The 143280-nt window shown below is 44.9% G+C and overlaps 8 protein-coding genes across 9 annotated transcripts in view; 3 read left to right on the forward strand and 5 right to left on the reverse strand.

Moving 5' to 3' along the window:
* LOC136625502 (tricarboxylate transport protein, mitochondrial-like) overlaps positions 1-8326 on the reverse strand; it is a 52534-nt gene extending 44208 nt beyond the window's left edge. The window contains exon 1 of the mRNA XM_066599714.1: positions 8161-8326. Within this exon, the coding sequence (XP_066455811.1) occupies positions 8161-8326 (166 nt within the window). The remainder of the gene's footprint in view (positions 1-8160) is intronic.
* Positions 8327-12628: 4302 nt separating this feature from the next.
* TEKT1 (tektin 1) lies at positions 12629-27921 on the forward strand. The gene is made up of 8 exons (XM_066599715.1): positions 12629-12719; positions 17830-18045; positions 18829-18994; positions 19156-19284; positions 21954-22097; positions 23846-24068; positions 25270-25466; positions 27733-27921. Exons 2-8 carry the CDS (start codon positions 17856-17858, stop codon positions 27890-27892), a joined length of 1209 nt encoding a protein of 402 aa, XP_066455812.1. The 5' UTR covers positions 12629-12719; positions 17830-17855; the 3' UTR covers positions 27893-27921.
* Positions 27922-36810: 8889 nt separating this feature from the next.
* LOC136625505 (actin, cytoplasmic type 5-like) lies at positions 36811-38107 on the reverse strand. The gene has a single exon (XM_066599716.1). It carries the CDS (start codon positions 37996-37998, stop codon positions 36868-36870), a length of 1131 nt encoding a protein of 376 aa, XP_066455813.1. The 5' UTR covers positions 37999-38107; the 3' UTR covers positions 36811-36867.
* Positions 38108-42678: 4571 nt separating this feature from the next.
* On the reverse strand, positions 42679-44421 carry LOC136625506 (actin, cytoplasmic type 5-like). Its single transcript, XM_066599717.1, has one exon. The coding sequence runs from the start codon at positions 44262-44264 to the stop codon at positions 43134-43136; it is 1131 nt and encodes a 376-aa protein (XP_066455814.1). The 5' UTR covers positions 44265-44421; the 3' UTR covers positions 42679-43133.
* Positions 44422-44562: 141 nt separating this feature from the next.
* On the forward strand, positions 44563-71703 carry POM121 (POM121 transmembrane nucleoporin). Its single transcript, XM_066599719.1, has 13 exons — positions 44563-45158; positions 49961-50173; positions 51579-51743; positions 51921-51998; positions 53650-53821; positions 53915-54006; positions 54334-54401; positions 56803-56921; positions 57012-57114; positions 57393-57557; positions 59948-61315; positions 65716-65817; positions 68382-71703. Exons 1-13 carry the CDS (start codon positions 44716-44718, stop codon positions 68477-68479), a joined length of 3186 nt encoding a protein of 1061 aa, XP_066455816.1. The 5' UTR covers positions 44563-44715; the 3' UTR covers positions 68480-71703.
* A 4362-nt stretch (positions 71704-76065) lies between these two features.
* NSUN5 (NOP2/Sun RNA methyltransferase 5) lies at positions 76066-84790 on the reverse strand. Its single transcript, XM_066599720.1, has 10 exons — positions 84622-84790; positions 82437-82559; positions 82159-82330; positions 81782-81890; positions 80922-81069; positions 80554-80669; positions 80222-80400; positions 79011-79221; positions 78786-78932; positions 76066-76307 (listed from the first exon to the last, which is right to left on the reverse strand). The coding sequence occupies exons 1-10, from the start codon at positions 84712-84714 to the stop codon at positions 76142-76144; spliced, it is 1464 nt and encodes a 487-aa protein (XP_066455817.1). The 5' UTR covers positions 84715-84790; the 3' UTR covers positions 76066-76141.
* Positions 84791-92736: 7946 nt separating this feature from the next.
* TRIM50 (tripartite motif containing 50) lies at positions 92737-111831 on the reverse strand. Its single transcript, XM_066601557.1, has 6 exons — positions 111427-111831; positions 108560-108655; positions 101110-101340; positions 95322-95344; positions 95117-95241; positions 92737-93302 (listed from the first exon to the last, which is right to left on the reverse strand). Exons 1-6 carry the CDS (start codon positions 111829-111831, stop codon positions 92737-92739), a joined length of 1446 nt encoding a protein of 481 aa, XP_066457654.1.
* A 9117-nt stretch (positions 111832-120948) lies between these two features.
* On the forward strand, positions 120949-140501 carry FKBP6 (FKBP prolyl isomerase family member 6 (inactive)). 2 transcript variants are annotated; one of them, XM_066598614.1, is made up of 8 exons: positions 120949-121047; positions 126743-126860; positions 128902-128991; positions 130992-131194; positions 131275-131394; positions 133725-133919; positions 138311-138420; positions 140248-140501. In XM_066598614.1, exons 1-8 carry the CDS (start codon positions 120970-120972, stop codon positions 140324-140326), a joined length of 993 nt encoding a protein of 330 aa, XP_066454711.1. In that variant the 5' UTR covers positions 120949-120969; the 3' UTR covers positions 140327-140501. The 2 variants fall into 2 exon arrangements, with proteins under 2 accessions (XP_066454711.1, XP_066454712.1); XM_066598615.1 differs by lacking the exon at positions 133725-133919.
* Positions 140502-143280: the final 2779 nt, after the last annotated feature.

The following is a 143280-nucleotide window of genomic DNA, read 5'->3' on the forward strand; positions in this document are numbered from 1 at the left end:
TATGGGGCACGTCATAAAGCTCTCCAAATTTTTCGAAACTACAAAAAACGACCCCCAGAATGTATCTGTCCAAAAAGATTACCCCTCTCTTCTCCCATTGTGAAAATCCCGCCATCTTAACATTGGCAATTTATGGTTCCTCCAGAGGACGTATATATAGTAAAGTAGTCTAATGGCAAAGTAGACATATATAAATGTCACATATTGTCACGCATAGGGGAGTAGAAGGGAGAGATGGGGCAGACCCCAATCGATCCCACCTCTACCACCGTTTTGTCACGGATCGACTACTGCGAGCTCACTTGCTGCTATAACTACTTGTCACAACAGAGCCTTGATCAATCACTTTAGTGGGATTGCAAACGTTGAGTTGTTAGAATATAAGCGGATTTGTACCCAGCTTTCCTAGGCTTCTGCATGCATGCAGAACAAAAGCTCAAATTACCACGTGATCCGGTCTAATAGCTCCAGCACTCTAGAATACCCACATACACTCTCTGCCACCACCAGGTTTTGTTTCCCAGGTAAACTGGAACCCAGACTTATGAATTATTAACACAATGTTCGGAGTTATGGTTAATTTTAAAACGGAAAAAAGTTTGAATAATATATTGCAGATTTATTCTAAAAAAGATTAGCAGTGCTAAATACTTATATATACAAAAATATACAGAAAAAGATGTTACAGTGTCTTAGAGAAGGTTTACAGGTATATACAACAAACAGTATCTAAAATAACACAAGGAAGAAATGAAGAAGGTACCAGATTTGGGATGTACGGCCCAAGGTTCTGATATGTGCAGAGTCAAGAGAAGCAACGAGAAAGTAAGGTCTGACCACTCCAAAGGTCTGACCACTGGGTCTCTCAAAGACCCTAGTTTTTAAAGTTTCCCCAGATCACACCTCCCCCCGCCCCCTCTGAGGTCGTTCAAAGAAGGTTGGGTAAATGCGTATGGACCTGTGGAAAAAACATAATTCCCCATTTCGACCATATCTCCGCAGGAGATCCTCCGATCAGGAATATATGCCTGGCATATTTCCGGTCATGATTTTATCTACTCAGCAATATCAAAACGTGATACGTAAATTATTATCAGGTACGTGGATACGCCATTTGGGGGTGTTCTGGGGCTCGTATCTCAACGAGTTTAGATGCGTTTTACTCAGCTGGCCCGCCAGAATCCAAAAATATAATTCATATCGGGCTGGGGCCTTCACACAATCAATAATCAATATTAAAAGATTGTTTCCTTATTTAAATGTCAGAGCCAGAATGTCTGTGAGAATCCAGCTCCTAGGTGAATGATTTTCTTTAGACTTCATTAACAAGTAAACGGTCACACAATTTGGTATCCTCATGCTAATTGTAAACCAAAAAGACAAGTGGAGAAAAGAAAGTAGGGAGTTATTTATATGACAGCTCTGGTCCAGGGTAAGGTGAGACCAGTTGCCTTTCTAAATGTGAATATCAACAGGCAGGAGTGAGTAAATGGGTGAAAGGTCAACTAAAAACTACAAATGCAATCTAACTACATATAAAATGGATGACACACAAAATTGCTGACAGCCCACCAGTTTCTATATCACACATATAATCCCTTTTTCCCTCTTTTCATCCCTCTCCCACCTTCCGTTTATAGGGGCTACAACCGGTCATTTTAGAAACCAATAAGCCATTCAACCCCACCCCTTCAACTGTTGGAATTGAAACGCCAGAAAATATATCCAAGCATTTGGAATTGCCAACCCTACAGACCGTTTATCCCATTGAAGGGTCTCCAATTTAATTCTAGCAGATTTGTTTATTCCACAATAAACTCCTAAATATCATATGGAGTCTAAAAAAAAATATTGTGATGGAATCCAAACTGGAGAGTTTTGAAGTATATAAAAGAGTTGTGGCATCAAAACTATTTAATTAAGATTTCATCTGCCGATTATCGACAATGAGAGACGATTCCAGACCTTGACCTCATTTTGAAGCTTTCATAGCAATGGAAGCAGATTGGCAGAAATACAGCCTTGAGGCTTAAGGCCCTTTTACACAAAACGATTATCACTTAAAATTTGTTCAAACAGCCAAAATTGAGCGATAATCTTTACATGTAAACACAGGCAATCGTTCACTATTAGTTTAATTGTTGTTTAGAGCTGGTTTTTAGCCAGCATAAAAACCATCCCTTCACTGTTCAAAATACTTTTTATCAGTGTACTCATTGCGCTTGCTTTGCATACATAATAAGTACACTGTTTACTCTGCCTGGAGAAGAGCAATGGAATCTGTGGGCCACATGTTTGCTCAGCTGGGCATGTGTTTATCTGATAAGCATTGCATAAACACACGCCCAGCTGAGCAAACAACTTGTGGAGGAAAATGCATATGATTGAAGCCATTAACAGCATGTGTAATTTTATTCAAAAATGTTGACCGTGTTTGTTCTGTTGCGTCGCGTTTGTTTAGGTGATAATTGTAGTGTTTGTTTAGGTGATAATTGTAGCGTATCAAAGGGTCTTTAGAAGATACCACAACTCCAAAGTATTTGAATTCCTTCACTATTTGTATATGTTCCAATGAATAGTCCACCAGCAAGGGATCTAAAGGAAGAATCACTGTTTTTCCCCAGTTAATAGAGAGAAATGACATCTTACCAAATATATAAAGAATGGACAAAATAGGACCCGCTGATCTACTCACATCCCCATATACAACAACAGATCTGTATATTGTGAGATATGTTCCTCAATTTCTCCATACTACAATCCAACTATGTGGGATAATTGCCTCATCAAGCCAGCCAGGAGCTTGATTGCCAAGGCAGAGAGAAGATAGGACAGGGGACACCCCTGCTTTGTTTCCCTCTCAAACGCCATTCATTCAGAAATATGACCATTTTCCCTCACTCTTGCTCCTGGCATTGAGTGAGGGTAATGTGAATGTGCCCTTAAAGGTAATACTGTCCAATAAAAAGATGCATGGTACCACAAATAGGGTAAACATCAAACATTTAAGCTTAAGGCCGAACGCCCACAGACGGATTATCGCTGCGTTATTCGCGGTCAGACACCCACAGCAAATTCCGCAGCAGTGACCATCCATAGACATGCGACGATTTTTCCCTGACCACAGGCGGAAATCAGCGGTGATTTTCCGCTTGCAGGGAAGAATCGCAGCATGTTCTAGTCTGTGTGGAAAAAAATTGCACGGACGGCTTCCATTGCAGTCAATGGAAGCCGCCTGTGCTGCGATACGTCCGCTGTGAGCACTGCGGAAGTACTGAAAGAATCCACGCCACAGCCCAGCGCCGGCACGTCTTGCGCTGCACTGTGAATGTGCGCCGGCTCACCGGGCTTGACACTTGCAGCGGATCTAAAGAGGTGAGTATAGGGTGTCTGGGAGGCGCTGGGTCTGATTCCACTGCGATATTTTTCGGCCGTGGGCATGAGGCCTAAGGAGTATGTGCATCTTTGCATAACTTGTGTGGGGTTTTTTTGTCTCTTAAAGGGGTTCTGACACGAATCAGATTTTTATGCTTTAGCAGCCATTGTTCCCTGGTCTGCCTAATGGACACAAGGAACGCACGATCAATGGCTGCTAAAACATAAAAATCTTACACTTACCTTTATTCCTGATGTTGTTTTGCAGCTGGGTCATCTCCCAGCAGGCTCCTCTTCATCCTCCAATGAGCCGCCCCCCTCCCCTTCCGGGAATCCCCGCATGCGCAGTGGAGAGGTGCCCTCTGACAGGAGTCAGGACGGGCCGCGTCTCCACTGCGCATGCACAAAACTCCGACTTCAGCCAGGACGGACGGGCCGCCCACAGCAAGCACTGCTTGTGATGTGCTTGCTGTGGGCGGCCCGTCCGTTCACCTCGGAAGTGGCTGACGGACGGAGCAAAGCAGGAAGCGGTCATTTTGACCACCCCTGCTCTGCTTCTAGAAGCCACCGAAGAAGATGCTCGATGGAGGGGACATGTAAGCGCTCGGTCCTGGCCAGGCAAGGTGAGTAAACATTTTTTTTTTCGTGTCAGAACCCCTTTAACATTTAGGCTGGCTGCACACAGGCATATTTGCATTGCAGAATCCAGAACGGACGTCCGCCTCTGGATTCCGCAGCAAATAGCATGCCATGGAAAAGCGCTTTTAGCTGCACACGAGTGGAAATCAATTGCGACTTTCCGCTCACAGAGGGAAAAATAATATATCACAGCATGCTCTATTTTAGGGTGGTTTCCACAACCCGTCGCAGATTGCGCAACATCACCTAGTAATGGCACAGGAAAAATTTGTACTGCGCATGTCCAACGGCGAATCGTCTGGACCATACACAGCACAAATAAGAAGAAAAAAAGACAGGTACGTTGGGTCACCGACCGGGCACAGGGTCGGATTCCGCTGCAGGATCCCGCATCCAGAATCTGACCCAGTCATATGCAGCTGGTCTTGAAAAGATTATTTGGGGACAAACAAAACTTTCACGTTGCTTAGAAAAGAAAAGAAACCATACTCGCCTCAACCTATCCCCCAACACTCCCATTCTGAAGGAGCCAAGTACCCTGCTGCTATTCACTTCCTGCTTCGGTGAGGCCTGCAGCCAATCACTGGCTCATTCCAAACGATAGTATCAGCAGTATCCCGCTGAGAACTCAGAGAGGCACTGATAAGGCTCATCGTTCTCTTTCAGCTGAAATAAAACGATGAACGACTCGTTAACGAAAACTGCACGATATCCGTGCAGTTAGACCCAACGATTCTCGCTCAAAAGACGGCTTTGAGTGATTTTTGAGCGAGAATCGTTAGGTCTAAATGGGACTTACGCAGACTCCAAAAATAAATAGTCTTGTTGAAACCTGGCAGGCAGAAAAAGCAGGTGTCAAGTTCCTACTAATCCCATCCATTTTGGATAGGGACCAACTGGAGGAGAGGTAGGATGGCAGAAAAGGTGGGGAGGAGGATTCTTGCTGCAGTAGGTTGATTGGTCCAGGAGATCGGATTGATCTGTGAGCAGAAAAAGGCAAATAGGCTCCTAGGAAGTCTAAAAGACTCCCTAACACTACAGTGATTGCAGTGTGGGACAGATCGGAATCAAGACAAGAACATTATGGGAAGTATTGTTTCTATTTTGTATTTTCTGTTACTTTTTACATATGGTTACTCAAAATATAGATCTGACTTGCTAAAGGTGCTTTAAAATGGGCAGATCATCTGCCCATACTAATAAGAGCTAACTGACAAGGAGCATGTCGATCACCACCCAATAATAATGTGTACACGGGCAGATGATTGGCTGTATGAGGACAATCGTCAATAAAATCATTCGTCAGCTGCTCATCCGCCTGTTTATATGAGGGGATCTGCAACCAACCATTGAGAATTTGTAGGCTTGAACAAGTGCTAACAGCCAATGAACAAGCGTTCTGCATGTTTGTCGGATGATCACCGGCATATTTGGATGATTTAGTAAATCCTGCATTGAGCAGAGGGTTGGACCCGATGACTCTGGAGGTCCCTTCCAACTCTACCATTCTATGATTCTATGATTTATATGGAATAACGATTAGGGGGGAAAAAGAGGTGGGTGGGGAAGATTCATGCCCGATTGTTAGGCCATTAGTTCCAAATTACCCAATCATTAAAGGGGTTTTCTGGGACTTTAATATTTATACTCCATCCTTAGGATAAGCCATTAGCATCAAATTGGTGGGGTCAGAATCCCAGCACTTCCGATGATCAGCTGATTGAAGAGGCCGTGATACTCGGGCAAACAATGCAACCTCTTCACTGTACAGACACATCTCTGTACTTTTTGTAGCAGCTGTGCCTTGGCTTACTGTAGTTTAGTACCAGGCAAGTGTATGGGACTCAGCTGCAGTGCTGGGAACAACCACTACAAAATGTACAGTGCTGTGCCTGGTAAGCAATAAAGAGGTGACAGCACTTGCCCAAACGCAGGGTAGGTCATCAATATCAGATCAGTGGGGCTCCGCCACTCAGGACTGCTGCCGATCAACTGTCTGAAGTAGCTAGAACACTCCAGTGAGCGGCGCTGTCACTTTACTACACACCAGGCATAGTGCTGTACATTCCAAAGCAGCTTTGCCTGGGATTGCAGCTCAATCCCATACACCTGAATGGAAGCGAGCTGCTCTCAGGTCACGTAACCAATGAACGTGACGTCACAGGTCACCTGAATGACATGGCCTCTTTAATTAGCTAATCAGCAAGCGTAGCTAGCAGCGGACCCCCACCAATCAGGTATTGATGGCCTGTCCTGATGATAGATCATCAGTACTTTAGTCCTTGGAAACCCCTTTTAAGGGATTCTGTGTTCTGTGTACCAGAATTTTCCATCTGCAGCATCTGGCGCCAGCTCGGCCACACACTGGCCATTAATCTCACCAGAATTTACAGAAGCATTACCATGCCAATTTACAAATGACATTAGATTAGACCCTTGTGTGTATTTGAGTACTTACAAGCACTTGGCTATCTCCGGCCATCCGACTGAGATAAATGGATCAGTAGTGCACATGGGTGATCACCACTCCATTTATTCTGGGACACTCGGGATCCTAGTTCTTGTGATCGGTGGAGGTCCCTGGAATCAGACCCTCACAGATCAGATATTTATCCCCTATCCTGTGGGCAGATGGTAAATTACATTTTGTGGGAGACCACCATTATAATGCAGTGGTTCAGAGGCCATTGGAGAGAGAAAAAACAAAAGAACATAATGAATGCCGAAATAATCATAAATGTATTTACTGAACTAATCGTTGATGGCTCATACATAGGGCTCTTCACTCTGACTTATAAATGGCGGTTCCAGGGTGGGACCTTATAGGCATTGTCTCAATAAGGTAATCTCTGTAATGTATAGGATTGGATCTACTCAGTCTGCTGTGGGCTACATTGTAGAGGGTTAGTGGCAAAGTGAAAAGTTGCCTTTTATACAGTCTCAAAGGGGAAACCAGAGGATGAATTGATATTTAAAAGGGATTATCTGAAACACAGTAAAGTTTAATCACCCCAGGAATCACAGCGATTGGACTTGCTGCTATCATTCTCCAAAGGACCTCAAAAAGGAGGGCTTATAACTTCTCCCTGAGGGCTCTTTTATACAAGTGGGAGTATTCCCCAAGGATGTAGTGGAACTCGCTGTTACAGAAATCTGCACGGCTAAATGCGAATTTTGATGCAGAATTTGGTGCAGATCTGCTGCGGATTTAACTTTCAATTGAGTTTAAATTGACGGGGTGAAATCTGCTACAGATGTCCAGCAAAATGTACGACAAATTCTGCAGAAAACACTCGTCCTGATAGCCTCTTCCTTTCCGACTTGGTTAACTAAAGACAATTAGAGTAAAGTTCATTACCAAAATGGAGCCAGCGACGTCAACATTTCCATCAGGCATCAAGTCCCCGCCAATCCTCATTCCATGACGGTGCCAACAATCCATCTCCCTCCACTCTGAATGTATTTAGCTCACAGCCCTTTCTACTCAATCGTGGCAGCTGGCACACACATAGGGGTTCTGTTCCCAATTCATTGCCATTATGGGAGCAAGTAACAAAAAAAATCTTACGTTTTGGTATTGTATACCTTGTGTTAATAGATTTACAAGTATCCCTTTGCCTTACACCTCTGAACATTTATTAACATTGGAGAGTTCAGTTTCATGGGATCCACCATTAAAGCGTATGGAGCGACCATTCTGTATGGTGCATGATGCCAAGACGTATGCCCGCTCTTACACACCAGTCTCTGATTTCCCCTTTAGGTCAAATTATTGCAGATTTGATTTTTGTTGCTAGTTTTTGTCACTTCCAAGAAAGCTAGATGACACCTCATTACACATCCTTCAGGGGGATGTCACTGACTTTAGACTTGCATATCCGACTTGATCTGCAAAGACGCATCCTCATACTTTTCAGGAGTCTGGAAAAGCTGAGTGCAGCCCCTCTGAGAACAATATAAGTTGTCACTCAACTTTCCCCATATAAATAAATGGCTGAAGAGAAGGGACAAATCAAGGACTGCTATTTACTAATGTAAGTGGGAATAAAGGAAGATCGCGGGCATACACCTGGGCATCATGTGGGTGAAGACACAGGATCAGCACTACACCGACGGTCATGAGACTATAGAAGGAGAGGTACTCACCAGCCAGTATGGCTTTGCCAGGGTGTGTGATTTTCGCTCGCCCTCCTCCTGGAGCAGCAGCAGCAGCCAAGCATCTAGGGACCACCCGCTTGTCTCCATTGACTGCAGTCCGCGATAACTGGCAGGGCCCCTCGGTGACGGCGAACGGCTGCAAGATGGAAGACATTGCAGCAGAGGAGTCAGCAGAGATAGAATAAAGGTAGAAAGCCCACCGAACAGTAAAGACCCTACGCGCAACCACACCCCCCTCATTAATATGCCATGAGCTGTCTACGCCTCACAACAGTGATTCACTCCATACCGTCACGCCCACTAAGAGGCGCTTATGAATATTACGTGCTGCAGTATTCTAGTCGCCACGCCCCCTTGAAACAGTCGCTGTTCGTATACACGAGGCTCATTAATAAAACATTACGAGCAACACGCTGATTGGATCCTTGGCGAATTATGGGCGTCGTCTAAACGATGAACCAAAAGGGTGGGTTCTGTCACCTGATTGGCTGGACGAGTACTGTGGCGATTTTCTGATTGGTTGGTGTTAGATAAGGCGAGACGAGCAGATGAAAGAAGCCTCGTGATTGATAGTGGGTCTCCGCATGTGTCACTGATCGGGTGATCCGGCTGCTCATGGGGTTACGTGGTCACTAAGGGCTGGCTGCTCAGTCGCCATAATACTAGGCATTGGCAACTACAAACATCAGACAGCAAGAAATACACGAAGACACGTCATATTCGTCTTTATAAAGGCTCCTCGTTGCAAGCAATGAGACAATAAGGGCCCATTCACATGGACAGATGTTCTGTCTGTATTACATCCCCATTTATTACAGATGTAATACGGACAGCGTAAACACCATTGATTTACATTCAGAGGAGCGTTTTTTTCACAGACCAATCACTTGCCTTAAAAAAATGCAGCCTGTCCTTTTTTTGTCTGTATTTATGGACCAAAATCGCCTATGAGGGTTTCAACAGATGAGTCAATGTGCAAACACGCTTGCTGCTACGGAGAGTATTTGCGCATTTTACAGTTCAATCTCTGTGGTATTGTGAAAGCAAAAAAAGCCGAAAGATAGATAGGGCAGGACCTATCTTTTCATACATATTGGGGGATATCAAGAGAGAAACACGCTTGTGAGAACGAAACCATTAAAATCAATGGCTTCAGTTCATCACGTTTTGCGGACATAATTTTCACGCCTGGAATAGTTCTGCAAACACGGTTGTCTATTTAAGCCCTTGCAGCTTCTTCAGACCCCCGTGATTTTGTTCCAGTTTGCAGCCGTGAAAATCCTGTCTGCAAAACGGGACAAAATGAAACCATAGATTTCAATGGTTTTGTTTCATTAGCGGTATTCTTGCCCTTTAACCCTTTCCAATCCACTGTCTGACCTCTGAAGACATTATGATTTAAGGCTGTACAGTTCTGATGTTGGAAGACATCCGTCGGGGTTCTCTTACTGTATATTGCCAGCCTCCCTGCTATCGGAGCCTATCCAACGTGTCGCCTCATGCAGTACTGGCTTTAGCCAGCATATAGCGGCGTTGTATAACGGCAGAAAGAGTAAGCCCCTAGAAAAAACAGGATACAAATAGGATTGGAAAGGGTTAATAGTACGGGCGAGAAAAGATAGGACTTGCCCCATCTTTCTCGGACGTAGTTAATACTATGTGTGAAAAAGATAGGGCAGGGCCTATCTTCCCGTAATTTTTTTTCAAACCCCCACACCATGGCATGGAGTCTACATGTCAAGAAAAAAAACTGTGGTTCATGTGCAACTACACTCCGTAGCGGCAAGTGTAGTTGTGCATACGACTGTGTTTTTGCGTTCATTCACGAACCAAATTTGCATCTGCTCTAGTAAAGGAGCCATTACTTTCCCAGCAATGTGTCGCCTACTCCAGTATTGTGTGTGCATAGCTGATACCATTTTGATGGTTTTGTGCGCTGTTCCCATTACTGCAGGGGATTATTTATTATCTGCATTTACATAGCACCATCATAATCCTCAGAGCTGCACTCCAGGTTTAAGGCTTCTTTAGAAGGGCGCATGCGCAAATATGCTTGCCGCTACAGAGCGTATTTGCGCATGAACAAAAGTCATTCTTTTCACAGTTTAAACTTTGCGCTATTGCATGCGGAAATTATTTTTCTACACATATTACTGAGCAAAACTCATGCTAGTAAAAACAAAACCATTGAAATCAATGGCTCAGTTTCATCACATTTTGCAAGCGTGATTTTCATGCCTGAAAAATGTTGCGCAATCACGGTCATTAGTTTTGGCCGTTATGCGGACTCTTGAGCAATAGAGTGACAATAGATCTTTTCTGTACCCAACCCTTGAGGCCCATTTAGACACAACGATTATCGCCTAAAAGTCGCTCAAAAGACATCTTTTGAGCGATTATCACTGTGTACATTTACACGCCAAGATGATCTCTCAAAAGTCGCTCAAACGGCAGTGTGAGTGAGTTTTGAGCATTCACTTTGCATAAGTGTGTAAATAAAGGCTCACGCTGTATGCAGAAGACAAGTGGGACCGCTATCTTCTGCATAGTGCTGTTGTCTCCTCGGAGCGCTCAGCTGGTATACAGCTGAGCGCTCTGAGCAGGGTATGCAGAACATAGCTGGAGCACTGTCTTCTGCATACTCCTGCTGTGTTCCGGGGCACTTAGCTGGTATACAGCTAAGCGCTCCAAGCAGGGTATACAAAACACAGCTGGAACGCTGTCTTCTGCATACTCCTGCTGTGTTCTCCGAGCGGGATACGAGCTGAAACAATAGTATCAGCGGTATCCCGCTGTGAACTCAGCGTGCTGAGCTTGCCGAAAGACAACGATGAGCGAATCGTTAACAAAAACTGCACAAAGTCTGTGCGTTTAGATCAAACAATTCTCTATCAAAAGACGGCTTTGAGCAAATTTTGAGTAAGAATCGTTGGGTGTTGATAGGCCTTTAGCGCCATACGCTAAGAGCAGGTGTACTCAGATCTGCCCAGTTTTGCCTGATGTTGACACCCAATGACATTTACTCAATGAACGTATTCATTTACATCAACTGATAAATGGGTAACTGTCATCACACGCACATCAGACAATTGTATAGGAAGCCTATGCATAAAGACCATTGTTGGCTCATTCACTTATCATTCCCTTTAAATACCAATTCTTCAGTCCTTCTCATTCATGTAGGGTGGTTTCAGACAGCCGTAGGCACAACCACGCTCGCCGGTACGGAGTGTAGTTGCGCCTGAACGTGTTTTTTTTCCCATGCCGGCCATTCAAACTCCGCGCCACAGTGCAGGACTTTAAAAAAAATTGCAGGAAGATAGGTCCTGCCCTTTCTTTCCTACACGTAGCATTCACTATCTTTGTTCAGCCGTAGTATTAACGGACGAGAAAATAGCACGCGAAAACGAAATCCATTGAAAGCAGTGGTTTTGTTTTAACCCCTTATGACGTCCGCGTAACAGGAGAAAAATGTGCCCTTCTACAGCGAATGAGAACGGCTGAACGATTTCTTGTATGAACGAGCCAACAATGTATCTGCCTGTATAAACAGGCTGCACGAGTAACCGAACAAACCCGTTACATTGTTGAACTCGATAATGGTTTGATGTAAACGGATCCTTGGGGCTCCTTCACACGGGCGTATGCACATTTGTGCGCTCCTCAGCACTGCGTTTTTGCGGAACTAATAATGCTTTTGTGCACGCGTATCGGCATATTTTACTGTACGTTTTCCATCCACAGGACAGGTTTATTTCTGTACGGCAAACAAGATGCCTCACTTGAAATGGCTTAGTTCCAGATGTGTTTATTTTCCAGTGGAATTAGGCAATATATTACGCATCTCCTTGCATTTGCGCACCCCCATTGACTTTTATGGAGGTGCACAAATGCTCAGAAAGGGTAGAGCATACTGCGCTTTTTTTGCGTGACCGAAAAGTGCATGCAAAATACGGAAATGTGAACCCATTAAAATCAATGGGTTCTATTCACTGCCTATTGCATGCACCAATATGCCTGTGTGAAAGAACCCTTGCGCCAGATCATTGAATGAGGCCGCGATATCACACAGTGCTTTGAGGTATACCAAAATATTTTGACTTTTTTTAACTAAATTTTAATCTTCACTTGTGATTTCAGCCTTTGTATTCCCCACACTCAGAACATTATTTCTATGTAGCCAAGTAGTTCTCTGTCTAGACTGAAGCATTGTGGTCTGTGCTGGCTGCCTGGGGGGACAGATAACACTGTTGTCCTCTAGATCTGGCTGTCACCATTACTTCTTTACATTAGCATTGAGTAGAGTCTTCGGGATCTGCTGTTAACCTGATCAGAGACAATAGGAGATAACATGGAGACCGCTGGGGTCACGGACACCATGCACAGGACATCAGTGAGCAGGCCGCAGCCACGCCCATGTTGTCATGGAGACGCGTCGTTCCTGCTTCCATGGTAACCGCCTTGTTTGGCCGGCTGCGGAGGAGCGGCGGAGAGACGTCTGCAGTCCAGAGCATCGCCGAGGATCCTCATTGAGATCAGCGTTCCAGGTATCTAGGGAATGGTTAGCTGCTGCAGAACTTCTTGGGAAGTAAAAAAAAGGACAGTGAATATACTGCCCAGGGCGTAGCTTAGCGGGCACATCCTGTGGGGGTCCTACTTCAGAGGGCCACATAAGTAGCAATATGGAACTTTCCTGTCTTAAAGTGACATTAGCATAAAAAGTGATATGCCACCATACTGTGCTTAGACAGGACAGTATAGCATGGTGACAGATCTCCTTACAGGGAACTCAATGAGATGTCCGTAGAGGGTTAAACCGAGGGTTAATAGGGGGGCAAGTGTGGACCTCTTCAGGACTCACTGTCTGGCCATGCAAATTAGCCTTAGGCTACATTCTCAGGAGCAAGCGCCATATCGGGCTGAGAAACTCGACGCAATATCACGCTTGCCAACGTGCGCTTTTCATGGCGATGTGAAGCGTTTCTGATTAAACATTTCTTCTGTGAAACTGCGAACCTCGCGCATGTGATGGGATAGCAAGCGTTTTTCCCATTGATTTTAGTGGGAAACATCGCATTTGCATGCAAATCGTACAGCGTGCGAGCGCTATACGATGTCTTTCAGGGTCCCATTAACAATAACGGGCACGGCGTTCCATGGAACGGCTAAAAATAAAACGTGCTGCGAGGGGAGGGGGGGTAGGCAGATGTGAATGCAGCCATTAAAATTTCATATATGTGCAAGTTATAGCATTGTTAGGCTAGGCAGAAACTTGCTTTAAAAAAAAAAAAAAGCCAGTGTTAGGCCGGACTCACAGGGGCGTATGCGCCAAAAAATTCATACAGTAGCGCAACATATTTGAGCTGTGATAGAGTCTTTTCTGCACGTGTTTTTTCACATATTGCTGTACTTTGTGCACGGGCCAGGACATTTTAAATGCGGGTGGGACACAGCCGCGGCCTTATTTAAAAGGCTATTTAGCCTAGTTAGTCCCAGATCTGTTCTTTTTCCTGTTAAATCGTGCAGCATATTTTGCAATTGTGCGGTTATTGGATATGCATTTGCACACCCCTCATAGACCTCAATGGTACTTTTGGGGCACAAATGCGCACTAAAATAGAGCGTGCGCAAAAACTAGAAATGGGAACAAACCCATTGAAATCAATGGGTTCTATTCCCTGCATATTGTGCGCACAAATATGTGTGCAAATAAGTCCGTGTGAGTCTGCCGTTCTGGGAAAAAAGTTTCTCCCATGCGTGCAGCTCCATGTGGCTTCCACATTCAGAACGTGTATCAAGGCAAACCTCGTCCATAAAACAGATCAGAAAAGTCCGTGAGATGTGAGTTTTTTTCATGCAATCTGTGGGGTGTGAAAAATCTTGTAGTGTGTGTTGCACCATAAAATAACAGGTTTTATATTATATATATACACACACACACATTAATTTGAGTGTGTTGCATTATAAAATAATAGATTATATACATATATACACTACCGTTCAAAAGTTTGGGGTCACATTGAAATGTCCTTATTTTTGAAGGAAAAGCACTGTACTTTTCAATGAAGATAACTTTAAACTAGTCCTAACTTTAAACAAATGCACTCTATACATTGCTAATGTGGTAAATGACTATTCTAGCTGCAAATGTCTGTTTTTTTGTGCAATATCTACAAAGGTGTATAGAGGCCCATTTCCAGCAACTATCACTCCAGTGTTCTAATGGTACAATGTGTTTGCTCATTGGCTCAGAAGGCTAATTAATGATTAGAAAACCCTTGTGCAATCATGTTCACACATCTGAAAACAGTCTAGCTCGTTACAGAAGCTACAAAACTGACCTTCCTGTGAGCAGATTGAGTTTCTGGAGCATCACATTTGTGGGGTCAATTAAACGCTCAAAATGGCCAGAAAAAGAGAACTGTCATCTGAAACTCGACAGTCTATTCTTGTTCTTAGAAATGAAGGCTATTCCATGCGAAAAATTGCTAAGAAATTGAAGATTTCCTACAACGGTGTGTACTACTCCCTTCAGAGGACAGCACAAACAGGCTCTAACCAGAGTAGAAAAAGAAGTGGGAGGCCGCGTTGCACAACTAAGCAAGAAGATAAGCACATTAGAGTCTCTAGTTTGAGAAACAGACGCCTCACAGGTACCCAACTGGCATCTTCATTAAATAGTACCCGCAAAACACCAGTGTCAACATCTACAGTGAAGAGGCGGCTGCGGGATTTGGGGCTTCAGGGCAGAGTGGCAAAGAAAAAGCCATATCTGAGACTGGCCAATAAAAGAAAAAGATTAAGATGGGCAAAAGAACACAGACATTGGACAGAGGAAGACTGGAAAAAAGTGTTGTGGACGGATGAATCCAAGTTTGAGGTGTTTGGATCACAAAGAAGAACGTTTGTGAGACGCAGAACAAATGAAAAGATGCTGGAAGAATGCCTGACGCCATCTGTTAAGCATGGTGGAGGTAATGTGATGGTCTGGGGTTGCTTTGGTGCTGGTAAGGTGGGAGATTTGTACAGGGTAAAAGGGATTCTGAATAAGGAAGGCTATCACTCCATTTTGCAATGCCATGCCATACCCAGTGGACAGCGCTTGATTGGAACCAATTTCATCCTACAACAGGACAATGACCCTAAACACACCTCCAAATTGTGCAAGAACTATTTACAGCAGAAGCAGGCAGCTGGTATTCTATCGGTAATGGAGTGGCCAGCGCAGTCACCAGATCTGAACCCCATTGAGCTGTTGTGGGAGCAGCTTGACCGTATGGTACGCCAGAAGTGCCCATCCAACCAATCCAATTTGTGGGAGATGCTTCTAGAAGCGTGGGGTGCAATTTCTCAAGCTTACCTCAACAAACTAACAGCTAGAATGTCAAAGGTGTGCAATGCTGTAATTGCTGCAAAAGGAGGATTCTTTGACGAAAGCAAAGTTTGATGTAAAAACAATGTTATTTCAAATACAAATCATTATTTCTAACCTTGTCAATGTCTTGACTCTATTTTCTATTCATTTCACAACGCATGGTGGTGAATAAGTGTGACTTTTCATGGAAAACACAAAATTGTTTGGGTGACCCCAAACTTTTGAACGGTAGTGTATATATATAAAATATATACACACACACATTAATTTAGTGTCTGTGAATTTCTGCAACCAACCATGAACCTATTTTTATGCATTAGGCAAGTCCATGAGCAGCAGATCCCTAATATATGCCTATTCTCAACATTGCTCCTTACATAAGCAAGAGAGATCTGAATACAGAGAAGGGAGTTTGTAGATGTACAGTCCGCTAGCAGACACAAGCTGTCAGAGAACAGCAGGCAGTGAGGGCATAGTTGTCAATTGTCTGTCAATGCATGAACAGTCAGTGAAAATAGGGCACTTTTGGCCACTGTCTGTAATACAAGATGCATCTTCAATTTCTTTCTTAACCTGAGGAAGTGTGAGCAGGGCATTGTCAATTATCATTTTACAGATTACAGTACGGCCTCCCTCACACGGGTGGATATTTGCTGCAAAATCCGCGGTCGGCGTCCACACCGCGAATCTGCAACAAATACCGCCTGTTACTTATTATGGAGGTCCGCTGGTTCCTACACATGAGTGGAAAGCAGTTGCGATTTCTGCTCGTGGAGGAAAAATTGCAGCATGCTCCATTTTCCTGCGGACTTCGCACAGGCGACTTCCATTGAAGTCAATGGAAGCTGTCCGACCCGTGGCCCTTCCACAATAAATATTGCAGACAGGTCGCAAATTCCGCATTATCGGCTAGTGACGGCGCGGGAAAAAAATGTGAAAAAAAAATCTGTACTGTGTATGTGTGACGGCGAACACCGGGTCCATCTGCAGTACAGAAAAGACGGCGACAGAGCAGGTACACGTGGACGCTGCTGGTGCCAGAGACAGATTTCAACATTTTTATAGCCGACCGATATACGGGACCATCTGAGCCATTGGATTCCAATGCATTCATTCACACGAGCGAATATATGGCACATAAATACGTTGGAGCGTCAAAAATGGAGCACACGCAACTGAAATACAGCCGGCGTATATACAGTGGAAAAAAGATAGTTCTTGAACTATTTTTTGCCCGATATACGGTGGCTCCCATAGACTCCTGGGGGAAAGAAAGGAAGGGGGAGGCATTTTAGCAGCATCCAACGCTGCGAAAAGCTTGCAGGTCCCTCTATATAGGCATTGGAAGGCATCCTGAGGATTTTTGCAGAGCGAGGGTTTTTTGCTAAAAACGTCGCTCCCGGTCGTGTGAATGGGCGAGAAAACGCTGGCCGTGGACAAACGGCCTTTCATGCAATGTTATGGCACGGCCGAGAGAATGCAAAAAACGCGTATGCTCATGTGAAAGAGCCCTAAGGTCCCTTTCACAAGCCTGTAGGCGATTTTACATGTGCCCACCAGCGCCGTAAAAACGCGTGAACGCTGCTAAACTCCCTCCCACCTCCGGCTGCTGTCATGGGCTCCCATAGGAGCCCATGCAGTGGCCGATGTATTCCGGTCCAAAAGATAGTTCCAGGACTATCTTTTGGGCCCAATGTAAAAACACCCAGCGCTATATTGGCCGGCCGGACGCTTTTACGTCTCAGGAATCCGTGAAAACGGCCGGCTGATATACGCTTGTGGCAATTATGCCTAAGGGTGGTTTCAGATCTGCGTCAGAGATTTTATCACAGATCTGGCTGAAAATACTGCATGCAGGGCTTTTTCTTCGGGTGAACCACATTATAGTCTATGCGGTCTGCCCGGGGCAGCTTGGCTCAGTCCAGAACATAAACAGTTCGGCCGCGGGGATTCCCCTTTCCTGCTCCTTGATTGGAGCAGGAAAGCGGAATCGCCAGCACAAATGTGAAAGCACCTTAATGGGCACCAATCAACATGTTGTTTATCAACCAAATCTCTGGTAACAAAGAAGTTAAATAAATACTCCTGATTACTAGGTGATTGGTAAAGTTACCCGCCTGCGCATAACTGTTTTAACAGGTAACATTGTACCATTGTTTAAAAATAAGGTTATGCATCTAAATCATTAGTATGCCTTGTTTGTTGTTAAAGATATGCCTATCACTCTTATCTACCTATCAGTCACATATACTTGTATTCTTAAAAATAATCTTCCTTTCAAGTCCTAGATTCAAAACAACAGCTGACAATGGCCAGGCTTCTCCAACTTCCACCAAAGTTTCTCCCTAATGAGTGGAGCCTTGCCAATCACACCCAGTATGCCAGTGCGGAGGTTCAGAGGTCAAGATCTGAAAGGCTAGTTGCTGAAAGTCAGAGACTGGTGGATGAAATTGAAAAGTCCACACAGAAAACGCAAAAAGATGTTAATAAGAAACTAGGTATGTTGTGGAGCAGACTACCATAATAGCAGTATCTCTTCCTTTGAATGAATGTCATTTTCCAGTTTACAAATAGTAACTTTGTTAATGCATTGCATTATCTCATACACTCGGAGCTGCATTTACAATTCTACAGGTTTCAGAGCAGGAATTATCCAGCATTCCTTGCCAGCTACACGAGTTCTGTGTGATTAAGGCCCCCGTGTTTTCCTAAAAATAAGACCTACCCCCATTTTTCAGGATTTTCGGTGGGGACGGGGGGCTTAAAATATAAGCCATACTCTGAAAATAAGCCCTAACTAAATTTCGTTTTAAAAAAAAAAAAAACATTACCTAGCAGCCACCTCTTGCTGGTCTCCGGAGCTCCAGCACCCTTGCTTTCAGTCCTCAGCCGCCAACAGAAGATTGCTTCCTGGTTCCAGGATTCATAAATCCCGTCTCCAGGAAGCGATGGCTCTGTTTGGTTCTCGAGCGCTGCCAGCCAATCATTGCAGCGCTCGATGAAACAATGTGATGGCTGTGATTTGTTCATCGAGCGCTGCATTGATTGGTGCATTTCAATAAGCAGCTGTCAAAGTTGTCTGGTTTGTTCCATTCTCCTTACTGAAATAAACTTTTACATTTGGATGCTGAGTCTGCATGTTTAGTCGGGTGTTGGGGGACATGATCATTCAGAAGACATGTATCTTATGTGTATGGCTAGCATATAGATAAGGAGAAAGCCTTGTGATGAAAGTAGTTTTCTGTATAAGCATCAGGCTTAGCGTTTGACAATCTCCACAGAACAGAGGCTGAATGAGATCCAGTTTTGGAAGAAAGAGTTGGACAACAAGCTTGAAGATACAGTTAATGATATCGAACAGTTGCTGGCATATAAGACCCGTCTGGAAAAAGCACTGGAGAGCTGCATGGAGCCCCTGGCCATAGCACAGCAATGTTTAGTAGAAAGGTAATTCTAAGAATTTTTAAGGCAGAATTACATATTAACGTATCTTCTAATGTTGCGCCGAGAATACAGATTCGCAGAATGTATGAATTTATGGTTAAAGTGCACTAACATGGAAATCTTCAACCACATGTGCTTTTCTGTGCTTTACCACCATTTTATAGAGAGAAAAGAATTGGTATAGATCTGGTTCATGATGAAGTGGAACAAGAGCTCATCAAAGAAGTGGAAGTGATTCAGGGAGTGGTGGCTCTGCTGCAGAGGACATTAGAGCAGATTACTGAGCAGATCAGGTAAGTTATTTCTCCCTCCACCAAGCTAGGCCGTTTTAGGTTGGCCATACACTAAAGAAGCAGGTAGCTGTCCGCTTAACTGGCCATTCACGGTTGGCGTCTGGAGGTTTTTGTTCTATAGGAAGCTATACATTAAATCAGCAAAGCATCAAATGATCTCTGCTTCAGGGCTCCTTCATACAGTCGCTGCGATTTACGGCCAGTCGTATCACAGCCAGAGCACGGTTAAAAATCACATGAACGAGAGGTAGCCATGACCAAGTCACGGCTGCATCTCCCGTTTAAGCGCCTGTTCAGATGGGCCGGAATGCTGTCGGTGGGTAGAAGAGTTTAACTCTTTAAACTCCCTCCGTCTTCCCTTCCCCTCTCCGCCCCTTGCCGACTGACGGCAATGGGAGGGGCAGGAGCTAGTATCCTAATCTCCCACCCCGTCCCGCCCCCTCCCTTTGCCAACAGCCAGCAACAGGAGGAAAGGGAGTTTAGCAGAACCGCTGCTGAACTCTCTCCCTCCTCCCTTTTCCAGAAGCTCTCATAGACTGCTATAATAGTCTATGGGACCGACTGGCGTATTCTGACTGAAAAGATAGGTCCAGACCTATCTTTTCCATCCAGCATAAAAATGGACCGCCAGAATGCGTATGCACTATTTTCTCAGGCCGGCCGTTTTTGCACACCAGAAAATTGCCCATCTTAACTGCTGCATTGGAAGCCAATGTATTTGCTGTTTAGCATGAGCAACTATTACCAATGAAAGCAACCAACGGGGCAGATAAAAAAATTTTTCCAAGACATCTGCCTTCAGTTGGCATCTGCTAATTCATGTGATAGAAAAGTGCAGACAGTTGGCAGAAAATTGTCTTTACAACTCCTCTCTATATGCCCAATCAGCTGATTGCTGAGATCACTTCTTTGTAAAAAGGGGTTGTCTTGAATAAATGGCAAAAGGTCTTCTTGTAATCATAGCTCCACCAAAATTGTCATCCCAACGACTATCACTCCTGTACCTTCACACAAAGATTTGGACAGAAACCAGGGATGGAATCACTGAATGGAGGCAGAGCGTTCCAGAAATCTCTCCCAGCCACCCACCTCCATTCACTGCAAAACAGGCAGTCATTCAAAGATGAGCGACTCTTGTTTACACTGAGTAAGAAGTTGCTTGCTAGTCGCTTTCTATCAATGAGCCAAAAAGAAGCGACTACTGAATGTTTTTTTGCTCAGCACCCCGTTGATGGCTGCATGTACATGGTACTACTATCGCCAAAAATCACTGTTTCCCGCAATTATTCAGGTGATAATCGGCCTATTTAAAGGTACCTAGCTGCCCATAGACATCACCAACCTTCTATATGTAAGCTAAACAGTAGGAAACAGATAGGGCAAATTCATATCCCATCTGTTATAACTCAGTACTTTCCCCAATGGCGGACATCCTGGGACAGTTTGTCAGGTCTCATATTTATTGGAGGTTCTGCGGATACTATTAAAATTAGCAGAATCAGCTGACAAAATTCTACAATAATTCTGTGCCAGAGCTTTTCATTAATACAGCACTGTACTGTGTGGTATTGGGTGGCAATGGCTGCAGTCTTCATGGTAGCCTGGTCATTTAGCATGCTATACAGTATAATTAGGGTAGGAAAGAAAATTCCTAATCTGCTAGGGTATGCAATTTTGTAGCATCAGCAATAAACTTTTGTGGAACACACAAACTTTCAGTTCCTGGAATAAGTTTTGGAAAACTTTTTCTCTTTATGAACACTTGAGATAACGGTTGGCATAACATTAGTTTGGCTGACAGCTAATTATCTCGGCCTTCCTATAAAAATGCACACTCAGCTTAATGGCACGATTTCTCCTCCGCCCCTGGTTTCTGTCCTAGGTTTCCATGTGAATTCCCTAAACCGATATTGGGACAGAAACCCAGAATGAACCATATAATTTCATTAGTCAAATTGAGACTAACAATCTCGCTGCTTAACAAGTTTCTGCTTATTTCCATTTATTTTGGAAGATAGAATAGAGTAGTCAACTACTTCCCTCCAAAATAAAATTGAAAATGAATGAAAACCTTATCAAACGGAGACCTTAACGGTCTCCATTTGATGAATTAAAATCATTGGTTCCAATAGGGTTCCATCTGAATACTGTTGTCAGAAATTTGGACAACAAACAGGTATGGAGAAGAAAACGTGGTGTGAAAATATCGTTAGATTGTCAGCAGATTGAGTGTTCACCTAATGTATATGGGTGGTTTACCCATGTGACACTTATATAGCTTGCTAATGCACAAAGATATAGGAAAAAAATTTAAGTGTGTTTCATGTATAGAAATGAAGGCCAGAACAGGAACTCATTGTAACCAGTTATAGTAGATCTATGCTTTGATTTATTTACCGGTTTGGGAAAGCCGTTTTTAATGCAACAGCTCCAGGTTTTCCAGTAGTTATTCTCCACACAGGCTGATATAATAATCACGTTCTCGTTCTTTGTTTTACCAGGTTGATTCTGTAATCACTAGCAGATCTATTTATCAAACTGTTTATTTTTTTATTTATGTATACCTCTCGCTATTACATTTTTATACTATTTTAAACATTGTTATGATTTTCTCAACTCTTTATTCTTTTATGCACATTGATAACCTTTTGATTCTACAATATTTGCAGGTTGAGCCGCTCGGCTAAATATGCACTGGAGAAGGATCTAACAGACAAGTTTGAAGCCTTGAAACTGGATAATCACTGCAGTACATTAACAAACAACACTCCAGACATCTCATATGCTTCCAACGTAGTGACAGTTCAGGCAAAGTAAGACATGTCACAGCAAACAATGTTCAGTTCTATATTTGCTACCTGATAGGCACATGTGCAAAAATACAAACTAATAGGCTAAATTGCCGATAATACAAAGATATAGCAGGATAGGACTTCTTCTAATCAGCTGTTCCTGCTTATATGTGAAAATACCCATGTAAATCTACCCTCCACTTGCCAGTAAAAATGTACTAAACATGCAGAATGTATACCTGGTGGCTTCCTTCTCAGTGCTTATGCCCCATTTTGTCTCATTCCTAGACGTATGTAGAATTTTTTGACTGCTGTATGTGCAGTGTTTTTCGGTAGTCTGAGACACTCTTCCCTGCCTTCGAATGGACCAGCTCTGATGATGTCAGCACTATGTCATACTCTATTTCTTCCTCTGCAGGTCCTTTTTCCTGAGAGCAATGGGAGTGTTTGAGACTTCTGAAGCGTATTGTTTATAGGGTAGTCTGAGAATCTGGCAGCTATTTTACATACATGAAGAGGGGACTGGGAGTGGGATGAACCGTGGTAGCAATATTAAAAAGGAGAGCACCAGGTATGCTATAGAAAATGTTTTTACTGTGAACCATAGGGTTGCTTTAGGATGAATTGTATAAACGTGCCAAAATAGCGCTATGTGCAGAAATAGCAATATAGTGGTCCAGAGATTTCCCTTGTGAAATGTTTGGTTACCCAATACTAATTAAGAAGAATTTGTACCATCTAACACAAGGTCATGTCCAGTCCTCCAAAGCACAAGCATTTCTCCGCTCTAATAATAAAGGGGAGTTCTGAGTGGGGTCCCCACTCTATGACATCCATATGTTCTAATAAAACACATACAAAGAGGTTGTAAGCCAACTATCTTCGATTGTGCGCATATTCTGGAGGCCAATTATGTGGAACTGTACCTTGTATGACCAATACTTCTCTTTAGATCGGTTTAACATGCCGTGTTTTGGCAAGATTTTGGTGGTGTTTCTTGCACTTTTTATCATGCAAATTAATTTGCAAGTCGTTCATATGCAAACTACTAGTTTATACCAGATGATTTTTTTAGTGAGCTGAAACAAAACAATTAGTGAGTGATTTATGACTCGTCACCCTGTTGGAGGCTATGTGTATATTGGACGAGTATTTGTATTTGCTCTTTCGATCGCTTATTTGGATGATAGTCATCCCATGTAAAGCTACTCTTAAGGCCCATTTAGACACAACGATTATCGCTCAAAAATCGCTCAAAGCCGTCTTTTGAGCGATAATCGTTGTGTCTAACTGCACTGACATTGTGCAGTTTTCGTTAATGAATCGCTGATTGTTGTCTTTCAGCATGCTAAAAGAGAACAATCAGCCTTATCAGGAATTCACATCGGGCTACAGCTGATACTATTGTTTCAGCTGTATCCCACTCCGTGAAAACAGGCGGGATATGAAGAACACAGCGGTCCAGTTGAGCGCTCTGTGAACACAGCCGGGGTATAAAGAACACAGCATTCCAGCTGTGTTCTGCATACCCCGCTCGGAGCGCTCAGCTGTATAACAGCTGAGCGTTCCGAGAAGAGAACAGCTGGATGCAGAAGACAAGCTTTTGAGATATTTTTGTTGTATCTGCATATTTTTGCCAAATTGTCAATGAAACCCATTAGATGAGAGTACGAAACATGAATCTATCCCATTACACTAAACAAAATAACTCATTTAACCATATTTAGATCAGAATACTGACAATGTTTTCTTGCTTTTATTACCTTTAGCTCAGTAGCACCCAAAGAGTGGGAAGATTTCAGCAATGCAAACATAGAAAAGGCAGAGAAGCAGAATAACAATGCTGTAGCTCTGCGCAGTTTGATTGACAGCATCTTATCTGAAACGGCCTGCGACATGCGCAAACAATGTGATACAGTCAATTTTGCCTTGAAGAAACGTGTAGCAGAGACAAAGGATTCAAAGAACAAGTTGGAAGTGCATTTGGCTAAGGTAAAATAGTGCAATTATTGTTCTTATCTATGTAATCTATAGATTTATTTTTCAGATCCACTGCTTTACCCAAAGCTAAACCGTGCTGCTTACAGCTGCAAGACACATTTACATATATGATCTAGCCCCTTGGCATAAGATTTCCAAACATAACTTATTTCCTGGACTACGGGAAAATTTGTTTGTAGCCCCTTCGGCTGTGTTCATGTTTTCTGTTGCATTTTTGAACCACTATTAAAAAATATAAAAAAAAAAAATCTGCATACCTTTTTCAAAAACCACATGCATTTTTAAGAAATGCATTCACTATTAAAAACCACATGTGGGTTTAAACAACACATCCTCCTGTATACAGTGATATGGAGTGTGCTGGTATAACCTGGATATCTCCTGTATATAATTATGTATGTGCAGCTGGTATAAGCTATACAGTGTAGATTATACCAGCTACACATATATAATCATATTCTCACATACCTCATTGAACCGTATGCTCCACTCCCCTCATCCGCTATCAAACACTACCGACCCAACCGATCACTCAGCTGGCAGAGGGCTGATAGACTGCAATTGTGGCAAATCACAACTGCACTCTGTTAGTGTAATGGCCCATTTAGACACAACGAGAATCGCTCAAAAGTCACTCAAAACCGTATTTTGAGTGATTCTCGTTTCGCCTAAATGCACTGACATCATGCAGTTTTCGTGCACGAGTCGATGATCGCTCCCTTCAAGTTTTCTTGAATTGAACGATCAGCTGTTATCAGCACAGCGGACTGCAATGATAAGATTCTCTGTGCTGTGAATTCACAGTGGGGCACAGGCTGCAAGCATGAAGAACAATACAGCTGTTTGCTTATGCAAAACAGCTGTATTGTTCTATTAGCAGCCCCGTCTGTGTCCCGCTTCGGCTGCATAACTGTATAGTAGCTACTCAGCTACTATAAGGTATGCAAAGATGATCGCTAAAAAACTGTCACTCCAACTTTCGTTTGAGCGATCATCTGTCAGTGTAAATGGTGTCTAAGGCTGCCCCGAGGAATGGCCCTCCCCTCCATAGGGCCCCCCTAGGTAAGGGGCTGGATTGCAATTGTGACCCCTAGTGGTACGCCAGTGCTTACATCATCACTTTGGGAATGTAGGCTGTAATGAAGATTGCTTTGAAACATTAATTTTAACCATTCTTAATTCTTATAAAAAGGTTATGGATGAAATCAGTTACCAGGAAAAGAATATAGAAACACTTAAGAAAGCCATTGCAGATAAAGAAGGACCTATGAAAGTGGCTCAGACTCGTCTAGAAACAAGAAAACTGAGGCCTAATGTTGAGCTATGTCGTGACCCTGTACAATACAGACTTATCAATGAAGTCCAGGAGCTTACTACAAATGTTGAAAGGTGAGTGAAAGATAAAGATCATCAGTATGTCATGTAAAAGCCCTTTTACACAGTCCGACAGTTGTTTAACGACTGACGTCACCAAAAAAACGCGAGATTTCCGCCAGGAAAGTGCTGCTTCAAAACCTGCGGCACTTAGCCGCGGGTTTTGAAGCACCCCGGCCGCCGCTTTTCTGTTGCGGCCGGCGCTCCCATAAAGGAGAGCGCGGCCGCAGCAGAATAAAAAAAAATGGACATGCTGTGCCCGGCAAATCCGAGCCGCAGCGTCGGCTTTGCCGCGACTGATTCGCCATCCCGTGCGCGTATCTCCCCGCTCATCTCTAAAGATTCGGGGGCCAGTGACAGGTGAGTTGCGGCGGGGAGCAGGGGGGAGAGAGGGAGAAAGAGATCTCCCCTCCGTTACTCCCCGCTCTCCCCTGCCGGCCCCCGAATCTTTAGAGACGAGCGGGGAGATACTCGGCTAAGGTACTACTCGCTCAAGTAATGTGCCTTAGCGAATATACTCGCTCATCTCTACCCAGGACACATATGATCATTTGGGCCATGTATGGATGTGTTATTGTAAAACACTTCAGCGTTTCAGAGAAAATATACTTAGAAGTTTGACTCTGAACTTTGAGTCAAAGAGGCAGCCATGCCGAGCTATTTTCGCCTACATCATCAAGACTGATTGCTCTGCTCTCTGCTTGTGTATAGGGAGAGAGATGGCAGTCAACATACTGCGGGCAGGGAGAGCCCGGTAGAGTCTGCCTCTGACTCGAAGCTCCAAGTTAAACTTCTAAGTGTGTTTTTTTTCTGAAATGCTGCAACATTTCAGAATAAAACATACATGGGTTGAATGGGCATATTTGTCAAACTATTTATCCTTGTGTCTAAACTGACTGCCCGAACGAACAGGTAAGCTTGGGCAAACTATAATCATTCCATGTACCGTGTTTCACCAAAAATAAGTCCTACCCTGATTTTTCTGGATTTTTGGGGGGACTTGAAATATAAGCCCTGCCCCAAAAATAAGCCCTAACCAGATTACATTTTTTTTAAAAGCAATACATTACCTAGCAAGCTCGCTCTGACTCCTTCACTGCTCTCTGGAGCTCCAGCTTGTTTCTTCCAGTCCTCGGCTGCTGAAAGAAGATTGCTTCCTGGTTATTCATAAATCCTGCTTCCAAGAAGCAAAGCTGATTGTTCTCGAGCGCTGCTTAGCCAATCAATGCAGCGCTCGATGAATTAATGTGAGGGCTGTGATTGGTTCATCCAGCACTGCATTGTTTGACTGAGCAGTGCTCGAGAATCAATCACAGCCATCGCGTTGTGCAGGCGGAATTTATGAATTGGCTGAGCCGTGGGATTGATTGGTCAATTCATTAATCCCGCTTCCACAACACGATTGCCGTGATTGGTTAATCGAGTGATGCATTAATTGGCTGAGCAGTGCTCGGGAACCAATCACAGCTCTTGCGCTGTGGAGGCAGGATTTATGAACTGGCTGAGCAATGGCATTAATTGACCAATTCATAAATCCCGCTTCCACAACGCAATGCAGCACTTGATGAACCAATCACAGCCATCACATTGGTTCATCTAGCGCTGCTTAGCCAATTCAGAGCCATTGCTTCCTGGAGGCGGGATTTATGAATGAACAGGAAGCGATCTTCTGTCGGCAGCCGAGTACTGAAGCAAGTGTGTTGGAGCTACGGAGAGCAGCGGGACGGACCTGGACCTTGCTGCTAGGTAAGTTTAATACTACATCCCCTAAAAAATAAGACCTAGTGCCTCATTTGGGGGGCAAAAGTTAATATAAGACAGGGTCTTCTTTTGGGGGGAAGACACAGTAGAAGCACCCTTAGGGTGCTGTTCACACTGGAAACGCATAATCAATGCCCTAATGGACCTCAGACTAACTATATTGTTCCATGTAAAAACACCCTATGACACGCCATCAATGCCCTAATGTTCCATTATTTTAATATTTGTGTAATAAAAGATACTTTTTACATTTTTTGTTCTTGGTGTTAGTGGGTGAATGAAATGCCTATTGGGTTGCTGCCTGGCCAGTTCACAGCAGGCAATTATTTTTTACCGGTCATTAGTGGCCCATGAAAAATAATTACCAGCCAGGTGGCAATCTGCCTCTCCTCTGAAGTCCTGTAGACTGCTGCCTCAGGTTGCCTCTTTGTAGGGGCTCTCCTGAATAGAAAAGAGTATATATACGTCACCTCTTCCTCTGCATAGGAATGCCCTTAGACAATTGTATTTTGTTTTGTAGACTGCGGGAAACTCTGAGTCAGGCACAAGCTGAGCTGAAAGGTCTGATCCGCAGACAGTTGTCTCTAGAAGAGGAGATCCAAGTCAAGGAAAATACTCTGTACATTGATGAAGTAATATGTATGCAAATGAGGGAGGCTATCTCAATTAACGATTTCTAACTTCCAATACAAACTAGTCTAATGAAAAATGTGACTTCAATACGCAGTCTCCTAGCACTGTCCATGTACTTCTACATTCAGATTTCACTTTGTAAATCCTACAACACAACAAACTATGCAGTAGATTAACTTTTCCAATCCAATTTGTATCCTGGTTTTCCTAGGGGGCTTACTCTTTTTCTGCGGTTATACAACAGCGCTATCTGCTGGCTAAAGCTAGTACTGCATGAGGTGACAGGTTGGATAGGCTTCGACAGCAGAGAGGCTGGCAATATACAGTAAGAGAACCCCGACGGACGTCTTCCAACATCGGAGCTGTACGGCCTTAAATCATAATGTCTTTAGAGGTCAGACTGTGGATTGGAAAGGGTTAATACTTCATGTGTGCCATACATTTATTTATTCACAAACATAATACACCACTTAAGGCTGGTTTAGACACAACTATTATCGCAAAAAAAAATCTTTTGAGCGATTTTTGAGCGATAATCGTTGTGTTCTTTTTACAGCGCAAGGTGATCGCTCAACGTTTGAGCGATCACCTTGCGCTCCGAGCGGAGGATGCAGAAGACAAGCGGGGTGTCCCCGCTTGTCTTCTGCATTCAGCTGTTCTCTGCTTGGGGCGCCCGGCCGAGCGCTCCGAGCCGGGTATGGAGAACACAGTTGGACTGCTCTGTTTCATACCCTGCCTGTTATCAGGGAGCGGGATACGGCTGAAACAATAGTATCAGCTGTATCCCGCAATTCCTTCGTTGTGTCTAAAAGGGCCCTAACATGGAGACTGTCAACAGTTTTGCCGATGCAAAACTGCTAATAGTGATAGGTAAGAGCAGGTGTAAATTTACCTCTATGAATGCTTCTAGGGTCCCCAGCAGTGAGAAAACAAACTTTGATGCTGCTGCAGCAAGTATTTAGGAGGTGGGAGTATTCAGTCATGTGCTCTCCTTTTTGCCCAATGAGCTTCTCTGTAGCTGTGGTTAGCAGCCGTAGCAGTCTCTAGGTTGCACACTATAGCTATCAGAGTTGCGGAGCAGCTCATTGGTCAGAGAGAATGCTTGAGCGAGATGTCCCACGTTCTGAGCACTTGCAGTGGCAACATTAACCCCTAAAACACCAGGTCCAAAAGAACCACACGTTTTAGGGATTTTACCCATGTGGTGGTTTTATGGACCTATTTTTTTTCTTCAGTTACAAAATTATTTGGGAGCAGGGGAGGGGTGTAGGAGAGAACGATTGAGGCCGTCTACATAGAATCTGCAGCAAAATAAAGCATGCTGCGATTTTTCCTCTGCTCACGGAATATGCAATTCGTATCCACCAGTGTGCAAAAAACAACAAATTTACAGGCTTTTTAAAGACTGTTTTGCCACAGACACCAATCACGAATTTCACAATTGGAATCCGCCAGTCGGAGCCGGAGCCCAAAAGAGCCTTTAGGCTGGGCGTCCACATCAGTGTCTTGGCTTGTTTTGTCACTCAATCCTAAGGGCAGAAAAATGGAGCCAGCTTAACACCTTAGTGACCAAACCTGTTTGCACCTTAAAGGGGTTGTCTCACGCCGAAACGTTTGTTTTTTTTTATTCAATAGGCCCCCCGTTCGGCGCGAGCCAAACCCAAGGGATGGGTTAAAAAAAAAAAAGTTTATTACTTACCCGAATCCCCGCGCTGCGGCGACTTCTTTCTTCCTTTACCAAGATGGCCGCCGGGATCTTCACCCACGATGCACCGCGGGTCTTCTCCCATGGTGCACAGTGGGCTCTGTGCGGTCCATTGCCGATTCCAGCCTCCTGATTGGCTGGAATCGGCACACGTGACGGGGCGGAGCTACGAGGACCAGCTCTCCGGCACGAGCGGCCCCATTCACCAGGGAGAAGACCGGACTGCGCAAGCGCATCTAAAAACGCCAGAAGACAGCGAATTTAGACGGATCCATGGCGACGGGGACGCTAGCAACGGAGCAGGTAAGTGAATAACTTCTGTATGGCTCATAATTAATGCACGATGTATATTACAAAGTGCATTAATATGGCCATACAAAAGTGCTGAACCCCACTTGATTTCACGAGACAACCCCTTTAGTGACCAAGCCAAATTTTGGAAATCTGACATGTGTCATTTTAACATAGAATAACTCCGTAAAGGTTTTGCATATCCCAGTGATTCTGACATTGTTTCTTTGCCAGATATTGTACTTCATTTAGGTGGTAAAAATAGTCCAATAGAATTTGTGTATATATTAAACGCGCCAAAATTGGGAAAAAATTTTTTAACATTTTCAATTGTAATATATCAAATATGTGCAAACATACTGTACAATTTTTTGATAACATATATGCTTCCATCTGTTTATTTTGGACACACATTTGAGAAGCTTTCAGGTTTTTTTTAGGAGACATACAAATAAATATTGATTATCAACATTTTGAGGAACACTTTGATTTCCTGCACCAAGCCACGATTGCAAAGGCTCATAGGAGTCAGGATGATAGATACCCCCACAAATGTCCCCATTTTAAAAACTACACCCCTTAATATGTTCACTAAGAGGTTGTCATGAGTATTTTGACCCCACAGTTTTTTCAGGAGTTAGGCCTCATGTCCCCGTGGAAAATCAGGCCCGCTACGGGCCGAAGAAAGAAGATCCGTCCGCGAAGAAGAGAAGATCTGCACGGTCCGCTGCGGGTAAGTTTATTCTTATTTTAGGTCTCCCGCAGATCCGGACGGCTTCCACAGGCCTCAATAGAAGCCTGCGGGAGCTGTCCCCACGGGAGACCCGCACCTAAATGGAGCATGTCCATTTTTTTCCATGCTCCATATTTTTTTTAATTCACTTTTATTGACCATCTGCGGGTATTTATCTGCCAGCAGGTGGTCAATGCATCTCTATGGGGTGCGGATCCGCACGCGGGAGAAGAGTTAAAATCCGCTGCGGATTTTAATTCTTCTTTTCCCCGTAGACATGAAGCCACTAGAAAAATACAACCCGCGTAGATTCCGCACGGATTTGCTTTAAATGGTTTTTTTTTTTCATGCGGATATCCACACCCATTGCTAGCAATGTGGCCGATCCGCGGTAAAATGGAGCATGCCGCGTTTTTTCTCCCATGCGGAAAACCCGCAAATCTATTAAAATGCCATCAGTGGGTGCAAAATTCAATTTAATTGACCGCGGATGGCCAATGATTCCCTATGGGCAAAATTAAATGCAAATTCCGCAATTCAATTTTGCTAGCGGACATGAGGCCTTTATGTAATTTAGAGAAAAAATAAAATTTCATATTTTTGCAAATATGTCATTTTATAGCAAGTTTTTTTTCCCCTCTATAGTGCACATGAAAATGGGAATCTACACCCCAAAATGGATACCCGTTTGTCCCTTGTTCAGAAACATACCCATTGTGGCCCTAATATTATGTTTGTATGCACAACGGAGCCCAAATCGAAAGAAGCAGCCGGTGGCTTTCAGAACAGACATTTTGCTTGAGGGTGTTTCAGGCCCCATAGCACACTAGTAGAGCCCTTAAGTGGCCAAAACTATAAATAACCCCCACAAATGACCCCATTTTGAAGACTAGACCCCTAATGAATTCATCTAGGGGTGTGCAGCGTATTTTGACCCCACAATTTTTGAATGAATCTAAGCAAAGCAAAAGTAAGTAATTAAGATTTTCATCTTTTTGGGCAATTATGTCATTTTAAGAACAGGTTTTTTTTGTACAGCTCACATATGAATTAAGACTTTCACCCCAAAATGGATACCCCTGTTTGTCCTGTGTTCAGAAACATACCCATTGTTGCCCCAATCTACTTATAGGCTAGGCCTATAATGGAGGGAACACCCATTGGATTTCAGGGCACAACTGAATAAATTCCAGGCCCCATTGCCCAAGTGTATAGAAAAAAAATTGACTCCCTAAAAATAATCCCTCACCTTTGTGGTATGTTCGAAGACGGGTAATTACGGAGGCTGGTTGGGATGGGCACATGGGGCAATAAAACTGGGTATCCCTCCCCCTCCCATACTTTTTTGGGGGGTATTTCTTGACCTGAGCGGCAGGGATGGGGTGTAAAGAATAGCGCTCTGTGAGGCTTTGTAAGCTTTCTGGTGTGTTGCAGTCTCAAACAAAAGGCGCTCAACAAGCTGCTGCTGGAGCTGCAGGAAGGCGAGCGTTCCAAAGGCTCCTTGCAAATTACGTATTACAGGTAGTGATCTGAATAATGCCGGGCTCACAAAGCCGTATGTGGAATCCGCATCGGCTCGCAGCTTTGAGCCCGGCCGTGTACTGCACATAACTGCGTACTCACAGGGAGCCATGCGCTGTATACCTTTGTTTATATTTCCAGCGCCGCAGCCCGTACACAATGTAATTGCATATGGGCTGTGGATATATCCACAACCATAGAGCATAATGGGCTCTATGTCGCAGATATCCGCAGTAAAATAGAACATGCTGCTTTCTGTGAGTGACTACGAAATTCTGACACGCTATTTTGAGCGGCATTGTGCAATCCAATGCATTTGATTGATCTGTGTACTACCGCTGATCAAACGCATGCGGAATCTAATTTCTATCCAGTTGTGTGAGACCAGCCTAATGGTAGATCGCTACTTTTTTTTTTTATCACGTACCCGGGGACCGCTAAACCAGGCCACCAGTCACTGCTCCAGGCTCTCAGTGACCGCTGGTCACCGGGAGCAAAGAGATTTAAAATTTCCTGGGCTCTCCGGCTCCTACGAATGTGTCCATCGTTTTGCCGGGGGGCGCATGTGCAGAAGCCGGAAAGGTCTATGGAGGATGATCGCATCGGGGGTCGAAATGCAGAGGCCTCCAGTAAGATGTTTCATCTCCTCTCACCGATGGCATCGGTAAGGGGAGATGAAGCTTCAACTTTTTAAAGGAACTTTTATGAGATCGCCATTATCTTGGGACAGCATGGAGGACCGGGGTGAGTAATCTCAGCTACGTCCATGGATCCAATCCACGAGGGCAGCTGAATCTAATTTTTTTTTTTAATTTAATGCAATTGAGGGGGGCTGCAGGGAGTCCCCAATCGCATTGCCGTAGGGGATCCCTGCAGCCCAGGACAACAGCTCCATGTTGTCAGCTACCTCCGGGCACCGACAACATGGAGCTGTCACGTCCATAGCCCACATGGCTTTTATCCCTGCAGGATACATGTTTTTACATCCTCGGCGGATTAAAGCCCACTTAGGCAAGATGTAAAAACACAGCAAATCCGCCCGGGAATTTCGCCACAGCAAGTCTGCCAGCGGCCGCTAATCCCAGGATTAGCCAGCCATGTGGACGAGATTTCTCAGAAATGGGATGGCGAATCCATCACGGCAAAGCCGGCAAAAGCCAGCGCGGATTCGCCGGCTGCATGTCCATTTTTTTTTTTTCTGTTGCAGCCGCGCTCTCTATGGAGCGCTGGGCGCAACGGAAAAGCGTGTGGCCAAGCCGCAGATTTTAAAGAAGAGCTTTCCCAGCGGAAATCTCACTGCGGCCAAATCACGAGATTTCCGCCAGGAATAAGTCGTGTGGGAACCCAGCCTTAACTGTAAAGCATGAACTTTCAATTTTTGTGCAATGCTTTAACATTAGAAACTGCTCGTCTATCATGAGAAAGTTGCAAGGGGTAGCAGTGTTTTTGCAAGAAAAGCATCACTGACACTTAGACATCTCATGAGCAAATTTGCAATTTTGTGAGGGCAATATCGCGATTCCCAGGAGCCCTTAGGGTGCATTCAGTCTCCATTTTGGCTTCCCGTATATTTACCATTTTTGAAGCGGAGAGACAAATTAAATGGATCTACATTTACCATAGTTGATTTCAATAGGTTTTTGAAAACCAGATCTTAGTTTGCCTCTGTGCAGTTACCTTTGTACTGACAAATAGCATTGCAGACCGCCATTTCAATTATAAAACAGAAACCCAATGAGGCAGAAAGCTTTGTTTTTAAAAACCCTATTGAAATCAATGGTGCTAAAAGGTGGAGCCACTTAATTATAACAGAAGAGCCAAATGCTAGTGTGAATCCATCCTGACTGATGCAAAAGAACGCTTATGCCAACCTTTACACAATGAAAGCTTCATTTTCAGCTTCAGGATGATTCAAAGCCCATTTGCACAGCAAGTGAGCAGTTTGCACAATTGCGCAGTGTAAACATGCGGGAAAAATAAAGCCAATTGGATCCATCATGCAGATGAAAACTGTTCGCTTGTCATTGCATTGGCTGCTGTAAACAGGCAGTCATTCATCTATGACCAACTGCCTGTTTACTATGAACAGGTGTGTAGCCAGAACAACTTCCAGTACACTCTGCCCACCTAGCGGTAATCACTCCTATGTAAACACACATGAGTGATCAGTGCTGGGAAGGCTGGTAGGCACTGAGCTGCTTGATAGTCATCCCATGTAAAAAGAGCTTTAGCCTTTGAAAGTGTTCTCATTGAGAAAAAGCACTAAATACACAAGACTGTTCTCCAGATGTTAAGTCAATCAGAACACCGAAGAAAGCGGTATGTTAAAGGGATTCTATTATGTGCATGCTGCCCAAGACAAGGGCAGCATGAGCCCAGGACAGATTTATGGGGTAACATGCCTGTTTTAATTCTGAAACGCAACAGTGTTTCAGAATAAGCACACTAAGTTTGACTCCGCTGAGATGTGCCAGCCTTGCCCACAGTATGCCAGCTCTCTCCCTGCTTTTATATAGGGAAAGCCAACACTCTGCATACTGTGGCAAATGGGAGCCATTGTGCTGATAAGCAGTTTACATACATGTAGCTGCTATAACACAGCTTGCTCACATACCTGGGTGGAAGCAAGCAGTGGCAGATGCTTGGTGAGTGATGGGAGATATTAGAGCAGCAGGTGTATTACAAGCATGGGATCAGCTTGTGCTCTGTGGGCATTCAGTAACAGTACAGCTAGATGTGGACACAAATTAAGGGTTAAAACAACCCTCTGCCCCTGGACAAGAGATAACCAAACTACTGGGTGCACACTATATACTACGCATGGTTAATCTAGGACACTACATGCTGCTGACCAGCCAATCAGAGCAGGTGTAGTGTCTGAGATTAATGATGCATACTGAAGTAGTGTGCATCAGGTAGTCAGAGAAATAGTTTGGCCATCTTTGTTTGCCCAGGATTGGAGGGTTGCTTTAAGGTCTCTGGTATCCCCTACCTCACCATTGTTTTTCATGAGTTTCCCCTCCGCTGGCAGTTTAGGCTTTGAAGGATGAAGTGGAGCATTGCCCCATGTTGCTTCCCTCCTTCCAGCAAAGTACACAGTTCTCTCTACATGTAGAGAAGCGTTTTGCGTATGGGCCTCTCAAGTATAGAGAATGTGACAGCACAGACTATTCTACATGTGCCAGAGCTATCCTATTCATCTCTATGGGGGATGAGCAGTGGCTGGGAGCTACTGTGCTAAAGAAGCACACTCCCAAGAACCTGCCAGAGAGGTGCTTTACTCTGGTGCCACTGATTAAAGAACACCTGCACTTTTCTTCTGAGCACCCTTCTCTATCACCTGTTTTTAACCCCTTCCAACAGCTGAAGACTGCCCAATATAGCACTATATGGGGCCATCTTTAGCTGCTTTAAGAGGCTGCAGACAGGCCATGGGGCAGGAGTGCTCCAAAGGGGAAAGTGCAAATACTCCAAGGACAGCAGTGGTGGCTGTATTCAATTAGCAACAAGTAAGCCACCCTGAGGACAGCAGAGAAAACACACCCAAAAGCACTTGAACACTTTGCTACTCCCAAAAGGGAACTATACAAAACATCATCAAGTTGGGAATACCCTTTTAAATGCTAAGAATATTGGCTACTGCAGCCCAAGACCACCCTCGCACATTGCATATCTGCAGCAGAAAACCAACAGATATGCCAAAAATCCATACTGAAATTGTGAGGTTTTAATCCCTGGATTTTAAGAGCTAAAACCCACAGCATTTCCACAAGGAATCTAGTTTTCTACTCCATGTGAAGGAGTGTTTTGAGATCAGGACATACTTCACTGCATGAATTCCTCCTTTGAAAAACAGCTTTCTGCCATGGATCCACATGTGGCTTTAGCCCCATGAATTGGGCAAAAAGCACATGTGGAATTTCAACACAAAGATGCATTTCTGTATCAAACAGACAGGTCAGTTCTCAACATGAAAGCCTGTGTGGAGATTTTGCCCACTGACAGGACTAAGTCCATATGTGGACCAGCAGCAGAAAGCTGTGGATTTTGCAATGGTTTTTGAAAGCAGAATTCACACAGAATTAGCAAGTTCCATAAATGCTGTAGGAATTATGCATTTACAGTGTGTGAAGTTGGCCTAAACCTTACCATATCACATCAGCAACCTCAGACTGCCACCCTCCCCAAAAGGGTCATTAATACTGACAAATATTTCTAATTGTCGGCACACTGCAAAAGAATACATGGAGGAAAATCCTCACACTCGAAAGTAACAACTTCACTTGTTCTCTTTTTTGCTGCATTTATTTATATAACATATTGCATACAAGACATTTCAAAACACTGTCAGCCATGACATTACCAACACACGGTCATGTGACATTTCCAGCTCCCTGCACCTAGAAGTAAGGACCAGGCGCTGGCAGAGCAGGAGTGGCAGAAGACCAGGGAAGGAGAGCATGTATTTTGGCACAGTAGACTTTTTGTCAAGTGTCCCAAGATAACCCCTTTTAAATGAACATCCAAATCAAACGCTAGCCAGATTTGGCATCAGATGTGTCCAGGGTATAGATATGCGAGCACACACCCCAGAAATGAGTTTGAAAGAAAAGTGCAAGTCTTATGTTACAAGAAAAGACATCCCCAACAAGGTGGTGACTGGGGGGGGGGGGGGGGGGGGTGGTCTCACATTCTGAGGGCAAGTTCATTTGGAAGTTGGTTATGTATGAAGAACTTACGCAGCAAACGCAAGACATCTGCTAGAAGTCCATTTAGAAGCACTTGCGGTGAACGATGGATGGGCCGGACTCATCGTATTCCTGCTTGCTGATCCACATCTGTTGGAAGGTGGAGAGAGAAGCCAAGATGGAGCCACCAATCCAGACAGAGTATTTGCGCTCAGGTGGTGCAATAATTTTAATCTTCATTGTGCTAGGAGCAAGGCCAGCAATTTCCCTCTGCATTCTGTCAGAGATCCCTGGGTACATGGTGGAACCACCAGACAGGACAGTGTTAGCATACAAGTCCTTGCGGATATCTACATCGCACTTCATGATGGAGTTGAAGGTGGTTTCATGGATACCGCAAGATTCCATACCCAAGAACGATGGCTGGAAGAGGGCCTCTGGACACCTGAACCTCTCGTTTCCAATGGTGATGATCTGGCCATCAGGCAGTTCGTAGCTCTTTTCCAGGGTGGAGGATGAAGTGGCGGTTGACATCTCCTGCTCAAAGTCCAAAGCTACATAGCAGAGCTTCTCCTTAACATCACGGACTATTTCTCTTTCAGCCGTGGTGGTGAAGCTGTAGCCTCTCTCGGTCAAGATCTTCATGAGGTAGTCTGTCAGGTCACGTCCAGCCAAGTCCAGACGCAGGATGGCATGAGGCAGGGCATAACCTTCGTAGATGGGCACTGTATGGGTGACACCATCCCCAGAGTCCATCACGATACCGGTGGTACGGCCAGAGGCATACAGGGACAGCACAGCCTGGATGGCAACATACATAGCTGGAGTGTTGAAGGTTTCAAACATGATCTGTGTCATCTTTTCTCTGTTGGCTTTGGGGTTCAGGGGGGCTTCTGTCAGCAGGACAGGGTGCTCTTCGGGAGCAACACGAAGCTCATTATAGAAGGTGTGATGCCAGATCTTCTCCATATCATCCCAGTTAGTGACAATGCCATGTTCAATAGGGTACTTCAGAGTCAGGATACCCCTCTTGCTCTGGGCTTCATCACCCACATAACTGTCCTTCTGGCCCATACCAACCATGACACCTTGATGTCTTGGGCGGCCAACAATGGAAGGAAAGACAGCCCGGGGAGCATCATCTCCAGCAAAGCCAGCTTTGCACATACCAGATCCATTATCAACAACGAGGGCAGCAACTTCTTCATCAGCCATTTTCAGTTAAGAGGTGGATAAAGCGGTGCAATCAGGTTCAGTAGTTACCAGCTGGCTCAGGGCTTCTCCTGCTTGTGGAACTCTGGCTGGTTCACAGCATACTGACAGCTAGGACTGCTACTGCTATTTAAATGTAGCTCTTTAGCATCACATGATCACATCCACGCACGTCATTGGGTAAATCCACATGTGCTTTGTCACACACTTTTGGTGTCGGGTAGCAGTAGGGGTGGAGTTACAGTATGTATTATCCAATAGAAAACGGCAGGAAATGACATAGATGCAGACAAGTTCCTCCCCTAAGAAACCACTGACAGGGAAACTGCTTTTTTAAAGGAAACTCTGGGCAGAGGAACCAGTCATTGCCTTGTTACTTGGGATGTGACGGATGGGGTCCTGCACTTGTGGTACATGCTGGGCATTTAAGGCCTCGCTGGGCACTAAGCTGATCATGTGTCCATTGGGAGGAGGGGTCAGGCACCAGCTGTGGCAGCTGCTTAGGGATACTTTGAATCGTGAGTTCCACCAGGTCCCTCTGCTCCTGCCCAGCTGGCTGGTACTGTGTGCTGGCCGGCTAGGCTTATAGGAGATCAGGCGGGAGGCTCAGGTAATGGCACAGAGCTGCACTCCACAGGCAGCCTCCTGGCTGTTAATCATGGGGTGGTAGCTCAGGCAGCAGGAATTGCTGTCCTGTCGGGGGGGGGCGTGGGACATGCAAGAGAGGCTGGCCAGGCCGAACCCCACCAGGTGCCTCTCCTTCTGGTGGATACAACCTCATGGTATGGCTGCCTGCAGATGTCTGTCTGGTAGTCCGTATGCTGCTCCCCAGCATGTCCAGTCATAAGGTAGTGACTTAGTATGGGGACAGTAGTATTGCGCACTCTTCGTCCATCGCCGAGCTCAGCATAAAAGCAGACATCCCAATGCTGTGTTCTCTGCAGGTAACGCTGCTAACATTGTATGGAGCCTACTGCCCATGGCAGAACAAAGATGTATTTAGATAACAAACCACTCGCTGTTCTCTAAATACATACAAGTGAAGCTAGTTAGCTACTAAAGGGGTGATTAGCCCATTAGTAATGCAAACTGATCGCTCAAAACTCTGACAAATTTTGAGCGATCATCTTTGCCTGTAAATGGCCCCTTACGGAAGCAACTTTTGCCAGATCTGTTTGCATCAGACATCCATTAAGTTAAGCCTGGTTTAGAGACAACCATTATCGCTCAAAAATAAGTCTTTTGAGCAATAAATGTGCTTTTTTTTTTTTACAGCGCAAGGTGATTGCTCAACGTTTCAGCAAGTACCTTGCGCTCCGAACAGGGGATGCAGAAGACAAGCGGGGCCGCTTGCCTTCTGCGTCCAGCTGTTCCCCGCGCAGAGCACCCGGCTGTTATTCAGCCGAGCACTCCAAGCAGGGGATGGCAGAAGACAAGTGGGGCTGCTTATCTTCTGCATCCAGCTGTTCTCTGTTATGAACACCCAGCTTTTATAGAGCCAAGCGGGGTATGAAGAACACAGCTTGACCACTCTGTTCTTCATACCCTGCCTGGCTTTAGGGAGCAGGATACAGCTGAAACAATAGTATCAGCTGTATCCCGCTGTGAATACCTGATCTTTCAGCTTGCTGAAAGAAAACGATGAGCGACAGCTTAACGAAAGCTGCACAATGTCAGTGCAGTTAGATACAATTATTGCTAAAAAGATGGCTTTGAGCAAAAATTGTTGTCTAAATCAGCCTTTACGTTTTTAACTTCAGAAAAATTCAAAGCCCTTTTGTACAGCATGATTCATACAAAATGCTTGTTAGATCACGCAGGTTGGACAATTGCGCAGTGTAAACACATGCAGGGGAAGAATAAAATGGCTCTATGATGCAGATAATTGTCAGCCTGTCACTGCATTAGTTGCTGTAAACAGGTAGCCATTCATCTATGAAAAACTGCCTGTGACCAGAGGTGTGCAGCCAGAACAACCTCCAGCACTCCGCCTTCCAAGCAGTGATCACTCCTATATGAAAACACGAGTGATCAGTGCTGGGAAAGCTGGTAGGCACTGAACTGCTTGATAGTCATCCTGTGTAAAAAAAAAGAGCTTTTAGCCTTTGAATGTGTTCTCATTGAGGGGAGGGGTGAGAGGGAAGAAAAAAAGAAACATCGCTAATACACAACTGTTCTCCAGTGGCTCTAGAGGCCATTAAGTCAATCAGAACACTGAACTAGGTGGTATGTTAAAATGATTCATGTTCATGCTGCCCAAGCCAAGGGCAGCATAAGCCCAGGACAGATATCCATGGGGTAATGTGCCTGTTTTATTCTGAAATGCTGCAGCATTTCAGAACACACTTTAAGTTGGACTTCACTGTGCAAGCCTCACCCACAGTATGCTAGCTCTCTTCCTGCTTTTATATAGGGAAAGCCCCCACGGCATACTGTGGCAAATGAGAGCCATCGCACTGATAATCAGTTTATATACACATGGAGCTGCTATAACACAGCTGGCTCACATACCTGGATGGAAGCAAGCAGTGGTAGATACTTGGTGAGGGATGGGAGACACTAGAGCAGCAGGTGTATTATAAGCATATAATCAGCTTAATGCCCACAGAGCACTCAGGAACAGTACAGCTAGATGGACACAAATTAAGGGTTAAAACAACCCTCTGGCCTTGGACAAAAGATAACCAATCCACTTCGACTACTGGGTGCACACTATATACTATGCATTGTTAGTCTAGGACACTACATGCTGCTGACCGGCCAATCAGAGCAGGTGTAGTGTCTTAGACTAATGATGCATACTGAAGCAGCATGCAGGTAGTCAGAAGTGCTTTGGCCATTTTTGTTTGCCCGGGATTGGAGTGTAGTGTAGGGCCTCATGTCCACAGGGTTAAAAAAAAAAAAAAAAAAAAAAAAATCGGGCCCATGGAGAATCCGTAGCGGGTCCCTCCTGCCCCGCGGACATGAGGGCTGAAAAGAAGAATAAACTTTCCCGCAGCGGGCCGGGCAGATATTCTCTTCTTCGCGGCCAGATCTTCTTTGGCCGGCGGATGTGCTCGGCCCGCCGGCAGCGTGCCGCGCGCATGCACCAGGCCGAAGAAGGAAGATCCGGCCGGGAAGAAGAAGATCTGCACGGTCTGCTGTGGGTAAGTTTATTTTAGGTCTCCCACGGATCCAGACGGCTTCCATAGAAGCCTGCGGGAGCCGTCCCCACGGGAGACTCGCACCTAAATGGAGCATGTCCATTTTTCTTCATGCTCCATATTTTTTTTTTTATTCACTTTTATTGACCATCCACCGGTATTTATCTACCCACGGGTGGTCAATGCTTCCCTATGGGGTGCGGATCCACGGGTGGGAGAAGAGTTAAAATCCGCTGCGGATTTTAATTCTTTTCCCTGTGGACATGAGGCCTTAAGGTCTCTGGTTTTCCCTACCTCACAGCGGTTTTCATGGGTTTCCCCTTCCCTGGCAGTTTAGGCTTTGCAGGAAGGAGGAAAGCAACATGGGGCAATGCTCTGCTTAATCCTTCAAAGTACACAGTTCTCTCTACATGTAGAGAAGTGGTTTTGCGTATGGGCCTCTCCCAAGTATAGAGAATGTGACAGCACAGATTATTCTACATGTGCCAGAGCTATCCTATTCATCTCTATGGGGATGAGCAGTGGCTGGGAGCTACTGTGCTAAAGAAGCACACTCCCAAGAACCTGCCAGAGGTGCTTTACGCTGATGCCACTGCTTAAAGAGTACTTGCATTTTTCTTCTGAGAGTCCTTGCTCCATTGCTTGTTTTTAGCCCCATGCAACAGCTGAAGACTTCCCAATATAGCACTATATGGGGCCATCTTTAGCTGCTGTAAGAGGCTGCAGTGCTCTGAAGGGGAAGTGCAAATACTCTAAAGACAGCAGTGGTGGCTGTGTTTAATGGCAACAAGTAAGCCACCCTGAGGGGAAGGGACCCAACCAAAAGCATTTGAACACCTTGCTCTTAAAAGACTACATGAAACATGATCTAGTTGGGAATACCCTTTTAAATGCCAAGAAAACTGGCTACTGCAGCCCAAGACCACCCTCACATATCTGCAGCAGCAGATATATGCCAAAAACCCAAACTTAAGGGTGAGGTTTTAATCCTTGTATTCCAAGGGCTACAATCCACAGCATTTTCTCCAGGAGTCTAGAAGTTTACTCCATGTGAAGGAGCGTTTTGAGATCTCTACATGGCTTGTACTATGGAGGGTATGGTCACAGGACAGACTTCACTACACGAATTCCTCCTCTGAAGAACAGCTTTTTGCCATGGATCCACACATGGATTTTGCCCATTAGTGGGGGCTAAATCCACACGTGGAATTCCAACCCAAACATGCATTTCCGCATCATGTCAATTTGACGTGGAAGCATTGGAACTGATGGCCAAATCCACATGTGGATCAGCAGCAGAAAGCTGTGAATTTTGCCATTGTTTGTTTTTTTTTTTTACAGAATTCACACAATGTAGCAAAATCCATAAATGCTGTGAAATTTATACAGCATTTACAGTATGTGAAGTTAGCCTTACATACGGCAACCTCAACCTTGGACTACCCAACCATGCCACAAGGGTCATTAATACTGGCAAATTCAACAGTGTGCAGTGGTTTATACATAGGAGAAAATCCTGATACAATGGAGTAACAAACAGTTGTTTTTTTGCTGCATTTATTTAAACACATTGCATACAGAACAATTCAAAATACTGTCAGAGCTGTGACATTAACACAAGGTCATGTGACATCTCCAGCTCCCTGCACCCAGAAGTAAGAACCTGCAGGGACCAGGTGCTGGCAGAAGACCTGGGAAGGAGAGCATGCATTTTGGTACAGTAGACATTTTTTGTTAAGTGTCCCCCAATAACCCCTTTAAATGAACATTCAGATTTGTTATCAGATGTGTCCAGGGTAAAGACATGCTAGCACACCCCCCAAGAGAGTTTGAAAGAAAGGTCCAAGTCTTAGATTACAAGGAAAAAATAAAGAAAATAAAAAAATCCAAAGGTGGTGACTTGGGGGTCTCACATTCCAAGGGCAAGTTCATTTAGAAGTTGGTTATGCATGAAGAACTTACACAGCAAACGCAAGACATCCGCTAGAAGTCCATTTAGAAGCACTTGCGGTGAACGATGGATGGGCCGGACTCATCGTATTCCTGCTTGCTGATCCACATCTGTTGGAAGGTGGAGAGAGAAGCCAAGATGGAGCCACCAATCCAGACGGAGTATTTGCGCTCAGGTGGTGCAATAATTTTAATCTTCATTGTGCTAGGAGCAAGGCCAGCAATTTCCCTCTGCATTCTGTCAGAGATCCCCGGGTACATGGTGGAACCACCGGACAGGACAGTGTTAGCATACAAGTCCTTGCGGATATCCACGTCGCACTTCATGATGGAGTTGAAGGTGGTTTCATGGATACCGCAAGATTCCATACCCAAGAACGATGGCTGGAAGAGGGCCTCTGGACACCTGAACCTCTCGTTTCCAATGGTGATGATCTGGCCATCAGGCAGTTCGTAACTCTTTTCCAGGGTGGAGGATGAAGCGGCAGTTGACATCTCCTGCTCAAAGTCCAAAGCTACGTAGCAGAGCTTCTCCTTAACATCACGGACTATTTCTCTTTCAGCCGTGGTGGTGAAGCTGTAGCCTCTCTCGGTCAAGATCTTCATGAGGTAGTCTGTCAGGTCACGTCCAGCCAAGTCCAGACGCAGGATGGCATGAGGCAGGGCATACCCTTCGTAGATGGGCACTGTATGGGTGACACCATCCCCAGAGTCCATCACGATACCGGTGGTACGGCCAGAGGCATACAGGGACAGCACAGCCTGGATGGCAACATACATAGCTGGAGTGTTGAAGGTTTCAAACATGATCTGCGTCATCTTTTCTCTGTTGGCTTTGGGGTTCAGGGGGGCTTCTGTCAGCAGGACAGGGTGCTCTTCGGGAGCAACACGCAGCTCATTGTAGAAGGTGTGATGCCAGATCTTCTCCATATCATCCCAGTTAGTGACAATGCCATGTTCAATAGGGTACTTCAGAGTCAGAATACCCCTCTTGCTCTGGGCTTCATCACCCACATAACTGTCCTTCTGGCCCATACCAACCATAACACCTTGATGTCTTGGGCGGCCAACAATGGAAGGGAAGACAGCCCGGGGAGCATCATCTCCAGCAAAGCCAGCTTTACACATACCGGATCCATTATCAACAACGAGGGCAGCAACTTCTTCATCAGCCATTTTCAGTTAAGAGGTGGATAAGGCGTGGCAATCAGGTTCCGTAGTTACAGGCTGGCTCAGGGCTTCTCCTGCTTGTAGAACTCTGGGTGGTTCACAGCATACTGGTAACTCGGGCCGCTACCGCTATTTAAATGTAGCTCTTTAGCATCACGTGATCGTATCCATGCACGTCATTGGGTAAATCCTCACGTGCTACGTCACACACTTTTGGCGCCAGACAGAAGTAGGGGTGGAGATACAGTATGTATTATCCAATAGGAAGCGGCAGGAAATGACATAGATGCAGACAGGCTCCTCCCCCTAAGAAACCACTGACGGGGAAACCGCTTTTCAAACGAAGCTCTGGGCGGAGGGACCGGTCGTTGCCTGGTTACACGGGATGTGACGGACGGGGTCCTGCGCGCGTGGTGCACGCTGGGTATTTAAGGCCTGGCGGGGCGCTCAGCCGATCATGTGTCCGTCGGGAGGGCGGGGAGGAGGGGTCAGGGACCGGCTGCGGCGGTTGCTTAGAGATGCTTTGAATCGTGAGTTCCGCCCGGTCACTCTGCTCCTGCCCGCTGGACTGCTGCTCCTGCTACTCGTCTACTGCTTCCCCCTGCTCAGCAGTCTGGTACTGTGTGTGCTGGCTGGTTGGGCTTATAGGAGGTCGGGCTGGAGGCTTGGGGAGTGGGGGCAGCGCGCAGGTGGAGCGCCTGTGGTACGGCACAGAGCTGCGCTCTACAGGCGCCCGGCTAGTAAGTGGAGCCCGGCCTCCTGGCTGTTACTCATGGGGAGCTACCTCGGCAAGCAGGAGCCACCGGCCCGGGGAGCGTGTCGAGGAGCGCGGGACCTGCAAGAGAGGTTGGCTAGACCGAACCCCTCCGTGCCAACCCCTGCCAGGCGCCTCTCCTTCAGGTGGGTACTGGAGGCAACCTCCTCGTAGAAGCCTCGTGTCTGTATACCGCTCTCCAGCATGGCTGATCACAGGACCGTGACTTGGTGTGGGGACAGTAGTCTGTATGCCGCTCTCTGGCATGGCTGATCCTAGGACAGTAGTCTGTATGCCGCTCTCTGGCATGGCTGATCCTAGGACAGTAGTCTGTATGCCGCTCTCTGGCATGGCTGATCCTAGGACAGTAGTCTGTATGCCGCTCTCTGGCATGGCTGATCCTAGGACAGTAGTCTGTATGCCGCTCTCTGGCATGGCTGATCCTAGGACAGTAGTCTGTATGCCGCTCTCTGGCATGGCTGATCCTAGGACAGTAGTCTGTATGCCGCTCTCTGGCATGGCTGATCCTAGGACAGTAGTCTGTATGCCGCTCTCTGGCATGGCTGATCCTAGGACAGTAGTCTGTATGCCGCTCTCTGGCATGGCTGATCCTAGGACAGTAGTCTGTATGCCGCTCTCTGGCATGGCTGATCCTAGGACAGTAGACTGTATGCCGCTCTCTGGCATGGCTGATCCTAGGACAGTAGACTGTATGCCGCTCTCTGGCATGGCTGATCCTAGGACAGTAGACTGTATGCCGCTCTCTGGCATGGCTGATCCTAGGACAGTAGACTGTATGCCGCTCTCTGGCATGGCTGATCCTAGGACAGTAGACTGTATGCCGCTCTCTGGCATGGCTGATCCTAGGACAGTAGACTGTATGCCGCTCTCTGGCATGGCTGATCCTAGGACAGTAGACTGTATGCCGCTCTCTGGCATGGCTGATCCTAGGACAGTAGACTGTATGCCGCTCTCTGGCATGGCTGATCCTAGGACAGTAGACTGTATGCCGCTCTCTGGCATGGCTGATCCTAGGACAGTAGACTGTATGCCGCTCTCTGGCATGGCTGATCCTAGGACAGTAGACTGTATGCCGCTCTCTGGCATGGCTGATCCTAGGACAGTAGACTGTATGCCGCTCTCTGGCATGGCTGATCCTAGGACAGTAGACTGTATGCCGCTCTCTGGCATGGCTGATCCTAGGACAGTAGACTGTATGCCGCTCTCTGGCATGGCTGATCCTAGGACAGTAGTCTGTATGCCGCTCTCTGGCATGGCTGATCCTAGGGCAGTAGTCTGTATGCCGCTCTCTGGCATGGCTGATCCTAGGGCAGTAGTCTGTATGCCGCTCTCTGGCATGGCTGATCCTAGGGCAGTAGTCTGTATGCCGCTCTCTGGCATGGCTGATCCTAGGGCAGTAGTCTGTATGCCGCTCTCTGGCATGGCTGATCCTAGGGCAGTAGTCTGTATGCCGCTCTCTGGCATGGCTGATCCTAGGGCAGTAGTCTGTATGCCGCTCTCTGGCATGGCTGATCCTAGGACAGTAGACTGTATGCCGCTCTCTGGCATGGCTGATCCTAGGACAGTAGACTGTATGCCGCTCTCTGGCATGGCTGATCCTAGGACAGTAGACTGTATGCCGCTCTCTGGCATGGCTGATCCTAGGACAGTAGACTGTATGCCGCTCTCTGGCATGGCTGATCCTAGGACAGTAGACTGTATGCCGCTCTCTGGCATGGCTGATCCTAGGACAGTAGACTGTATGCCGCTCTCTGGCATGGCTGATCCTAGGACAGTAGACTGTATGCCGCTCTCTGGCATGGCTGATCCTAGGACAGTAGACTGTATGCCGCTCTCTGGCATGGCTGATCCTAGGACAGTAGACTGTATGCCGCTCTCTGGCATGGCTGATCCTAGGACAGTAGACTGTATGCCGCTCTCTGGCATGGCTGATCCTAGGACAGTAGACTGTATGCCGCTCTCTGGCATGGCTGATCCTAGGGCAGTAGTCTGTATGCCGCTCTCTGGCATGGCTGATCCTAGGGCAGTAGTCTGTATGCCGCTCTCTGGCATGGCTGATCCTAGGGCAGTAGTCTGTATGCCGCTCTCTGGCATGGCTGATCCTAGGGCAGTAGTCTGTATGCCGCTCTCTGGCATGGCTGATCCTAGGGCAGTAGTCTGTATGCCGCTCTCTGGCATGGCTGATCCTAGGGCAGTAGTCTGTATGCCGCTCTCTGGCATGGCTGATCCTAGGGCAGTAGTCTGTATGCCGCTCTCTGGCATGGCTGATCCTAGGGCAGTAGTCTGTATGCCGCTCTCTGGCATGGCTGATCCTAGGGCAGTAGTCTGTATGCCGCTCTCTGGCATGGCTGATCCTAGGGCAGTAGTCTGTATGCCGCTCTCTGGCATGGCTGATCCTAGGGCAGTAGACTGTATGCCGCTCTCTGGCATGGCTGATCCTAGGGCAGTAGACTGTATGCCGCTCTCTGGCATGGCTGATCCTAGGGCAGTAGACTGTATGCCGCTCTCTGGCATGGCTGATCCTAGGGCAGTAGACTGTATGCCGCTCTCTGGCATGGCTGATCCTAGGGCAGTAGACTGTATGCCGCTCTCTGGCATGGCTGATCCTAGGGCAGTAGTCTGTATGCCGCTCTCTGGCATGGCTGATCCTAGGGCAGTAGTCTGTATGCCGCTCTCTGGCATGGCTGATCCTAGGGCAGTAGTCTGTATGCCGCTCTCTGGCATGGCTGATCCTAGGGCAGTAGTCTGTATGCCGCTCTCTGGCATGGCTGATCCTAGGGCAGTAGTCTGTATGCCGCTCTCTGGCATGGCTGATCCTAGGGCAGTAGTCTGTATGCCGCTCTCTGGCATGGCTGATCCTAGGGCAGTAGTCTGTATGCCGCTCTCTGGCATGGCTGATCCTAGGGCAGTAGTCTGTATGCCGCTCTCTGGCATGGCTGATCCTAGGGCAGTAGTCTGTATGCCGCTCTCTGGCATGGCTGATCCTAGGGCAGTAGACTGTATGCCGCTCTCTGGCATGGCTGATCCTAGGGCAGTAGACTGTATGCCGCGCTCTGGCATGGCTGATCCTAGGGCAGTAGTCTGTATGCCGCGCTCTGGCATGGCTGATCCTAGGGCAGTAGTCTGTATGCCGCGCTCTGGCATGGCTGATCCTAGGGCAGTAGTCTGTATGCCGCGCTCTGGCATGGCTGATCCTAGGGCAGTAGTCTGTATGCCGCGCTCTGGCATGGCTGATCCTAGGGCAGTAGTCTGTATGCCGCGCTCTGGCATGGCTGATCCTAGGGCAGTAGTCTGTATGCCGCGCTCTGGCATGGCTGATCCTAGGGCAGTAGTCTGTATGCCGCGCTCTGGCATGGCTGATCCTAGGGCAGTAGTCTGTATGCCGCGCTCTGGCATGGCTGATCCTAGGGCAGTAGTCTGTATGCCGCGCTCTGGCATGGCTGATCCTAGGGCAGTAGACTGTATGCCGCGCTCTGGCATGGCTGATCCTAGGGCAGTAGTCTGTATGCCGCGCTCTGGCATGGCTGATCCTAGGGCAGTAGTCTGTATGCCGCGCTCTGGCATGGCTGATCCTAGGGCAGTAGTCTGTATGCCGCGCTCTGGCATGGCTGATCCTAGGGCAGTAGTCTGTATGCCGCGCTCTGGCATGGCTGATCCTAGGGCAGTAGTCTGTATGCCGCGCTCTGGCATGGCTGATCCTAGGGCAGTAGTCTGTATGCCGCGCTCTGGCATGGCTGATCCTAGGGCAGTAGTCTGTATGCCGCGCTCTGGCATGGCTGATCCTAGGGCAGTAGTCTGTATGCCGCGCTCTGGCATGGCTGATCCTAGGGCAGTAGTCTGTATGCCGCGCTCTGGCATGGCTGATCCTAGGGCAGTAGTCTGTATGCCGCGCTCTGGCATGGCTGATCCTAGGGCAGTAGTCTGTATGCCGCGCTCTGGCATGGCTGATCCTAGGGCAGTAGTCTGTATGCCGCGCTCTGGCATGGCTGATCCTAGGGCAGTAGTCTGTATGCCGCGCTCTGGCATGGCTGATCCTAGGGCAGTAGTCTGTATGCCGCGCTCTGGCATGGCTGATCCTAGGGCAGTAGTCTGTATGCCGCGCTCTGGCATGGCTGATCCTAGGGCAGTAGTCTGTATGCCGCGCTCTGGCATGGCTGATCCTAGGGCAGTAGACTGTATGCCGCGCTCTGGCATGGCTGATCCTAGGACAGTGACTTGGGATGGGGACAGTAGTCTGTATGATGCACTCCAGCAAGTCCTTTCACTTGGACTGTGACTTGGTAATCCTTGGTGATCACCTGATTATTCAGCGCTGTCGATGGCAGCTGTAGTCTATTACACTTCCTTGTCCTACACTGGGGTCGGATGCAGAGGTGTAATAGGGGGCAGCGCATGCATGGATTTCGATAGGAGTCAAACCCTCTTACGAGGCTTTAGCCTCCGACCCCCGTAACTGGCCACACTGCACTGACAATCAACTGCTCGCTGGGGATCCCAAGTGGCCGGTCACCAGCAGTTAACCATTGACCTATGCTGAGGATAGGTCGTTAATAGAATTTGCCTGGAAAACCCCTTTCAGCATGCCGGATCACTTGGACAGTGACTTAGTAAGGTGGCAGTAGTCTGTATGGTGCACCTCCTGCCTGCCGGATCACTTGGACAGTGACTTAGTAAGGTGGGAGTAGTCTGTATGGTGCACCTCCTGCATGCCGGATCACTTGGACAGGGACTTAGTAAGGTGGGAGTAGTCTGTATGGTGCACCTCCTGCATGCCGGATCACTTGGACAGTGACTTAGTAAGGTGGCAGTAGTCTGTATGGTGCACCTCCTGCATGCCGGATCACTTGGACAGGGACTTAGTAAGGTGGCAGTAGTCTGTTTCATCTGAAATGCTTTATATTCTCAAACACTATCTTTTTCTCTTTAGGGAGACTCCTGTTGTAACCAACCGCCCCTTTCTGAGCCCCCGCAGGCGGTACCCGACGCACCAGCCGCAGTACAGTATACCGGGGTCCCTCCCTTCAGTATACGGAGATGGCTTTCCCAGGAAAATCCTGCTGTCTCCTAAATATTCTCAGCTGCGCAGTCCTGGGACGGTGAAAATTGCACGTCCGGATCCGAATATCTCTCGTTCGCCAGTGTAAGTTAAACCTAGTTTTCGAGTTTTGGTGCAATTGTTGAAGTTGTGTAAGGGGTTTAGGTTGTGGCTGCTTGGAAGTTTGGTTGGCCGCTACTCAAGTTACACTTTCACAGTGATGTTTCTTATGGGAAGTGAAGACCTGGGCTGCCTTGGTTGTCGTAGGAAAGTAATATGGCTGTGGAATTACCATGGCTCATGGGCAATGGTGGTGTGTGCGTGTGCGTGTGTGTTCTGGGAAACAGGCGTTTGAGGTCTCCCCTTCTCACTGCGGACTCTCTGGATCCCCCACAATGAGGAGGAAATTGAATGGAGCAATGGTTGCACAGGCTCTCGTATACAGGCTGACAAACCTGTAAATAGTGCCATAGGGAAGACTGTGTGATATGTGGGGAGTCGGGTGGATATAGGATCTTTTATTACGTTCAGGAATGGAGAGCATTAATAGGAAAAAACATAATTGCAACTAACAATCCCTTTATTATAGTAGTATTCACACAGTGTGGTGGATTTATCATGGTATGGCAGGGTCATCCCGCCACAGCTTGGTAATGTCTAGTCGGGGTATATGATATTATTTAGTCACTGTATGTAGTTGATAGGATCCCATTGCCTTATGGTGGCAATATTGGAGTGTGATTGGGGTGGGCTTATGTACCCAGGCCTATGACTTAGCTGCTACTCCCCAGGTCACGGACACAATGCAGGAGACGTGTGCAGGTACATCAGCTGAATCAGTGATGGTGAGCTGCCCATGCCCCATTGTTCTTCCATGTGACCTACCAATACAGTCATCTGGGTTGTGTCTGATGTCCGTGGAAGTTCAGGATATTTTCTCACTGAAGCATGTGGTGATCCCGTAGAACGGGGCTTTTTTTTTCCTTCTGTTTTTAATGCTAAATATGTCTTTATAAAGTGGTCACTAATAGTTGACTAGATACACACATGGTGGTCTCAGCCAACATCTCTAAGGACTCCATAAACATTAAGCAAAAGTTGTCTGACCCCACCAACTTCAGTAGGTGTGGCTGATTTATTGTAGGTGTATGAGGGTCTCCAGACTGTCCCCTTGTTGTTGGGCAGCAGCTTTCTCCACTTTGTGTATTGAAATCGCAATTAAAAATACTCAGCTGAACGAAGTGGTTGTGTGTAGAAGTCTGAAGAAGGCGCATTCAGCTGACTGCTATTGAAGGTGTATGGGCATCTTAAGGGTCCACTTACATGGAACCACTGTCTGTGTTGCTCTGTGAATGGAGACGGAGCGTCTTGGAGGCTGGTGATCCTATAAAGAATTTTGTTTATAATTTAATGCGGCTCATACTTACATCTTCTCTCATCCATAAGCTATACGTGTGAATTGTAATGGCATCTAGCTGGCTGCTCACTCCTGTCTGTCTTCTCTCCGAAGTTTGACTAGTCTGCTGTCTCCTAGCACAGCCTCTCCATCACCGTCTTGTCCACCTCCAGATCCTTGTGCAAAGGAGACTGTGCTTAATGCAATTCGGGAGAGCAGAAAGAGGATGAACAAAGACGAACAATACACAGCCGGAGGAGGGATCGAGAACAAGAGGAGGTGAGCGCACAAAATGCTGACTGTGACTCTGCATTCAATAAAGAGAAGTTGATTCTTGACACAGTTTAAACCTGAGAGCTACAGTGAATCTTGTACAACACCATCCCCCCAGTAGTTGTTGTGCCGTCTAGTACTCTGCTGGTCATTAACTGACAGTCACTATAAACTTTCTTCTAGGAGACAGGCTAGCAGTGGAAGTGGGGCGTCACCATCTGGATCTCCAGTGGTTAATGGCTCCTTGTCTTATGTCTCAAAGTAAGTAATAGTCTTCCTTCTGATTCAAAGTTAATGCATTGCCTAAAAATCTTTAGCTGTTCGCCATCTTTTCTGGATCTTGCATGGATAATTTTATCCTCTTAAGTGTGCATTCAGACGACAGTATATCGGCCGGGTATTCACGCCGGCCGATATACGGCGTCTCTCTGCAGGGGGAGGAGGCTAGAAGAGCCGGGAGCAGTGCTCTGAGCTCCCGCCCCCTCTCTGCCTCCTCTCCACTCCCCTGCACTATTTTCAATGGGGAGAGGCGGGATGGGGGTGAAGCTAATTCCCGGAACTTAGCCCCGCCCCATTCCACCTCCTCTCATTGCAAATAGTGGAGAGGGGGCGGGAGCTCAGAGCACTGCTCACAGCTCTTCCAGCCTCCTCCTGCAGAGAGATGCCGTATATCGGCCGGCGTGAATACCCGGCCGATATACAGTCGTCTGAATGCACCCTCAGGCCCATGTACATGCGACAATTAGCATTCAGAATCCGCTTTTAGAATCATTCAAATTCACATGCTCTCGCCAACTGTTAAGCGAAGTACAGGGTTTTTTCTCTTGTTTCGTTTGTTCTCATGTTTATTTCCCTCACTGTAAAGCGATGACATGGGTATCCGCAGCCCATATGCAATGTTAATTATGTATGGACACTGGAGGCGGATGGCTTCCATTGACTCCACGGCAAAATGGAGCATGCTATGGAGGAAAAAGTGAGGCTGGGTTCACACGGGGCGGATTTGCCGTGGAAATTACATCCAGAATTTCACCGTGGCAAATCCGCCTCTGGCCGCTAATCCCGGGATTAGCCAGCCAGAAATCTCGTCCACACGGGACGGCAAATCCGCTGTGGCGTGGATTCGCCGGCTGCAGCATATTTATTTTTCTGCGGCTGCGCTCTCCTCCACACGAGCGCTGGCCACAGCGGAAGAGCAAGCGGTCAGGCCGCTTCAAAAGCCACGGCTAAGTGCCACGGGTTTTGAAGCAGCACTTCTCCCAGCAGAAATCTTGCGGTTCTTCGCTGCGGCCAAACCGCAAAGTTTCCGCTGTGTGTGAACCCAAGCTGAAAGTTCATGCCTTTCATTACCTGCGTTTTGCTGTGGATCCTCGCACGGGCGGCAATCGCAGATTTCGCAATTAGAATCTGTCCCACCCCAAGCATAATCGTATGACTTCACAGCACTCATCTTATTATCACAGACAGGAATACAATAAAAGGTAGTTAACAACCCACTCACAATGGGTTATAATCCCAGTTTGTTTACTCCCTCCTCCTGCACAATGACCAGTCTCTCATAAGTCATTGGGTTCCTACGTGCCCATTGTCTGCATGCCCAAAGATTTCTGCTGTAAAGCATCTAAATTCTGATTAAACGTCTTCAGGCAAGCTGGCCACCTGCATAGTTATGAACAGACAATCAATCTACAATCAAATTGACAAGTGTTAGCTTATAAATTCCAAACTCTATAGGAAACGTTCAGAAATCTGCCCTGTCGGACGACCTTTATCTTTGTGTATAGGCTGTTCTTTAATTCTCAAAATTCTGCTAGGGCTTGTTAATCCTACCTTATTGAAGCTATGCCTCAATATCCTTTGTGTCCTACTACAACTATCCGCTGTCTAACTATACCCTCACTATTTCCATTAGGTCAGACCTCTTGAAAAGAACGCTGAACACACAGATGCTTGATGAGACGGTCAACAAACGCTCTCGGACATCCTCCAATAGCTCACTGACTAGCTGCACAATGAATGGAATTATGATGCCAACTCATAATGCAATCACAAGTTCTTTCAGTTCCAGCAGAGTTCTCCTACAGGTATTGTACGAGTGAATGAAATGCTTAGGTTTTCTATAAAGCTCAAACGCTGACCAGGTAACTGAGGTCATACGCAATTCTTTTGCCTTCTAGAAAAGAAAGCGAAATTGCCAGAGTACATCTGCAGTTTCCAGCCTGCCCTCATCTCGGAGCCAAACGCCAGATCTGTCAGCAAAAAAGGCCAGGTAATGCTCAGTAAACTTCTCAAAGTTACATCTTCCATTTATGGCATGTCCATTTGTCATTGCCTCCCACTTTTCTCCCCCCAATGAAATGAATAGATGTGTTTGTGGTCAGAATAACTAGTTTACTTCACGGCTTTGGGAAGCCATAATGGTTTTGTCTTGGTGGCCCCTGTAAATTGTAAACCCTCACAGACTGTCTTCTACCTTCCCCTCATGTTTGTACTTGTGTGTTTTTTTTTGTTTTTTTTTTGTTGTTTTTTTTTTTAAATATAGTGTGTCCTTGAAATTAATGGTGATTAAAACTCCCTCTTATGTCGTTTCCTGCAGAGAAGAACTACATGATGCGAGCCAGTCTACTCCCGTGAAATCAGGCAGTGGGGACCAGGCTGGACAGGGTGAGTAAGCATATGTTGTGGTATACTTAAACTTGTTTAGGGTTTTAAAGGGAACTTGTCTCCTCAGAACAGCATCGGGAGTCGGTGAGGTGGGGGTGGTATTATACTTACCTGCTCTTAGACCTCCTTCACACGGATATTTATTTATTTTTACTGAATTTAGCACTGCCTTTTCAGCGCAGTGCTAAACACTGTACAATGCTCCCATTCATCTCAATGGGGCTGTTCACACAAGCGTCAAAACGCTGTGCTTTGACAGTGATGCATGGCCAAGGATGGGATGGTTTCAGCCCTGCGTCACTCGTTGAAATGAATGAGCAGCATTAGCAGCGCTCCCGAAAGCATGGCACAACTTGGTGCCACGTTTTGGGCAGCGCTAGATTGCACTACCAAAAAAGAAAAGGGTTATACTCACTGATGCTGCTGCCATTGGGTCCCTGGCGCTGAATTCCATGGCTCCAGGCACTTGTCAAAGGATCTTTTGCTGGTGATGGGGTTTGAAGACCCCCACCTCCAGCAATAGATTTCTCTGATGCATCCAGCGCTGGATTAGCCAATCACAGCCATTCAATGATGGCAATCTCTTGTTGGGGGAGAGTGGTCTTGAAACCCAGTTACCAGCAAGAGCTGCTCTGCAGGCACAGATAAGTGCCTGGAAGCCTGCAGGGATGGCGCCTACTAGGTGGGTTTTTTTTTTTCCCCCGTCTTCCTTGGTATCTGGTATCTCTTGTTCGTTCTTGGCTTGGCTTTTGGAGACTCACTGTCTTTCGTCAAACCTTAACATAGTGTAAGGAGTTTACCCTGCGTAACAACCTGTTCTGCGGGTCATTCTACTTACTGACAGCCAAAATTAGAATGAAGTACAAAACTAAATCCTACAGGATATAATTTCCCTCACACTTTCTAGTTTATCTTCCTTCAGTCTTCCATCGTTCCTGACTGTGTTGTGGGCAGTGCCAGTTGTGTAAGGCACACTACATTTCCCAGACGCTCGCTACCTCTGATCCTGACTCCTAGTTATCAATGACAGGTGTTGCTCATACCTGTTCAAGAAACCTTAACCACAGTTCATACTACAAGTCTACAGGAGGACTCTGAAAAGATGGCTGTCTATAAAATAAAATGGCAGGCGCAGAGTAATTACATACTACTCCAGATCAACTCTGCTGCCTTTTGCAGTCGGTCTTGTCCACAGCACACTGCCATTCTCTGTAAACATATAGTTCTTAATGACCCACAATATAACAAGTCATCAGTAGGGCAAAGTAGTAATACCCCTTACTACCGTAATAGACTAGATGCAAGCTTTAACGAATGACCAGGTCCTTCAAACACCAGACTAACCGGAAAGACACTTGTGTTTTTGTTTTTCCCCCTTAGACTGTCTAGTGGCATTATGTATAATCTAATAGTGGCAGCATGTACAAAAAAAATAAAACCTGACTAAATGTTTAAAAGAACTCTGGCCCAACTTGCTATAGCATATGTGCATGCTTTGTGCCAAATTCATGTTTTGGACACTTTGCATCTCACTAGACCGTTTAAAAAAAAAAAAAAAAAAAAGTTTGATGAAAAGGGCTCTTTAATGCCACCATAATCTTAACACACTGGTTTAAAGTACGCTAATCAAGTGGTGGTATAAGGAAGAAGGTATCTTCTGCTTGCCTGTTGGTTTTGGCTCGTTTTAGAGTGTCACTTTGATTTGAAAGAGTGCTGCTGTCTGGTGGGTGGCACTGCAGAGGTGTTTTTCCATCTTCCTTGTTTGCATATATTGCTCAGAGTTGGCCTTAAGTCTGCTTACTCACCTTTTAGGTGTCCCGACACCCCTTTTGGGTGCTCTCATTGGAGTGACTATACCACCCCCTTGGTCTCTCCACACACTTTTTGGGTGCTCTCCTTAAGGAGACACGACACCCCTCCTGATCGGAGTCTGTCCCAACACACTTGTTTTGAGGCAAAAAATGCTGGGTCCAGGTGTTTGCTGTAGGCAAATGGTAAACTATGTAATTCCTTTTAAAAACTGATCCTTTATGTAATGGCACCTTTCACCTCTGCCTTCTTTTGGATCTGTGGTGCTTTTGCAAATCTCCCCCCCCCCCCCCCCCTTCCTTTTCTTTGCACCTCTCCATAGGCTTATGTGGGGGTGGGAAGGGGGGAGCTGAAGAAACGCCACTGAAAAAAGCAAAGTGAGAAGAAAATCATTTTAAAAAGTTTGTAGTGCCTTTTTTCTTTAACCCTTTCCATTCTTTTCTATTGCATCTTAATATAATGCGTTACTAAAATGAAAAAATAGTATTCTATATTTTAATTACGTTGGCCATATTTTGTGTGGGTACCCACACTCACACCCCTGTCTGGGACGGGTATTTTATTGATGTACCTTTTTTTTTTTTTTTCTCAGTTAACGAAACTCCTTCCTCAAATTCTTCTGCTTTAAATTCATCTGACAATGGAAGTGGTGGTCCTCGTAGGAAGAAGGTTTTGCTGGTTTGTCCAGGACGTAATGACCAGTATCCACTGGTAAATATATTTTGAGTCTATGCTTTTCTCTTTGGATTCTTCATAAGGTCTCCAAAAAAAGTTTTTTGTTTTTTTTTTTTTGTCTTGTAGCCCCCTCCACCTGTGGTTGGATACAGTATTACATCAAAAGATCTGGATTGTGAGAAGAAAGCATTTTTGCAGAGGCTTAACAAGGCACTAGAAGACACTGCTGGTGAGGGATTTACTAGATGGGCATAAGATTTGGCTAACAAGGTGGCAATTACAAAAACACTAGCCAATAACTGCAAGCTGGGGTACAGCCTTTCAATTAACTGTAAGAATGCCAACAGCACTCATGTGGTAGCATCCCAAAACTAATTGTATAAAATTACACTTATTTGATACTTTCTGCAGAAACTGTTGACTGCTAGAAATAGTTTATGAAAAATATCTCCCTGAAACACTAATTTGATCTGCATATTTAATGATCTGTGTATTTTTGTCTTTTAGACTCTATCCCTGCTAGCTCTGCACCATCAATAGCAACTACTGCTTCTGCATTACCCCTCTTTAGCTTATCTACAGCATCTGCTCTGACGGCACAGACGTCTACAGTAAGCAGTAACCCCTTACTACAGAGTCTAGCTAAGATGCAGAACAACGAGGGCTCACAAGGTGAGGATGCTGGTTGTGTGTGACTGCATAGAATCTAGTCTACTTTATTCAAGCTTCCTATGGGTGACTTTTAGGCTGGGATCACACAGGGCGGATTTGCCGCGGCCGCTAATCTCGGGATTAGCCAGCCATGTGGACGAGATTTCTCAGAAATCTCGTCCACACGGGCCGGCCAATCCGCTGCTGTTAATCCGGCCAAAACCGCGGCATCCACAGCCGCGGCTTTGCTGAATGCAGCATGTCTATTTATTTTTTCTTTCCGCTGCGGCCGCGCTCTCCTCTATGGAAGCGCCGGCTGCAGCGGTAGAGCGAGCGGCTGGGCCGCTTCAAAGCCGCCCCCGGGTTTTTCTGCAGCGCTTCTCCCAGCAGAAATCTCGCGGGTTTTTGCTGCAGGCAAGCCGCGAGATTTCCGGCGGGAATCCGCTCCGTGTGAACCCAGCCTTAAAGGATTGTAGAGGGTTAGAAGAAAAGGTCTTTCTCCCAGAAGTAAAGCCAACCTGTCAAGCTGCATGCCTATAGACCTATGCTGCCATATTGGACACGACCTAGGGACAGGTGTGGAGCATTTTCTGGAAGAAATCAATCATGGCTCTTCTAACCCTGTACACTTCTCTGCAATCATTATGTAGTCTGGCTAAAAGCCATGCTGGGCCATTCCAAAACTGGCTCTGCCATAGGAGCAAATTCTTTTGTTGAATTGGAGGTATGCTTTGGGTCGTTGTCGTGCTAAAAGGTGAATTCAGCGTGAGCTTTTTAGCAGAGGCCTACAGTTTGCCAAAGTGGATTGATATTTGGAACTGTTCATAATTCCCTCCACTTTGACGAAAGTTCCAGCAGCAGAAAAAATGCTGGCTCCATCTCCAATGTGGGTATGGTGTTCTGGTGATGTGTAGTGTTGGTTTTGCACTAAACATACCTTTTGGAATTGAGGTAAAAAAAGTTCCACCATGGGCCCATCAGACCATGATACGTTCTTCCACATACTTCTGGCTTGATGTAGCTTTTGGCAAAACCTAGCCGGGCTTGATGATCGTTAGAAAAGGCTTCCGCCTTTCCATCCTACCCCACAGCCCAGACATAAGAATACAGGAGATGGTTGCCACATGCACTGCACAACTAGTACTTGCCAGAAACACCTGCAGCTCCTTTAATGTTGCTGTAGGCCTCTTTGCAGCCTCCCGGTCAAACTTTCTTCTAATCTTTTCATTAATTTTTGAGGGACGTCCAGTTCTTGGTAATGTCACTGTGCCAAACTTAACCCTTTCCAGTCCATTTCTTTTTTCTCATCCATTCTCCCCAGCTCCAAATAAATTGGAGCTGGGGAAAATGGATGAGAGAAAATAAATTCTTCCTTTGCCCTCCTGGTCTGAAAGGGTTCAGGAGGGTGCCGGTGGTCACATCACCGTCAGGGGAATGCAGAAGTATTACTTCCGCATTCTCCCTTCAGCCTCCCGGCTCGGTGATCACGTGACAGCTGGAGTCAGGTGGCACATATCGGTCACATGATCGCCGGGCGGAATGCAGAAGTAATACTTCCGCATTCTCCCTTCAGCCTCCGGGCTCGGCGATCATGTAACAGCTGGGGTCAGGTGACAATTGGCGGTCACATGATCGCCAGCTGGAATCTCCATGCATTACATAGCGCTAATTGAGCGCTATGTAATGTGTAAAGGAGAAGGCAGAAAGGGTTAAACCCTTTCTGCCCTCCCCGGGGGGGGGGGGGGGGGTACTTGATGAGGACCAGTGCAGGAGTGTATCTGCACCCGATGTGTCTGATCAGGTGCAGATGCACTCCTGCACTGCAGTGTCAGGCCTGTCCCGACATCGGAGCTGTGGAGGAAAATGTCGGGGCAGGCCCGACATTGGATTGGAAAGGGTTAATCCACTCTTGCTGACCGTCTTCAAGGTGTTCCATGGTATATGTAATGACTTGGAAAGGTTTTGTTCCCCCTTCTCCTCTGATACCTTTTGCCATTCAGACCACTTTGATGTGCTGTAAGCTCTTTACAGACTAACTAAGAATGTCAGGCAAATCCTCCAAGAGCTGAACTTCTATATGGGGTAAATGGCAACTGCGTACTGACTATCATGGGTTTTTAGATGTGATTGGCTAATTCTGACCAAAACCACATCCCAAAATATAAGAGGGTGTTCACACTTATGTAACCAAATTCTTCTAATAATCTTTGCACCCTAAAAGACTTCAGTTTTGTTTTTTTTCAATGGAATTTTAAAAATAAGTCACATTAAAGGTGGAAATCTGAAATGATTCAATTGTTGGACTCTATTTTTGGTTTTTTTTGTTTGGTTTTTTATTATATCCACTGGATGTATGAATAAAAACATTAATTATTCATGTAATTTAAATGTAATATTTTCCTCCTTTTTAGAATCTGTACAACCTGTTGCTGTGGACTTTCCCAATCACAAAGTTCCCTTGCTGGGATTGGCTTCTGTTAAAGAGGATTCTGGTCCAAGTCAGAATGTATCCTTCAAGCTGACATCCCAGCCGGCTGCAGTGGTGCCCAACAACTCTACATCCCAGCTGGATGGTGCTGTCCAGAACAAACCAGAGACAAAAAGTAGTCTTCTCCAACTTCTTACCCAATCATCCGGTAACGACTCACAATCTAGCTTTAAGCCACTGTTTCCCAGTAATGTGAGTACCAGTCCACCCAGCGTTTCCACAAGCGGACCATCAATGCCCTCTGTCTCTTCAACAAATACTTTTAAACCAATATTTGGAGAGCAAAACGTACTGCAGAATCAACCTGCAAATACATTTAAACCAATATTTGGGGAGTCGTCACTTCAGCAACCTGTCACATCTGCATCCCCCTTCCCTGTCACATCTGCATCCCCCTTCACATTCCAAGTAAATGCCAATCCTACAGCTACTGCTCCTCCGTCTCTTTCTGGATTTGGCACCACAGCAACCAATACAACTCCAAGCACGGACAGCGCTACAAAGCAGTCGCTTTCTCTACCCACATCCAGCAGTGCCACCACTAATTTTGGTTCAACCTTTTCTGGGGGGGTGACATCTAGTAGTACAGCTGCCTCTGCCCCTACAAATACCTTCTTGGGAAGTGGCACAAGTACGGATTTCCAAACAAAGACAACATTTGTATTTGGGCATGCGCCTACCTCACAAGCATCACCTGGCTTGAATGTGTTTGGGAATACGCAAACTGCTCCAGTGTCTCAACCCCAAAAGTCATCTGTATTTGGGTCTACATCTTCTGCATTTCCAGCCGCACTCAACTCCAATCCGCCTCCTTATCCCGCAAGCTCTGGCACATCTACTTTTAACAGTAGCTCAGGAAGTGGTGTACAAGCAGACAAACCTGCCGCCAATCCTATTGCTAGCTTTGGAGCTTCTGGGGGACAGTCTACATTTGGGTCGGGCACACAGTCCAGTTTTGGGAGCAGCTCACAGACAGCGTTTGGTACAAACTCCCAACCAGCGTTCGGTTCAAATGCAACTTTTTCGTTTGGATCTGCTTCTGCAACAACAAACCCGACGGTATTTGGCACAATGAATAGCACACAAACAAACAGTACCCCCACAACAAACCAGTTTGGTGCTTCAAAGCCCTTTGCTTTTGGGGAAAAAACAAACACTGCTGTTTCCTTTGGCGCCACCACAAGTACCCTGCCTGCCCCAGCCATGAGTTTTGGAAACTCTTCTGTGGCTCAGAATAGCACATCACTGAGCTTTGTGACCCCCGGACCAACTGAGAACAAGCCCACTTTTGGTGAGTGTAAAATGGCTCAACTTTTGAGAATTGTCTTTCATAGCAGGGAAATGTAAAATATTTTTAAAGAGAAAAGGTTTGTCTATAACAAGTGTTGATATGTGCAACAAGATGCTGTCTTCTAGACAGTCTTCATCTGGGCCATTGTGTTAAAAGGGTTGTCTTACAAGTCAGCACTGGTGCAGTCATTAAAGTGAATGGAACAGAAGTTTGCACATGCATTCTTCTCTCCATCACACTTGCAACTCCGGGACATGTTAGAGCTGTATTCCAGGTATAGGCTGTCAGGAAACAAGCCACTTAGGTGTACTTTTTAACGTCTTAATGATACTGGGCAATGGGGAAGGCAGTTTACCCTCCCTGCTAATGGCTTATGTATAGGGGCTTCCAACAAGGAGACAGTGATTCAGCGGTGCAGACTCTCAAGGAACTTTGATACCTGGACAAGTCCTTTTTTTATAGGGGTGTTCTCACCTGGGCCATAAGAGGTGACGGGTCCATATGAATGATGAACTGGTAGCATAAACGGATGTATGAAGGTATAAAATCGTTTTATTACCCCATTACAAATGAATGCAACGTTTCGGCACTATTGTGCCTTCCTCAAGGGGTTTGACTGAAACAGCTGAGTACCATGTGCTACACTATTTCCATAACTTCCATAGTTTAAGCATCCCCTATTTGTTTCTAACTTGTGAGATTCTGAAACATTGTAGCTCACTGTTAGGGTTTATGTAGCTACCCCTCACTTCTATGGAAGTTATGACAATGGAATGGCATAGGGTGCTCGGCTGTAAACCACAGGCACCTTTTTGGGGCTTTGATGTGTTTTGTTGCCTTTTCTGTAGAGTAGCTGACGTTGGGACACATTTTGTGGCTATGCAAGAAATAGGAGATGGGCTTTATTTGTAACTAGAGATGTTTCTTATGGAGGCCTTAATGACTAATATGGCCCCCTTCTGTCTGCATCAGCTGTGACAAAAAGGAGTTGGCTTAGTTAAAATGGGTGGAACAGCCAGCCATGTTGCCCTGACAGAACCAGGCCGGGAGTGGAGGTTCCAAAACTGCCTCCCTGGATAACCCATTTTCACTGCTTGCATGAATCACTATTCTGCAATTCTTGTTCAAATTGAGTGGGGAAAGCCAAGCTTAAAGGGAATGTTGTCAGAAATCAAATGCCTTTCATTGAGGTACTCTGGCTTAGTATCTTTTAAAATGTTTGAGGGGTTTCTATGTACAATAGAAGCAAACTTACGGCTTGTAGTTTTCAGGTTCATAATTAGAGCCCTTACGTATCCAACAGTATCACATTACTTAATTCCTTTAAAACCCAGGGGTGTATGCGATCGGGACCCAGCAATTTCGTTATTTTTAATCTTTTTAAGGCTACTCTACACTTCCTGGGCTAGACAGGTGAAATGCAGAGTGATAAAGTAAACTCTCCATTTAATCTCCCCCCAAAATTTAAGGCTCTTCTACGCGCAAAAATAATCTTTCAAAAGATTGAAGGATTTAGCAATCTATTTGTATAAAGTGTTAATGGCCATTAAGGGTGCATTTAGACTGAAAAAAAAAAATCGCTCAGGCTGCATTCCCATGAACGTATATCTGCTTGGTTTTCACGCCGAGCCGATATACGTCGTCCTCATCTGCAGGGGGGGGGGAGGATGGAAGAGCCAGGAGCAGGAACTGAGCTCCCGCCCCCCCCTCTGCAATGGGGAGATGAGGACTACTTATATTGGCTCGGCGTGAAAACCGAGCCGATATACATTCGTGGGAATGCAGCCTCAAACAGCAATTTGAGTGACTGCTGAGTGATCATCTTTGCATAACTCTTAAGTAGCTAATTAGTTACTTAGAGGTAAATGTAGGCAGAGCAGGACACTGCTGATAACTCAGAACAAAGCAGCTGTTTTGTATATGCAAACAGCTGCTTTGTTCTCACGGTTATCAGCAGTGTCCCACTGAGCTGATGGCTCCAAGCAACAGCAGAAGCACTGACATCTCCTTTGTTTTTGGAGCTTTCAGCTGGTAATCCGCTGACCATTCCCAGCTGAATACCAGCTGAAAAAATGCTACCAGCATGTGGCGCTGAGAAAACCAGTTTATTTCTAGCTTGCTAGAAATCAACTATAAACGAACAGTGCACGATGGCAGTGCATTTAGACACAGCAATAATCGTTGTCTAAATGGGCCTTAACACTATCTTCATTTGCATGTAAAATGATCTCTAGGAGTTGTTTGCAGAGCCCAGTGTGTTTTAACAGTGCCCAGATGTGTAAATGGCTGCTGACATTCCATTGTTCTCCTCCCAGCTAGTATGGTATAAACATGAGACGAGGAGAACATACCACAGTCTGTTGAAAGAGTACAATACATTCAAATGGAATGTATTTGCTCAGTCTTTCAGAGGCATCCGACCTCCGGGATCCTAACAATCCAGCTCAGTGCTGAAGCTGTCAATTGTAAAGTAATGGCATGAGCTAGTCAAATATCACTTTGTGAGCGAATGCACCTTAAATGTTTTTGGGGTTTTTGTGTTTTGTTTTTTTTTAACCCCTTGTTACCGCCAATATGTCTTGACAACGTCACTAGCTGGGCTTTATTCCATATGGCTGTCAATTGACAGCTTCACTGTGGAATAAGCCAACGGGGTCGGGGGGCTGGCTCAGTTCCAGGCTCTCACCTACCTGAGGTAGGTGGGAGTCTAGAGCACACCCTGAGGGCTGCGGTTTGCAGTCCAGTCATCCTAGTGGCAACTGAATGAAGTACATGGCGGAGCATGAAGGGTGAGCGTTTCAGCTCCCCTCAGCGATTGTATTATTTAGGGGCTGAAACAGCTTTATCTGAAGCCTGCTGCAGTCCCCGCCTCATCTTCATTCCAGTGCCCTATCTCTATGCGCTGCACGCGCTGGCAAAATTGCGGGTGCAATAGGAAGGAACCCAGGAAATTTCCCTGCTCTCCACGACCAAAGGCAGCAGAGAGACACTCGGGAGGAGGGTTATGGTTTGCAGCCCCCAGGCTCAAAGTTGTTGTTTTTTTTAGCGATAATGGCAACCTCCTGCAAAGTGAGGGGGGGGGGGGGGGGTAAAGTTCCATCTCCCCTCACCAAAAAAAGCGTGATGGGAGATGGAACATTCCCTGATGTCTGTCCGTTCCCCGCCCTGGCTCTCCCAGGCAAAATGGCAGGCGTACTGAACCTACTGAACCTATGTGCAAAGCTGTCAAATGCAGCTTTGTACATAGGAACTACCAGGGACCATTGTCATTGGTCCCTGGAGACATGGATGGCTGTGGTCCTATTGCAGCCATGCATGGTACTTATATTGAGAATAAAGTGCAGGCCTAGTGCTGTAATCTTCTCTCCTCAGAGCATTTTCTGTGAGGAGAGCGAATACGTTCTTGTGCTGTTCTGTGCGGAATTGGCATGAGTGTTGGATTATAGCACTGTGTAGACAGCATTACGCTATTACATTAACCACTGCTTAGTTTCTTTTTTTTCATCATTTTTTTTTTTTTGCAAAAAATACGCAGGACACCGCTACATAAATCCATTAAGGGGTCTTGATTGTTTTGGCTGCTCAAGGGCTCTACAAGTGGGCAATGGGGCCTAAAATATAGTCCAGCAACACTTCTGTTCTGAAAGCCACCGGCTGCTACTTTCATCTTGGGCCCCATTGTGTAAGATTAGGGCCACAATGGATATGAAGACAACCCACCTTAAAATAACATAATGCAATTTAGAGGAGAAATAAAAAATTTAATATATTTGCAAATGACTCCTGGAAAAAAATTGTGGGGTCAAATACTCATGACACTCCTAGTGAATACATTACGAGGGTTTTTTTTATGGGTATGTCTATCATTCTGACACCTATGAGCCTTTTGCAATCTTGGCTTGGTGTAGGAAAACAAAATGCTGCTTAAAGTAAAGTGTACAAATTTTTGCTATACATACTTCTGTCTGTTTGCCCATATTTGACACATTGCAGTTGAAAATATGAAATGTCAATTTTTAAGTTACCAATTTTGGCGTTTTTAATAAATATACAAATTCTATTATCTTTTTACCACCTAAAGGAAGTACAATATGTGGCAAGTCAGAAGTACTTGGATATGCAAAACCTTTATGGAGTTAGTCTATGTTAAATTGACACGTCAGGCTTCCAAAATTTTGGCTTTGTCATTAGGGCACAAACAGGCTTGGTCACTAGGGGGGTTAATCATTCTATGAAGGGGCTCCGACACTGCAGTCCGTCATACTTGACATGGGGGGGGTCAAGAGGCTGTCGGTTTATAAGATGGGGATGCCCTTTTAGTGGCTGGGCAGGTGTCGGATTGGTTTTGAGGCATGACTATTGTATTTCTAACTATCTTTCATACTATTGCTTCCCTGTAGTAACACCTGCAACACCATCATTTGGTCAGAACGCCTCCCCTGCACCTGTTAATTTTGGGACTCCTCCTGCGCCATCCTTCGGCAATCCCAGCGCCTCTTTTGGTAAGATGCATGTAATGTAAGACGCTCTTTTGTAGGGTGTGGAGGATTCGCTGATCAGAGCAGCAGGATTTTATGAGTTAATAGAATTAGATGTCTCAGGACTTGTATTACTCTTAAAGGGGTTTTCTGGAGACATGTGGATCTGGTGGTGCTGATGCCTCCACTTCAGCCCAGTTACCTCCCTTCATAGTGTCAGTGATATCACTGCGGGGGGCGGGCTTATTTCAATAACTACACTAGCCAGATGCAGACAGAAGGCCCCTGGCTTCATAACTGGAATGAGCCGGTTCAGGCATCTTACCTGCAAGCCCATCACAAATCCCAGGAGGGGGAGGGACTTAGACACCAGATCACATGGTACAAACTGGAAGTAGTGCTGTAATACATTCTAGCCCCGCCTCATAGGGCTTGTCAGTGGGGAGGCCATTGAGTGCTCTTAAAGCAAGAGGCTGTCTATATGGTCACTTCACGTTTTTAGTGGATGAAAATGTAGCGTTCTCCTGGACCCGTTGACTAGAACTGGTTAAATGTAGGCAAACGATGCAGATTTTTGACTGTTTAGCCATGCAAACGTTTCTATGTGCTTTTTGTGGGTTCAAAAAGTGTAGCCCACTATGCTCTTCCACACCACTAAAAAAAGCAGATAACTTATTTTTTGCATTGCCGTCAATAAGGAATTTGAGTTTGCATGTTTTTCTGAGCTTGGCACACAGCCTGTTAGAAAAGACCCAGAATTCCCTGCTTTTCCTGAACTAAATTCCACAGCATCCATTGATATTTAATACATCACAGTAAAAGTTTTTAATGTCGGATTAAAGTGTATTCAAATGGTCTTTTGTTTTTTTTTATATGCATTTTAAGCATGAGTTTTTGTTTTTTTGTTTTCTTGTATGTTTTTTTTGCATCTGTGTAACATACATGACAATGCCGGTGTCAGCGGGCCCCGGCGGTGCTCTAAGCCTCCTGTCTCTGCAATCAGTCAGAGGCAGGTACGGGTTATCAGCTGTTAGTGACAGCTGATAACCCAGAGCAGAAGACAGGAGGGGTTTTTAACCCTTCCTGCCTTCTGCTTCCCCGATATACAGTGCTCAATGAACACTGTCGGGACAAAGTGAAAGTAAGAAGTTCTTTCACTACGGGAGCCTCGGGGGGTCATGTGACCTCCCGGGATTCCCTGCTATGCAGAGCTGGAGGGTCAGACTTAGACCCTGGCAGCTCTGCAGGTGACTAATGTCACCACAGGGGTTGCTATCCCCTGCAACTGGGGATCCTATGGACGCCCCAGCTACAGTGGGAAAATGTCAAATAAAGTAAAAAAAAAAAGTGAGTGTCCCCCAGAGGTCTTATATGACGTCATGGGGGACATAGATAGTAAAAAACACAATTACATACATCAGTAAGACAAAACAACAATACATACAAAAGAAAGAGAATAACACAAAGCAGACGCCAACAAAAACCGTCACCGTATGCGCCCTATAAACCAAAACCATACATACTATATATCAAAACGTCCGAAATAAATAGAGGAACCCATTTCCATACTTTATTTTAGTGTAAATATAAAAATAATTTTTTTAAAAACTATAAATGTTAAAAAAATCATTTTTAGCATTTTACCCTCAAAAAAACTAAAAAACAGAAAAAAAAGTCAGTGAAAAAGATATTAAAAAAATAGTCCTATATGTCACGGAAAAAAAAACGCAGCAAAAATACTTTTGGTAGCTAAAGGAAAAAAAATAGAGCAGTAAAACCGCCACATGGGTAAAATCCCTAAAAAGTGTCTGGTCCTTAAGGTACAAAACAACCTGGTCCTTAAGGGGTTAAAAATGCAGCAAGAAATGCCAAGTGTGAACACAGCCTTAGGGTTTATTCAGACAGGTGTATATCGGTCAAGTTTTCACTTCCGGCCGCTATACACTGTCCCTCTCTGCAAGGGGAGGAGGCAGGACAGGAGCAGTGCACTGAGCACCCGCCCCTCGACACTGCTTCCAATGGGAGGGATGGGGCGGAGCTAAGGCCCACCCCTTTCCATTGCAAACAGGGTTGGAGAGGAGGGTGGGAGCTCAGTGCACTACTCCTGTCCCTCCTCCTCCCCTTGCAGAGAGGGACAGTATATCAGCCAGGCGTGAAAACTCAACCGCTATACGCCTGTCTGAATAAGCCCTATGTTTAGACTGAACGATCGTTCAGTTTAAACATTGCCAACAACTAACGAATTGTGATCTTTTCTCTGGTCGTTCAGTTTCAGCCGGCATTAAAATCCATGTCTCCTTGTGCAGTTTAAACCCTGATCGCTCATATAGTTATATGAAACACTGACCAATTAGTGAACGACAACTGCGCTATTGTCAACGAGAATCATGCAGTCTAAGCAGGCTGCCCGAGGGCGGGGAGCTGGTGATCACGTCACCAGCTCATTCACTCAAACGAAAACCATGAGAGTCTCGACTCGTGTAAAAGGAAACTGGAGCTACTCTTCAGCTGACTAAGCTGGACTTTAATATTGCATGTGATTAACAATCCCATTTCTAATATCCTCTCTTGTATTCTCCTAAATCAAGGTCAAGCGAATCACGGCTTCTCAATTGGAGTGACTTCTAAGACTTCTGGAGCTCGGCAGCGACTAATGGCACGGCGCCAGCATACACGGAAGAAGTAGTTACAGAATGGAATCCACTCTGTTTTTACACCATCGGCAAGAGTTTTCTTGAAATCAGAGAATTGAACGTGAGCCGTTGCAACTCTGGAGTTGGGAGGAGGGATTGACTTTTTTTTTTTTTTTCCTCTTCAGGCAAGGTCTGGTGGCTATTGCCAACCTTCCCTGATTCTTTACGGAGTGACGTGGCTACTGTAACATGCATAATGACACTGCCAAACCGTTTCAACTGGTCTTGCTCCTAATGGACCATTTTTGCCACCTTGCACTTTCTCATCTGGACGGAGTGACCATCCTGTGGCTGGCGGCAGCAGGCTTCAACTTTCTGTATAAATGTATTCTGTAGAACTGCTTGTACTTTGGATTTCGTTTACAAATTGAATCAGTTTATTTGCAGTGCCTTTTTATCTTTTTGCCTGCTTCCTCTCTACTTGATGATCTAGGTAACGTGCTATTCCAGCTATTGCTGAATTGCTCAGTAAGGGAAGGAGTGCCAAAAGCCTAGACCCCCTGCACCACGACAACAGCAATCTTCAGTATGAATATTTAACGCCACTTTTTGTTTTCTTTTTGCGATCTTCACCAAGTTGTCTGAGATGACGCTTGCTGCCTGGTGCATATCTTCTATATGTATTCTAGGGAATCACTGCTACTAAAGTGCTTTTTTTTTTTTTTTTGCCAGGATTTCCAAGGTTACACCAGAACTTTTGGAAATCTGCCACTTTGTCACAATTACTGCAAGCTGTTAACCATTTATTTGCTCTGACTCCTAAAGCTTTAGGATGTGTTAGGACTGTTAAAACGGTTCTCCTTCCCCTCTCTGAGCGCAGATTGTAAATTCAATAACAAGCAGGCAACATCTTAACTTATGACTGTCTCTACTCCGTAATCGTCAGTCACTTTATTTGTGTTGTGAAAAAATGTATTTGTAAGCTACCTCTAAGGGGAAGAGTGAAAGTGAAATGCATGATAGAATGCGTCTGGATGCAGCAGATACTGGGGGTCTTCAATACTTTAGCTATTGCTTGAGCAGCGAGTCAGCCGCCATAGTAATCGATTAACTTGGAGGGCGAGTAGTTCTTTAAAGCTTTCTTCAACGGGCAATGAATTGACCTGCACATGAGATCACAGCTGTAACTGTTACTCTGGTTGATGCATAGTCCTAAAATCCCTCCACTGCTTAGCTGAGCAGCCATAAGACATGTCGGGACAGTTTGGAAGGTTGACTATGTCCAGTGCAAATTTAACCCTGTACCCACGTATTAGATGTACATATTTAGATTTTCATAGACCAATCCTGTTGGGGTGGAGGACACGACCAACTTTGCTTTGCAGTAGTGGTCTCCCAATCTGTTACTTGCTTACTGTTGAAGAAAACTAGAATGGGGGACCACTGCTCTCCAGTCTCCATTCCTTGGTTGCAGTTTTTTTTCTTAAGGGGTAAGGCCTGGAAGATCATTCAGGCTAGGGCTACATTTTGATCACATCTTCAAAGGTGTCACATTATGAGCTAATGTTCACAAAAAAAAATCAACACTGTGTACTATCAGAAATACAGCTTCACCAGAACAGATTGCAAATCACTGCCTGCAAATTGCTTGCAAACCATTTCTGATTTGATGTTTGTTTGTTTTAAATGATATCTAAAAGGGTAGAATCTCACAAATGGTTTTGGTTTGTCTGAAAGTAGCTGGAAGAACAACGTTGCTCTGTAGCCCTAGCCTTAAAGGGTCATCACACTTCTAGTTGTTTTTTTGTTTTTTGGTGCAAGAAGCAGGTGGCTCTGAACATTTGTGCAGTGGCCCAAATTGGTACTGCAGGTGGAGTTCCTTTCTCATCAATATGACTCGACCTGCAATATTAACTCAAGCCACTGTGCAATGTATGGAGCTGTCTGCTTCATGCAGCAAAACAGTTGGAAGTAGGATGACCTTTCACAGGGCATTTCCCACATGCAGTAAGGGGTTTAGTGATTTCTTTCTTGGTACTTGCCAGCATGCCACTTCATATGGTGTTTTGAAAAACCACTTTAAAGAGATGCTGGACAAAACAATGTTGACTGATGCCTCCTCCCAAAAGTATTTTACCTTCCCATTTTCTGTACCTGGTGTTTTATTTGCTTCTTTAGGAGCTTCTCTCCTTTCCCAGCGCTTGTACTGGCATATCTTAGTAATTAGCTGACTTGTGCAACATGTAAATGATTCATATCCCAGAGAATGTGGTAACACTAATGAAACTTGCCTGCATAAGCAACCATGGTGCGAAGAGACAAATGTACAAGTGGCATTACACTGAAGTAGGCTGATTACGGAAAAGCTTTTTACTGATGTAGCCAGGCACAGTCCTGTCCATATTGGCAGTCGCAGGTCTTCAAACTGGCCATACCTGTTCAGTGATGTCGGTGATGGATGAAAGTGCTTTCTGGGAACATTCAAAGAAAGATCTTCTGGTCAACTATTGGACAGACTTCAAACATGGCTGACATCTTTCCAGACTCTGGATGTCGTTTGGTGAAATTTAACAATAAATGATCTTTTCAACTTGATGGATCGTTTTTGTTGACATTGGCCATTTTCATCAGCTTTAATCTAATGTATAGGGAGGGGAGGAAGCCTTTAAAGATCTGAATAAGGTCTCATAGTGGATACAGGTAAATGATTATGGGAGATGCTCAACCCTAAGTCTTCAGTTTTACCTATGGTGGCTTCAGAGGGCTTCTTCATTATTGGTGCTGGGATGCCTGGATCTGTATGAAGGAATGGACTAGTAAAGTGGACCTGCCACTCCATCTGCTGACAGTGATTCTTCTCCATTCCATGTCAATGGAGATCTGGTAACTTCATCCACAAGTAGTGCAAAGAACCATTGCTTAAAATGACAGAAGGAATGTCTTTAGTGTGAATTTTTCTCCATCCTCTCAGTGCTGCGGATGAGGAAACCCAAGTGTTACTGTGATCTACTAAATCTTCTGAATCCCAGAGTTGTCCTCCAGCTAGAATGGGACCCGCAGACCTTCTTAGCTTTACAGTCCAACGCACTACTGTGAGGTTAACAGTGCTGAAATCTGCTGTGGACAATTGTGTATGGCTTTATGTATGTGGGGATGTACATAGTTTTGTAAGCTTGCTGTTTTGCCTGAATTAGACTTGGGAGGATTTTTAGAGTTTTTGTTTTTATAAATTCTTATGTCTTAAATTCCGATTTTAAATAAAACTGCTTAACTTGTTCTTGCTTGTAGAAGGTATTTTGGGGGGTGATGTGGGTTTCAAAGAGTTAAAGGGGCTTTCCAGGCAGACATGGATGACCTATCCACAGGACAGGTCATGACTAGTTAATGGCCAGGGACCTACTGCTCGGGGTATCAGGCAAAAAGCTGATTTGCCTAACCTGCTGTACATGTGTCATAGTAGATGGGAGTGGAACTGCATAGCTGTCACTGGTGTCAGAAGTGGAAGTCTTTTCACCTTCCATTGATTTCAATGGAAGTGAAGCCAGCTTGGGGCACTTGCTTCCAGTCTCCTATGACATGTCTGGTCCGCTGCACTGATAATGGACCAGGCGATCTGCCCATTCCTGGGGTTCCCACATGGTGAGTCCCTGGCGATTTAAACTATTGATGACCTATGCTGAGGGTAGGTCATCAATAGTGTTTTTCCCAGATCATCCCCTTTTAATAAATCCTTTACACTCTATCACAAAATTAACTTATTCCTTATGTAATAGTGTTTTCACTCAGCACTACACAAACCATGTAAGGCGGGATCCATACTGTGTGGGACTAACATGACTGCTGTTCTGGCTGACACCAATTGATACAAAACTGGAAGTCGGTAGGAATAGAATTAAAGTATCACTCTAGTGAATACATATATACTTTTTTTTTTTTTTCCTTCATCTGTTGCCTGTCACTCTGGAGGTCTTCTCTGTATACTGCAGTCGCTTCCATGCAGTGCAGCCTCCTGTCTGATTCTTATTGGGAACAAGCTTGGGATTACTGATTTTTAGTATTCTGTACTATCCCATGATGCATCAGCACAGCAACCGACTACCATTGCTGCTGCAGAGAAAATGCTGTACTTTCTATTCACCAAAATAAGTAGACAGCTCTATTATAGCTGTGACAGCTGTCTGCTACTCCATGCAGCTGCAAATTCTGCAGCATTTACAGTATGAGCCACATGGAGACTTCAAAAATCCACGTGGAGCAGAAATTTTCTGCACATATCCATTTTGCTGTTGAATGAAATCATTGAAATGGAAGGGGTTAAATGCCGCAGCAGATCTGCCTCATTAGGTGCAGGTTTGGCTACCTGGGATTTACAGTGTAACTAATGCAGGTTATTCTCTGGAGTGGTTCTTTAACCCACTTAAGGACTGCTTCACACTGGTGATTACGATACTGCCACAAGAAAATCACAGCAAAATCGTGACTTTTTTTCCCAGATTTTTTTTTTTTGAGCGTCTGCACTGCTTTTTCTCACAAAACATCATTCTCAAAGACTTTCTAATGTTAAAAGCAAATCGCCGGAAAAACACGTTTATGATGTGATTAAAAAGGAGGCTCCATAGGGAAACATGGCAGATAGGTCATGCTGCACTTGATTTGTTTTTCTCACATCGCATGAGTGAAAACATTGAAAATCCTTGGTTTCATAATTCTGTGTTTTTCATTCTTGCACCGCATGAAAATTGGGCAATTTTATCACCAGGACGAAGGCACCTAACACACTGATAAGTTTACATTCTGTGTATGGCATGTGTGCAGAAGCTAAGCAATGCCATTGGGATCAGGGAACACTTTTGCCCCTGTTAACACCTTAGATGCTGTGAATGTTAACCACATCATATCAATAGTTCACAGAGGAAGTGCGTTTCCTGACATCACGGCAGCCTGATGCCATTGCAGGCTTGCTAGCAAGTACAGGAGTACCACAATGTATGAGTATGTATAATTGTAGGATCAATTCCCTTTATAGGGTCATAAAAGTTTTAAAAGTAGAAAAACACTTCTTTCCCACTCCCCCTCTTTAAAAAAATAAATGCACACTTGGCATCACATCTGTAATGACCTATGCAATAAATTGCACAGTATTTATCCTTCATGGTAAAATGTTAAATAAGAACCTAAACTGAGCCAAACTGCTTATTTTGTTCATTTTACTTCCTAAAAACTGCAGTTAAGTGATTTTAAAGTTGTACTAATGAAAACTACAGCACTCGTGCATAGAAAAATACATTTCTTTGAATGCAGTGCTGCATATGAAATTTGAGAGAAAAAAGTGAATTTTGGTGTTTTCGGAAACCTGCAGAAAAACGTGTCATTTTATACTGCATAATTCTTGCTATTTAAAAAATAAAAACTAGCAGACTTTAGGCTTTTTTTCCTTCTGCTATCCAAAAAAAAGCACTCAAACCAGTACCTATAAAAATTATAAGCAAGCCCTTCTATGGCCAGCGGCGATAGAAAAATAAAGTTATGGCTTTTAAAAAGTGCAAATTAAAAGCTCTCTTCCCCCGCCCCCCCCCCCCAAAAAAAAAACTGTTGCTTCCTTAAACCCAAAATAAATGGTGCTCTTAAGAGGTTAACCCCTTTTTTAGGTCCACTGTCTGATGTCTTCCGACATAAACATTGAAGCCTGTACTGCTCCCATGTGCCTGGGGCACTCTACTTTCCAGCATGTAGTTACTGGCTTTAGCCAGCAGATGGCACTGTTCTGTAATGGCAAAAATTGAAACCAGTCAATCCTAAAATGGATTGGAAAGGGTTAAGACTGCAGACATCTTAAAGTATATAGGATCCCACACAGTGCAATCCACTAGAACAGGAGCTCATTCACCAAAGAGAATTGTAAAGTGGGCATATTCAGAAGTTATTTTGAAAAGGAATTTTGTATACTTTAGTAACATTTCACCAGAAGTTGGTGGTTTGGAAGTTTAGTAAAGTCCAAGCCAGATAACAGGGAAAATGGTCTCTCAGTCTGGCCATAAAATTACACTGAAATATCGCACAGCATGCAAGTGCCCTGCAGTGTCTTTCACTGTCCTATTGAAAAGAATTGGCGAGATGTTCTGAGGGAACACCCAAAGATAGAACATGCTGCAAGGAAAAAAAAAACCCTAATTGCTCATGTAATTGAATTCATTCAAAAGAATAAATTTCATATTCATGTGAGTTTTGTGCGCACTGCACCAAACGTGCAAAAATATTTGTGTAAATTCGCCATTAAATGTAAGTGGACCACAGACCTCCATGCTATGTATAAGGTCTGATTGAAAAGTAATTTTTTTCCAAGTGGTAGACCTGGCAACATCGCGTTGTTTGATCATCCTGCATCAACATGTCTGAACCTGCAGTTGGACAGCCATACTCTTCAGTACTCTGTCACAGTATTTTATACATGCTATCATAGTAGATATTTCTCTAAAAAGTATTGCAGCACGGCTCTTCGTTTCACTATAACCTTATGGAAACCTTTTGAGAATCATTTTCACCTTTCCTAAGTAACAAAAAAAATCAATAGAACAATTCTGCTGTACTTTTAGAGAATGTCTACTAAATCTGCCATGATGATGGCAAGTACAAAGTGCTTTCCCTCGCTGTGAAAGAATGGAAAAGGGTGGCTTCACACGAGCGTGTTTTGGTGCGTGTCATTCATTCAGTAAGAACTGCCTGTGATTGGCTGAGCGCCTCAACCAATCAGAAGCAGCTCTCAGCAGGCAGGGATTTTAATTCCCCGTCTGCTCAAAGAACTGCATTGCAGACCCAGGGTCAGCGCTTAGAGGACGTGGCTGAGCCTCAGCAGCTGAAGAAAGGTGAGTATGTGGTTTTTTGTTTTTTTTTTACACGAGTTTGGCTTGTTTTTCAGGGAAGGGTTTATATTTAAAGCCCTTCCCTGAAAAACAATTAATGGGTGGCAGCAGCTGGATCCTCTACTGCAGCTGTCATCTGTGACAGCTGCGCTAGGGAATTCTTTATTCCCCGCAGGGATGAAGAAAAAATCTGCCCCATGTGGCAGATATGTTCTTCATCCCACAGGGGACAGGGCAGCGGTGGACAGGTATAATAATATAAATATAATTTTTTTTAATTTTTTTTTTAGACAAACTAAAATGGTTGTTTTTCAGGGAAGAGCTTGTATTGAAAGCTGTTTCTTGAAAAACAATTAAGGGGTGGCGGCAGACCATTGCGCGCACCTGCATACACACGTGTTTATAAGCATACAGCGGTGCGCACATATGGACACACGGGAACACAAACACACGTTCGTGTGAAGCCACCCGAAGGGTCCGGCTGTCCAACTGCAGGTCAGACACCTATACAGCGTTGCCAGATTTAACACCTGGTTAAAAAAAAAAAAAAAAGTCATTACTTTTTAATCGGCCATGGAATAGTTCAAGTGACAATAAAAGTGACAGTTTGGCACCAGCTGTAGCTGGATTTGCATTACTCACCTCATTTGGGTACAGGCTGAGAAAATCTTACAAGATTTGTGCGACGCACGAATATGAACCCCATTCCGTGTGTAGGAAGCCTTAATGGCATGTAATGTAGGGGAATGTGGTTTGATATCTAATAAGTATTGAAGCTCTTGGTGTAGTACACTTTTATTAGAGGCTCAAATGCATTCACAAGGCATGAATCAAGTAAGAAAAAAATTATATAAATCAGTCTTTATCCGTTTTACGCTTCTTCTTACGCTTTCTCTTTGTGCAGCTCACGGAGTTTTGACTGATACTTTCATACTTCCTTTTGGACTGGACCTGAGAAGAATCAACCTCTAACTCTTCATTTACTTGATGTAGACTTGCTGTCTTCTGTTCTTCGGATGTGCTGGCAATAAAAACAGAATCATAAAACATGGTATCTAATATGACAAAGCGATAAAACATTTCCAGGGCTCTCGGGTTATTTGTGTGAATGCTCTTGAGAGGAGAAGGACAAGCTCTCTGCTGCAGAAGCCACGGGCAACACGAACCCGGACCGGTACGCTCATTACCCCCATATAGATGTATTCTGGAATGGGCTGAGAAGATACTGTCATCCATAAAATGCAGCTCCAAGTCACAGGAGCGCACCAACCTCTCCCCACCGGCACCAGCTACAGCTCACCCTATACACAAATATGGAGAAGGCTGGCACTCTAGGTAATGCGGGCGGTAAGAGCCAGCACCCTGTGACATGGAGCTCTGTTTAACCAGCATCAATGAAGTAAATTTATTCTGGAACCCCGCAGCGTTTCAGGATAAGATATACATGGGTGTAATGTACATAGTTGTTCTGGGTTCATGCTACCTCTATTTCAAAATCACTGTACCCTCCAAACATGTTGCTATACATAGACTTCTGCCAAAGTGAAATTTACTTTGGGGCTCCATTTCATATATTGGGCCCACTTTTCCCCCACAGTGTCCCACCACTGCCTGATGCCATACTGGACAGCCCTGCTTCTACATTCCATTTCCCAGTGGCACATGGCATGTTGTGCTCTAGCTTGCTGAGACCTTTCTAGTCGTCTCCTATGTACTTCAAAAGCTTATGAGTGGAAGAGCTGGTGCCTAAGGCCACTTTCACATGGCTGAGAAAATTGCGTGAGATTATGAACCCCATTTGATGCTGGGAAAAAAAAAATCATGCCATGTTCCCTTCGGAACGCCTCACCCAAAGCTTTCAATGGGGCTGGGAAAGTATCGCACCACGATGCAAGGTTTCCCATTGCAAACACTCTGCCGCAGCGAGGGACTGCAACTTCCCTGAAGTAATGCGAAACGTTTTTAAAAACAAAACTGCCTTGCATCCGTGGGGACATCACATGTTCTACATACAGTCCCTGACTTTACAGGAAGCTGCATGTAAGACAGAAGGCACTAATGAAAGCTCCTGAACCCGGAACAGATCTGTATTAGTACTTAAAAGAAATCAGCATCATTGGTGGTATAGATAATAATGGTGCACTCCTTGCAGAACTCGATTCACAGTCCCCTTGAAATCCCAATAAATATAGATCCAGGCAGCAGCAATCTACAGGAAGACCCTCAAGTTAAGGCAATGCTCCAGAGAGAGCTGGAACATTGCATGGGTTAATAAAGGACCTTACTGGGTGAGTGCTGCCTAGATCTGTCCTTATTTGGATCTGTATTAGACTGCTGGAGGGAGAAGGTGGCTGACAATACAATCTGTATGATCGCTATACCTCACTAATAGACTTGGTGGGTTGGGAGAAAGCAACATTGGATGTACTAGATATTCAGATTGTTGCATCTCATAAGCAAACTTGTTTCACAATAGGATTTGTTTATTATCATTGCACCAAGATTCTCGCCTGAATTATACGGGAAAATAAATATGTGATGTGACCAAGTGTAGAAATACAACATACATCACTTTTCAGGTACATCAAGATGAGCGAGCGTACTTGCTAAGGCAAATTACTCGAGCGAGTATTGCCTTCTGTGAGTACCTGCCCGCTCGTCTCAAAAGATTCGGGTGCCGGCTGGGGTGAGCGGTGAGTTGTGGGAGTGAGGGGGGGGGCTGGAGAGAGAGATTCCCCCCCCCCATTCCTCCGCGCTCTCCCCCGCCGGCACCCAAATCTTTTGAGACGAGCGGGCTGGTACTCGCATAAGGCACTACTTGCTCGAGTAGTTTTCCTTAGAGAGCACGCTCACTCATCTCTACTGGTGGCCTCCCCCCCCCCCCCCCGCACAGTTTAAAATATGAAAACTTACATCAACTTCTGATATTTGTTAGATCTTTAAATATGTGCAGAGATACGGCCCCTTTGTACGGCAGCCCCCTAATGGAGTGTGATTGCTACAAGGTTTACAACTGTTTAAAAGCTGCAATTTTTAAATCTGCCTAAAAACGTTATTTTTCAAAATAAACGTAAAAATAAAATTAAACTCCACTCCAACTTCACCTCTTTTGCTAAATATGGCACGTTGAACAGTGGATGAGACCTGTAACATCTGTTCTTTTTGGTGCAACGCAATACTAAATTTGTCTAAACTGATTTGCACCAAAACAGGCACAATTTATACCAATAAATGTGTTCCGCTGTCTATTCACTCCTTTGAGACTCGCATCGCTGCTCTTATAGGAATGAATAGGAAAAAGTTCCTGCCGTTCCCCCAGCCGTCTCCGTATGACTCCACTAGTCACTGTGGAGATCACGTGGGACAGAAGTAAATGATATCTAATCAATATAGCAATTGGTAAGTATCTCATATGCGCTAGTGTGCTCCGTATGCCAACTGCGCCCTGGGGAAACTATAGACAGTTTGCTCTGAGTGGCCCATTAATATCTTCTTCTACCTTTTCTCCTCTGGACTTCTGCGCTGAAATAGGGCTACAAAAAATCCGTTTGTGAGAGTTTCTGACAAGGAGGCCCGGAGACAACACTCTGATCCGGGGAACGTGTTCAGCCCCCGCGCTGGCCACATCGGAAGAACATTAACCAACCTGTAGGGGACAAAGAAATGGCAGAATTATCTCCACAACATAATGGCTGTATACCACAAGCTGAGGATATGCACGTACCTGAAGTCTGGATGTTGCTCCAGAATATCCTTCACTACATCCTCGTCCTCCTGCTGGTGTATAGAGCAGGTAGAGTAGACGACGTACTGCACAGAAGGGAACCTGAGCGCATGGGACACAGCGCGCCTCTGGAACGCGGACAACGCCTGCAGCCTCTCATCCTGATCAGAGCCGGACTCATCTGTAAGGACTCTCATCCGATCGGGCATACCTGAGAAATTAGTTACATTGTCAGAGAGGACCCCCATTGGGGCTCATTCACACTAAAGAAAATACACGGCATATTACACACGGATTTTTTACATGTGTAATATGCAGTAATTAGAACCTATTGTTTTCAATTCATTCACAGCTGCATATTTTTCACACAAGTCCTAATTTGGCGAAAATTACACATCGAAATAGACCAATGAAATCAATGGGCTTGCGTAAAAACACATACATAAAAAAGCTATGTATTTGCTGTGTTTTGCGCAAGAAATCCATGCAATTTAAACGCATGTAAAAAACGCAGAAAGGCAGAAACACGCAGGACATCAGCATATTTCAGGCCATGAATACGCTGAACGAATGAAATACGGCCATGTGAATGAGCCCTTATAAAAAGCTGCCCAAGAATGAGACAGAGCAGATTGGTTGCAGAGATTTCTGCAGACGCCCATTCATTTGAACAGAACCCCAATGAGATAACTGGTACTGACTGAAGGGTGCAGGCCACGGGTCAACCATTATCTCCACGGCTTTCTAAAACAAGTTATAATGATATATTGCAAAATTATCACCTTATAGAGTATATAAACTTCACTTTGACCCCTTTAACAAAATGCTGACAGAAATACCATATATTGCAATACTAAAGCATTGCGATATATGGTATAAATGAACAGACAATCACAAGTTGTAGTCCCCTATGGGGACTAAGAAAGAAAACGTAAGAATAAATGGAAAATAAAGGTTTTTATTATTGGAAAATATAAACTGCTACTATGAGTTAAAAACAAAAGAAAAAATAATGCATTATTTCTCCCGCAGGGCGAATAGAAGAAAAAAAACCAAATCTACTCCCCAAATGACTCTTTAACACTACTGTATTGTGAATGATTTTTTTTAAACACACTGGTCATCGAGGAGTTGGAATATACAGTAAACAGAGGTTCCCCGATCCCAAAGAAGGCTCCCATTTTGTACCCACCTATGGAAAAGGCACTTACCTGATCCACTACATGACGGATCCACCAAGATGTGACTGACTTTCTGATATTTTGGGTCACACGGACTGACTGTAAGGAAGTCCTGGTTGGCCAGTTCTTGACATGTGACCCCAGCGCGCAGCAGCAGCGTACTCATAGTTGCCAAACGTTTTGTGTCCAGGTCAAAGGCAAAAATTTTCCTGAAAATATCAATGGGTTTCAAATTGCACCAAATGTTATTGTTGGCAATAAGATCATCTGTGAAACCACTAATCCGCGGTCTACAGAGAGATCTAGATACCCATTTCAATGCAGATACTTTCTGCAATGCTCTTTCCTACAGCTCTACTTACCCCTTATTCTGGACTATGGCAGCCAGGTGACTGGTTTTGTTTCCAGGGGCAGCGCAAGCATCAATCACACAGGAACCGACAGGAGGGTCCAGAAGTAGCGCTGGGAGACAACTTGCCTGGGGAAGCATAGTAGTATAAGAGGAGTATTCCCATCTCGCTTTCCATGGCCCTGTTGCAACCACTTGTAGGAAAGAGCCAAGTGCTTAGTGAACATCTGTTTCCGTAGCGCTCATGGAAGTGAATGGGAGTTACGTACAGTGCTGCGCTAAGCGCTTAGCTGTTTCCATAGCGGCACTTTCCCATCTCGGCTCTGAATCTGGCATGGGAATACCCCTCTAATGACAGATATATACAGGAGATATGCTCACCTTATCCTGCAATATAAGATGTCCGGCTGTGTATAAGGAGTCCTTGTGAAAGTCTGTACTGGGTGGAAAAACTAACAGGTTGGGGATGTGAAGATCCTGAAGGAATGACTTCCCAGATTTCTGTCCAAAGTCAATCAGCTCCTTGATACTAAACAAGATGATAGATATGTACTTAATCAGACTTATTTTGTGATTTTTAGCACTACATTTCAGCACCTGTGGCCTAAGAACCGCAAAAGGTCTCTGTAATGGCACTAGTGGTAATTGAAACTTTGGGAATAAGAGGAACTCCTTAAAGTGGTTATGCCAACATTTAAAGTTACACCTATCCACAGGATACAGAACAACTATCGGATTGGTGGCGGTCGTTGCGGTCAGACACCAACCAATCACGAGAATAAGGTCCAAAAGGTTCCCAAATCAACGGATCAGCAGTTGAGCATGGAACTGCTGGAGATCGCTGAGATCAAGCGCTTGACCATCCCCGACAGTTCTATTGAAATGAATGAAGTGGCAGTGCACAAGCTTGATTGCTGCTCCATTGATTTTGGAACCTTCAGGCCCCCCATTCTTATGATTGGTGGGGGGTCTAAGCCCTTGGAACTCCACCCATCAAAAAGGTATTCCCTAACGCGTGAACAGGAAATAACTTAAAGTGTAGAAACAACCCGTCAAAGCTAGTCAAAGACTGATTCCACTTGTCACATGCAGTTATAGACTTGGGACAAATCCCAGTGGTATCAAGGCGCCATTAAGACTAAAAAATACCCTACTTAATCACTGCTCCATAAAACTATATTTAGTGCTTAGGAAGTACATAATATTAATAAGACTTCATATAAAGTATGTTGTGTACTTACCTGCGAGCTTTACCCAGGTAGGTATAACCTTGACGTTTGAAGTAAGTTAGGACATCATCCATGGAGGTCTTCAGTGTGTTGACACGTACATAACGAGGCAAAGCAGGACCTAACATGAGAGGAAGGTTTATGTGGGACACCAAACCTCTGTTCCAGACAAATGAAGATGGCCACACTACTTCTCTGGCGACTTGAAGCACATTGCATTTGTAGTGCATCGGTGGTCCAAGACACTACACATTGCTCTGATTACTACTAGTCTTCGACTTCCAATACAGTGGGTTGCCAGAAAACTGGTGTGGCCATCTTGGTTTGTCTGGGACCGGAGGGTCATTTTCAGGGTTTACCCCCTACTTGTTGAAGCTTTCCCTACATACCATCAAGTGAGCCACCCATTGATGTCACCAAGTCCTGGTTGTTGCTGACCTTTTTCTTGACTTTTAGTTTTGCGAGCTCTGCTTGTAGTCTTGCTCGATGTGCCAGAATTGTTGACTTCCATCGGCCCCCACACTGAAGTCCTTTCCCAAAAAGCAAGTCATACACCAGGACCTAAGATAGAAAACCAAACTGCAGTAAGCACAATCACCCAACATCAGGTCTCACCTACCCTCCTAGGAGGTGTCAGCTGGTAGCCCTAGCAACTTATGTTACTTACCTTAGCCAGGTTCATAGGCAATTTCTTCGGTCCGCGAAGTAGTTCTGAACTCTTGATGATCTCTTCGATCACAGTAGAGTAGCGCAGCGTCTCACAAAGCAGGGCGTACAACTGGCGCACATTCTGGGGAGAGTAAGAAAAAGTTAGGGCTAAAAAGAAGACCCCAGAATATAACCGGCACTTCACCTCCACATATGACATGCAGCAATATAACATCAAGTGAGCACAAATGAGGCAAAAATTCACACAGGGAATGGTCTCATGGTTTGATCGTAGCAATGGGATCCGAGTGCTGTGAAATAGGAGTCCGATGTAGTCATGACATGCAGGCTCCACCTACAGACAATGGGCAGGGAGAAAGCTGCCAATCGGCAGTGGGTGGAGCTTGCCTCTCATGATAACACTGGAGTCCTGCTTCACTAGGCTTGGACTGTGCCACAGCCACTAAAGTGAATTCTCCCCCACCCACCCCCATCAACTACTGATGTTCTATCCTGAGAAGTCATTGATATTAAGTTGCAGACAACCCCCTTATCCGGTGAGTGTTTGACCTTGGGAACCTGCAGATCAGCAGGATGAAGGGGTTCCGCTGCTCACTGACTACATAGAAGCAGCGGCTTCATGCTACTATAAATGTTATAGTCCCGGATAGGCCATCACTCTTGTAGATATGGAAAACACTAGCAGAACGGATACAAATTTTCCACTGCAGAAAATCTGCACCAAAATCTGCATCCGAATTCACCCCTCCAAATGAAATGATGAAGTCTGCTCCTGAACTGCATCAAAAACTGCGCCAAAATCCACGAGATGTGAACATACCCCTAAAGGATTATCCGGTTAAAATGCACTATTTAAAATCTAAAATAAAACAAAAAGGTACTCCCCCTCCTCAGCCCCAGCGCTGCGGCCCCGCGATTGCTCTGGCCTCTGTGGACAGCATTCGGGCGCATTCAGACGACCATATATCGGCCAGCGTGATATACGGCGTTCCTCTCTGCAGGGGGAGTAGGCTGGAAAAGCCGGAAGCAGTGCACTGAGCTCCCGCCCCCTCTCCACTATTTGCAATGAGGATGCGGAAGGGGGCGGGGCTAAGTTTCGGGAATTAGCTCTGCCCCCGTCCCACCTCTCCTCATTGAAAATAGTGCAGGAAGGTGGAGAGGAGGCAAAGAGGGGGTGGGAGCTCAGAGCACTGCTCCCGGCCCTTCAGCCTCCTCCCCCTGCAGAGAGGGACGCCATATATCGGCCGGCGTGAAAACCCAGCCGATATACGGTCGTCTGAAGCCGCCCTTTATTCAAGTGACCGCTGCCTGCCAATCAAAAGCTGCGTTACCGCCCGTTCTCCTGGCACCAGCGCTCACATGCTGGGGGTTCAGAAAGGTGATGTTACTGTGTCCAATTGGCAGGCAGCGGTCACCTGACCTCTGCTGTCCACAGAGAAGGGGAGAATCACAGGCTGCAGTGCTGGGTGCCCGGGCTGATGTCCGCTCCACCGCACATCTCCTCTGCAGCTCTGGAACACTTGTTTGTAGTTTTCAGCAAACACATTAATAAAAAACCAATACAGCCCTTATCAGGCGCTGTCCGCTCCGGCACACTTGTCTGTAATCTTCAGCCAGTGCTTCCTCATCTGGGGTTAAAAAAAACCCGCCTCCAGGAAGCGCTGACTCTTACTGGTTCTCGAGCACCATGGCTCAGCCAATCACTGCAGCACTCAATGAACCAATCACAGCCATTCAATGCAATGTCTGTGATTTGTTCATTGAGCACTACAGTGATTGGCTGAGCCGTGGCGCTCGAGAACCAATCATGGACTTCACATACATGCGATTTGTAGCACTGTCGCATTGCGAGAAAATTTTCGTCGCCCGTGTGAAGGGGCGTTTCACCTATTTTGTGATGACCGATTCATAGAACTACAATCAGCTGTGAAATCTTGTGTCCGTTTCCACTGCTCAAAACACTTGCAAAAAAAGTGGAAAACCAGGAGATCAGGTGATCAGGGAGATTCCCGTATCTTTGAGTATGTTTAATATATATATATATATATATATATATCTCAGATCTACACAGCAGTCGGCCTCACATCTGTATTTCCAGCACGGCACAGTTCTGTGTGCCCCGACAGTGAAGCCCCCCGTCAGCCCGCTCGCACTACGGGGGGCTCCTCATGTACGATGTGTACCTTATAGCCGCTGTCATACACGAGGGTCTTCACAGCCCCCTCCTTCTGCTGCAGTCTGTCCAGGATCCCGGCCGCGGTCTGGTAAAGCGCCATGCTGCAGCCGCTGATCTCCGGTACACACGTGTCTCCTCTTCCTGCTACCGTACAGCGCGGCCGCTTTACGTCGCCAGCCGAGGGCTCGCTTCACGGCTGTAGGAGCTACAACCGTAACCATAGTGTGTTACTGTATATGATGCATCACGTGGTGTGTGTATGTAATACATAGGGCTAAGAGTAGACTGGGGGTAACATAATGTAGTTCTCCAACGCCAGGCTGCTAGTAGCAGGGGGTGCAGTGCTGGACGTGGCCTCCATGCCTTTGACAGCAGTACATTGTGTGGTGATGTGAAAGATCCATGTAAGGTGATGGCACATGTAGGCCAGATGGAGTACGTCCGAAATGTTACCACAGGAACGCCCTAGTGACGGGCAATGTGAGGGCATGAAGACGCCGGGTCACGCAGCCCGCATGTTCGAGGGCGTATATACAGGTCCGCCTTAGTACGGCGCAGCAAGCGGAGCGACAGAAGGTGTCAGGACACAGAGCAGACTGCGGGTCGTCCAGAGACATTGGGGGACCCTCTACTGGAGAGCGATGAAGCGCCCCTCCTCTGACTACCTCATACCGCGCATCAGACCCATCGATCGTCTAAGGCCTCACCGCTTTTTACAACGCTAAACATTAAGCATCTCCATTGATTTCAATTGGGGTTCGCAGACTAGCGCTCAAACACGGCGTTTCTAACACCACGATTTTCAAATGCTGTCTGCTCTATTTTAGTGTGTTTTGATTATTATCCATTCAGTCGCACCCAACCCTCAGTCACTCCATGGATCAACGTCCTCCACAAGGTTTCTGTCTTTCACAACTTCCTTCAGTTCGGCGATTGACATGTTGGTGGTGGCCTTGGTTGTATCTAGCTGTCTTGTTCTTTGCCGTCCTGATCTTCTCTTCCCACTGACCTTGCCAAGTATCAGTACTGTTTCCAGTGAGTTAACGCGCATCACATTGACACGATCTAAGGCCACATGTCCACTTGCACGCACAGATACCACTGCTGAATCCCGCAGTGAAATCCGTGCGTGCCTGCAGCCATGGAGAGGGAAAAGACATTATACTTACCTCTCCGGACGCTGTGGGGCTCTCCTCAGTGCAGGTCTGATTTTCGGGGAAGGGCTTGAAATATAAGCCCTTCCCTGAAAAGCATCAATAAGTGGTAAAAAAGTTTTTTTTTAAATTACCGCTCAGACGCGTCCTCCGGCTAGCTCCCCGACACTGCTGTCCAGCACTTTCAGCAGGCGGGGATTTTCCCCACCTCCTGAAAGTGCTGTGCTGATTGGCTGAGTGCTCAGCCAATAGCAGCTAGTGCTTAGCTATTGGCTGAGCGCTCAGCCAATTACAGTCAATTCATGAATGAATAGCTAAGCACTATTTGTAATTGGCTGAGCGCTCAGCCAATAGCTAAGCACTAGCTGCTATTGGCTGAGCGCTCAGCCAATCAGCACAGCACTTTCAGGAGGCAGGGATTTTTAAATCCCCGCCTGCTGAAAGTGCTGGACAGCAGTGTCAGGGAGCCAGCCGGAGGACGCGGCGGAGAGGTGAGTAATTTTTTTACCACTTATTGATGCTTTTCAGGGAAGGGCTTATATTTCAAGTCCTTCCCCGAAAATCATACTGCAGGGTTTGCGACAAACCACAGCTTTCAATGGGACTGGCAGCAGTTCCGATCCCATTGAAAGCAATGGAGAGCATGCTGCACAGCTGTGGCAGAGGATTCCTTCATCCCTGCGGAGATGAAGGAAACTCCTGCCACAGCTGTGGCAGAAGTCCGCGGTATTCTCCATATTTGGCTGAATGTTATGGTGCTCAGCCAATCAGAGCCAGTGCTCGATGAACCAATCACAGCCATTCATTGAACCAATCACAGCCATTCTTTGATTCATCAAGCCCTAGCTCTGATTGGCTGAGCGCTTCCTGGAGATGGGGATTTACAAATCCCTGTCCAGGGAGAACTGCCTGAAAGCGACTGCTGGGGAGAAGACGCGCCGGAGCTGACAGCACTTCTTAGGTGATGTATGTGTTTGTTTGTTGTTGTTTTTTATGCAGCTAGGGCTTGTGATAGGGCTTTTACAGTAGGATTCTTACTGTAAATGTTGCACTGCACAAAAACCACGTTTTTATGCGATGCAACACATAGGAAGGCTCCATAAGGAAACATGGGCTACGAAACTTGGCAAATCGTGACTGTATAGAGCATGCCACGATTATTTTATAGTCTGGCAATGTCGCAGAGTACAAAACATCGCTCATATGAAAGAACCCATCGGAAAGCATGGGCTTCACATGCATGAGATTTGTAGCACTGTCACATTGGAACAAAATCGCCCGTGTGGAAGTGGCCTTATACTTTTTGGATCCACTCCTGATTTTGGAACAAACATTGCATCAAGAACTGCATGTGTAAATCTAGTCTAAAAAGGCATTAGCTGGGCAGCAGGTACAGCTAGGTCTGAGGCCTCATGTCCACGGGGAAATTTGGGCAAATACGGATTGTTATCGGACCACACCGGTACCGATCTGATGACCTCGTTGCCAGGTGCCAAATTGGTAGATATGGAAGCCCGTGATGAGAAGATTTGCTAGCAATTATCTATCAATGGCATGAAATCACTCCATGTTATGTCAAGACACTTCTCCATGAGAACTCAATGAATTCTACTTTATTATCAACATTACCAACTCTTATACAGAAAGAAGAAGGCGGATTCAAGAGTTACTTGGTACAAAGATTAGTGTTACATAGGTGACAAAGCTTATTGATCATAAGGCTTATTGACATCTACCAAATAGTCTCAAAGCTCTTAAAGGGGTTGTCTCGCGAAATCAAATGGGGTTATACACTTCTGTATGGCCATATTAATGCACTTTGTAATATACATCGTGCATTAAATATGAGCCATACAGAAGTTATTCACTTACCTGCTCCGTTGCTAGCGTCCCCGTCGCCATGGTTCCGTCTAATTTCGGTGTCTTCTTGCCTTTTTAGACGCGCTTGCGCAGATCCGTCTTCTCCCTTCGGCTCCGCTCGGCAGCATCGGCATTTTGGCTGCGCCCCCTTGTACGCATCATCGCGTAGCTCCGCCCCGTCACGTGCCGATTCCAGCCAATCAGGAGGCTGGAACCGGCACACATCATGGGGCGGAGCTACGCGATGATGCGTACAAGGGGGCGGAGCCAAAATGTCGATGCTGCCGAGCGGAGCCGAAGGGAGAAGAAGGGAGAAGACGGATCTGCGCAAGCGCGTCTAAAAAGGCAAGAAGACACCGAAATTAGACGGAACCATGGCGACGGGGACGCTAGCAACGGAGCAGGTAAGTGAATAACTTCTGTATGGCTCATATTTAATGCACGATGTATATTACAAAGTGCATTAATATGGCCATACAGAAGTGCTGAACCCCACTTGCTGCCGCGAGACAACCCCTTTAAGGTTGGTCTCAGACATAGAAATTACTTAGGTTAGGATATTGCTGTTACATTAGACAATATTTCTGCAATAGTTGTGTGTCTTCTCTGTTAACATAGCTTAGCCTTATTTAATTTGTCTGTTGACTTCTTATCTTAAAATCCTAGTTACTGACACTACAAAGCATAGGTCTCAGGGTGAAGTCACACGAACGTATATCGGCTCGGTTTTCACGCCGAGCCGATATACGTTGTCCTCGTGTGCAGGGGGTGGAGAATGGAAGAGCCAAGTGCAGGAACTGAGCTCCCGCCCCCCTCTCTGCCTCCTCTTCGCCCCTCTGCACTATTTTCAATGGGAAGAGGTGGGGCAGGGGTGGGGCTAAAGTCTGAGAATTAGCCCCGCCCCCGTCCCACCTCTCCCCATTGCAAATAGTGCAGAGGGGCGGAGAGGAGGCAGAGAGGGGGGCGGGAGCTCAGTTCCTGCACTTGGCTCTTCCATCCTCCCCCCCCCCCCTGCACACGAGGACAACGTATATCGGCTCGGCGTGAAAACCGAGCCGATATACGTACGTGTGACTTCACCCTCAGTCTTCTATTTAAGGGTCAATAGTCCAATACAAGGTAAGAAACATACACTTATTGTATTCTGAAACTTAACACTTTATATTCCTTGACAGGATTCTCCATGCAGAATCCCGCTGCGGGTCCCTCCTATTCCGCAGACACGAGGCCTGAAAATAGCATTTTACTTACCTGTCTGGACGCTGCAGATCTGCCCTCCGTCGCGGCTGTATCTTCTTTCTTCAGCCCGGTGGATGCGCTCGGCACGCCGGCAGCGTGCCACGCGCATGCGCCGTGCACGCTTATTTTATTTTTTTTAAGTCCTGCTCTCCCGCGGCAGAGCAGAAATTCAGCTGCGGGTGTGCCGCGGATCCGGACGGTTTCCATAGGCTTCAATAGAAGGGGGCAGTACTGGACCCTATTCTTTATAATATATTTATTAATCACCTGGTAGAAAGACTGTACAGTAATATAGCAATATGTGCAGATGATACAAAACTATGTAAAGTAATTAACACAAGAGAGGACAGAATGTGGTTACAAAAAGATCTGCATATGTTGGGGCAGAAAAGTGGCAAATGAGGTTTAACACTAATAAATGTAAAGTTATGCCCATGGACAGAGGAAATACATGTCACTATTACACACTAAATGGGAAACCCCTGGGGAACACTGACATGGAAAAGGACTTGGGGATTTTAATTAACTGTAAGCCTAATTGAAGCATCCGGTGTCAGGCATCTGCTGCCAAGGCAAGTAGGATCATGAGGTGCATCAAAAGAGGTCTAGGGGCACATGACAAGAACATTGTTCTTCCTCTTTACAAGTCACTGGTCAGATGACACATGGAATATTGTAGACATTTTGGGCACTGACACTCAAGAAGGACATAGAGCTTGAGCGGGTTTAAGGGAGGGCAACTTATCAAAATTGGGTTCAGTATAGAAAAAAAGACGGCTGAGGGGCGACCTAATAACTATGTATGGAGATATCAGGAGACAATACAGAGATCTCTCCCATCATCTGTTTATACCCAGGACTGTGACTGTAACAAGGTGGCGCCCTCTATATCTAGAGGAAAGAAGGTTTCTACACCGACACAGAAGGGGGTTCTTTATTGTAAGAGCAGTGAGACTATGGAACTCTCTGCCTGAGGATGTGGTGATGGTAAACTCGATCAGTCACTGATTACTTCAGAAGGATCGGTAATCCGGGACCATGAAAAACACAGCATTTAGTGATGAATGTCCTTTATTGTCTTACAACAAATATGAACAGTTTTACAGATATTGATGTTGATTTATTAACAATAGTGTATATCATGAAACCGTTACAGAAATTTTGATTTCTTTCTTTCTGTCGCGGCTGCTGGTTTTGTACGGTGTAGTAAAAGAATCAGATGCAATTTCTTTACCTGACTATATGTATGACAGTGTGTCATTTCTGGAGGATTACACAGATGTGATATTCACAAGCTTGAGATATAGGAATTACAGTCATATTAGTGACTCTGTTGGCAGAGTCAGCCTGTTGGCCCATTTATCTATAGGTGACAGCAGTGTCTGGTTATTAAAGCATTGGTCACGCGTTAGAACAATAGAATTTGTAAATTTACCTTCAAATGATGTATCGTTTGTGAGTACCACCTTTAGGCCGCTTTCGGGCAGGTGTATTTTAGCTCCGTATTTGGTCCATGTTTTGCGGACCATAATACAGAACTAATGTAAATCTATCTATTCCCATGGACATATTTTTACAGCCTTTTTATAAAAACGCAGTATGACCTATTTTTTGCGTATTTGCCTCTGTATTCCTAATCTTTTCTATTGGGCAAATACTGATTTGTACTTGCTTAGTAGAAAGTAAAATATACCGAGGCAAATACTGATGACCTATGGCTATAATGTCATCTGAAACATGTCCGTAACAGTAATCCGCATTACGGACGTGTTACAATATACTCATCTGAAACCGGCCTTCTAAGGCTTCCTACCTAAGCTGTGTGTGCCTGATTACTAAGTGCGTTAGTATAAGTTTGCAGTTGAGCCCCGGTAACCGCACATGATTACCACAAGTTGCTCTGCTCCACCTCTACTTGCTGTGGTTTAAAGTTGTGGTCCAACAAGGCAATTACCAGTAAACCCCACACAGGTACCATGGCTCGGCTGCATGTATAATAGCAATCTTACTTGTACTTAAAGTCTCCATTAAAAGTATAAATGTAAGCGGCATCCACCATCTGCCCCTACGTGACCAACACCCTGCATTCTCTGCATTTTAACCCTTTCCAATCCACTGTCTGATGTCTTAAGACATTATGATTTAAGGCTGTACATCTCCAATGTTGGAAGACGTTTATCGGGGTTCTTTTACTGTATATTGCCAGCCTTTCTGCTGTCGGAGCCTATCCAACGTGTCAGCTCATGCAGTACTGGCTTTAGCCAGCAGATAGTGCTGTTGTATAATGGCAGAAAAAGAGTAAGCCCCCTAGGAAAACCAGGATACAAATTGGATTGGAAAGGGTTTATGTAAATGGAAGCTTTGTAATGTATACCTCATCTCTATTCAGTATGCCAAGATTACACTTTGAGATACATCAGTTATTTCTACAGTCCACCTTTATGCTATTGATTCTCAGGCTTCAAACTGACTCTAAACTAGACTCGGCTCCATGTAGGTATAGATGGATTTATGCTGCCTATAGAGCAGGCATGATATATAGATGGGGTACCCCGATGAAAATGGATCATCGATTTGATTGATGTTCTGATACTATGTGATGTAGAAAACTTTTTTATGCACAAATTTACTTAAAGGGGTATTCTCATTTCAGGAATCTTATTTCAGTGGGTTCAAAATCGCAAAACAGTGCACACACCCATCGGATGTGTTTTTACAAAATGCTCCATTCTCCAGATATTGATTTCTCTGCCCTCTGGTTGTTTACTGCTCGTTGCCAGGGAAACCAACCACCTGTTCTTTGGAAAGAAATGGCCTAGGAGGCCAGCGCTTGAACACTTCTTTCATCTAAATCTGATGGCCGGGATCCCGGGAGCGCATGCACACATTAGTTTTTGGCCACGAGCTACCGTTGTGCTCTGCTATTTCTTTCCGTAGAATAGGATGGGCTGTTTACCTGGCAACCCTGAAAGGGTCACAGAAGGACTTCAAGAATGATTCTGATGAACAGGTGGTGCATAGTCAAGTAAATTGCAGCCAGATACAACATTGGTGCACCAGTTAACTTGTCCTAATGCACAACTGATGAGTCCTTAGCATCAATGCGCTGTAACAGCGGACGACCAGTGCCATTGCTCTATAAAATTAAAAAGAAAAGCAAGACTCCATTGAGCAAAAGAAGGCAAAAATTGGATCAATGAGCAGTGGAAAAACATCACCTGGTCAGATGAATCCAGATTTCTGTTGCACCGTGCTGCTTGGAGAGTTAAGGTGGTCTCACATCTGCTTTGGAACCTATGGCTGGTGATTCCCTCATAGATCTGGCTGAAAATACTGGAAGAAAAAGTGTATGCATGCAGAGCTTTTTCTTCTGTCCAAAAGCTGAGCATAAACCGGTTGACCCCATTATAGTTAATGGGATCCACTCGGCGCTGTTCATTTCCACCCACAGACGGAACCATTTGGCCATGGGGATTCCCCTTTTCTGCTTCCCAAATGCTGCAGGAAAGCGGAATACCCAGTGCATGTGTGAAAGCACCCTTAGAATTTGGGGCAAGCAGCGTGAAGCGATGAACCCTTTCTGTCAGTTGTTGAGAGCATGTCAGTACCTCCATCTAATTTGCGGCAACTGTATCCTGTCCACATGGGCCAATATTCCTGCAGAATGATTTCAACATCTAATTGTATCTATGCCACAATGAATTGCTGCGGTCTGAAGGTTAACGGAGGTCCAATGCACTAGAAGATGGCCATGCATGCTGCGTATATATTTTTGATGACCGTCTTCTGCCTTCATAAGCCGTAATATTACTTAAGTTGATTTCTGAGCTGAAAATTATATGCAATATAAGCAGTGATATCTGAAGAAATCATGGAGACTTGATAGCTGCTGCCGTTGGCAATATAAGAGGTTGAGGATTAGTTCCCCTCTCCTGCCAGCACACATCCAGAACTGGGTAAAGCTTTCCTTGGAACTCCGCTTGGAATGTATAGAGAGGTATCAGTTCGTCAGGGCTTTCTGCATTATAAAAAGTAAGCTCCCCTTTCTCATAATTTAGAAAAATGCCAATGCGCTGAGGACGGATTTGGATGGGCAGAGAGACATTGGGAGATGTGAAGGCCTCATAATAACGTCCTTCTTTAAGGCCAATGAGCCATGCTCCTGCCTCTGGTGATCGAATCATCTTGCCTTTTCGGCTTACTGTGCCCTTCACCACACCAATTCTCCACTTCGGCTTGGTACCAACGATTACTTCCCAGTAATGTTTGCCTGTGGAAAAGCCACGTGTTGCCAGAACACAGCTGCTGTTTTCAAAGCCCTCGGGAGTACTGCCACGACGGCCACCAGGTGACTTGCACTGCACCATCGTATCTCCCCTGGACAACTGCAGAAGTGGATGCGCTGTGAGGGGGTCGAGCTTCAGAACCTCTGGGGCTGCAAAAAAGCACAGAAGATACATTGTTAAAATAGAGAAGGTACACAACGAAGTGACCCTCTGGTCCTGGAGAAACAAGGATGGCTGAACCACTTCTCTGACTATTTGATGCACACTGTGCATAGCATGCATCGGTAGTCTATAACGCTACCTGCTGCTCTGATTGGCCAGCACTACTCATGTGGACAGCACTGGTTAATGAAAGCAGGTGTAGTGTAAGGCTCGGTTCACACTGGTCGGATTTCCCGTGGAAATTCCGTACGTAATTTCGCCGCGGTAAATCCTCTTGCGGCCGCTAATTCGGGGATTAGCCAGCCATGTGGACGAGATTTCTCGGAAATCTCGTATACATGGAACAACGAATCCGTCGCGGCAAAGCCGGTGTTGCGGTATAGATTCGCTGGCCGCAGCATGTTCATTCTTTTTTTTTCCGTTGCGGCCACACTCTCCTCAATGGGAACACCAGCCGCAATAAAAAAGCATGCGGCCAAGAAGCTCCGAGACCTCTGGATAAGTGCCGTGGGATTTGAAGCAGCACTTGCCTGGCGGAAATCTTGCGGTTTTTAGCTGCGGCCAAACCGCGAGATTTCCGCCGGGAATACGCCCTGTGAGAGCCCAGCCTAAGAGGGCACAGTATGCATCAGGCAGTCATAGAAGCTGGTGTGGTCATCCTTGTTACTCCTGGCCCGGAAGGTCGTCTTAAATAAGAAACATTTTCCTGAATGCTGTGAAAATAGCTGCTAAGGCTGGCTTCACACAAGCGTAAGTGCAATTGTGCGTGCCTTAGCGCTACAAGTGCAGTTTTTTTGCGAGTGTGATGGCATATTTTACCGTTCTTTTTTAGCCCACAGGACATTTTTTTGCACTTGAGTTCCAGATGTGTTCTTTTTCCTGTGCAATTATGCAGTGTTACACGCATCCCCTTACGTATTGCACGCTCAATTGCAGGACCCTTGATGCTCGAATAGGCGGTAAAATAGCACATCTTCTACCTTTTTTGTGCAACTGAAATAATGCAAGCGCCAAAATACGGTTATGTGAGCAAACCCGTTAACATTTATGGGTTCTATTCAATGTGTATTGCGTGTGCAAATACATCCGTGTGAAACCAGCCTTAGGGCTCCTTGACACAAGCGTATTTGCACAGAAAATAGAACCCATTGATATCAATGGGTTCATTCACATTTCCGTATTTCGTGCAAGCATTTCAGTTGTGCAAAAAAAAATGCAGCATGCCCTACTTTTCTGCACATTTGTGTGCGCAAAAATCGTCAAATTCCTCACTGTTTGCTGTGGTTCCACAGCAGAATCCTCCCTGAAATCCACATAAAATGGTGCAGAGTTTGGCACGGAAATTGATGTGGATCTTAAGTGTGGATTTTTTGCTGTGGAAACTTTGCACCAATACCGCTACATGTGAACATATCCTAGGCTTCCTTCAAACAGGTTTTTCAGGTGTTTTGGTGCTTTTTGTTTACAAAAGAAAAAAAAGTCAGAAAAAAACGCATTTGATTTTTTTAGATAAAGCCTTAGCTTTCTATGGGCAGTTTTTGTTTTGTTTTTTGGGAGGGGTTACACATCAGGTTTTTTTTTAACCTGTAGAGAAGCCATAGCATGCTGCAATTTAGGAAAAAATGATATGGACCTTCATATTTTACTATTGAGTTTTTTGCCTGAAAAATAAGTGAAAAAAGATGCCCACAGGAAAAATGCCAAGAACAGAATGTTTTTGTAAAAACGGTGTGCCTAAAAGCCTAATTGCACTCCAGAGTTCATTGCTTGTAGATTATTTAATGCACTTGAACATTCTTACAAGGCAGAATCCGACGGTGCAGGCGCTTCCAGACTGTTAGTTTGATGTCATCTTGGCGGAATCCAGGCTTAAAGGACACAGAACTATAAGATGTGTCGGCACAGCGAGGAAGCGGAGCTTGACAACTGCAAGAAAGAAATGTAACTTTACTTTTACTCATCGCATACGCTACGTAAAAAATGTTACATATGTGTGTATTACTCACCTGGAAGCCACTGCAGCATAGTTCTGTCAATAAAAACAAAATGGATAGGCGGTTAAAGATAACTTAAAATGAAGCAAACTTTTATTTATTATCATGAATCAAGTTAGCAGACAGTGAACTTATTCCTAATGTAATTCAGAGGTTAGACTAATAAAGATGTTATATATACTGTATAAACGTCATGGAATGGCGGTATGTAAATTCTTCGTTGCCTCAGGTGATGGCTTGGGGACGCCCACACCTGTAAAAGTTGTGAGCTGTCATCTTGTGAATGAGGATGAACACTGGCCAGCTCATGGCAAGACGATGTGAATTATTGGAGTTCGAACAAGGCACAATAATGGGTGCCAAATAGAGATGAGCGAACGTACTCGTAACGAGTACTTACGCACCCGAGTACCGCCATTTTCGAATACTGCAGTACTCGGGCGTAAAGATTCGGGGGGCGCCGTGGCGGCACGGGGGGTAGCAGTGGGGAGTGTGGGGGAGAGGGAGAGAGGGCTCCCCCCTGTTCCCCGCTGCTCCCCCCTGCACCGCCGCGCCTCTCCCCGCCCCCCGGCGCCCCCCGAATCTTTACGCCCGAGTACTGAAGTACTCGAAAATGGCGGTACTCGGGTGCGTAAGTACTCGTTACGAGTACGTTCGCTCATCTCTAGTGCCAAACTAATTGGACATTCCATTTACAAAGTTGTACAGACAGTTAACATTCTTCGATCCACACAAACTTATTATGTTTGTACCAGGAATACATGATAGAAAGCATTACCACCCACAGTGGACAACGCAGTGGCTTAATGATCTCGATTGGCAGCATCTCCCTAGAATTGTCCATGGGTACAGACGTGCGACTCAGGCAGAAATCACAACCATATTCAATGCAAGAGGCAGCACACCCATGTCCTGCAGGTCAGTGTAGCATTCTTTAGTTTTCAGGGATATGGGAGCAGAGTGTTTCTGTTAACACCACAACCCCAGACCCAGTGCCTCTCTGAGCATGTGGGAATGCTAACTGGACCCTAGAAGTCTGGGAACATGTGCGGTCTGATGAGTCATGGTACCAATTGTTTCAGACTGATGGTAGGGTTCATATGTGATTCAGACTCCATGAATCCATGGACCACAGATGTCAACAAAGCTCTCTGCAGGCTGGTGGCTGTTCCATACTGGTGTGGGGTGTGCTCTCTTGGCATGGGTTGAGTCCACCTAAACACATTACTGACCACTGCCTGCTACATTACACTGCCAGGTGACCATTTTCTGCCCTTCAAGGACTTCATGTACCCCCACAATAATGTGATATTCCAGCAGAATAATGCACCATGCTATCGGGCGCAAGCTGTCCGAAATTGGTTGGAGGAGCATTCTGCAGAGTTCCTATGAATGGCATGGCCTGCACGTTCATCTGACATGAGCCCAACCCAGCATTTATGGAATGAGGTGGAGAGGTGCATTTGAATCAGAGATTCTGCACTTACACGTACCACGTTGCTGTTGGTGGATATCCAGGTGGCATGGCTCAACATCCCTCAAGAAATATTCTGTCCACTTGTGGAATCAATACCATGTTGAGTAGCTGCACCTCACTGGGCTAAAGGGGGTTCTACATTATATTAATTGCTATCCCGTGACTTTTGGCATGTTCGTGTATGTATATTTAACAAAATCAGCATCAGGCAGGGGTTCCTTGGGCCTACCATAGGAAATTATTTTGAGGGTTCACAATCCATCTATACGTGTACATATCCATTTTTAACTTAATTTTAATCTTTGTTGCTACTATTGCACACACTGTTGATATCATTAGTAATGTCTAAAAATACAGCTACTGTGGTCTCACTATCCAGAACATAGTGATTTCAACTTGTCTTTCATTGGTCACCTGAACCAAGAATAAAATTAATGTGCCTATCATTTTGCATGACTGTTGAAAGGTATTCTGCATTGTGTACATGAGGAATAACATTATTCTTGGCCATTATATGACATCTGTCCTGCATTTTTAGTAGTTTTACTTCTTCTGTAGGCTCAGGTTCTGTATATATTTCTCATATACAACACACATGGAGAAGAAGAGATTCTTCTCCCCTAGCTCTCTTTAACACCATAAAAAGCAGTTGCAGAAAAGAAGACATGCAGCAGTACTGAGCAGTGTAGATGTGAATCCAACATGGAACTGAGGTAGAAAACTTACTCAGGAGCTGCAGTCAAGTCTCTATTTCTCTCTGCTTCTGTCTCCCTCCAGCTCCTCCAACCTCTCCCCTCTCTATAGACTGCTATGTTCTGCAGCTGCAACTCTCAGTCTGCAGACTCCTATGTGTTAGGTTGTGCCCCTGAGACCTGTAGTTCTATGGGTTTCCAGGAACATACTGCCACAGGTGTGGGATGTTTGAGCTGACTGGGTATGGAGTTCTCCAGCCAGCCAATCACTACCAGTCTGCTGCACATAAATGCCAGCCCTTCTGGCTAGAGGGTGTTGATTTCCTCATTTCCCTCCCAGTACTCTTGTGTTTGCATCCACACATGTTGTTCCATAGGTGTGGACAGCAACGTTTTCTGTGTGACTGTGCAGGTTGCCGGACATAAGCTCAACAGTCTTGCTCCGTGTGGTATGCATTCACTTGTGTGTTGGTGTGAACTGTGTCCTGTTCTGCTTGTATTAGTTTCTATCTATGGCGATCCAGGCCCTTAGGTTCCAGCGTGGAGCCGTCCCTTTTGCAACGATTGCCCCGCTTGCAAGCAGAAGTCATGAGATAGTTGTTTTGTTAGAGTAGGGACCCATGAGATGAGGACCCTTGTTGTGGGCTTGTGGGCTTAAGTATATTGGCCAAAATACAAACCAATACCTCATATGTACTGTAGCAATTCTATCGGTTTATGCAGGCAGGTATGTTAGGTAAGTGTTTTGGGCATTGCTCAGTCTTTTTCTGGCTTTGGGTGAAGTCAGAACTGGGAGCTGGATGTCCTGTTTGCTTGAGTCTTCTCAAATTTAAGTACAGTGGTTATTATATTTTCTTCTAGTTTGATGTGGTTTTCTCCCATTCCACGTAAGCGTCAGCTAGTGGCCAAGGTACATGGGCAGGTTCGTCTTTCTCAGGACAGGTTACCTGCGTACAGGTGGGTCCCTTCCCTGGGTTAGATTATTTAGGGACATTGTTTTCCTTGTTGCAGCTGTCTGTATTGTTTTCCACTGTTTGGTGTGCATTTGTGTGAGTATTTCAGGTTGCAAATCCAGCGCATCCTGTTTCGACGTGACACTATGTATGCATTTTATCAGTAAATTCAGAGATTGCATAGGAAGAGAGATAAGTGGAGAAAGAAGCATTTCTCTTTAGTAAGATATATTACAATGTTTCTTAATATGTAAATGATAGTTCTTCTTTAAAATAAGCACAAAAGGAGCCTATTATACTTCTAAATCAGAAATTACTACAGCTAGAGGAAAGGGTACTAGTACATGCAGTGCTTCTTCACTGTAAAACGCAGCATCACATGCTCCATTCAATATATAATAAATGTTTAAAAATTATTTTTTTTTTCCTATTTTCTACAATAGTTCAAGGAGGTTTTATGTAGCTTACTTACTGTTTTCAGTAGCAAAGACCAGATGGAGCATGTGATGCAATTTCTTTGCACACCTCTGTATGTATAGAACTGTATGTGGAACACTGCTTCATCAGGACGAATTGGTGGATATTAACAATAGTTGTCAATGAAACCCATAAAGAACAAAGGAGCTGAGGTTGTTCAACTATAACTGCCTAGATGTTCCTAATTATGATATTAATTATCAGACAGGCTCATTTAGAGCAAGCAGGACCTAAGTTATTGCAGTGTTGTGGGTCACACTGCTTCTGCTTAAATGCTCCCTAATATGGTGAGGTGCCAGGAGGGCTGATACCAGTTAAATATAGTGATAGTTTGGCGGTTTATAATAATGTAGGATAAGACAAAAACCATCCAATGATATAAACAATAGAGCCCAAACGGGCAGCACCTCAGTCCTGATGAAGCAGTGTTCCACGTTGTTGGACATTGTGGAAACGCGTCAACGATCAGACGATTAAGTCCTAGTAACATCGGATTTCACTCATGATTGAAATCTATTGAGCTCTGCAATATCAGCAGGTTTTTGGATTAGGAGCCACCGCTCTAAATAATCTGTCTATTGCAGTGGCCTTTATTATAAGAGTGTCACGGAACGATTTTTAGCAACGCTGGTTGACTTGAGGATACTCTAGTCCCAATACAACTATCACCAACGTTGTTTTGTCATTTTATGAGTCTTGTACAGACCCGAATGGTAATTCTGGAAGGGTTGACATTGCTGGTATAAGGCAGGAATATAAGCACAGATGACATCCATACATTACCAAGTTTGACAATCATTAGCGGTCCTACACTACATTGTATGGATTGTCAGTATAGTATCCACATGGCACATCTACTTTGCCTTTGGCAGCACTGAATTCTGGTTGCTACCAACTGGACACTATCCATTCCTGGTTATACATAAAAAATCCTGTGCATCATACATTCAGTGCATTCCTTCCCCAACAATTGCCTACCTTTTTTCTCATCTCATTGTGAGATGATTGAAGTTGTGTGTCTTTGTCTGTAATCATATGTCTGTTTATTTTAACCACCCTTTTCAAGGTGTAGTGGTTTTTTAATAAATATCAATAAAGTAAAATTTATTTTAGTTTTAAGGCCTTTCAGTAATAAGCACCTCTGTTGGAAAACCATTCCAGGTGACCTCATGAAACTGCTTGAGAGAATGCCAAGAGTTGGCAAAGCTGCCATCAAAGCAAAAGGGGGCTACTCTGAAGAATCTAAAATATAAAACATATTCTTGTTTGCTTAATACTTGTTTGTTTACAACCTAATTTCATATATGCTCCTTCGTAGTTTTCATGTCTTCAATATGAATCTACAATGTGGAAAATAAAACATGAAAAACCATGGAATGAAAAGATGTGTCCAAACTTTTGACTGGTACTGTAAATGCATGTATTTTGGGCTGACAATCATTTTTGCAATAGGGTTTCATTAAAATCTTAGCATTGTTTACGCTTCTGCACCTTCTACATATCGATGTGTATAGTCACTGCAGACTAAAGGTTAATAGGAGATCTGTCAGAAATTTTGCCTTTAACATATCGCTTTCTCGAGTGTTGTATTTGATGCGATGGCCACTAGGAGTCACTGGTGAGCAGTGTAATGCATTAGTGATTTCTCAGTAAGAGCACTTTCGAAGGCCCTACAGCCGTCCCAGCGATGATCACTCCGATGCTTTTACACAGGAGGGTCATCGTTCAGTGAATGCAGGCGGAGTGGGTCTTGGGGTCGTTTCGGGCCAACTCGCCTCCATTCACAGTACACAAGCTGTCATTCATAGATTGACAAAAGTATAAAGTGTAAATGTTGAAAAAACATTCTATTAGTACATATGTTTTTGTTGTGAATGCAAAGGTGATTTTTTTAAAAATATGTACTTAGAACTGCTTGTATGGGAAAACTCTATCATGGAGCCACTTGTAAAAACAAAGCCCTGTAAATCTGTGGTTTTTAAATGCATGTAAATGCCATTTATGTAAGATCCAAGTTCTGTATTTTTCATGGTACACGAAAACTTGGATTGAAACATCAGCAAAACACAGAGTCAGGATGTAGCCAATGACTTTGATGAGAATTTCTGTGCATTGTAATGGTGCAAGTCTTTGGCCCATCTTGCTATTCTGTCTCAATACATCCTTATAATCAACACCTGGTAAGAAGAGAAATGTCTTACCTGGACGAAGTGCAAATGGTTCTCGTTTCCCAGGTTCTCTAGTTTCCTCTCTTTGTCTTGGACAATGCTCAGAATCTCATTTCTTTGCTGTAGCTGAATCTCAACGGACTTGAAAAGTTCTGTAGCTTTTGTGGACACCAACTTCAGAAAATGAGACTCTTCTTCTGCAATATATTGCTGGAGCTCACGGAATTCCTTGCAGATTAAACTCTGAAAGACATCTGATTCATTCTGGGAAATAAGAGAGACAGCACTCACTATTTTGGAGGCATTGTATGAGACTGCCATTTATAGTATTTACCATGGCTGTGCGGTTGGTAAGCCAAACCTCTAACTCTGGCTCCTTAATTTTCCCAGACGCCAACTCCTTCATATATGATAAATTCACTGTGTAAAGCCCCATTTAGACACAACGATTCTCGCTCAAAATTCTCTCAAAGCGGTCTTTTGAGCGATAACCCTTGTGTCTAAATGCACGGACATCGTGCACTTTTTGTGCATGATTCATTTCTCGCTCAATTCTAGTTTTCTAGAATTGAGCGATGAACTCTTATCAGCGGTGCAGGCTGTTATCACAGTCAGCAGTGCTGATAAGATTCTTTCAGCTCCTGTCCCACTGGTAGTTCACAGCGGGACACGAGCTGTAAGTGCGGAGAACAATGCAGCTGTTTGCTTATGCAAATTAGCTGTATTGTTCACCAAGCAATAGCGGCCCTGTCCCGCTCTGCCTGCATAGTAGCTAATTAGATACTATAGACTATGCAAAGCTGATCGCTCAAAACTGTAGTTTGAGCGATCATCTTTCAGTGTAAATGGGGTCATAAAATGGTAGCATCAGGCTTTTCATCCTTATGATAAAATAATCAAGCTACATCTTACATTCCGAATCCTAGGTATCAATGTTTTTGTTAAAAGGGGGCTTAGATGAATAGAGCATATATTTATAGGTAATTTCAAAAGTTTCCTAAATTCCTATGAAACAAAATATCATCAACAAATTCTGCATTGAATTAGTTATGCATTTATTTTTGTTACCAACTCAAGCAGTAAACACTTACACAAAAATCATTTTATTCTCCTTTTTTATGACATTATTATACAATATAGGCCCCCTGCACACGGACGGAAATTCTGCAGCGGGATTTCCCGCAGAATTTCTGCCCGTGCCCGCCAGCATAGGATTACATTGAAAACGCAATCCTATGCACACAGCCGCGATTTGTCTGTGTGACAACACACGCGGAAAACAAATTGCAGCATGTTCTACTTCTGTGTGGGTCTTGCAGAGGCCCGCACAGAAATGTCACTCCCGGGCCACCAGCTCCGCTCTGCGCATGCACCGACTGGGCGACAGCCAGCACATCAGAGAGTCGGAGCCGCGGGAGCAGGTGAGAGGCACACTGGTCCCTGCAGGGACGCAGGTCGGATCCTGCTGCGAGAATTCTCACTGCAGGATCTGACCCGGCTGTCTGCAGTCGGCCTCAGGCATGCATTTATTGTTCAGGCATTTGGTTTTATTTTTGTGTTCTGTTGTATTGCTGTTGGCTTTTTTTCTCTTTGATTTCTTAAAAAATGCCAAATAAAACCTTTTGTTTATATGTTTGCGGAAATGCTGCAGAATTCCCTCAGAATTTTACAGTGCCAGCAATGTCCATTAACACTTTATCATCTTCATTTGCATGTAAAAGGGCCTCTGGGAGCTGCTTGCAGAGCCCAGTGTATTGGCTGGGCTCTGCACACAGCTGCGTTGTTCTCCTCCGAGCTGTCAGCAGAATACAATGAAAACTCCCATGGAGAAAAAGATCATCATACAGAAGAAAGTGCACAATGCCCTCTTTTACACGCAATGATTATTATTGCTCATTTGTGGTCGTTTGAACGAATTTTGAGCGATAATCGTTGCGTGTAAATGGACCTATACTAGAATATTGACCTGGACAGCTACTTTAGGTGTAGCATTGCACAAAAATATGACAGACATATAAAGTGATGACATAATCTCAATGTATGGTGATTATGTTGAACTGTGTAACAATCTGTCATGGCCAGAGCGTATGTATGTGTGTGTATGTGTGAAGCTCCAAACCCCATCATGGTGACAACTGGTCAGTGCTCTGCAGTCAGTCACCATGAACCAGAGGACATGTCATGCCCTGCAAGTTGTTGCTTGAGTGAGGTATAAAAGGTCAGGTTTGGCACACATGTTGAAAGAGAGGAGTGTGTTTGTGAAGTTTTTGTGTTGTTAAGCTGGTGTGGTGCTTTTGCAGTTGTGAAATGCGTAAGAACGAGTGAGTGAAAGAAAACGCTTAGAAGCCTGTGCGACAAGCATAGTTGTGTGAGCTGTAACTAAGTGGCCTAAATTTAACAGAGTAACAACTAAGCATTTTGTAACTGTGCACTGTTTTTGTGGCGTCTAACATAACTGAATATTGTAATTCTGAAGAATGTTGCAAATTGCTACAGGCTTGGAGTTGTATTGTAGACTGTAACAGAGTTGATGGAGAGTGTGGAACTGTGCTGCTGTGTTCCAAAAAGGGTGAAACCTTCCAGTATTTATACCGCTGATTTCAGCAAAGTTAAACAGCTGCTAAGTAAATTCTTTTTGTATCCATGCTCCATCTCTTATTGGCAACTACACATATGGGTCCCCCACAGACCCTCCACACCAATACAAGGCATAATAAATAAAATCCTAGGCCTATCCTGGCCACTAACATTTTTGCAGCTTCCCTAGTTGTTGAAGGTGTAGTCCTTTTACCTAAATCAAATTACAAGGTGTCTCTTACCCTTGCGCCATTTCCACACTGCGTCCTACAGGTCCCCTATCTCAGACATGGAGCATTGTGGTAATAGACCACAGTTTCTTAAATGGGATGTCCGGGACTAAACTATTGATGAACTATTCTCAGAACAGGTCGTCAACAGCTGACCAGTGGAGGCAACTGCTCAGAATCACTGCTGATCAACTGATTAAAGAGGCTGCAGTGTTCGAGTGAGTGCCATGGCCTCTTCTCGGGCCTGTGATGTCACATTCATCATTTACATGGTCTGAGAACAGTTCAGTCGGGTACTGGTGTATCTTGTCAACACCGGAAGTGGTGGGTGTCGACAAGTCTCACTCCTTTCCTTGGCCTGTCAGGTGCTGGCAGCACTGCTCCTGTCCTCCTCATGTGAATGAAGCGCTGGGTGCTCTCTGCCACGGCCCCAGTAATTGCTGGGCGTTGTGGTGCGGGGGTCATCCTGCACTGCAGTGCAGTCTCCCATCTCACGCCCCCGTCCTCGGCCTGTCAGGTGCTGGCAGCGCTGCTCCTGTCCTCCTCATGTGGATGAAGCAGTAGGCGCTTTCTACCGCAGCCCCGGTAAGAGCTTTGCGGCAGGGTTTGGGGGGTTGTCCTGCGCTGCTAATAGCTGCTGCAGTCCTCTGGCCATGAAAGGGTGGATGCTCTCTGCATGGCTCCGGTAACATCTTGGCGGCGGCGGGAGCGGCATGGAAGGTGGGGGGGGGGGTTATTATGTTAGATGCGTGGCAATGTCCTTGCAGCATGGGGAAATTTTTTTTGCTGCGATGGAGGGTTAGGATTAGGGTTAGCATATGTGTAAGGCTTACATTATTTGCTGTAAATACTTCCATTCAACATGGAAGCATTTACAGCTAATTATGTAAGCCTAACACTGAAACTAACCCTAACCCTCAATCCCAGCCGTAAGTAAATCCCCACGCTTCTAGGACCTCGCTGCAGGCAGCCAATCAGGACCTTTGGGGGCGCACCATAGCCCTTAGCTGTTACTCAAGGTCTCCACCCATTATTGTAGTGGAGACATAATACAATAGTACCGTTCAGTCACATTCATGTGAATGTAACTGAGCTGCAGAACCAGGCACAGCTTCTATGCGATGTACGGCACTGGGCCTGGTATGGAATGAAGTGGTGCTCACCCAAGCACTGCTGTCACTTCAATCACCTGATAGGCAGGGATCTTGAGGATAGGTCACCCATAGTTTAGTCCTGGACAACTCCTTTAACAAGCTGTCCTACCTGACCACTAATTACCTCATTGGCCAGCTCCAAAGCAGAGAGACAAACTCTGCTACTATAAAGTTGTATTACATCATGCCAACCAGAGTTTGTTATAAAAAAAATACAGATGTATATGATATAATCACCGGGCATGACACTGCTGCAAAATATATTGACATGTTCTATAAATCAAAATACAGGATGAGAGAATGTGCCAGAAAACTACTCAGTTTTCAAGGCAGGGAAAGGAATTTCAAGAGAAATAACTCGCTGCAACCTTGAAATGTCCATGGAAATGAGGGAAAGTTGCCAAAAAGTAAAATTTGAAAGTCATCTGGGCTAGATTACTCTAGGTGAGTTATTTCATTCTAAATGAGTTTCTATGTAAATAATCACAGTATTACCCTCTGTCATTTGCAGGTGCATTTACCACACGCCTAGAAATGTACCAGGGTATTTATCTCCAGTTCCTGACAGGGTACTGCGCAAAAAAAATCATTCAATAGTCACTGGTCGTTTAGTTTCAGCTCACTGAAATGAAGAGACTAGTGAAAAACCTCTCGTTCAGTGTAAACAGGCAGTTCATCTATGAATGACTGCCTGTTTACTGTGAATGTTGGCGCACAGACGGATAAGATTGCGGCCCGATCTGCCTCTGTTCACTGAATGACTATCCTCCTGTGTGAGAGCATAGGAGTGACAGTCATTGGGTTAGCTGTACCCTTAAAAAATGGTGGGTGGAAGTAAGGATGCAATTCTTTAACAAGGTTGGCCGAAATAGTCTTTTGACTTCGCACTCAGCTGCATTGTATTCGCACAGGCTGCCCTGGGCTGTCAGCTGAATACAATGTAATCAGCTGCTCCCATGCAGAACACTGCTTGCAGTCCCTGCTATCTCTCTCTCCGGCTGAATGATGGATTTTATGCTAACCTAAAAATGATCGTTCAGCTGAAGAGTGAAAGATGGAAATATTTAAACGCAACAATATCACTCAAAAGCTATTATTTGCGTGTAAATGGGACTTCAGTCTATGTTAGTTGGTTACTATTTCTGGTGATTACACCATTAACATGTATGCCCAAATTAATTGAGCATGCATGTTTATTTAAATGGTGAGAGGGGAATAGGCGCTGCCAAACACATTTCCCATAGGAACAAATGTTGGGGCAAGTTGAAACCTAACACACCAATCCCTCTTTGCCCCATTGAGCCGTTAGCATGAAATTGACAGCTAATCCTATAGATATCAGTGGGTATGTATTTGGCCAGCTAATACCTCTGTCAATGTATAAATGTTATTTAGGTGCAAATGCTCTTTAATTAAGATAATGCTTTCCACAAGCAAACAAATCTGTGTGAACTGTGTCCAGAGATAATATTTCTAAGGTAAGAATGATATCAGCTAGTACAGAACATGAGTCATTCATTTGCATGTTCTTTTATAGTCCTGGATTTAAAGGAGGGGCAGCCTTTGGATAGGACCACTGCTAATTTACCTGGTAGCCTTATCTCAAACTCTGTGAAGGACAAGCCACAAGGACACTTACCTCCCATTCAGTGTGACACAACCCAATCACCATGTGGGAGTGTGATTGTGTAAACATTCATAAGGTACACAATGAACTCATGTTGTACTAGCACAAACAAGGCATTTTGGAAAACAATCGGAAATTATCAAATGGAAAGTTTCAATTTAAAATACTACATAATGAACAAGTCATTCAGGTATTTTCTCCTAAGATAACAGAGTATGAACAATATCTGCAAATAGAATAGAGTCATAGAATAACACAGGCCGCCTATCACTGACAATCACTGACTGGGGATTATTGATCTTCACTACTTTAAACAGGTTGTCCCACTGTCTTTGTTGCCAGAAGCAGATAGCTCCATACAATGTGCAGTGGCCCCAGCTGGTATTGCATGCCAAGTCCCATTCACTTCCAGCAACAAAGACAGCTCCGTAGTGACAGTGACTGTCTGCATGGATCGGCTGATCGGCGGGGATCCCAAGCAGCAGATCCCAGCTGATCTGTTGAAGACCTATCCTGAGGTTAGGTCATCAGTAGTAAATAGTGGGAAAACCCCTTTTAAGCAAATGAGTGTCTCTAAAGCTTTCAGTCAAATGCACATTTAGTCAACAGCGCTTTCTTCTGAACCCCATATACGCACACATACTCAACATATAGGGAATTGATTTGAAAGCGTGCTGTGTAATGATTTTCTCTTGTGATGGATCTGAAGGGAAGTTGAATGCTTATTTCCAAGCTTCCTAAGCAGAGGGACACTTTTTGATCTGTTTATTCTTAACCCCTTCTAACAAGTAGAGATTGTCCAAAGTATAGAACTCCTTCAAGTTGTATCTCCAGCTATTTATTTCCTTTAATAGGATACATTCTTTTTCAGTTGACATAAAACAATAGACGAAGACCTCCCTCACACAGACGTTTGCAGAAACACAGCGTTTTTCAACGCATTTACTGCAGCTTCAGTAGCGTTGTCATGCATTTCTGACAACATTTTGGCTACGCAGCCAAGGACGCTGAAAAAAAAATCAATACTCCCCTAGCTGCCGCCGTCTGGGTCCCTGCCGCTGCTCATTGCCGACAGAGGATCTTTTGCTAGTGATAGGGTTTCAAGACCCCGCCTCCAGCAAGAGATTGCTCTGATTGGCTGAGCCCGCTGAATGTCACCAGGCTCAGCCAATCAGAGACAGCCCTGGATGCACCAATCACAGCCAATCATTGAATGGCTGTTATTGGTGGAGCCAGCGCTCATGAATCTATCAGAGCAATCTATTGCTGGGAAATGGGGATTTTAATCCCCGTCACTAGCAATAGATGCTAGACCCCGACTGTGCCAGCTAGGTGAGTATTCCTTTTCTGTAGTGCAGCTAGCACTTGCGTTTAGCTCTGCCAAAGTCGTGGTACCAAGTTGTGGCATTTTTTCAGCAGTGCTGAAACCACTGCCCATTCACTTCAACGGGCGACGCAGGGCTGAAAAACGGCGAAAGATAGAACATGCATCGCTGTCAAAGCGCTGAATTGAAGACACTGCCTTTTGACGCTTGTGTGAACAGCCCCATTGAAATAAATGGGAGCGTTGTACAGCGTTTAGTGCTGCACCAAACGCTGAAAAAAAACGTCTCTGTGAGGGAGGCCTAAGGCTGTGTTCACATCAGTGTTCGAGGCTCCATTCTCTGAAAATTCTGGATAAAATAGTGCAGCATACTGTGTTATTCATCTGGGAAAATGAGAGCTGAACGGAAACCAAAAGGACCCCACTATAGTCAACTCTGTACGTCACCCTTTGGCTGGTGGATTCCATTTTTCTGCCCCCACAATACACAATGGTGCTGAGCCATCAAATGGACACTACTTTCCTTGCACACATCAAATTCTCTCATTGTACACCAATGTACTCTACTCACTAAGATCCGGGTCTTGTTGTTGGTAAGTTTGCTTATCTGTTCCTCAAGACCTTTTCTCTCTTTCTGTAAGTCAGTCATCAGTGCAGACACTTCTTCCTGCAAAGTATCATGAGAGAATCATGTATTCTGTGGTGCAAAAGTGTTAGGTATGTAACAACAACAAAGCAAATGAAAAGAAATATTGTCATAAAGCTGCAAAGCAATATGGCGATATTCTGAGCAAACTGCATGAAGTCTTAACACATTTAAGTGAGCTGCTGGTATGGCATCCCAAAAAATTAGGGATTTTAAGATTAAAAAATATATTCCAGTTCTCGTTTATACCAGTCTAGATAATAAAAATGAGAGAAACGATCTGATTGGTTGTGTTGCTCCAGTTTTTGTCACACAAGACAGCAGGTGGAATCCTGACATATAGGCCGCCTGCAGACAGCCGGATCGGATCCCGCTGCGAGTATTCTCGCAGCAGGACCCAACCTGAGCCCAAGGAGAGCAGCGCGTCACTCACCTGCTCCCGTGGCCCAGGATCTTTCATGTGCCGGCTCCGGGCAGCCGATGCATGCGCAGACCGGAGTCGGCGGCCGGGGAGTGACATTTCTGTGCGGGGATCTGCAAGCCCCGCACAGAAATAGAGCATGCCGCGATTTGTTTTCTGCGCGGGATTTCGCGCAGACAAATCGCGTCCGTCTGCATAGGATTGCGTGTTGTAATGCAATCATATGCAGGTGTGTACGGGCGGAAATTCTGCAGGGAATCCTGCTGCGGGATTTCCGCCGGTGGGCAGGAGGCCTTACAGAGAAATATTAAACATTCCAGGCTAATTTATTGCTTCAACTGGGACTTTCTTAGAACGGAGAAGCAGGTGCCTCACCAAGACAGAATGTAGAGGTTGTTACTGGATTTAAAAAAAAGTGGGTGAGACCCTTTACCCTTCCATCTGTAGTTTGGTAATGTCGAGATACCTGTGGAATATTTGCACATGGAAAAATGCCGTTACTTAACTAAGCCCATTCCTTCAATGGCCCAATACAAATAATGAGCTGTCTCTTACTGTATGCATGCCTTTGGCTACTGAGATATCTTGTTGTTGATGGCCCATGAGCCGCAGCCTTTCATTATTTTAAGAGAACATGGGAGAATTGTGTCTAGCACAAAGATTTTCCAGTATGAGGTTTTTATCTCCTAACTACATGAACTGATTTCTGGCATGGTTATTGAATTGGAGAATTAAGTGAGACCGTGTATGGCAAGTTTTATCAGAGAAGTCCTCTACCCCTCTGACAGGCAGCACATCGCAGCAGCAGATATTGTTCAGTTACTACCAACTGATTCTGTTATTTATTTTTAAAGAACTAATATGAAAATTAAATAAAAATTTTGAGATTCCATTTACAGTATATTAGTGACCCTCCAGGCCTGGACAAGCACAGATGGCCGCACTTCTCTGAATACCTGATGCACAATGTGCATCGTATGCATAGGTAGTCTAAAGGCTCATTTACACGGAAAGATAATCTTTCAAAGGATTGAATCATTTTGCATAAAGTGCTAATGAACACTAATGCTCATTAGCACTTTATTAGCTTCATGTGCATATAAATGAGCCTCCAGGAGCTGCTTGCAGAACACAGCAGGTGGTCTGAGCTCTGCAATTAGCTTCTTTGTTCTCACATGGGCTGTCAGCTGAATACAATGTAATCAGCGCTCCCATGGAGAACACAGCTTGTGGTCTGTGTTATCTTCTCTCCGATTGAATTATGGATTTTATGCTCCCCTAAAACTCATCGTTGAACCGAAGAGTGAAGAATGGAAGCATTTACACGCAACGATTATCACTCAAAAGCAATCGTTTGAACGAATTGTGAGCGATAATCGTTGCGTGTACATGGGGCTTAAGACACTACATGTTGATTTCACTGACCAATATTGCTCACATGGGCAGCACTGATTAATCAAAGCTAGTTACTTAAACTAATGCTGCATACCGTGTTTCCCCAAAAATAAGACAGGGTCTTATATTAATTTTTGCCCCAAAAGAGGCGCTAGGGCTTATTTTGGGGGAATGCCCTCTTTTACTTACCCAGCAGGCTCGCTTCAGGTCCTTCACCCTGCTCTCCAGAACCCTGGTACGATTCCTGCAGTCCTCAGCCGCACACACAAGATCACTTCCTGGTTACAGGATTCATAAATCCTGCCTCCACGACGCAATGGCTGTAAATGGTTTTTCAAGCACTGCAATGATTGACTGAGCCGCGGCACTTGAAGAACCAATGAAAGCCATCGCGTCATGGAGGCAGGATTTATGAAGCTGCAGTTCAGCCAATCAATATAGCACTGGAAGAACCAATCACAGCCATCGCTTTGTGGAGGCAGGAATTATAAATCCCGTAACCAGGAAGTGATCCTGTGTGGGTGGGCCAAGTACTGCGGAAACCACTCCGGGGCTCTGGAGAGCAGCGGGAAGGAACTGGACTGAGCTTGCTGGGTAAGCGACTCAGCTGACCTACATGAAAAGCGCTGTAAAAATGCAGAAAATGCATTTTTAAGGCCATTTTCATGCACCTAATGCTTTCCTATTGATTTTTTGTGAACTGTAACTACGGCTTATTTGGGGGGTAAGGCTTGTATTTCAAGCCTCCCCCCAAAAACTGAAAAATCATACTAGGACTTTTTTTGGGGTAGGTCTTATTTTCGGGGAACATGGTACTAATACACAGTGTGCAGCAGGTAGTCAGAGAAATTGGTGCGGTCATCTTTGTTTGTCCAAGCGCGGAGGGTCGCTTTAAACTACTTTAATTAGCACCTCTAACGTATCTTACCCCAAGTTGTGTTCTTATCTACTGCAAATCATAAATTATTTAATTTACCTTCATTCGACTATACACACTGGCAAGTGGCGTGATTGGGTGTTGTCGGTGGCCCCCAATAGTTCCACATAGACCACAGATGACTTCCTGGTCCTGTTCGCAGTATAGGCACAGTGGGTTATTATGAATAGGACAGGTCTCTGTTGCTGCTTGATCTTCACTCAGTATCTGCAAGGTCTCAATAAGACGCTTCAGTGTAACATTAGGAGGAGAAGAGCTGTAGTCCACTTCTTGCCGACATACAGGGCATAACAGAAGGATGTGCGGATCCTTCATCAGTCCCCACAGGCAGTCTCTGCAGTAGGAGTGGCCACACTGCAACATAACAGGGTCCTTAAATACCTCCAGGCAGATTGGACATGACAACTGGTTTTCCAATATAGGCAGCCTTATATTACAAGCCATTCTTCTTAATATGGACCTGTTGCATAACATCACAAACACGGCATGTTTAACCTCCAGAAGTAATAATGAAATAGTACAAAGGAAAATAGTATATTATGAGGAATTATAGGGTTAGCTATTGAGATTATAGGCAGAAAAGTCTGTTTAGATATAAGTCAGACACTCTATTTGGATCCACCATCCCACATCCTGATTTGAAAGGGGGGATAATGCTGCCTGCAGCTCTACTGACTTCATCAGAATGATAGACACCATGACACAAACCACATAGATGGAGTCCAGCCAGTAATATGGAATCCATCAGGTGCCCTTTTTATGTTTCATATGAGGGTCCGGCTGAATTTATGCCAAGGGCTGTTCACATCAGCGTCGGAGGTTCCATCAAAAGCCTCCGTCTCTGAATTCCATTAAATTACAGGATAAAATAGCACTGCATGTCATCAACAGCTATTCCCAGCATAAAGAAGAACATGTAAAGAAGATCAAGGAGTCCTGGATGTGATGATTTGGCCCATACAGAGCCCTGATCTCAACATCATCCAGTCTGTCCGGGATTACATGAAGAGACAGAAGGATTTGAGTAAGTCTACATCCACAGACGATCTGGGGTTAGTTCTCCAAGATGTTTGGAACAAGCTCCCTGCCGAGTTTCTTCAAAAACTGAGTAAAAGTGTACCTAGAAGAACTGATGTCGTTTGAAGGCAAAGGGTGATCACACACCAAATACTGATTAGGGGGTCTTAAACCAGAGTCATTACCGATTGATAGATTTCAATGAGACAATTTACATTTAAGTGTCATGTATTCAATTGCAGTTTGTGCACAGAGATCCTTAAGTTGTTCCATGTGAGTAATATATGTGATATATAAATCAACTTTGTATCAAAAACGAATCACATTTATGATCAATTCAGGAAATCCATGTAAAGTGCCCCTGAATGGTTTAGTCCTAGTCTGTGGAACATACCTGCTATTTGGTCAGCGAGCAGTCAGCACGGTCCCTGGAAATGTACATGTACTTGTGTATAACAACTGCAGTACCTGCTTATCTACTCGTCATGTGAGGTGGAAGACTTTGTTTTATAAGCTAATAGTGGTGGCTAGATATTGGAAGAACAATATGTTTATGGAACACCAACCAATATTAACTCTATCATAGGAAGCATGTGGAAAGAAGCTTTACTGGCAGGTTGAGCTATTTTCAAAAAGTAGACAGATCCCTGGGGTGGACAACTTTTTTAGGTCTAAGGGCTACATTTGCATACTCAACCATGGGTATTCCTATCTGAGACATATATGGTATATCTATAAGCCATTTATAAATCAAAGTTCCACTTCCAGGGCTCCCACTTATACGGAGAATAGGAGTCACCTTCCCCCCAAATCAGCACTCCAGAGAAGAGGAGACAATGCATTCAGGTCTCTTGATTGTTGATGATGGATGTCAAAGTAACGTTCTGCTATTTCATAAATCCTATAAACTACAATGGAGAGAGCTGCATGTATATATGATGCCTCTAACTCATATAGACATTTCTATATGGAGTGCCAAACAGGTCAAGAGACGTTCTTCTCTCAACATATAGGAGACTCAGAAATGGCTACTCCGTGCACCCATAGTACTTGTCAATTTCTGCTGCCCTGCCATGTGCTGCTCCTCTTCACCCTGACATGGAAAGTATATGTGAGCAGCCATGCATAATATTTCTGTGTCCAGATGATTGGAGCAGCACCGAATGGCATTGTGGGTCACATGCTGCGCACCCCTGGATTATCCCAAACTCCCATGAAAGTTACTTTTCACCTACAAGTAAAACGTCTTTGGATTCTCAAGTGGTCTGACATGATAAATCTTGTTATTTGTATAGCGCCAACGTATTCCACAGCGCTTTCAGGTACTGTATATACTCGAGTATAAGCCGACTTTTCAGCACATTTTTTATGCTGAAAAAGCCCACCTCGGCTTATACTCGAGTGCAGGTCCTTGCACCATTTTTTTCAATGGGGCCGCCGCTGCTGCCGACAGCCCCATTGAAAGCAATAGGCTGCGTGCAGTGATTTTCGGGGAAGGGCTTTAAATATATTGAATTCAATGAATGACCCCACGCTGCCTGTGATTGGCTAAGCGCTGTGACCAATCACAGGCAGTGCTCAGCTGTCATTCAATAAATGGCTGAACACTCAGCCAATCAGATACAGCCCTTTCAGCAGGCGGGGATTTTAAATCCCCGCCTGCTGAAAGAACCTCACTGCACTGCCGGAGGACCAAGCGTCTGGACGCGCCTGAGCCCTAACAGCGGCGGAGAGGTATTTATTTTCTACACGTTAAGGATGATTTTCAGGGAAGGGCTTATATTTAAAGCTCTTCCCCAAAAAATCCCTGCATGCAGCCCATTGAAGGCAATGGTGTATGGACCTCACTCAAGTATAAACCCACCCTAGGCTTATACTCGAGTCAATAAGTTTTCCTATTTTTGGGGGGTAAAATTTGGTGTCTCGGCTTATACTTAGGTCAGCTTATACTCGAGTATATATGGTAATTAAATCAGACCCTTTGTGGCTGGCATAGCTACTTTCTAAGGGTGACTTCACACAAGTGTAATGCTCTGCATGCCGCCTGTGAGGCAGTATGCAGAAGGTACGCTATAACTTGGCATACTTGGAGAGTGACGCTAATCGCCATGCACTATCTTGGTGTGTATGCACACAGAATACGTGACAAGGTAGAACATGCTTGTTAAAAAATAGGAACCCGCAGCACTCACTACTTGGCAAAAAAAACTCCCCGTTGGGAGGAACCTCTTTAGTACAAAAAATGCAATAGCCACAAAAGGTTGTAAACTTGCAACCTCAACATCATCCAAAGTATGTAAATGCGGCAGCATATAAGGGTGCAACTAATTATTCAACATAAAAAAAGCTTTATTGATCCATGTAGCCAATTCAGGCAACGTTTCGGCCACACATTGGCCTTTATCAAGCCATCTGACCACACAAGGAGTCCATGCATGTTCATGGGTTCTGCCTAGTATTACAGTTCAGATCCATTCAAAGGTGTTTTCCAAAACTGTAAGGCTGCCTTTACACATGTAGGATCCGCTGCAAAATTTCTGCTAGCAGAATCGCTGTGGAAATTCTGTAGCATTTATAGTACAAGCCATGTGGAGGGAATTAAAAGAAATCCCCTTCACATTGTGCGGATATTTATTATGATGAATCTGCAGCATTTTTGTAAAACGTGTGGATTCTGCTGCTGCAGCATGTCTATTTATGCTGTGGAATCTCAAAGTGGAATTCCTCCTGTGAAATAGGGATGAATTCTGATGCTGGTCCGCAAGTGAAAACGCATCTAAATCCGCACCATTTGGCCACCATAGAATTCTTATGTAACTGTTGCAGATATTCAGTTTCAGATAGGCTGACAGCGGAGATCCATCTGCCGACTCCTGCTTTCGGGCGGCGGCTCCCGCAACCGCCATGGACAGGGGGCCTAACTAAAAAATCCTGAATGATGTGCACACCAATCAGCTTATACTGAGGCCGGCTTCACATATGTCGCATAGGAGTACTGCCTTCCACTGGCTCTGACTACTCCAGAGTCAGGAGCATTCCTCAGCCACAATTTCAAGAGTTCCTGGTGGTTGTCTTGATGTCCACCTGGTTTTGGGGATTCAACGCTGAACCCCTCTCTGGCAGACGGTTGTACCTTGGATGGCACCTCTGTAACCACTGCTCATTAGTCCTCAGCTGGGGGGATCCCAGCCTCCTCAAAGCAGCTCCTGCTGCTTCTCTATGACCAGCACTACAGTCACTCCTCGGCTTCACTCAAAAGTCCTGGCTGTTCTCCTTCAGGCTATTGAGGCCCACAGCATCTCTGCTTGCCCACACTAGTCCCTGATCGCTTTCTTGATCACATGGGGGAAAGTCCTTCTATATGGCGCCAGAAGCATTGGGGCTCCTCCTGTAAGTCACGAAAATGATTTTATGCTATAGCTTCTCCTTTAACCCCTAACGACCACCTGTGCGCTTTCTTACGGCAGTCGCTGAGAGGCTTTATTCTGATGCATATGCTTTTTATGGTGCTGTATCAGAAGCCTGGCACGAGTCTCCGATGCCAGGGGAAGTGGGGGCTCAGCTGGGTAATGATAGGTGGGCATTAGCTCTAACGGCAGGGACTGGAGAAACTGTCGATCCTGTTTTACCCTTTACATGCAGTGGTCAATGCGACCATATGTAAAAGGCTGACACAGGGAGGGGGCTCCCTCTGTCACCAATTGAAATCCCACAATGTGATTGCAGGGTTCAGATGCATTGCTATGGCACTCAGGCTTGAAGATGGCATCTTAGTCTGCGGCTTATGGTGGCCTGAGGCTCAGCCTCCAGCAGAGCCTCACTTTAGGGTATAATACACTGCAATAATGGAGTAATGGAGTTTATTATAAAAAAAGGTCAGACGTAGTGACATTCAAGTTCCCTAGTGGAACTAAAAATTAAAAGCATAAAAAAATTGTAAGAAAAACTAAAACTTTAAAAAAAAGTCAAAACTCCACCTTTTCCAGTTAGTATGTGGAAACAATAAATAAATCATACCACAATTACAGATTTGGTTAATCTTGCAGTGATCAAAATGTTATATATTCTCAAACATTGGATCAATGAAGACTGGATCTTATCCTGCAAAAAAGAAGCCCTCATAGAGCTCAGGTGATCGAAAAAAAAGATGTATTGGCTCTTGGAATGTAGCGATACAAAAGCAAAACTTTAAAAAAGAAATGTTTTTAGTGTATGAAAATAGCAAATAAAAATACAGTCTAGACTTGGTATCATCTGAATCACACTGAGGGCTTATTCAGACGACTGTATATCGGTCGGGTATTCACGCCGGACGATATACGGCGTCTCTCTCTGCAGGGGGAGAAGGCTGGAAGAGCCGGGAGCAGTGCTCTGAGCTCCACCCCCCGTGCACTATTTGTAATGAGAGCAGGTGGGACGGGGGCGGGGCTAAGTTTCGGGAATTAGCACTGCCCGTCCCACCTCCCCTAATTGCAAATAGTGCAGAGGGGCAGAGAGGGGGTTGAGAGTTGGTGGAGACAGGGCGGAAGCTTAGAGTACTGCTCCCGGCTCTTCCAGCCTCCTCCTCCTGTAGAGAGGGACGCCGTATATCGGCCGGCGTGAATACGCGGCCGATATACGATTGTCTGAAATAGCTCTGACACAGAGAATAATGTTATATTATTTATTCTGCATATTAAATGCTGTAAAAATGAAATCCAAAGAACAATGGCAGATTTTTTCCCCCCTCCAAACCTCTTAGAAAAATTACTAAAAGTTATACATTGTATGTAACCCAAAATGATGCCATAAAAAACAGAACTTGTCTTGGAAAAAACAAGTTCCTATTCGGCTATGTTGCTGGAAAAATTAACCCATTCCCGCTCCAGGGCGTAAGTTTACGTCCTGGGAGGCGGGTACTTCCTGCAACAGAGCGTAAACTTACGTCCTGGAAATAGCACGGGATCACATATGATGATCGGAGATGCACCCCCCCTCGCTGTTAACCCCTTCCCTGCCGCGATCTAAGTAGATCGCGGCAGGGAAAGGGTTCACAGAGGGAACGCGCTCCCTCTGTGTCTCCAGCCCGGCTCTCGCAATGTTATCGGCGTCCTGTACTGCCATAGCCTATGATCGCTATAGTAAGCGATAAGGCATGGCAGAGAAGAAGCCCTGCCATGCCTTATCGCAGCGATCTGAAGTGCTACAGTAAAAGTCCCTCAGAGGGACACAAGTGTTGTAAAAAAAAAGAGAAAAATAAAGTTCAAAAAATAAAAATGTAAAAAAAATGTCAAAAAACCCTTATTTTATGCTTTTTCTCATATTAGCATAAAATTATTATTTTTTAATTAAAAACCCCACATATATAGTATCAACGCGTCCGTAATGACGTGTACAATACATTGAACACACTTTTTATTCTGCACGGCAAAAAGCGTTTAAAAAAATGCTAAAAAACTGAGGCAAAATGCTAATTTTTAGCATTTTGCCTCCCATAAAGCGCACTAAAAGTGATAAAAAAAACGGATGTACCCCAAAATGGTACCAATAAAAAATACAGCTTGTCTCGCAAAAAATAAGCCCTCACAGAGCTCCATCCATGGAAAAATAAAAAAGTTATAGCACTTTGAATGCAGTGAGTTCAGAAAAAAATTATAATTTCCCAAAAAAGGGGTTTTATTGTGGAAAAGTGAAAAAACCTAAAAAAAAATAAATTTTGGTACTGTTGTAACCGTACCGACAGGCAGAAAAAAATTTGTTCTATCATTTATGCTGCATAATTAACGCTTTTTAAAAAAAAATAAAAAATCTATGGCAGAATTGATGCGTTTTCTCTTCCAAGATCATAAAAAAATAAAAAAAGTTTTACAATGCAGTCCATGTACCCAAAAATGGTACCAAAAAAATCTACAGTTCACCACGCAAAAAACAAGCACATATACGGCCGCGTTGGCGGAAAAATAAAAAAGTTATGGATTTTGAAAAATGGAGATGGAAAAATACCAAAAATCGCTTGGTCCTCAACGCCAAAATAGGCCATGTCATTAAGGGGTTAAAAATGTATGGCTCTAGTAATTTACAATAAACAAAAAAAAAACTGAAAAATTAATTGGTTATTAAGACACAAACTGGCTATAGTAGTAAAGGGTTAAAGAACGCTCCTATAATAAACTGTAAAATCGTATATAATTGTCCTCATTTCTCAAAACTGTGTAACAATAGAACGGAATGGTCCATAGCATCCAGTCAGAGCTCGGGTTTCATTTTTAACCCCTTAGTGACCAGCCTATTGTGTTGTTATGTCTTGCAGCTGCAGAACGTGTATGAAGGAAGATCGCGCGGCGCTCTCCCTCCATACATTGCGGGCACCGGCTGTTTCTTTCAGCTGACACCCGGCGGCAAGAGCTCCGATAAGCTGTACGGCTGATCAGAGCTGTTATGCCTCCTGTCCACGAGAAAAATACAATCCGCTTATATTTCTGCTGCGGAATTCCGCAGCGGATGCACTGCGGGTCACCATTAATTTGATTATTTATTGCTTGCGGGAGATCATAAGCAATGAGTTGAATGGAGCCCATCCGCGTGTGATCCACAGTAAATCACATCCGCGGATGTTAAATTAAATGTAATTGACCGCAGATGGCCAATGATTCTGTATGGGCAAAATTGACTGTGGATCTCACCCGCGGAAAAACACGCGGATTTGCTAATTCTATTTTTTTAGTGGACATGAGGCCTTAACCCTTTAAATGCCGCTGTCAATTCTGATAGCGGCATTTAAATCCCCCAAACATCCGTACGGCCCCCTGTGATGAGATCGCAGGGAGCTGTGCGGGTGTCATAGCAGCTGGGGGGTGGCATGATAGACTGCCTGGCTGATCGCAGTATGATGTAATGCTATGGCAGTACATCATACTGCAGGAGCCATCAAAGTATTGTAAGTTGTTCTCCCCTCTGGGGACTAACAAAAAAGGAAGAAAAAAAAAGATCAATAAAGTTTTACTAATTATTAAAAAACAGGAATAAAAGTTTAAACCCCCCCCCCACCACCTTTTGCCATACTTATAATATAAGAATCTAAATAATAAAACAAAAATACGTGATTGGTATCGTTGTGTCCGTAAGTTTGATTTATCCAAGTAATGCATTATTTACCCCGCACGGTGAACGCTGTCAGGAAATAAAATAACGCCAGAAATACGCTTTTTTTGGTCACTCTGTCTCCAAGAAAAAATGCAACAAAAAACAATCAAAAAGTCGTATATATTCAAAAACTGTACCAACGCAAACTACAGGAGCTTTCGCACAACTATGTCGACGGAAAAATAAAAGTTATTGCGCGCAGAAGATGGCAGCAGAAAATAATAAAAAAATAAATATCTTTGAAAAAAAATACAAGTAGTACAGCAAAAAAAAAACTATATAAGTTTAGTATCGTGGTAATCATGCTGACCCATAGAATAAAGTTATCATGTCATTTTTGTTGCAGCTTGTGCGCCGTAGAAACAAGACGCACCGAAAGATGGCGGAATTTCATTTTTTTTTCCATTTCTCTTCACTTAGAATTTTTCAAACGTTTTCCAGTATATTTTGTGGTACATTAAAATAGCGCCATTAAAAAATACAACTCGCAGAAAACAAGCCCTCATACAGCGACGCCGATGGATAAATAAGGGAGTTACGATTTTTTAAAAGGGGGGAGGAAAACATGAAAAAAAACATTGTCACTAAGGCCCCCTGTTCACGGCGAGGCGGAATATGCACGGGGGATAAGCTGACAGGTCTCAGCGGTGAGTCTATCTAACAGATAGGCTCACCTCAGAGAATCGCAGCATGCCGCGATCTGAGTCCCGCGAGTGGAGAATCGCTATGATTCTCCACTCGTGGACAGGAGGCCACGCTTTCCATAGCAACGCTATGGAAAGCGCGGCCCCCATAGCAACGCTATGGAAAGCATAGCAACGCTATGGAAAGCGTGCACTGCGTTACTCGCAGACGGATTATCGCCGCGAGTAACGCAATGCACAATCGTCCGTGGGCAGGAGCCATAAGGGGTTAACCTGCACTGGTAAACTGAGCTGTAATTGGTTGCTATGGGCTACAAATTGTTTTACTTTTAGATGCTCACTGATCAGCGATCGATCGCCCCCATTAACCGCTTCTCAGCCCATGTAAAAAACAGACCAAAAACTCAGCCTGTGTAAAAGGAGCATTACACAACCGCATCGGCGCAATTTATCGCCATGGACACCTGGCAGACGGTGATTATACCAGCCGCTGCGCATGTTGTGTTAGGAACTATAAAATATATATAACAGTTATTTTCAGTCATTCAAGTGCTAAAATGTATCTAATTACTTTAACTAAACCGAAAACCAGCTAATGGGAAATAGAAGCCCTTCATGTACCACAGATACACTAGTGTCCTCAGATTAGGCGGGAAGGGAGAGGACCGTGCTGATTGGATGAGCAGCTGCTGCTGCGGCAGGAGCTGACTGCTGATTGGCTCATCCTATCCACACGTCAGTAGAGGACGCCGGATCGCTGACCCAGGGGCCAGGTCACGTGGTGGCGGGAAGCGCTATTATGGAGGGCGAAGAACATGATCGCAATGGAGTCCACAATCATTCTTGTGCTCCGCGGCCCCGAGTCAGCCATGGTTTGGTGAGAGCAGAGCGCATGGGTGTCGGCTCTAGTAGCTTCTCATAGTCATCCTCTGCAGTCTCCGTGTACATGACGTCACTACTGGTCCTGGTTACTGTGGTGTCGTTGCCCATAGCAACTGGTTGAATGTAATTGGTTCCTGTAAGCGTGTTGCTATGGTAAATGTCTTGCACTAGGTTTTATACACTGAGCAGCAGCAAACACTTAAAGGGTTGACCCATCAAAAATAGTTATCTCCTGTCCTGTTGATCAGTAGGGGGGTCTCTGAACTGGGACCCCCCCTCCCCCCCACTCCATACAAGCGTCCTGGAATGAATGGAGCATCCTTCATGTGCGCATTATTGCTGCATGCATTTCATGGGGCTGCTGCAAACTGCGGTGTCCAGCAACCGATCAGAGCCACGTAGGACGGATGTCACAGCGCGTCGTCTTCTGTTTCACTGATGAAGCTGTATGGGGTCTTGCATTTTTCAGGAAATGTGGTATACCATTAGTGTAGTATGTTGTTTTTTTTCCTCACTTTATTTACCTTTTTTTAAGTAGGATGCATAAAAAGAACAAGTCCATTGTTTTCCAGTTGTGTTTGACGGTATTCATACTGCATTAGATTTATCGAATGGATTGGCAATATTAACTGTATATTTTATTTTTTGTTATAATAAGGGATTTTGTAGTGAGGGACAAACCCCAGGGGGTTCTGTGTGGTTTTTTTCCCTTTGTCTTCACTCCTTAAGGTTGCAGTGTGTTTTGTCTTTTTTTTTTTTTTCCCCTCCCCCTCTTAAAATCATAACTTTTATTTCTCCATCAACATAACTGTCTGAGGGCTTGTTTTTGCAGGATGAGTCATATTTTTCAATGGTACTATCAGATGTACTGAAAGCTGTTTAAACATTTCTTGGGGGGGGGGGGGTGTTGTTTCTAGGGTATACACAGTGCAGAAAAAATGACATGACAATGTTCACTGTGCGCGGTAAATAATAATAATAATCTTTGTATATAGCGCCAACATATTCCGCAGCGCTTACATAGACAGGGGGAATACAGAAAAACAAAATACAAACATTACAGAACCACGGTTACATAGTAATCAGCTGATGGAAACAATAGGGGTGAGGGTCCTGCTCCAACGAGCTTACATGCTACAAGTAATGGGGGGATACAGAAGGTTAAAGTGCTGGAGATGTGCACGGTATGGCGAGGTGGAAAGTGAGGGGTGATATACACATAGACAATAGTCAGACATTTGGCCGTGTGTTGGCAGAATCGGTATGACTGCAGGAGCGGTTTATGATGGCTAGCAGGGATTGCAGTCAGTAGGTCAGGGAGCTTGTTATCAGGCGGAGTACAGAGGGGTTAGTTTAGGGAAAGCGGTATGCCTCCCTGAAGAGGTGCGTTTTTAGAGCACACCTGAAGTTCTGCGAGTCCTGGATTGCTCGGGTCTTTGGCAGTGCATTCCAGAGGACTGGTGCTGCTCTGGAGAAGCCTTGGAGGCGGGAATGAGAAGTTCGAATTAAAGGGGCACTCTGTCTGGTTTCGTTAGCAGAGCGGAGAGCCCGGGCTGGGTGATGGATTGAAATTAGGGGGGAGAGGGGGCGGGAGCTCAGTGCACTGCTCCCGGCTCTTCCAGCCTCCTCCCCCTGCAGAGAGGGACACCGTATATCGGTCGGTCGTGAAAACCCAGCCGATATACAGTCATCTGAAGCCGCCCTAAAACTGACTCTTGTATTTTTTTATTACATTTTTTTAAGTCCTTATAGGAGATATGAACTGTGATGGTTTGATCGCTCCTGCAGTATAATGTAACACCATAGTATTACATTATACTGCGATCTGACAGGCAATCTATCTGAAAGCCCCCACCTGCCATGGCAACTGAATGGCACTCTGCGTTCTAATTATACGGGGGCCCATCAGAACATTTAATTGCTGCTGACAGAATGCATGATGGCATTTAAAGGGTTAACGCCCACATTCAGCGGGAGTGCTGATCGCATCTGTTGTAGGCGTCAGCTGTAAGAAACAATTGGCATGGGATGGTATGGGATTTCCTCCCAATCTTCCTCCATACAAACCTCGAACCTCCATGACGTTAAGGGGTTATAAAGGTATCTCTAAAACTTTTTGACGTATTATAGTGACCTGTCGGTAGTTTTGATCAGTGATCGCTTAAATGTAGGGGCAGAAGCTGAAAACAGGCTCTTCTTTGAGGTCGAGTACTTTTTTTCTTCAACGCGACTTTCAAATTTGGCGGATTCCTATTGACCTTAACGAGATGCTAAATTATGGCTTATTTAGACGACCGTATATCGGCTGCGTTTTCACGCCGAGCCGATATGGTGTCCTTGTCTGCGGAGGGGAGGGGGGGGGGGAGAGCCAGGAGCAGGAACTGAGCACAAGGTTGACTCAGCCTCCCATCCTTCCGAGGTCGGTAAAATGACTATCCAGCTTGCTGGGGGGTAAAGATGACTGGAGAAGGCAAACCCTGCAGAAAGCAGTCTGCCAAGAAAACGTCAGTCGTGACTAGGTCATCAATAGTTGGTCGCGACCGATCAGCTGATTTTTGTGCCTGCTGATAGTGCCGCAATTACTCCGATCTCTGAAGGGGCCGCTGCTTGTAACTGCAAGTGTGGCTATTATTGAAATCAATGTGAGCCGTGCCTGCAGTTACAAGTGCTGGCCACTACGTGGCTTCTGCTCAGACCTCTGTGTAATTGAGGATCGATCGGGATCCGAAGCAACAGACCCCAGCCAATCAACTATTGATGACCTATCCTTATGATAGTATTTCCCTGGAAAATCCCCTTTGAGTCACTTTCACACTTTCCGCTCAGTATTTTGTATGACTGTTTGTAAGGCTACCTAAACAAGGGCGAGCGCAATATCGGGCCGTGAACGTGCGATTTAGCTGTGGATGCGAGGTGTTTTTCAGGTAAAAATGCCTCGCTTTGCATCTGTGAAGTTCTGATCCTCTCGCGTGAGCTTCACGCGCAATTCATTTCACGGGAAACTTCGCATCGTACTCGCACATCATTCATGTATATGGCTCCATTCAAAAGAATGGTGTTGACATTCGTGCAAAATTTGTGCGTCTCACAATGCGCAAACCTCGCAAGATTTTCTCGGCTGTATGAAACCGGCCTAAGGCCGAGAGGGTGCAGCCGGTCCACGAAATGACAGACCTTCCAAGTACAAATGTGGGAAAAAATGTGGTAGTAGGCGCAATCCCATTAAAGTCATCGAGGCACGAGATGTGTTTTTTGAGTTCAACTCCTCTGTTTTTATTGAAAATGTAATCCGGCATATAGACGCGTTTCGCGCCCCTTCCTCAGTATCTTGGCTGGGGATACACAGCCAGCATTGGTGTGCTTTCTTTGTAGAGGATCTTCTGCATGGATTCCGCAAATCAAATCCTTCCGTGGACATGAGGCCCAAGGCAAAACCAGGAATGCAGTTTGGAGCGAAGGCATATAATGTATAGATTTCTCCTCCTCTGTGTTTTTTGGCTCAATCCTGATTTTGGCTTAGAAATACTGATGCAAATTAGGTTCACACGACCGTATGGTAAAACGCAGCGTTTTACCATCATGTGAGCTGCATATAGCTGTGTTTGTGATCACGTATGCCATCATGCACCGGCTTCCTGGTTCCGTCTTTCTTTTTTCCTTGTTTTGTTTCTTAGCAACATGAGTATAAAATACTGCACATAGGCAATGCAATTTTTTTAAATGCACCCATAGAGAACAATCTATCGTGCGTAATATAGTACCCTTTTTAACGTGCGCAATGAATATATGCAAGTGTGAATCGATCATTGTACTTTCATTGACTACATTCACTGTGTATTATGCGCACATACATTGTGCGCATGATACGCACTTACATTTTGTGCATGTGAGCCCGGGCCTTACTGTCTGGAAGCCTGCCGTGTGAGAAAGACCTAAGGGTGTGTGGCCACATCAGTGGGAAATCCTCAGCAAAAACCACATCAAATAGTGTGATTTTTGCTGTGGAGGTTCATCTCACTGACCCACCCATGTGCATCTGCATAATAATCCCTGGCAGAAATCTGAGGCTGATGCCCAGACCTCTGCCATGCTATTACTTGTGGATCTGCATACAAATTTAGCTACATTCAGTGGAGCAATTGCATGTGCGACTGCTTGACGCAAGAAAGTCAAATTTTCTTTTCCTGTAACGTAGATTTCCATTGAACACAGTGGGGTGTAAAACTATCATAGACTTTGTAGCAGAATGCCCATCAATAAAACTTCACTCCTTTAAGTCCGGTGTGGATCTGCTGCAGAAGGTCAGTTGAGAATTTTTGACATATAGTATAGCCTTTAGGCCGTTGACACGCTGCCGTGTTTTCGCCTCCATTTTGCGTCCGTATTAAGTGCGTCCTGGCCTGTCTGCTGGTCTCCTGACCCAAGATCCGAGCATGCTAAGAATGTGCGATTCTCAGAGTTCGGGTCAGGAGACCCACAGTCAGGCTGGGCTGCACTTCTGTATTACGGATCCAAAACGGAAACCAAAATCGGGTAGTGTGTCACTGGTCTTGGGGCGATTTCACGCATGACGTATTTGTTGTGGATATGTGTTGCAGAAGGTTACAGTATAAGGCCTCAGTCACACGACCGTTTTTTGGTCCGATCTGCAGATGCGCTTGCGATCTGCAGATCTATAGACCAAATGCATCCTAATGGGATTGGTCACATGTCCGCTTTTTATGCGGATGTGCGATCAATTATAGGACACAACGATTCGCAGAACTCGCCTATCTGCGCTTCGCTGTGTTCTATATATGCGCTCAATGGCGCCGGCGGCAGCAGCGCCGACCCCATTGAGAACATATACTTAAAGATCGTTCTCCTCTGCCACAGCTGTTACAGCTGTGGCAGAGAAGAACGATGTTCGCCCATTGAATTCAATGGAGCCGGTAATACAGCCGGCTCCATTGAAAGCAATGGGCTGCCGGCAAGCGCTGGATGAATTTTCGGGGAAGGGCTTAAAATATAAGCCCTTCCCTGAAAAACATCCTGAAAATGTGTAAAAAAAAAAATAAAAAAATTATACTCACCTTTTCCCTGCAGCCGGAGTTCAGCCGCGTCTGTCCGGCAGTTCTCCTGAACTGCTCTGTGTAGTATTCAGCAGGCGGGGATTTTAAATCCCCGGCTGCTGAATACTACACAGAGCAGTTCAGGAGAACTGCCAGCCGGACGCGGCTGAACTCCGTCTGCAGGGAAAAGGTGAGTATAATTTTTTTACACATTTTAGGATGGTTTTCAGGAAAGGGCTTATATTTTTAAGCCCTTCCCGAAAATTCATGCCGCGCTCGCCGGCAGCCCATTACTTTCAATGGAGCCGGCTTTAATGCCGGCTCCATTGAATTCAATGGGCGAACATTGTTCTCCTCTGCCACAGCTGTGGCAGAGGATAGCGGGCAGTGCGGGGCGGTTTCACTGAAAACGCTGCTAGGTGCAGCTTTTTCAGCGAATCGTCTGCCCCGGTCACGCGATTTGCGGATGCACATCCGTTATGGGATCCGCAAATCGCGGGAAAAACCGCCCGTGTGACCGAGGCCTAAGTCTGTAACCTGCAACTCAATGAACAGCCTTAGGAAACTTCAAATAGTCATATATGGTAATTCCACCCCAAACTTCTCAGCTCTGCATTACTTTGTGTGTTATCCTTCTAGTCTGTATTTGAGAAGCTGGCACAGAACATGCAGGATATATCAGGAGACAGAGGAGTCTTGAAAGAGATGATCCGAGCTGGAAGTGGAGAGAAGGTTCCTTCTGATGCTACATTAATTTGTAAGTACATACAAACTATTGAGGTGTTCAACAGAATAAAAAAAAAAAACTAAAAAAATTAGTCTTTAGAGAAAAACCATAAAACTGTCCCTGCTGGATCCCCAGCGATGAGCTGCAAACTGTGGGAAAGCATGCCATTAACGGGGGTGTCTAGGCTCGTATAGTCTATATAGGCCATCAGTAGTTGATGGACTGGGGTCTAACACTCAGGACCCCCATCCATCAGCTGATAACCCAACCCACTGTCCAGTGCAGCGGTGCACAAAGGAGGATGTGTCATTGCCGGCTTCACTCCCATTGAAATCAATAGGAAAGCCACACTGCTGCTGCACTTCCTGTCCAGGGGCAATGGATAGTCAAAGCAAGCCCAGATGACCCCTTTAAGTGTTTAATTTCTCTACAGCATCACCACGGGGAAAATGAAGCTTTGCAAAAGTACCATTCAAATCAATAGGATATCTGTGTACTCTTGGTATGGCTGCTCTCCACTTTGTCCAAGAGATTTGGATGCTGAACATATAACCTATTAACGGGGTATTCTGGCAATTCAACATAAAGGTTATATGCTTCATAAGGCGATAACAAGATATTACTTCACCTGCGGTCCCCCGCTTAGTTCTCCATTGGTATCCAATGGTTAGGACCTGTTTGCTGTGCTGTTTAACTGATCAGGCATTCTCAGTGTCTGTAATGTACAGTTGTGAATGCGCACTCATCAGTAACTGGCAATGGGGCATTGTAGGAGATGCAGTTTTTGCACCCACCCCCTTCCCCAGTGGCTGGAATGCAGCGGTGGTGCAGGTCAGCAAAGAAAAAGGAACAGCATTCAGTTTAATGATTGCAATCAGTCAAAGCATTAGGGAAAGTTTGCCAGTCTTCAGAATTCCCCTAGAACTCCAGTGTCCCTAAGGGCTTATTTACACAAGCGTATATCGGCCGGTGTTTTCACGGCCCGCCGATATACGCTTCCATCTGAGCAGTCCCCCCACCTTCCCTCCCCCTCACCGTCTCTCTGCCTTCCTCCTCAACTCCAGCATTTGCAATGGGAGGGGGGCGGGGCTAAGCTTTGCTCTGTCCTGCCCACTCTCATTGCAAACTGTTCGGAGGGGAGGAGAGGCAAATAGACCGTGGGGGGGACTGCTCAAATGGAAGCGTATATCAGCTGGCCGTGAAAACGCCGGCCGATATACGCTTGTGTAAATAAGCCCTAATAGTGTATAGGAAAATGGGCTTTCTATACTGGACAATCCCTTTTAACCTGTTGAAAACTGACTTAGATGTATACTTCCTGTTTTTGTTTTTTTTTTCTCTGTATAGTACTTGCTCAGCAGTGCTGGATGTAATCTGGCTCCTGAATTTAAAAAAAATGTGGGAGCCTGAATACATTCGGCGCTGTTGAACAAGTACTATATACCGTATTTTTTGCTCTATAAGACGCAGCGGATGATAAGACGCACCCACGTTTTAGAGGCGGAAAATAGGGGGAAAATATTTTGAACCACCCCAGGGACAGTGCAGGGGATAGTACCGGGCGATGGAGCAGCAAAGGTTTGAAACACCGGAGCTCTGTGTTTCAGCTTGTGTATGGCCCGAGGAAGGGAAGAGGAAGAAGCCCATTTGTGGAGGCAAGGGATCAGCAGCAGTTCCTGCCGGCACTCGCCACCAATCAAAGGTACATAAAGGGTGGCGATGCAGAGGTGTGAGAAACTAGTATATGATCGCGAGTTTGTTTGATCGCGTCAGCGACCTTGAATTTTGGTATATTTGCTCTATAAGACACACTCCCTTTTTCCCCCCACTTTGGGGGAGGAAGAAAAGTGCGCCTTATAGAGTGAAAAATACAGCAAATGTTGTTACAGAGGGGTTGTCATCACTGGGGGTCCAACACGTCTAACAAGTAGGGTTAGTCCAAAGCAGAGAACTCCTTGAAGTACAGGATCATCTAGTAACCAAAAGTTCACTTTTTTGCTGTTGATGCTATAAGAAGGTGTAACTTGTAAGGCGACATGATGTTCATGATTTACTCTTCTTGCCTCTGCAGTGAAATTTTCTGGATATTTGGAACATTCTGATAGACCATTTGAAACAAATTGGTTTCGACGTTACCCTCGTCTAATGAAGCTTGGTGAAGGTGAGACCAGAATGTATGTCTGTTTACTGTGTTAAATATTGAGGTGCTTTTCCTCAGTTCTGCGATGTCGGACCATTGCAGAGACAGCATGGTGGTATCTACCAGCCTATGGAAAAATGACGCTTAAGGGTACTTTCACATGGGGTGGAAACGCTGTGGAAAATTCCCCCGGCAGCCTCTGATAAGCATCAAGTCGCTGGTCAGATGATTCCACTTCCAAATCACTTGACTAGCAGCTCGCCACTCGCTAGACGGTGACTGAGTGATGTATTGAGAGGTTAGGGGCAGTGTTGTAGTTGCTAAAATCAACCGGTTCCTAGTCAAAATCTGCAGCAATGGTGTGGATTTTAAGGTTTTTTGTTTGTTTGTCTGTTTTTTTTTATGTGGAAATGCTGCAAAATTTGCCATGGAATTTCCAAGGTGGACGTTTCACAGCATTTCCTCCCCTTGTGAACATACTCAAAAAGTAGAAATGCACCATTAAATGCCTTGGCAAACGGATGCATATATTAGTGTGGTATGTTTTAAGGTACCTTTTACATGGGCGATTATAGTCTGAATTCTGCACTCTGCACTATTGATTAGGAAACTAGTGGGAAAAATAACCCAAAACAGTCTTTTTTTTTTTTTTCTCCATGTATTAAGGCCTACTTACACCTGCCAATGATTGCTAAAATATCGCTAATCGGCGATCGTTTTAGCGATAATCGGTGCGTGTAAATGTGCGCCCATCATCCACTTTTCGGGCACTGTTAGCTGATCGTTAAATTCAAGCTAACCTAAAAATCGTTGTTCACTTTTATGAGCAGTTCTCCATGGGGAGTGCTGATAGCATTGTTTTCCCGTGGAGAACAAAGGATCTGAGCGCAGATAATAGCCCTTGGGCTATTAACTGAGTTCAGGGAAGGCTTCATTTACACACCTAATTGGTACTTAAGTAGCTGAGTAGCTACTTAAAGGGGTTGTCCCGCGAAACAAAGTTGGGGTATACACTTCTGTATGGCCATATTAATGCACTTTGTAATGTACATCGTGCATTAATTATGAGCCATACAGAAGTTATTCACTTACCTGCTCCGTTGCTGGCGTCCCCGTCTCCATGGTGCCGTCTAATTTTCAGCGTCTAATCGCCCGATTAGACGCGCTTGCGCAGTCCGGTCTTCTCCCTTCTGAATGGGGCCGCTCGTGCCAGAGAGCTGCTCCTCGTAGCTCCGCCCCGTCACGTGTGCCGATTCCAGCCAATCAGGAGGCTGGAATCGGCAATGGACCGCACAGAAGACCTGCGGTCCACCGAGGGTGAAGATCCCGGCGGCCATCTTCGCAAGGTACGTAAGAAGTCACCGGAGCGCGGGGATTCGGGTAAGTACTATCCGTTTTTTTTTGTTTTTTTTTTTTTAAACCCCTGCATCGGGTTTGTCTCGCGCCGAACGGGGGGGCTATTGAAAAAAAAAAAAACCCGTTTCGGCGCGGGACAACCCCTTTAATACTTTATGCAAAATGATCTCTCACTCAAACTGTCTTTGTGTTCATCTGCTGGTGTAAATGGGCCTTTAGTTACTTGTTTGCTTAAAGAAACCAATCAAACAAATGAAAACCATATATGCCTTCGGGAAAAAAAACAAAGTGAAAGTAGTCATTATATGCAAAGTGGTTGCAAAGATATTTTGATTTCTAGCAGTGCATACCAGAACTGCAAAATGTGACTTGGACACAGGAGAATCGATCCGGTGAACAAGAATCAGGGGGCTAGAGAGTTTGATCCGAGGATATGTAACATTTTTGCATTTTTAACATTATGATCTACGAAGGACAGACTATATCAGTTATGGAATGGAAATGGTGTAGCTGATGTATAATTCTGCCACTCTTAGATCACAAAATAAAACAAACTGAAGGATTTACTGCTTTGTTGCAACAGGAATGCAAAGCTGTTGCTATTGCAGTGTTAGTTTATGTTGTAATGTTTGTTTATCTCTTTTTTTTGTTGTTGTTGCTTGCAGATATCACCCTTTTAGGTATGGAGGTCAGTGTGCTGACTATGCAGCGTGGAGAACTGTCTCGCTTCCTATACTCACCAGACTATGCTTATGGGACAATGGGATGTCCTCCACTTATACCGCCTGCTGCTACTGTTCTCTTTGAAATAGAGGTGCTGGACTACCTGGATACAGCTGAATCTGATGCATTTTGTGAACTATCTCTGGTAAGCATTATAGTTATTCTCTATACTATATCTGAATCTTCATTAAAGGCGGTATAAGCCGTTAACTCTTTTTATTGTAGCACCAACAGTCAACATTTCTTCTTGAAAAAGTTCTGAAAATTGCTGCTACAGAAAGGCAGTTTGGAAACTACCTCTTCAGACGGGACAGGTTTTATGATGCTAAAGGTAGATATAAACGGGTAAGTCCCACTTCATGGGTAGTCATTTCTGCATTGAAATTTGCAGGTTTAGATGCAGAATTCGCAGTGATGACAAAAGGTGATGCTAGGTTTACACATCACTAGAGGTTTCTAGTGCCACCTATGACATCACACTGAGCCGGCGCCTTGCAATGATATAGAGAGTATGCCTCAGATTAAATTGTAATTGGGCCCTTGTGAATGGTGGGATCCGACTGATAGTTTGCAAAGCCAATCCGCATATTATGAGGCGTTCATGTTCTGACATTGCATGATGTCACAAGAGGATGTATAAGTGGGTATTGTTTGGTGCAGGACATTCCTAAAGCCCATACCATTTGATGAAGTTGTAAAATGGCGAAACAGCAGCTATGTGCCCCCTAAATTGACCCTTCTGCAGTAATGGCCCATGAAATTTATCTAGCAGTCAGTCAGACAACTTGAGATGGACGCAGGAGCTGTGTTTTTAACTTGCCCTTCACATTAATTATAGCAAACAATAATAAAAGTTAAGTCTTAATACTGTAGTTGCTGGGAACCTCAGAGGGCCATTTTGCCTAATGGGCAACATCTAAAAAGTACATTTTGTAAATTTTGGCACCAGGTTCTTTAGGAGTCAGTTGAAACCTAGGAATCACAGAGGCAGAGGAATACGGGAGGAAATAAATTCTTTTGGAAATATTCACTGTGTGTATTCCTTAAAATGTAACTTTTAATACATAATATTTAAAAACTCGAGGTTCCTCGCTGACACGATATCACATACACAAATAGACATACAAAACAAAAATAAGCTCAACAAAGAGCCAGTGGCCAGAAATACTACGAGAGCACCCTACTTTGAGAATTGACTCACGGAAAAAATTTGGTGGCACCTATAGATTAGTGCCAGCCGGCTGTGATTAGGGACTAGTGACCAAAATGAAGGTCAATGACTCATAGTTTTGGCAATGAAAATTATAGTTCTGGAATGATGCCAGAAGTAAGGTAGATGACTCATATGCCTGTTATCCAGATAAACCGGACAACACGGATTAATTGGTTCACAAATGTTATTTGGTTCAACGCGTTTCTGTCAAGAACTGACTCATCAGGAACCTTATAGTGGAAAAACTGTCATCCCAAAAGTGGGTAAAATAACCCGTAGCAATATCTGAGTATAGGGCTGCCGTAGTCTAAGGACAAGAGGTATGCGCCAGTTCTAGGCAGATGGCCCGATAATAACCTTCTAGTGGCCTCTAGACTGTGCACCCGTTGCCCACTCCTTCCTAAGTGGTGAGAAGGCAACACCAAAGCCATACACCTAAAGGAGTTAGTAGTGTAGGTAAATGGTCAGCTGAACCATAAAATAGTGGTTCAACAGTAAAACCTAAATAGGTTGGTATATGACCAAAAAATCTCGGCTAGTCTACTAGCAAAAAGACAGGTAACCTATGCTGGCACCAGTAGAGCAAAATAACAAGAAGGTAGGATAGGAGAGACAGAGATATGCAGCAGCACCTCCAGTCTGGATGGTAGACTGGAGGCTAATGTGGTCTATGAGTGACTGTCTATTTAAAGAGGCTGAATGGTACACTCCCCCCTGGGGGGGGTGTTCCCATTAACCAATGTCTACACAGGGGTAATTAAGAAATACGCCCCCTTGGGAGGATCCAGTCCCCCATTGTTATGGAGGGCATGAGGCATAAAGAGAAAAAAAAAAAACAATGTTCAGACAGATCTCTGAGTTAGATGATAAAAGCGGGCTAGCGGCGATTGCAGCTAAATGATGAAAAGCCCGATTGCAAAGATTGCCACCATGCAGATCGGATGACAGACGCCGATGACGTCATCACGTCGGCGCATGGTCATGTGACCGCGCGTCATGTGTAGGGGAGGAGCCAATTACGGTACCATGCCCCACTTTTAAACAGTCTGCAAACACAGCTATTCGTGTATAATAACATGACATCTCGTTGGGACGGAGCCCGGTGCAGATAGATGCCCTGCTGTGAACAGACCATTATGCCGGCCGGCGCTGATGTGCCTGCGATCCTATACGACAATGTGACACCTGTCACGTGGGGGAGGAGCCAATTACGGATCCCTGCCCCGCTGTCAGCAGCGTAATGCCGGCTACAATGCACACTTTGCTATGACTGCGATCCTATGCGATCATGTGACACCTGTCATGTGTGGGGGACAGTTCAGTCGATCAGTTGAAACCTAAACTTATTTGAGCAGAAGGAGGTGCACCTCATTTCGGTTTATTGAGTGGTGCAGCCTGTATTGTATACGTACTATTAGTTAAGATCTGCAGTGACGTCACCTTATATTTCCTTTACGAACAGGCATCTTCATGTCTCTCTCGTCAAGCCACTTCAGAAGAAGAGAATGCACAGCTTAATGCCGCTCGTCTGCTTGTGAACTTGAATATGGCAATTACATATTTGAAGCTGGAGCGTCCTTCTAGCACTCTGATTTGGGGGGAGAAGGCTTTAGCAATAGACAATAAAAATGTAAAGGCTTTGTTTCGCTGTGGGCAGGTATGTATTTGTGGGGATATCTTGACATTTGTTTGTTGGCTCTCGTTTAATAAAATCTGCTGTGGAAAATCTACAGAGCATGGTGAGGATTTTCTGAGGAGTTCATCCACTCCACCACAGAGTGAGGGCATATTTAAACGACCGTATATCGGCTGGGTTTTCACGTCGAGCCGATATACGGTGTCCTTGTCTGCAGGATGGAAGAGCCAGGAGCAGGAACTGAGCTCCCGCCCCTTCCCCGCCCCTCGCCACTATTTGCAATGGGAGGGGTGGGACGGGGGCGGAGCTAAGCGACGGTACTTGGCTCTGCCCCCATCTTGCCCCTCCTATTGCAAATCGCTCCTGGCTCTTCCATCCTCCTCCCCCTGCAGACAAGGACACCGTATATCGGCCCGGGCGTGAAAAGCCAGCCGATATACGGCCGTCTAAATAAGCCCTGAGATCCACGTTGATAATCACCAGCATAAATTAACATCAATGTGGGGGTGGGGGTGGGGGGTGGAGCCATGATTAGATAATACTGAGAAGAAACAATCCACAGGTGAGAGGAGAGAGAAGATCTTTATTCAGTAGGTAGTTAAAGGACAGAGGAAAGCGAGTATTGTTGCAGGATCAGACAACAGTGGTTTCTGTAGTCTGTTACCATGGAGACATAGCTCTGTATAGGAGGTGCAGGTAAAAGCTGTATAAAATAGCAAAATTATTTGCAAAGATGCTAGGTTTGAAATAAAAAAAAAATTGCAAAGGGGGTATAGCCTTTTTATTTGGCGGTGCATTTTTTTTTTCTCTGGCTAGGTGCAAAAAAAAAAAAAAAAGATACATCTTACGTCCACAAGAAAACTGGCTATATGTGTGCAGCTCCGTGTATCCCCGATACATTCTGTACGTGTGTCAAGCTTTTTTCTCTGTATGCCATGCATTTTTTTCACATCTGCAAAAAAAACTGACACAAAACCAATCTTTCTTTTTTTTTTTTTTTAATTCTACAGCTTTAGGCTGCATACCCACGAACGTATATCGGCTCAGTTTTCACGCCGAGCCGATATACGTTGTCCTCATCTGCAGGGGGGGTAGGGATGGAAGAACCAGGAGCAGGAACTGAGCTCCTGCCCCCTCTCTGCCTCCTCTCCGCCCCTCTGCACTATTTGCAATGAAAGGAGGTGGGATGGGGCGGGGCTAAGTGGTGAGAATTAGCCCTGCCCTGTCCCGCCTCTCCCCATTGCAAATAGTACAGAGGGGGCCGGAGCTCTGTTCCTGCTCCTGGCTCTTCCATCCTTCTCTCTCCCCCCCCCCTCCCCCTGCAGAGGACAACGTATATCAGCCCGGCGTGAAAACCGAGCCGATATACCTTCGTGGGAATGCAGCCTTAGGTCTTTTTCAGATGACCGTATATCGGCGGGGTATTCACGGGGTATATACAGTGTCCCTCTGTACAGGGGGAGGAGGCTGGAAGATCCAGGAGCAGTGCACTGAGCTCCTGCCCCCTCTCCGCTTCCTCTCCGCCCCTCTGCACTATTTGCAATGAAAGGAGGTGGGATGGGGCGGGGCTAAGTGGTGAGAATTAGCCCTGCCCTGTCCCGCCTCTCCCCATTGCAAATAGTACAGAGGGGGCCGGAGCTCTGTTCCTGCTCCTGGCTCTTCCATCCTTCTCTCTCCCCCCCCCCCTCCCCCTGCAGAGGACAACGTATATCAGCCCGGCGTGAAAACCGAGCCGATATACCTTCGTGGGAATGCAGCCTTAGGTCTTTTTCAGATGACCGTATATCGGCGGGGTATTCACGGGGTATATACAGTGTCCCTCTGTACAGGGGGAGGAGGCTGGAAGATCCAGGAGCAGTGCACTGAGCTCCTGCCCCCTCTCCGCTTCCTCTCCGCCCCTCGACACTATTTGCAAAGTTAAATCCTCAATTGGTACTATTTTCCCTTGCATAGGGTATGCTGAATAGATTAAGAGGCCGTGCACCTTTCTAGAGATGTACTCCAGATCTGAGCCACTCTTCAAAAAAGTGGCAGAGCTGGTACAGAAAGAAGAAACGTTACTAATTTGTTGTCAATGCCTGCTTGGGCAAAAAGTTGCAACTCTTTTACACCAGAAGCTGGGGTAAAAAGTTTAAAGGGGTTGTCCCGCGAAAGCAAGTGGGGTTATACACTTCTGTATGGCCATATTAATGCACTTTGTAATGTACATTGTGCATTAACCCCTTCATGACATGGCCTATTTTGGCGTTGAGGGCCAAGCGATTTTTTTTTTTTGGTATTTTTCCATCTCCATTTTTCAAGCCATAACTTTTTTATTTTTCCATGGACGCGGCCGTATAATGGCTTGTTTTTTGCGTGGCGAACTGAAGTTTTTATCAATGCCAATTTTGGGTACATAGACTATATTGTAAATTTTTTTTTTTTTTTAATGATAGCAGAGAGAGAAAACGCATCAATTCTGCCATAGATTTTTTTTTTTTTTTTTTTACACCGTTAATCATGCAGCATAAATGAGACTTTCCATTTTTTCTGCAGACCGGTACGGTTACAACGATACCAAAATTCTAACATTTTTTTTAGGTTTTCCCACTTTTCTGCAATAAAAACCCTTTTTTTTTGGAAATCTTTTTTCTATTCTAAATTGCTGCATTCAAAGTCATGTAACTTTTTTATTTTTTGATGTACAGAGCTCTATGAGGGCTTATTTTTTGCGAGACGAGCTGTAGATTTTATTGGTACCATTTTGGCGTACATACGACTTTTTTGATCACTTTTATTGCGTTTTTAGTGAGGCAAAATGCTAAAAATGAGCATTTTGCCTCAGTTTTTTAGCTTTTTTTTTAGCGTTTTTTTTCGGTGCACAATCAAAAGCATGTGCAACTTATTGTACGCATCGTTACGGACGCGACAATACCAAATATGTGGGGTTTTATTTTTTTTTTACCTTTTTTTTATGCTAATCTGAGAAAAAGCATAAAAAATGTTTTTTTTACTCTTTTTTTTTTTTTTACATTTTTTTTAATTCATTTTTTAAATCTTTCTTTTTTTTACACTGTTTGTGTCCGTCTGAGGGACTTTAATCACTGCCCTGATGATCGCTGTCATAAGGCATGGCAGAGCTACTGCTCTCCCATGCCTTATCGCTCATACAGCGATCTCAGGCATAGGCAATACAGGACGCCAGTGTCTGGCGTCCTGTTGCCATGGTGACAGGCCGGGCTCTCGCGATGACATCGCGAGTTCCGGCCGGAGACACAGAGGGAGCCGCGCTCCCGCTGTGAACTCTTCCCCTGCCGCGATCTACTTAGATCGCGGCAGGAAAGGGGTTAAAAGTGGCGGGCGCATCTCCGATGTCCCCCCGCTGCTGCAGCGAGACGCCGGCTGTGACTGACAGCCGTCTCCCGCTGCGGGATAGCGCTGGATCATATGTGATCCCGCGCTATCTCCAGGACGTAAGTTTACGCCCTGTTGCGGGAAGTACCCCGCTCCCAGGACGTAAACTTACGCCCTGCAGCGGGAATGGGTTAATTATGAGCCATACAGAAGTTATCAGAAGTTATTCACTTACCTGTTCCGTTGCTGGCGTCCTCATCTCCATGGTGCAGTCTAATTTTCAGCGTCTAATCGCCAGATTAGACGCGCTTGCGCAGTCCGGTCGTCTTCTTTTCTGAATGGGGCCGCTCGTGCCGGAGAGCGGCTCCGTGTAGCTCCGCCCCGTCACGTGCCGATTCCAGCCAATCAGGAGGCTGGAATCGGCAATGGACCGCACAGAAGCCCTGCGGTCCACCGAGGGAGAAGATCCCGGCGGCCATCTTCAACCGGTAAGTAAGAAGTCACCGGAGCGCGGGGATTCAGGTAAGCGCTGTGCGTTTTTGTTTTTTTTAAGTCCCTGCATCGGGTTTGTCTCGCGCCGAACAGGGGGGCTGTTGAAAAAAAAAAAAACCTTTCGGCGCGGGACAACCCCTTTAATAAATTTGCTCCTATGTGTCAATAAGACAAGGACACCCGGTGCAGCAGGTCAATAAAGCATTAGCTAGCAATGTTAATATATGTTTCAGTTAGTATAGAAGGGAACATAAAGGCTAATGACCTAAGTGGAATGGGCAGGAAGGGGAGACAAATGAGAAATAACCATCGCATTTTTAAAAATTTATAAATTACGCAATTTACTTCTTTCCACTTATTTTATGGTGTCATATGTCACATATGTAAATAATTTACTTCATTCCAAAAACAATAATGGTTCTGCGTGTCTTGAGGATGCAATATGTCTTGTGTTTTGTGTGTGTGTGCGTGTTTTTTTTTTTTTCCACAACTCTCCTTTAATTTCCTTTCAAAATGAATGTTTAATTACTTGATGATCAGTGTTTTAGTTTAGGCGCGTTCTCAGATTTTTCCCATCCTGTTTTCAGGCTTGTCTTGAGTTGAGAGAGTATGAGAAGGCACGCACCTTTCTTCTGAGGGCTCAGAAGTTTGAACCATTCAATCTAGAAATTAACAGTGAACTGAAGAGGTTGTCAAGGTATTACTTTTAATTTTTATAAGATACAGAATTTGTATGCAAAGATTGAATCTCATTAAGGCTTAACATTGCTTTGAAGTGCAGTAGAGGAAGATTCAGAGTAGTTTGAGATTAATTTGGAATAGCAGCTGATTAGATCACATGGACGACCAGGACACTTCAAGGAAGAATGAATCTATATACAGAGTGTAGTCAAAAAGACAGATCCAGCGCTGTATCTCACTACTGGTGTCATATGTTGAAATAACAATGGCGTGCTTGAAAAGGAAGGCATGGATGCGCTACACAGTGGATTTCCATTTTGTGTTGTGGTCCCTGTAAGGCCTTTTTCACATGTGTTTTTATGTTCAGCTGTACTCGCTGAAAAATCGCATGAATGAAGAATAGCCACGATCAAGTCCCGATCTTTAGCCGCATATTTTCTGCCGTTCACACAGGCGGCTGCAGTGTATCGGCTGAAAAATATGCAAGAGTGCGGAAACCCCGCGATGTGCAGAAATCCTTGGAATGACTGCTAATGCCTAAATGGAGGCAGCTATCATCTTTTCCAAGCGTTGGATGCACATAAATTCCCTCCCCCTCATTTTCTTTTCAGCTCTCATAGGAGTCTATGGGAGCTTCTAGTGTTTCTCTACCAAAGGTAGGGCAAGACTTATCTTTTGGACGCAGCTTATAAAATCGGTGACCGAAAACGGGCGCCAATTTTCTATTTTTGCCGGCGTGATTTATTTATTCATTTTAATGCTCATCTGAATGAATACATTGGAAGCCAGTGCTTCAGGTGGTCACGATTTTTGGGCACCGCTGAATAGCTGCATATATACCGTCGTGAATAAGGCCTAAAAGAGAGAATAAAACTCAATTGCAAAGTTTAAGGCCCCCTCACACAGGCGCATTAAGCCTCCGCTCATTTCAATGGGGCCTCTCAGACAAGTGTTTTAGCACAGCATTTTTAATGGACGCTAAATAGAATGCTGTATGTTCTATTTTACAGCGTTGCAGTGCGTTTTTGATACCCTCCACCGTCCACTGAATTGAATGGAGAGCGTTAAAAACGCTGTAAAAAGAAGTTTAACAGAGTTTTACAGCGTTTCTAACGCTGCTTACTATGCCACCGGGAGGGGGTGCTGACATCATCAGCTTATGACTGAAGATCGCTTACAGGGAGCTACAACATAAAATTGAAATCAATGTTCCAGTGGCTCATGTGCCATACCATCGCGCAGCGCATCCATGCCTTTCTATTTAAAGTACGCTATTGTTTTTTTCAATATGGGACATCAATATTGAGATATGGCGCTGGATCATTCTTTTTGACTCCACCCCGTATATTGTTTGCATACACAGTATATCATGTCTGTAATCTGCAGCAATTGACACAGGCCTCAAATCAGTGGTGGAAACACAATATGTGCTGCTTCTGTAGGCAAGGGGGTCCATCGCCATATAAACAAGTAATTATCATTGCTCCTGCTGTCCCCTATGTTGCATGATGACGACGGCGGCTCATAAGTACTGTTGGATTACAATTCCGAGACTGACATTAAATGACTTGTTAGGAAGGCGCTCTAGCATCAACACCTCACTCATAGCTAACTAGTTGTTGCATAACCAAGGGTTCACATACATTTCATGAACAGAGGCCCTAGTTTCTGTCCACCCCTCTTAGTGCTGCCATAGATTTGGATTGTTCTAACACGTTTGGTGAGTTCACAGTACTGTTTTGTACTGTTGTCCGTCTCCATTGCTTTTAAAAATGCCCATTGAATTCCGTTTAGCGGTTACAATGATCAATCCTGACAATACCTTGTCTTTCCTTTCTTGCAGTTGTTACAAAGCCTACATGGATCGCCAGAGGGCGATGTGTGTTCGTATGTTTGCACCTCCGTCATCCACAGCCGTGTAGCGTTCATGCAGATGTCCGTGTTTTATAATGATCTCCCAATTCTCTGCTCCTCCACTTTAACACTGGGTTTGTGAGTCTTTATTTGCACTTGTAAAACAGTATTACAGATTGTTTATGTTTTGTGAAGTCTTGAAGGAACTGTATGTAAGATGTTATATGCTTTATGGAAATAATAAAGCGCACTGTTCCTGTTTGCAGCTAGTCTCAGAGGTTTGTAGTTATTTCATTTGACTCATTTCTATAGCACATACGTATTGTGCGGTGCTCTACACGGCTTGTCATCACTTACATTGTTCAGGTCCTTACTTTGTGAGAACCAGTTCAAGAGAGAACTGGAGGCTGGTTTTCCTGAGGACTCTTCATACAAGCTCCCCACTGCTCCATCTGAGGCCCTGCTAGCCATCATAAACCGCTCCTGCAGTCATACTGATCCTGCCGTCACACGGCTAGATGTCTGACCATTGTCTATGTGTATAGCATCCCTCACTCTCCACCTGGCCATACCGCGCACATTTCCAGCCCTTTACCTTCTGTATCACCCCATTACTTGTAGTATGTAAGCTCGTTGGAGCAGGACCCTCACCCCTATTGTTTCCATCAACTGATTACTATGTAACCGTGGTTCTGTAATGTTTGTATTTTTGTCTTTCTGTATCCCCCTGTCTATGTAAGCGCTGCGGAATATGTTGGCGCTATACAAATAAAGATGATTATTATTATTTCTTTTAGGAATTTCTTAATGGGATCTATTGCAATATTTTTGTTTTTTAATTAATCTTTATTTAGACACATTTTCCATATTGTGAACATCACTATACAGTATAAAATCAATATATCAGGATTGATTTTACTGTAAGGTTCCAACACTTTGCTTACTAGCACACTACTAAATCTTAAAGGGGTTGTCAGAGTTGTATGTTTTTTTTTGTTTTTTTTTTTAAAGTAAAACCCCTTTCCCCATGCTATAAGATAACTAACATATTCCCCTTTCTCTGGGGGTCTCCCATTTGACACAACGTTATAGGCTGCCCAATGGAGGAGTTGCTATAGCTACTTGGACTACTGTGGGGGTTACTATTAGGCTCCTTCACATGGGCGTAAGCACTTTTCGGTTGTGCAAATACACTGTGTTTTTGCAACCAAAAATCGCTTATGCCCGTGCTTTTCAGCACTGCTGGTGTATTTTTAAGTGCACAACTACACTTTAGTATTTGCATACGCAAAACAGAGCGCAGACTGGTTCATTGTCAATGCCCTACTGCAGTATGCGTAATATGCACCAAAATATGTGGTTCTGCATATTTTTTTTTTCACGCTGTCATGTAAAAAATATGTACATGTGAATTACCCATTGAAATCTGGTTCTATTCAATGTCTATAACGCACCTAGAAATGCTCATGTGAGTAAATCCTTACTACGCAATTACAATCGGCCCTTTGAAGACGACCATAAAGCTGATGTAGCCCTTGGTGGAAGTGAGTTTGATGCCCCTGATGTAAAGCTTACTGTTTATAGGAATGGACTTTACGATGAATTAGAACATCTAGAATGTATATGGATCCTAAACCAGTAATTGCAATTTGTGGTGATGGTAAGAAAAGCTTTACTCTATATTACTGCATGTAGTAAACTTTAATTACTCCAGTGTTTGACCGTTACCATAGTTGTTAATTAGGAACAGATCTTCAGCTATGTTGGCAGTTGCAGCTCCATGCTAGGATCTTAACACAGGCCTGTCATCAGAAATGGTTGCCATGAATTACTGGCAGTTTTTATGTGTATTTAATTAGTTAAAGCAGAAAGTGCCAAATGTACCCAGTTGCACTGCCAGTTGGGGCCTACAGCCTACAAATCCTTTCCAGTGCGGTCCTGGAGAAGTAGCTGATGCGTCATGTCCATCTGAAATGGACCACACTGCCTCTCACATTGGTTTATTATTGGGTAAAATGATATATGTATGCTTTGTGCCGCCTTAAGACCTTTAAAAGAAATTGCTCAGGAGTGCTGTATGACTGTGACCGCTCATCGTTTACTATAAAATGAATTGGGTTACTACTGTACTAGTTTGTAAAACTCTTTAGTCTCTATGGTTAAGCTCATAGATGGATATCACTGTATGCATTAATAGCTTCTAGGTACACACTGACTTTTTACTGCTTCTGTCCATTAAGTTCTTATTTTCTGGTTGCGGGCATGGAAAGTTTTTAAAAATATATTTTCTTGCAGATGTCAAAAAGTAATTCTTTAATTCTGCCACCAGGGAGCACCATCTGCCTTATGTCTGCAAGATCAGCTCTGGGGAAAAGAACGGAAGGTAGCCGCTAATCTAGGTAGTGCTGTCGACAGCTCTGCAGGTTTGGAAAAGTGTATGATAGGCATTCCATACAACTTAATGCTTGGATCGGTATATGTCGGAACTGAAGACAGGGCAAAGACCTCATCTAATATGTTTTATAGGATGTCTAAAGGAGAACTTTTTGCTTTTAAGGATCCTTATGGAGAACTAAGACAGGCGAAGTGTGTGTGTGTTTTTTTTTTATCTCAGTACAGATAAACTGATTAGAAAACCGGTGCCTAAAATTATCAGTTTAATTTTTTTTTCTTTTTGGCTCTATATTGGGAAAACCTACTCTTAGGCTGATTTCACACAAGCATATTTGTGCACACAATACGCAGAAAATAGAACCCATTAATTTCAATGGGTTTGTTCACATGTGCGTATCTGAGCTGCGCAATTCCGTTGCTCAAAAAAACCCCAGCATTCTTTATTTTCCTGGCATTAGCATCTTGAACTCATTAAACGAATTGCCCATCTTAGTAACTAAGAGCATCGTTGCGTGCTCTTTTGCACGTGCAAAAAGTACAAATACAAAAAAATGCAGTTGCGCACGCAGATGCTCAACGCCCAATGTGCAAAAATGTGCAGTGTGAATCCAACCTTGGGGTAAATTCC

This window comes from Eleutherodactylus coqui, chromosome 4 (genome assembly GCF_035609145.1).
Source record: "Eleutherodactylus coqui strain aEleCoq1 chromosome 4, aEleCoq1.hap1, whole genome shotgun sequence".
In the NCBI taxonomy this organism is placed as follows: Eukaryota; Metazoa; Chordata; class Amphibia; order Anura; family Eleutherodactylidae; genus Eleutherodactylus; species Eleutherodactylus coqui.

Bases quoted from the DNA above. Each gene is read 5' to 3' on its own strand.
- TEKT1 (XM_066599715.1), top strand. From the start codon at position 17,856: ATGGCCAGGCTTCTCCAACTTCCACCAAAGTTTCTCCCTAATGAGTGG. The intron at 18,046-18,828 runs GTATGTTGTGGA...CAATCTCCACAG, and splicing joins AGATGTTAATAAGAAACTAG to AACAGAGGCTGAATGAGATC. The intron at 18,995-19,155 runs GTAATTCTAAGA...ACCATTTTATAG, and splicing joins CAGCAATGTTTAGTAGAAAG to AGAGAAAAGAATTGGTATAG.
- LOC136625505 (XM_066599716.1), bottom strand. From the start codon at position 37,998: ATGGCTGATGAAGAAGTTGCTGCCCTCGTTGTTGATAATGGATCTGGT.
- LOC136625506 (XM_066599717.1), bottom strand. From the start codon at position 44,264: ATGGCTGATGAAGAAGTTGCTGCCCTCGTTGTTGATAATGGATCCGGT.
- POM121 (XM_066599719.1), top strand. From the start codon at position 44,716: ATGTGTCCGTCGGGAGGGCGGGGAGGAGGGGTCAGGGACCGGCTGCGG. The intron at 51,999-53,649 runs GTAAGTAATAGT...TATTTCCATTAG, and splicing joins TCCTTGTCTTATGTCTCAAA to GTCAGACCTCTTGAAAAGAA. The intron at 54,402-56,802 runs GTGAGTAAGCAT...TTTTTTTCTCAG, and splicing joins TGGGGACCAGGCTGGACAGG to TTAACGAAACTCCTTCCTCA.
- NSUN5 (XM_066599720.1), bottom strand. From the start codon at position 84,714: ATGGCGCTTTACCAGACCGCGGCCGGGATCCTGGACAGACTGCAGCAG. The intron at 80,670-80,921 runs GTGAGCATATCT...ATGCTTCCCCAG, and splicing joins ATCTTATATTGCAGGATAAG to GCAAGTTGTCTCCCAGCGCT. The intron at 79,222-80,221 runs GTAAGTGCCTTT...CTAATTTCTCAG, and splicing joins TCCGTCATGTAGTGGATCAG to GTATGCCCGATCGGATGAGA.
- TRIM50 (XM_066601557.1), bottom strand. From the start codon at position 111,831: ATGGCTTGTAATATAAGGCTGCCTATATTGGAAAACCAGTTGTCATGT. The intron at 95,345-101,109 runs GTAAGACATTTC...TTTTATTGACAG, and splicing joins ACCATTTGCACTTCGTCCAG to AACTATGCTGCAGTGGCTTC. The intron at 93,303-95,116 runs GTAAGAATGTTC...GCTTTTTTGCAG, and splicing joins GCACCGTCGGATTCTGCCTT to CCCCAGAGGTTCTGAAGCTC.
- FKBP6 (XM_066598614.1), top strand. From the start codon at position 120,970: ATGGAGGGCGAAGAACATGATCGCAATGGAGTCCACAATCATTCTTGT. The intron at 131,195-131,274 runs GTAAGCATTATA...TTTTTATTGTAG, and splicing joins CATTTTGTGAACTATCTCTG to CACCAACAGTCAACATTTCT. The intron at 133,920-138,310 runs GTATGTATTTGT...TCCTGTTTTCAG, and splicing joins CTTTGTTTCGCTGTGGGCAG to GCTTGTCTTGAGTTGAGAGA.